This window comes from Vipera berus (assembly GCF_964194415.1).
Source record: "Vipera berus genome assembly, chromosome: 1".
NCBI lineage: Eukaryota > Metazoa > Chordata > Lepidosauria > Squamata > Viperidae > Vipera > Vipera berus.
The window spans coordinates 316,177,165-316,321,343 of NC_138202.1; positions in this window are offsets into that span (position 1 = coordinate 316,177,165).

The window sequence follows — 144,179 nt, forward strand, 5'->3', positions numbered from 1 at the left end:
GCTTTCCCTTCTCAGAATTGTTTGTTCTTGCAGGGCCTATCTACTGCAGTTTCAGTGTTCAAACATTTAAACTGAATAACTTGTCCAAAATGTGTGCTTGAAAAAAAAATACTTCATTCTATTACCATGCCACCAAGTCCAGATATAAAGGCTGAATATCATAGTTCACTCCTTCATAAATTTTGTTTATATATCATTAATTCCTGGACAACTGTTTCCTTATTTAAATATTTTTAACTCTAGCACTAGTTTATAAATGGATCATTTTGGGGGGGATCTTTTTTGATACAATAAACCTTTAACTGTTTCGGACTGAAAGAAATTGAACAGCAGCCTTGCTTATTCAAGTTTTGTTTCTTATGAGTTCTAGAGAGTAGAAACACCTCATTTTTAGAGAAAACTGCATTCAGAGTTACAATTTAGGGAGGACACTTAATCTATTCCTGTATTTTCAAAATTTGGGTCAGATTTTTCCCATCCTAATATCTTCCAGCTAGATTGGATTATTAAATGAAGGTTCAAACTCCCATAATTTCCAACCCTCATAGGATCTATAGACCAGCCTAGATGATATGTGTAAAGATTTAAGAGTTTGAGTTATGCAGAATCTAAACAAATCTTTTTATATTTTCAGTAGATAGCACAAAACCTCTGGTTACTCTAACCAGATTTCCAGTCAGATGTGGAAACCCAATGTAGCTCAATCTATAGACATATAAAGAACCTTTTCCACCTCCCTTGAATTAAAACATGATTTAACAACTTTGTAATAACGTTTGTAATTTTATAATCTTCACTGAGTGACACTAAAATAATTGTAGCCACCTTATTTATTTATTTATTTTTGGGACTTATATGCCGCCCTATCTCCCAAAGGACTCAGGGCGGCTTACAACAATAAAAAACAACAATACAAAAATTAAAAAATGAATTAAATAACAGCCCCAAAATAAATTAACTACAGTTAAAAATTAAAACATATTTAAAAACCCATCATCAATCCAGGTCAGCCTGATGGAAGAGAAAAGTTTTGAGGTCGCAGCGAAAGGACCGGAGGTCCGGGGCCATCCGGAGCTCAAGGGGAAGCTGGTTCCAAAGGGCTGGTGCTCCCACAGAGAAGGCCCTCCCCCTGGGGGTCACCAGCCGACATTGTCTGGCCGACGGCACCCTGAGGAGGCCCTCTCTGTGTGAGCGCACTGGGCGATGGGACCCTGGTAGCAGACGGTCCTGCAAGTATCCCGGGCCTAAGCCATGTAGGGCTTTAAAGGTAAGTACCTTATACTTCTATAAGAGTTATGAGGTTTCATGAAGTTATTAGCATCTCCCAGTTGTATATTATGAAACTGGCTTGAAACAATACCTGAAATGACTTATGTTATTTTCTGCACTGCCCCACCACAAAAACAAGGACCAAGTTCTTGATTGTTCTGTATTAACCACATGAGTTTGCAGAGTCCTATGGCTACTCATTTCTTTGACATCCTATCACATAGGCCAATCTACTTTTCAGATATCGGGGCTTCAGAGTACTTACCAAGTTAGAGTACTTACCAAATTAAGTACTTAAATTATTTGGATGTGAATACCACCTGCTATAGAATGAAAACAGAAAAAGCATAAAGTCAGTATGGGGGAGTTGCTATCCTAATCAGAAATTTGTTTAATCCACTGGATCCCATTTCCAAATTCTAGGGAAAAAAGTGACATATCCTGAAGCATAGCTATTGATATACAATGTGGCTCATGTCTGTGAAGCATCCTGAGCCTTTAATAGCTTGTAACAACCTTTAATGTCAAAAGAGCCCCACATATGTCCCCAAACATTATATGCAATGAAAGTCATTCCTGCAGTATGCACTTGAGTAATATGCACAGGTCTTTTTCATCTGATAACAGGCAAAAACAACTATGCATTTGGTAAATCAATTTTATTCCAGAAGATACATCATTGGTAGTGGAATCAGGTTTCTTTTATTTCTTTTATAATAATATATCCCAGTATCTAGGACAAGTCATAGACAATTACCATAGCCTTCATATTGCTTCAATTACCATGATAAAGTAAATATATGTGGGGGAGAAATATTCTAGCCACCATTGACAATAATCACGTAGTTACTGAAAATGTATATATGTCTGATACATAATGATTGTCCATCTTCCAGGAAAATAATAATTATTATTTCAAGGATCTCTTAAAACATTTAGAAATAGTTTCACCTAATAATCGTTTGCTGTTTCTTATTAATTTTAAAGCTATTCCAAGAACTGTAAAAAAAAAAAGGAGAAACTCAACATCAGACAAAAGATCAAATTAGGATTCAGTCAAATCTGACTAACCAAAAAAGCAAAACTAATAACATATGCTGTAATAGTGATATTAAATGACATTGCAGACCACTGAAATTATTAATGGGGACCATGATCCCAATGATCTACATCACAGGTGTCAAACTGCCGGCCCACAGGCTATACGCATTACACGGAAGCCGCACCCACCCCATTGACGGCAATGGCAAAACAGTCCCAATACATTGTGTGACGTCACGTGACATCACAAGTTTGACATGTCTGATCTACATTATTACAGCCTTAAAACACAATGAGCATTATTTTTTACATATTGATTTGTTGTTCCTTTATAGCTATGTCCAAACAATACGGCCAAATCTGCCTGTATTTGTATCAATGAATTGTTCTCTTTATGTACAGTCATTCTTCAAAAGCATACAAGTGACTGTTACTAAAAATACAAGATCATGCATTCCAACCAAGCTATCAGTATGGTATGACATCTTTCAACTCCTGCAACTTTACTTCTTAAAGATTTTATCTCAATTAGAAAACAGGCAAAGCACAGCTAACAGCTTTTGCTGACAGTGACACTGGGCAGTTACATCTGTTGAGCCTAAAAAAATTACCAAGGCGAACTGCCTGTTTTCAATGATTCAAGTGATTAGCTTATATGTCTTCCCTCACTTCCCCCATATTTAAAGCCAGGAAAATTCCTAATCACTTTCAAGTTCTTCTTTAATTTAAACCCACCCACCCCCAGTTTGACCCCTTCAAACATCTGACAAGAGTGATTGGTCGCTTCCTTGCCATTCAACTGGATGGGAAAGAAGGAGAGAGAAAAGTGGGGAGCGTCCCTGAAGAAAGCAAATGACAAAAGATGTTGCCCTGCCTATTTTGGATTCTTAACCTACATTGCCGACATGTGATCCCCAACAGATTACAGCTGTTCTTAGGATTACAGCTTTTAATGGAAAAATAATGGATCTCCTATTTCAGGTTACAGCTCTGTGGCCCTGCTATTGCTGAAAATTGAACCACCTTCATTCAATCTTTGCACTTCATTGTGTTTCCATCTACTGAAAACAATTTAGCATAACGGTACCAATTTCAGTAAATACCAGCTCTTTTTTTCTCTCTGTTTTGCTCAAATATGGTAGCAGAAACAAGTCTTACTCCTAGATTTTGTGGAAAGGAGCAGAGCGCTTAAAGTTTATTTTCCAACACACCCATAATTGCTAATACTAGTGAGGGAGGGACAAGATTAAAGGGTCTTCAAACATTTGTATGCAGGAGCTAGGATTGTCAGTTGAAAGGGTGCTACCCCAAAATTTATTACAATTCTATTTTTATATAATTTTTACTTTTGTGATTTGGCTATTTTGAAGTGGTACCTCATATATTTTGGGAGATTTGGTGCATCAATCCAATTAAAACTTCCTTGATAAAGTAAATAAATAAATATGCATTGGACCAAAGTTAAATAATGTCCACACTTAATCCAAAGTAGGGCCTCTGACTATTGTGGCAGATTTCCATTTGGCAGGTTTGTCCAGGCTGGGATTTCAGATGAAACAATATAGGAAGTGCTTCATTTTAAATATCAAAGTGCCCAAAGTATTTGCAGAGAAGTTCAGTTCAGTTGCCACTCATATTGAATATTTCAGCTATCAAGGAAAATCTAAAATATGTCCTTGAATATTAAGCTGAATGTTTAAGTACTGTACATATTTGAATAAAATACAGCTTCTGCAATTCAATGCTCCAACACTGGAAGTTTTTGTTGTTGTTTTTTAATTGAAAAGTTTTTCAATACATTTTATCTTTAACAACCCCTCCCCACCCACCCCCTTCCCAGCCCTACCCAACCCTCCACCCTCCCCTTCCCCCCCATCCCCGACTTCCCAGAGCTAAATACAAGGTATAAAAGTAAAAACAATCATAAACAACCATATGCTAACAACAATGAACTATTAAATCTATCGCACTTTAGCTCTTATAGAGTGACTACAAGCAATACAAATATCACATCAATACTTATTCAAATGCTAAATGAAACTTTTTAGTCCCATATTTATTCTGGATATAATCAATCCATTTCTTCCACTCCGTAATATAACGTTGTTGCGAGTGGTCTTTCAAATACGCCGAGATCTTTGCCATTTCCGCCAGGTTAGACACTTTTAAAGTCCATTATTCTATAGTCGACAGTTCCTCCTTCTTCCAATATTGACCTACTAAAAGTCTTGCTGCCGTAATTAAGTTCAACATCAACTTAGTTTCCACAACAGTAGTATCAGTAATTATGCCCAGTAAAAACAATTGCGGACAAAACTTTATCCTTTTCTTAAATATCTTCTGCATGTTCCACCAGATTTTAATCCAAAACGCTTTAACCTTTTTACAGGTCCACCATATGTGAAAATAGTTGCGTCTTCGCCACCACACCTCCAACATTTAGGCTGATAGTTTGGATACATACTTGCAAGCTTTTTGGGATCTAAATGCCACCTATAAAACATTTTATAAAAGTTCTCTCTTAAATTTTGAGCTTGCGTAAATTTTACGTTTCTCACCCAGATCTTTTCCCAAGTATCCATTGTAATAACTTCTTGAATATTCTGAGCCCATTTTATCATGCAATCTTTAACAAGTTCTGTTTCTGAGTCAATTTCTATCAATGCAAGATATATCCGTTTGATATGTGCTGGACCCTGATTTCTAATTTGCCTTACCAGATTTTCATCAGTCATTGAAAAACCAATTTTCTGATCTTCTTTCCACCTGGCCTGTAGTTGCCCATATTGAAACCAGGTTTGAACAATCTTCTCTTCTCTTAAAAAGTTATACGGCTTCAAATACCATACATTCCTCTCCAAACTTAAGATTTCCTTATATGTAGTCACATCATGTTTGAACCCAACATTTATGTTTTCTATTGCGTGTTTTGGTATTGCCCATAAGGGTATCTTGTAGTTTAACTTATGTCTATACTTTTTCCAAACTCGCAACAATGCATGTCTTAAAATATGCACCTTAAACACATTATCTACCTTCTTATCATACAATAAATATGCATGCCAGCCAAATACAACACTGGAAGTTTTTAAGAAGAGACTGGACAGCCCTCTTTCTGAAATGGTATAGGGTTTCCTGCCTGAGCAGGGGGTTGGACAAGAAGACCTCCAAGGTCCCTTCCAGCTCTGTTCTATTCTAAAATATTTTTACAAAAAATAATTTTACAAAAAAAACCCACCATCAAATTAGCAGGAACAGCAAAGGCTAAAGCTAATAAGAATGAAATTAACAAACCTGAACTGAACTGAAGAATGGCAAAGTGAAATGCACATGTCTTTTGACAAAATGTCAGTAATTGACCTGTTTTGGCATTAACTGAAGCAGGCAGTATCCCAAAACAGCTACTGAGGAAATCACTCCAAAGAGAATGTTTCTGGCCAATGATGAAAAAAATGTACAGTTTAAGAAATGGTTGGCAATGGATTTGAGCAGCAATGCTTGCAATAATTCTCGCCTTTTTCATATTAATGCACAGATCTCCATAACCAGCGTGGCCAAACTGTAATTGTTAGATCCATGGGGAAGTGTCAGGCTTAAATGCTCCCCTCCCCTCATGCTGTACAATGTATAAATGTCTTTTTGTTTGGATAATAAACTGAATGCTGAAATAGTCATGCCAGGAAATACCACTTGTCACTTTCATCTTCTCTTTCAGGAAAGAACACATATTTTGAATTAAGAAAATCAAGAGGAATTCTCTCTCTCCAAATTCAAATATCAAACTGCCAGATAAGTATGTCCATATGAACTTAATAATGTGGTGGATCAGAACAATGTTGTCCATCAGCCTCCATACGTTTCATGCAGCCTGTCGCAGTATTTGCTTCAAAAATGTAAGAAGTCATGTCAGAAATACCTGTTTGGAGAAAAAATACATTTAGACATACTAATGTTTAATTTTGAAAGAGAAAAACATTGGTATGAAATACATATTATAATATATATATTTAGTAGACGTCTTCCAACACCAGCATATGGAGTGAGATGAGCAGCAGACCCAAAATTAGATGCAGCAGGTTCTCTGTGCAACAAGCCAACTGGTACTCCAGTACCAAGCTTGGATAATACATCCCATTTGGCCTGTTCACTCCCCATCTTATGGAGGAAGAGCCAGGCCTTAATACTGAAAGCCAAGCAGTTGCTTAAACCTATAACAAGGATCCAGCCATCAGACCAGAAAGGGGTATTGACACCAAATTGTTAAGCCTCCTCTCTTCTAGAAAGGCAAACCCAGTATCCTCCACCATAGTTCTCTCAAGCTATGGTGGAATAGTAAGGGGAAAAAATCCACAATATTCTAGTCTACACCCAGAAAACAAACAATCAGGAACCATTGGCCTTTCCTTCTTCAGTCATCCACTTTTACACTTCAACTTTCCTAGGCACCCTTCTATATGACATAGGGGCTCCATCCTGGCTTATACTCTCACTTTATATTTGTTTTATTTTTTATCATATTTTTAAAAAGTATTTTAGGATTTATCATGTAACAGCTGAGTTTGTGCAACACATTAAACTTGTTAAATGAATTCACTCACCTCTAAATTCATTCATTTGTAGACTAATTAAAATAGCTCTTTCCCACAATATGTTAAACCAGTGGCCCCCAACCTTTAGGGCACCAGGCACTGGTTTCATGGAGAGAGGTTTTTTCCATGAACCAAAGGGGGCATGGTTCCACATACTGCCTACATCCCTCAGATGGGTCTTCACTAGTTTGTGTAGCCCGGTTTCTGGCATGCCACAGCCTGGTGCCAGTCCATGGACCAGAGGCTGGGGACCCCTGTGATAAACCATATAATCATAGAGCTGAAAGTGACCTAAGAGACCATCAAGACTCCTCCCCCACTCCCCCACCCATTGAAGGATTCATACAGCATCCCTGTTAGATGACTATCCAGCCTTTGTTTGAAACCTCCAATGAAGGGGAAGAAACCACTCCATGCAGTAACCCATTCCACTGATTGACAGCTCTTACTGTCAAGAAGTTCTTCCAAATGCCTACTCTGAATCTACATCCTTGAAGTTTCATCCCAATAATGGGGTGGAGCAAGTGAAAAGTCAAACCCTCTACAATGTGACAGCTCCTCTAACCAGGAAGACATGGGCATATAAGTTGCCTACAGCTCCTGGAGTATAAAATTAAAATGAATTATTGGGCAGTATCTCTCTAATTAGGGGCAACATGCTGAACCTGGTGAGAGCAAGCCAGCAGATCCAGATGAACTAATTCTTAAAGTTCAAACTGATCTCAAGTTTGAATATTGGATGAAAAGTCTTTGGAATATATACCAATGGGATCATGTATCTTTGAATGTAACTCAAACATATAAGTTAAAATCAAGCTTGTCCACATTTATATAACAGTCATAGTACCTCATACTCTGTGAGTCTTAGAATAAGATCACACATATTAGCTAGTATGCACTGTGTTTGAAATTCTTAAAATGGTAATATTTTCAGGTTAAAATATTGAGTAGCATAATAACCTAAATGTGAAAATTTTAGGATCTTGAAAGGAAAACATGTAGTTTTAGGACCATGTTACAATCATTCCTTGGCAGATATAGTTTATACCACAGACTATCTATATAGTTATTCTCATATAGTATGATAAATACTTTATCACCTAATATAAAACAAATGTATAAATTCTTCATCCTACTTTACTGCTGTTGAACAAATAATAGGCTTGGAATTTTTCATGAAGAAATCCATTTACTACCATAACTAACATATTTTTAAAATAAAAAAAACATATTACATACATTTTCATCTATTTGTTTAAGTTGTCATTTTAAAAAGATATTACTTGGATACCATCTCACCAAGTTGCCATCAAGATACTAACACTTTGAAATGATGATCTGAAATAGTTATCTCTCTGAATTCAGAACTGGAATTAAAAATTCTCAGGGGTGTATTCCAATGATATACATAATAGTGTCTTGGTTTAATTGATTCTGTGTCATTAAATTGTTCTCGACTCCTAGATAGATGTTTACCATGATGATCTGTCTCTTCAACTCTTACAATGGGATACCCATTGCCTTTGTAACTAAATCCACCCACCTTGATGCTGGTCATCCTCTTCTTCTCTTTCCTTCCAGCTTTCCCATCATTAGACCCTTCTCTAGAAAGCTAGGTCTTTCCATAATATGTGCAATACTGGTGAGATAGATATTCCATAAATAAATAAAGCTTCATTGTCATGCTTTACTAAATATTTCAGTTTTTAAAAATGTGGTTACATTTGCTTCAATTTTAACCTCCAAAAAGATCATTTTAACTAAAAACAGAACTTCAGTCTGTTTTCAAAATGTAAACTCTTCATGGCAATATACATATTCTTAATCACACAATTGTCTATGATGCATTAGCTATTTGCATATTAATCCTGTTGTGTTTTTTTTTAAGATCCATGTTGCTTCACAAACATCAGATCACCCAAGTTATCATAAATAAGATTTGTGATTGTAATTATAATTTAGAATTATGACATCCCAAGCCTATGACCTTGAATATCAACTTAGGGATTATGCAGAAAGTTAGTTCCTCCATAAAGGTAAGATTTCAATCTTGGAAGAGGAAAGGCTATGTTGGAACACTCTCCATCACCACTATTCCTATCAGCCTCCAAGGACATATTTTCCAATATCAGAACTGTTACTTCAGTTAAGTCTCAAAAACTCTATGAAAGGAGTTAGACAGGAAACAATTATAGAGAATGTAAAGGAGTCTCTATAAAATGAACCAGTTAACTCCGTAGCCTAGTTAACATACCTAGGTAGAGAAAATTGGCATCACATTGAAGGCTTTCTATATTTGTACAAATCCCTTTTGAGCATCTGCCACTAATATGTTGGTTGAATGGGCAAACATGCACATTATCATCTAGAGGATGAGGCCAACCAAAATATTCTAGAGAACTCTTTTTCTAGACAGTCATTGATCTGATATTCATGCTTTTCAAATTACCAATAAAGAGAGCTAACATCTTCATCTAGAACTAGACCTTTCATATAATAAAAAACCCAATCATTTAGAGATATACTGACTCCTTCAACCATTTGTTAAAATAAATAATAGTGAATATTATATATTTCCATTTTTAAAATGCATATTTTTGGGATCTGTTGTAAGCTGTAAGTCTTGGGCAAATAATTTGACGAGGGATTCTGAATCTGTAACTTGAAACCAAGTGGCAATAGTAGCCACTCAAAGACTCAGTTTGACTATCTAGACATTATCCCAAATGATCTTCTAGTCATTTATTTGAGAATTATCTTATTTGTTTATGACAGAATTTAATCCTATTTTTTGTCTCTTCCAATTAGAAAAATTACAACAATAAAAATGCAGAGTATAAAATATAAAAATATTAATATAAATTATAAATACTCATTACAGTAATTATCAGTTAAAAGCCCGATGAAAGAAATGTGTTCTTACCATGTTTCTAAACACAATTTGTTTTCAGCTAGGTGATCAGACTATTGATTTCTTTATTGTAAGAGCCCTAAAATGTCAATGATCAATTTTGTGGGGGGGGAAGTGTTGGAGGAGACTCAACCTTCTATTTCTAAAGAACAAATTTAGAAACCATGCTCTCAATATTACTTGCTGTTTAATTCTTTACTTTTGACTTTGTCCTGGATCAAATTTTTGTAAAGTGGATTTTTTTTGCCAAATTTTAAAAGTCTAAAAAGAAATCTGAAAGATAATTCTCACACTTTTGTAAATATGGTTAGAAGAAATATCATACCATAAAAGTTTCTTTCAATACTTCAAACATTATCATAGGATGCATGTGCTTAATTCTACTGCTTGATGGAGGTTGACCTTTAGTCTGGCTTTGAAATCTATTCAACCAAATAACCAGGTAAGATATAGTTGTAATAAATATCCAAAGTTACAATAAGGTAAGGTTTTTTTCCTATTAAATATTGAAACACTACAATTTCTTTGTAACCATGGTACTTTTAAGAAAGGCATTCCTAGAGAACTTTTTTCCTTTCCTTTCCTTTCCTTTCCTTTCCTTTCCTTTCCTTTCCTTTCCTTTCCTTTCCTTTCCTTTCCTTTCCTTTCCTTTCCTTTCCTGACTATTGCAACCCTTCAGGAATCTGGGACAGGCATGAGATAATTCATTGCCCATACATCCTGAACTGTAGCTTCTTTCCAAATGATATTTCCGGAATGGAAAGTTAACAGATCCAGCATATGACAGTTTTGTAATCCTAGCTCCTCCCTTAGCTGTGAGTCTCTAATGCCAGGATGAACTCATGTGGAAGAGTAAGATTTGCTTGAGTATCATCTTTAAATGTGGAGTGTGAAACAGTTGGAGACCTGTTTTTAAAAGTGTAACCTGAACCACTGGAAACTAGAACTTGCAGTGGGGCTTAGCAACAAAATCAACAATATAGAGATAGTTTATGACATGTGATCACTAGTGCAGAAACAAGGTTGCTTAAATATAGATTCAGTAGATATTAGAGTATTTCTGAGAAGTACACATCAAGCCTGAGACAGATGCTGCTAATACAGTGAGAGCTTTAGACATTTATTTTTACTTTTAAATACTCAGCTATATTTATCTGAAAGATTTACCACTACATTCCTGACATATAGGTATGCTAGTCACTTTCCACTGTCTAGACAGAACAATATACAAAACTGAAGATAAGAGCTTTGAAAGAGGAGGGGGGGGAAGTATTCTTCCTCGACAGCATGGCCCTGGATAATGTGATCTTCCTGTGGATTGATTTATAATAACTTTCTCTTTCAAATCATATGGGTAATTCCAGACTTGGGGCAACATACCCACATCCTGCAAAACAGATGGATAGATATCTATGTTCAGTTGAAGTCAATATATAGAAATGTATAACTTTTTAGTACCAAGAGTCTGGGGATAGATAGATAGATAGATAGATAGATAGATAGATAGATAGATAGATAGATAGATAGATAGATAGATAGATAGATAGATAGATAGATAGATAGATAGATAGATAGATAGATAGATAGATAGATAGATAAGAGAGAGACAGATAAATGAGAGAGTGAGAGAGAGATAATAGACAATATAGTAGAAAGATAGATGATAGATGGAAGAGAGAGACAGAAAGAGAAAGAGAAAGAGAGAGAGAGAGATAATAGACAGACACTGTATAGGATAGAGAAAAATACATTTTAAAGTACTGAAGCTGGGCTGTTCATGTAAAATTATTTCACGTGATTAAATTTACAAGGCTGCCCAAACTAACATTCTACCTAAGGCCTGAGGAACAGCCAAATCTTTAGGGCTTTTTAAAACACAGTCACATGAATCTCAGGGATGGGATGGCACTCCAGAGGGCAGATACTGTGACATAGACTTCCTATCAGATGACCTTGCTTAATAGCGAGGCTTCACCATGTCAACTCCATCTAATCATACAGGTCAGGCAAACAGAGATATCCTGTGATGACCAGACCCTATGCCATAAATAACTTTATGGATGATAACCAGGATCTTACATTACACCCATCCAGATGTTTACAGTAACTAGGGCAACTCACATAGCTAAGATGTTACATGACATGCCCTATAATTACACGTGCTGTTGCATTCTGGCTCAGTTGCAAATTTTGAGTAATTTTCAAAGGCAGCTCTACATAAAATGCATTAATCCATATAGGAGATTACCAAAGCTTGAGTCACTGTCTGAAGGAACTCTGGTCCATGTAGAAGCATAATTATATATAAGCTGGGCTTATGTGAAGGTCTTCTTAGCTGAGGCCGCCGCTTGCTCCTCAATATTTCAAAATTTTACAGTAATGATTAGCAAATTTTGCAGGCAATGGCAAATATATAGATATATTTAAGGATTGAAATCTCATAAGATGTCAACAGGCTTGGTATGCTCCATTTTGAAGGATCCAGTGGACATGTCTTTCCTGTCATGTTGCATGACTTGTTCATCCAAGATTCAGATGGCCCCCACTTGGTGGCTTTCCATAACTCATTTAAGTCCTGGCTTTTCTGCCAAGAATTAAAGCTAGGTGGTTAGGTAAGGCCCACTTGGTTTGATTGCTTGGTTTTATTATTTGGTTTGTTATTGGACCTCTGGTACATTTTATACTGAGCATGATTGTAATTATTATTAATTATTTTGATTGTTTTTTCTTTACTGTTAACCATCCAGAGTTGTAACTAGGAAAATGGACAGTGGTAAATTGCTTGAAAATCCATCAGTCAATCATTTTCTGTTGAAAAAGATCTTAAGAAAACTCATCAGATCTGCAAACTCAGGAAATTTGGAATGTAAAATAAATGAATTGTTGATTGCCATTTGGAATGTAACTCAGTTATTTAGAGGACCTGGGGCCTGAACTATAGAAAATGGCTTTTAAAATTAATGTAAATGCAGTTTTATTTTTTTCCTTTAATACTAAATTCATTTTCATAAGCTCAACTGGTTTTGAGTTAGAATAAAGCCACTAAGGAACAAAAGAGAAATCAAAATACAACATTCTTTATTTATTTCCCCATAAGTAAGAATGAAGGAAGGAGGGGAAGATATAAGGAAATGATAGAGTTACTTCTCTTTGGAAATTCTTTTCTTGCAAAGAAAAGTTTAAAGTTTACAATGCTCCTTACCATCATCTTAAAATAACAGCTAAGATGAACTTTCTCTTTTACCACACTTTCTGTTAGTTATTTCTGTTAGTGTTCTATGTTCTACATTTTATTTATGTTTGTTTTCTGCTTTTTGTGCTCCATTCAGTATTAAGACATATAAATTCAATAAACAAATAAATAGGAAATACATTTCAACACACTCTAATTACAGGTAATCCTTGATTTATAACCATTCATTTAGTGACCATTCAAAGTTGCAACAGTACTGAAAAAGTGACTATTTTTCATCCTTACAACTATTGCAGCAACTCTATGGTCATGTGATCAAAATTTGGACACTTGGCAACGGGCATGTATTTATGACGGTTGCGGTATCCTGCAGCCACATGTGATCTTTTGTGACTTTTTGACAAGCAGTGATTCACTTAACAACTGTGGCAAGAAAGGTTGTAAAATGGGGCAAAACTCATTTAACTGTCTTAACAACAGAAATTTTGAGCTCAACTGTGGTCATACGTTGAGGACTACCTGTACTCTTTGCAGTAACAAGGAACCGTGATGAAGTCATATGCAAGTATTCTTAATCTTGTAATTATGTTATCATTTATAATAAACCATGATTGAAATCTATCTTAAATCCTCAGCATTTTATTTCATTGTCATCAATGAAATTTAAAAATGCCTGGAGTCTGGAAGCAAACAGTTACCTAATTAATTAATTTCTGTCTAGAATCTGTTAAGGATTGAGATAAGGATAAATCTCATAAGTAAGCAAATAAACCTTGCAGCAACTTTTAGGACCCTTCTAGAAATATATTTTTATTTATTTATTTAAAAGATTCAGTTTCTAGGACTGCCCATTTGCAAACTGTCAATGGATGGTTTACAAGGAAGATTAAACAATAAAAGATGTTTTATTACAAGGAAGATTAAACAATAAACTGAAAACTCTTGATAATAAAACAGCCAATACTTGCCAAGTTATAAAGGAAGTTCCATAACAACAACAAGCTATTGTATTTTGCAAGCACAATCCTTGAGTGTCCTTTTCCTAAAACCCCAATAAAACTAGAAGTTTGAAAAACACCTTTGCTAGTATGGAAGTAGATACTATACTCTGAAACCAGAATCAAGAAATTCACAATAAGGTCAATCAAAGTGAAAATACTTATATACAGTGCTTTTTTTGTAAAAGAAAAAGGTGCCGGAACTCACACATGTCATACAACCTGCCTTGCCTAACCTACAAGGTTCCATCCAAAAAAGGTGCCGGAACTCCGTTCTGAGCGTTCTATGAGAAAAAAAGCCCTGCTTATATATAGCAAAACCATTTCTATATTTTTAATTTATCAGAGATTATGATATAAATGAATACTTTTTAAAATGAGTGACATGGGCTACAACAGCTTTCAAATAAAATTTTCTTTCTAATTTTACACAAAGTAACATTGGGATGCAGTTAATGTATTTATTTTTAATTACTTATATTTTCCTACCATTCCACTGTAAACTGACTTAGCCTACATTATACATTTGAGTATTTTCAACAATTCAAAATTTTTAAAAAAAAATTAGAAAAATATACCATTTATCTAAAAGCAGTTTTTATGAAATTGAGATGATGTTGGTGGTAGTAAAAAAATAAAATAAAATTGGCAGGCTAATAGAAGCTTTAACCAATCATTTATATTGTATTCTATTCTAGGTGCTTTTATTTTTAAAACAAAAGATTAACTTTACTTTTTTATTGTTGTTAGAAGTACGTTTGATAAAAATCAAACCATGACTCTTTGCTGGAATACTTTGATTTATATTGGCAAATAATAAGCCCATTCTAGAATATTTGCTCCATTAAATAAGAGATGCAACATGAGTATACAGATATCTGTGTCACCTTTGCCTTTTATCTCTTCTTGGCTTACTTTCTCTTACAACACTATGTTATTTTATATAAAGAACGTAATGTAGAGAGAGTATGCCAAGAATAGTCATGACCAAAGGAGTATTGGCAAAGTGGATAGTCATTCTGCGAACAGCACTATCCCTAAGGTAGATAGAAAGTTGGCTTAGATCCATTTTCTGTGTTCTTTATCTAATCTGTGCCAACCGTTAACTCAGTTCTTGGCTCTTACTCAGTAGAATTCTGATTTACCTTTCTATGCATTTTGGTGTACCATGATTTCTCTTGGGTTAATTCTGCTATACATATGTCTTGTCATGTTTTTTTTTTCTCTTCAGTAATGAGTATACCACATATTCCTGGCAGAGTCCAACTCTGATCTTTGAGCAAACTTTGGTTTTCTAAACAGATACAAGATATTGTCCTGGTACAATGCTTCTTAGGGTCAAGCCTAAAAGGATGTAGCCTAAAATAGGCAAACTTGGATCTTTTAAAAAAATAAATTCAAAAAAGATATTATAAGGTTGCTTATGCAAACAGTGTTGTCTGATCCCATTGACACTGTTGATGGCTTTGTATTAATTACTCTTAATTCTCTATAAGGAAGCCACTGCCTTACCCATGCTTCCATGGAGAAAAATTCTTCTGACCAGACATAATGGAGGGTGGGGATGGAGAATTGTGATAGGTGCCCTCACATATTTTTGGAGGTCCTGTTCTGTTTATCTATTTATTTACAGTCCAATACCAAATCACAGAATTTAAAATACAGCACAAATGTCTAAGTAACTATATATTGTGTTTCCCTGAAAATAAGACCGGGTCTTTTTTTTTTTGCCTCCAAAAGAGACATCAGGTCTTATTTTAGGGAGATGTCTTTTATACTCACCTCCGACACTGACAGCCCTGCCCAGCAGGTCCACTTTTTCTGCAGCCAAAGGAGCAGCTTCAATCTGCAGCTGCATTCCAGCCTGCATTTTGCAGTTAGAAGTCTTTCCAGAAGGCCTATGCAGCCGACGTTCTCGGCTGCATAGGTCGTACAGAACTGAGCTATGGATTCAATCCATAGCTCAGTTCTTGGCTGCAGAGGCCTTCTGGAAAGGCCTGAGACTGAGAAATGCAGGCTGGTTGCAGAAGATGCACAAAAGAAGTAGGCCAGTGAGGAGAGGCCTGGCTGCAAGGTAAGTCAGTGCGGGGAGCATGGGGCAGCTCCACCCCCACCCCAGCTTGATTTTTAGGTGAGTGCCTTGCCCCAAAACTAGGGGTTACTTTTGTGGTAGGGCTATATTAGGCCCACCCCCAAAAAATCAAGCTAGGGCTTATTTACAGGGTAGACCTTACTTTCAGGGAAACATGGTATATAGTTTGGTGTAGTAGTAAAGGCTCTTGTCTAAAAAGCAGGAGACTGAGTTCTAGTCCCGTCTTAGGTCTGAAAGCTGCCTGGGTGACTTTGGATATTTCTCAGGCCAAGCCACTTCATAGGATTGTTGTTATGAAGAAAATAGGAGGAAGATGGATTATAATGTACGTTCACCATCTTAAGTTACTTATAAATGTAATAAAGGTGGGAATAATACAAACATGTGGCCCAGAACATGCCTGACATCATTATTGTTGAAAATAAAAAAGTCTGGTTCAATGATACTGTATTGCAATACCAAGTCATGCACAAATTGAAGAGAAAGAGCTAGAAAAATAAAGCAATATCGTGATTTACAAATTGAAGTTGAACAATTGTGAAGGAAGAAATCAATGGCTGCACCAATAGTAATGGGAGCCTTTGGAGCAATACCCAAAGGTTTGTCTAGATCAGGCATGTCCAAAGTCCGGCCCGCGGGCCATTTGTGGCCCGCGGGGCGGTTTAATACAGCCCTCTAACAGCCCTCCCTGCTCTGTGCAAATGCGGCCCTCCCACGGCCCTCCCTTCTGATTGAGGGCGGCAAGCAGAAGACTGTCTGCCACAGGAGGGAGGGCGGTGAGAGGGCCGCATCCTGACGTCACTGCCCAAACTTGGAAGAAGAGCGGCGCAGGCACGGGGCGGGCCTGGCAGGACTCACTGCCCTACTACAAGTGCATCAAGTTCGCGCTCTCGGCGTCCTCCACCCTCTTCTCGGTGTGTCTTAAGTGAGTGGGAACTTGAGGGCAAAAGAGAGGAAAAGAGAAGAATTTGGCTTTCTTTAAGTTCGGGAAAAAAAGAACGGTGACTCCCAAGTGTTTTTCAAGGTTATGCCTAGTCCTATAAACATATTTATTTAATTCAAGCTAAGTTCAAATGCTGCTCCGAGTACTGTATGCCTGACAATGGCGTAGCGTGGGGGGTTCAGGGGGGGCCGGCCGCACCGGGCGCAACATCTGGGGGGGCGCCCATTAAGCTCACCGGAGGGGGACGATTCTGCTTCGCCGAGGGTCGGAGGAGCGAGCGAGCGAGCGGGCGGAGCGTAGAAAGCAACCGCATTCGCTGCGCCCAGCCAGAGCGGGATCCCGTCCTCCCGCGCCTGCAGATCGCCTCCTTTCTCGGGTGGGGGTGGGGAGGCTTGACGGCGTCTTGCCTCCCTCTCTTTCTCCCGCCGCGGCTCTCCTGCGCTTGGCTCTCAACCTGCAAGCCCGGCCCCCCCGACCCAGACCCAGCTCCCGCCCCCGTCTCCTCCTTTCCTGGAGGTAAAGGTAACAACTGCGGCTGCTTGCTACTGCTGCTGCTCCTCCTCCTCCTCCTCTTGCCGTATTGACTCTCTGCTACCCATTCCGAGAGGTGCGCGCGCACCTCCCCAAACCTGCCGACGTTTGGGGAGGTTTGGGGAGGTGTGCGCCGGGGAAAAGGCCGGGAGAGGAGGGGGTCCGGGCTGGGGGGGGAGGGATGGGGTGGGGGAGAAGGAGGCTTCCCGGGCTGGGGGGGAAAGCAGAAGCGAGGGATCAGGACTCCTCCCGCTTGGCTGCTGCCGCCGCCGCCGCTCCTACGGCCGCCGCCGCCTGCTCTCTCGGCTGGTTGCTTTCCGCTTCTCTCCCCCCGCCTGCCCTCCTTCCTGCCTTCCTCCCCTCCGCCTCGCCTTCCCCGCTCCCGCGTTTTCCCTCTCCCAGCCTCGGATTCGGGGTGATTCCCCGGGAGAGGGCGATGGGATTCCGGCGAGCTTTCAAGCCTTCTCGGCGGTCTCCGGCCTCCTTCCCTCCCCCAAGCAAGGCGTCCTTTTTCAAGTTGCAAAACCAAGCGGGGTGAAGCGGGCTGTCGGGAAAGACATTCAGGAGGGTCACCCTGGAGAGGAGAGGGAGCGGGAGAAGGAGGCGGAGGAGGAGGGAAAGGAGGAGGAGGTGATCGACTCGCCCGACCCAGTCCGGGCCGGCCAGCCCCGTAATGTCCGAGCTCGCACTGCGGGCGGAGAGGCAGGAAGCCGAGAGGAAGAAGACTCGCGGCAGGGACAAGCGTGATCCAGCAGCGACACCCCGGGTCAGGCCCCGGTGGTGGAGGAGGCAGTGGCGGCGGCGGACACGGACGCAGCACCGGCAGCCTTCCTAGCAGCAGCGGCGACAGAGACAGAGGCGGCGGAGGAGGAGGAGGAGGCGGCGGCGTCGGCGTCTGCAGAGGCAGCTTCCTGGCGGTCTTCTTCCTCTCTTCTTCGTTCGGAAAGGTGCGCACGCACTTCTCGGAACGGGCAGTGCCACTCTCCATTTGGAGAGGTGCGCACGCACCACTGCCCGTTCGAAGAGGTGCGCGCGCACCGGGCGGCTGGGAGCCGCAGGAGACGGCTCAAAGAGCCGCATGTGGCTCCGGAGCCGCGGGTTGCCGACATTGTGAAAACTCAGCTGCCAGTTGATCTTAATGTTATAAAATGAAAAGTATGCCATTTGCAATTAACTTGGCATAAAATAATTCATTTGCATTTAATTGCAATTGTTCAAAGAATGTTCGGAAAAATGTTCGGCCCTCCAGCATGTTCACTTCATCCAATCTGGCCCTCTTTGAAAAAAGTTTGGACACCCCTGGTCTAGATACATGGAAATTTGAACATTAGAATTCAACATCTTCATAAACAACTTAGATGAGGGAATAGAAGGGGAATTTATCAATTTTGCAGATGATACTAAGCTGGCGGGAATAGCCAACACCCTAGCTCAGGGGTGTCAAACTGCCGGCCCGTGGGCCGGATGCATCATAGCGAAACCACTCCCACCCCATTGCCTGCAATGGCAAAAAAGTTGTGATATGTCACAACACGTCACGTGACATTGCGAGTTTGACACCCCTGCCCTAGATGATAGGCTCAAGATCCAGATGGATCTTGACAGACTTGAACACTGGGCTCTATCTAACAAAATGAAATTCAACGTAGCGAAAAGTAAAGTCTTACACTTAGGCAAGAAAAACCAAAAGTACACATATAGATTGGCTAAAACCAGGCTTAATAGCAGTAACTGTGAGAGGGATCTTGGAGTCTTAGTGGACAATCAACAGTGTGCAGCAGCAGCCAAAAAAGCCAGTGCAATCCTAAATTGCATTAACCGAAGGATTCAATCAAGATCACATGAGGTACTAATACCACTCTAAAAAAAAAACCTACTCGGAACTTCCTACAGATGTATTAGCTCTGATCACCAATATGTATACAATGGGAACTTTAAAAGGATATGTGAAATAGGCTCAATCTCTGTGTTTGTGCAGATACATATTTGATCTTCATATGGAAAATTTTCATATTGACATATACAGCAAGTTCTCTTTTATTTAATCTTCAGTTTCATTAGAATTAAAATGTGGGCCTTGAAACCTTTCCCCTAATTGGACTAAAACGTTTCCTACCCTTGGAATAAGCATAAAGATTTACTTGTTTCATTCAATTTATGTAAAAATTATCTGACAATTAGTTCCTAAAAACTAATATGTACAAATATGTACAATAATATGTACAAATAGATGTTTGGTTATGAATTTATCTAAGGGTTGTTCTCCCATGATATTTTGACTCAAGGGGAGAAAAGCTTTACTGTTGTTTATTTTTTACCTCCCATGTTCCTGTCAAGAAATCATGTTTTGGAACATTTTTCCCATTTCACTCAATCATTCTCTGGTTTTGGTTTAAAAATAGCTCATGTTGTCATTTTCATATCTATATGGACACAAATACATAAAGAGAGAAAACATGCTTTAATTCGTCTTTCACATGAACATAAACTGGAGCACACACTGCATTAAATAATATATTCACTGCACAGAAGAGTTGTAACCAGTGGTGGGATTCAGCCAGTTTGCACCAGTTCAGCAGAACCGGTAGCTAATTTTTTGTTGCCCAGGCCCAGAACAGACTTCCAGAAGTGGCATCCACACAGAGAATCAGTTGTTCACATATTTGAATCTCACCACTGGTTGTAACATGTAGAAAAAGGAAGTTCTCTTTTGTTTTACTGTCTCCCTTTAACAGGATATTAAAAACAGTCAATTTCCAGCTTTTGTGAGGTCACACCAGGCTAAAACCCATCTAAAGTAAACAAGCACCTGAAGTTCTTTCTGTATCCTAATATTGTCCAGAAACAAGAAACATAAAAACCTTGAGAGGAACTCAGTCATAATTCTCAAAGTAGAAGGATCACGATAGATTAAACTTCTCCTTGTGTTGAACTGGAAGGCAAAACCATAGAACTGAGTATATTAACATAATATCTTAACTTTTGTGGCAAATCATTTTAATTTTCATTGGCAAATCTGATGCATGACAATATTTTAATTTGCATCAATGAACTTTTAAGCTAGCATAGATGTGTGAAACCTTTCAGAATGTTCTATTAAAACAAGTCATTGACAATCTAGAAGGAAGGGCTATGTAAATAAAAATTTAAACCTCACAAATTGACCTTGGTCCAGTCACTGTATCTAAGAGTTAGATTGTGTCCCTACCTGGCATTTAACCTTAATCCAGTTGTTCCTTGACAAGAGCAATTTTCCTTCTTCTCACAACTACTATGCCCTTATCTCATCCGCACCCCATGTAAATTGTCATTAGCCATTTCAGGATGAGCCTATCCTTTCCTTCTTTATCATGTATAGCAGTGTGCTCAAGATATGTAAAATAAGTTATAGTTGTCTCTGCGTAGCTGACAAGTAGTGAATTTGATCAGAAATACTTAATTGGTGTTTCAGACAGCTGGAGGCATGTTCCCCCAAGTCTGTGGTCTGCTTTTTCAACCATTGTTCTATTATTCTCCCCCTTAAAAGCACTGGATGCAAGTTCAAGAAATTACTTCTCAGCAATCTACATCATCATGTGGATGTGGTCACCAGTTTAAGTTTAAGAAACACCCCCCCCCAGTTTAAGAAGAATTTATATTACTTTTGAACTGAACTTAGGTGAGTCATCTATGGGATGTGCCAGGAACACTTGACTGCTCCAGTTTGCTTTGTTTATTTTTGCACTGAGATGAGCCATGGGCTTTGTCTGTTTCTGCATTGAAATGCCAAGGATAGATTCCTAAGTAGAATTGCTGTCTTCCAAGAACTGTTTCTAGCGGTTCATCTTCCTTTCACTCTAGACAACTTGCCTGACAGAAAAGGGATATAAGAGGTATAGGTCACATACAAAGCAACCTAGTGAAGATAGACACTTGAGGTTTGACCTACCCCATGTTTGCTACACTGCCCTGATTGGTGGATATATTTTTTTTGTCTGCTGCCTGATGACATGCTGAAAGGGGAGGACAGCACAGCTAGAAGAAACCAATCACTTTACTTTGGTTTTTCTTCCTATCATATACATGTATATGGAGATAGCTGGTGCAGCTTCTGAAATAGCCATATAATCCCTAAAAAAGATGTGGCTGCTTCAATCCTACAAAAATAAATTGCTTGTTTATACACTTGCACATTCTGAAGCATCTATTTTGATGAATTTGCAGAGCCCTAGATAAACAGAACAGCTAAACTGAAAGTGGCTACATTAGTTAGACGTCCCTAGTGAGCTAAATCTTGAGTTTAAAAGTAGTATGCAATATCAAGCATTATGCCTAACAGCTAATATCTAATGTGAGAAGTTCTACAGTTTAGAGCAGGGGTGTCAAACTGCCAGCCCGCAGGCAGGACGCATCACAATGAAACCGTGCCCACACCATTGCCGGCAATGAGGAAAAAGCTCCGATACATCGCACAATGTCACGTGACACCGCAAGTTGGACATGTCTGGTTTAGAGGAAGCTCTCCTCATATTTTCATTCCTAACCACTCAAATGATATCTGGCTAACTACTGAGACAGTGGCAGCTGATTTCATTTGGGTACAAATAACTTAACCATGTATTCTCATTTGAATTCCAGTTTACAGTTCTCTGTTTCCTTCTGGCCTCTCAATAGGCCAGGACCTGGTTATCATATGTGCTATCTCACTTAACAGCTCGCCATGAGCCAGCAGGACAGCTGGAATCCTCAACAAGCTGGCCAAGAATGGTGCTGGGCAAAGTGGGTGGAGTGGGGAGGGGGGAAATCAACATCTTTGGCAGCCTTCCAGCATCCCTGAAAATCTCTCCCAAGCCTCTGACCCAAGACAGAGCTTTGGATTTTCCTAAGTAAGGTGAAGAACTTTCTCTTAGCCAAACTCTTTTCTTCCAGCACAAATGGCTGGTATTTTCCTCCAATGGAATATATAAAAGAGCATATAATCTATATCCTCTATCCCTTTCTTTGCACAGATGTAGTCAGAGATGTAGTCATCCAAATGTTCATTGTTAAAGAAATTAGAGCAAAAATACTGTGATCCAATAGCTCTCATCTTAGAAAAAAAATATAAGGAAACATTTGTTTTGAAAAGAGAACATTTCAAAATGAACAGCCTTGAAATTTTATTAAATCTTTTCTTTTGCTCAAACAGTATACAGTGAAACCATTCCTTTAATAACATTACTTATATGTTGCTGCAAAGTGCATGTATCTGAATTTCTTACCTAAAGCACTGTGAGGGAATGGGGAAGTTTGAATTTTGCACACCTGCATGCTATTTTGGTATTATACTACACTCCTCTGCCTTCTGTATTATGTATGATATTATTATGATTGGACATAAAGTCAGACAGATATTTAGACTGGATTTAGTTTTTTTGCCCCTTTATCCAGTCATTCCCAAGAACCCGGAGTAGGCAGATATTATTGTTATTAAAAGTATCAATTTAAGCTGTTCTAAGTAAAACTGACTTGCAATTGACTGGTAGTGATTTTGTCAATGCCAATGGCATTCAAATGGTGCTCAGATGTTTTGGGATTGCACCCAATGCTCCTTTAATATTGGAATTATCTTTGTTTTCTTTTGCAACAGTCATTCTGCTGCTGTTTGCAGATCTTTGTATTTTGTGATTGATCTTCTCTAGTTGTTCCTCTGTTATTCTGTTATCTCCAGGTACTGCAGCATTCACTATCCAGACATTTTTTGTCTTTTTTATCAACAATTATTAAGTCCAGGAGGATATGTGGCAGATGTTAGCCTGTTTGAATTCTAAAATCCCTGAACACTTTTGCTTCTTCATGGTCTGTTACTGAATCTGTATCCCTGCCAGTTCCTGCTTGCAGGCAAGTGGGGTTTCTTGCAGATATTGCTATTTTGTCATTTTGTTGTTTGCAACCAGACTGTACAACCTTTTTGAAGCAGCTAATTAGGTATTATTATGATTCATCATGCAATCAGCCAGATGTTTAGACTAGATTTGACATTTTTGTTCACCTATCAAGTTTTTCCCAAGGACCTGAGATTGGCAGATGATGTTTAATGGTGTTAAAACACGATGTAAGCTCTTCCAAGTAAAGATGCCTTTTGCAATTGACTTATAGTGATTTAGTCAATGCAAATAGTGTTCACATGGTGCTCCAAATGTTTTGGGATTGCACCTAAGGTGCCTAATATTATTGGCACTATCTTTGCTTTCTTTTGCCAGTCACTCTACTTGTTTGCATTGTGGTCTACAGTGTGTGTGTATGTGTGTGTGTGTCTGTGTGTGTGATTTTCTCCAGTTCTTTCTCTTCTATTCTGCTGTCACCAGGTACTGCCATAATAATTCACAGCTGTCAGTTCTTTAGCTGTGTTGATCTTCATTTGTACTCATTTCCCAAGAACCTAGGAAATGGTAATGTATTGGTATGATATATGTGCAGAACCAAACAGTATGCTTTTGAAAGGTAGAACTTTGTCAGTGCACAGATTTTTCTAAGAACTGTCCAAGATTTTGTGGAATGGCACCTAGTATGCCAATAACCACAAAGACCACCAAGGATGGTTTATGCCATAATCTTTCACCTTTTATTTTCAGGTCTTAATACTTTGGGATCTTCTCCAATTTGTTTGTCTTCTATTCTACTATTGCCAGGTATTGCTACATCAATTCTGAAAGAGAGCTTATTTTGCCTTACTCACTAATGGTAGAAGTAATTATCCAAAGATATTATGTTTATGTCCACAACTTGAGAGATGAGAGTCTTTTTAATCATCCAATTTTTTCTTAATTCATGATCAAATATGGCTCCCTGCCTCTTCATCCTGATCTGATTCTCCTGTAAATCAGCTCTCCATTCATAAGCATCCTGTCAGCAAGATGCTCAGAAGCTTCCCCCCCCACACACACACACCTTCATATAACTCTAATTTCAACTTATTAGTCCCCAACAGCCCCTAATTTATTTTGTCATGTTTAAGAGCAGTTTCCTCTAATACCTCTCAAAAAGCAATAATGAGTTCAGAATATTACATCCTGAAGAAAGAGTGATTCTGTGGATGGGTGGAGGGTAGGGAGATTGAGAAAGGTTAGCTTGTACTTCCAAATAGTTCTGGTACAACTCAGAGTGCTGGCTTTCACTGTGGAGCATTAATGAGTGCTTCAGAAACATACCAGAGATCATGAGCCATTTTTAATATTATGATAAATGGAGAGAACAAAAGTTGCAGTTGACTCATGTTTCCACTTCTCCATCTCATCCAGAACTGAACTGTTCCATTTGATCTAGTGGGGATCTCCAAGATTATGTTCAGATGAGACATAAGCACAGTAAACAAGAAGGGAAACTGTTTTGGGCATCTGTCTCTTCTTGTCTAAAGTGATTCCTTATCGACTTCTGTCCTCTTGGAAGAGTCAGCCTTATGTTTTGGCATTGCAAAATATGTAGCTAACTGGTTTTAGTCACATTTTTATACTTTAAAATTGTAAGTCACTTAGAATTAGTTGAGATGATGGTATACATATAATGGCAAATAACAAATAAATCCACCAAGTCCCATATTTTAGAAGGGGCTCCCTGCAATTTTATTATAAACCCTATGTTGGATATATTATTATTATATAGAATTGCCTTTAAAGCCTTGCCCTTGCATGTGAATTGGAATTTTAAAAATAAGAGAATCTAAATAGAACTAGAGCTACCTTATCAGAACTGCAAAAATCTGCATTACCACTAAGATTTCAATAAAAAGTTGAGTTTCCTGACTCTTTCACTGCCATGTATTGTAGCGGCAATTTGGATTTTTGCAAGCCAAATATGATATTTCTAATTAATTGCTTTTTCTAAAGAATAACTTGGCAAAAGGACTCAGAAAATGCAGCTGGTGCAAAATACAGTCATCAGCATTTTGACTAATATGAGTAGACTCCTGTATATTACATTAACTTCAGAAGAATTTTTTTGAAGAATATTTGGTTCTGGTATTTTTGTTTAAAACCTTTGACAGCCAAATATTCTTTCAACAACAACTTGTCAAAACATATCATCTTTTTCCAAAGTAGTTTCAGCTTGCTTTAAACTTTTCTGCTGGTTTGTTTTCCATGTACCAGCTCCATTGAAAGTATAGAAATCTGATGCACTAATTAAGGTACCAGGTTGGAACCCAGGAGATTGTGAGTTCTAGTCCCACCTTAGGCAGGAAGCCAACTGGGTGACCTTGGGTCAGTCCTAGGAAGCAGGCAATGACAAATGGAAATCTTGCCAAGAAAACTGCAGGGACTTGTCTAGGAAGTTCTAGGAGTCAACACTGACCCAAAAGTGAGGAGAGGAGATGAAATAGAGTGCCCCCAAATTATGTAAATTTTCCCCTAAGAGAAAATTTATTGAATTTTTGTTCCAAGCATAAACAGTATTGTTCTCTTAGGTATCTCAGTTTGTCGTAAACAAATTAACAGTTATTTTATGCAGTATTTCACTGTGTTGTAAAATGCAATTAAACACTGCATGTAGGTTTTAAATACGGTAAGTAACATTTCTAAGCCTCCTAGCTAAAGCTTCCTAGCTTCAGTAAGTCATTCATTTACCCTAGCATCAAAATGACTGAGAAAGTGCAATAACTGTGACCTGCATTACCTACTCTTTCTGGCTAGTGCTGTAGAGTGAGGAAGAAGGCTCACAAGTGGACATCTGTAATAGTTATGGGGAAGAAGATACAGTATAATATAAAGAATCTCTAAAACCTGGAGTTGTCATTGTCATAGTATCTCCCAACAACAGCTTCCTAAGTATTACACTCAGAGGCAGAAGCATTTCAGTGAGTAGTTGGCAAGTAGCTATGTAATTCATTCCTACTGAGGCTCATTTCAATTGCCTTCATGTAAAAGATGGCGCCAATAAAAGGCTTTAAATCAACTTTTGCTAATCACTGTATTTAGGTTCTGGATTTTGTTTTAATATCACTAGAATTAATATTCCTGTTTAAGTGTGAAGTTATGAGCTGATTTAATTTTCCAACTATCAATTGAGAATAGGTAAGCTTTACATTCAAAATATATACATACTGTAATGTATTGGGATTTTTACTTGTACTGATTCACATGTCTGTTTGAATGCTGCGTAAAGGTTGCTCGGTGGTGTGTCTGTGTAACGGTCAATGACTAAGCCAGACTTGCTGTCTCCAAGAAAATTGTTGGTGGATTTGGGGTGGGAATGGGTTCCTTTAAACCTATTGGCTGCCACCTAGTGGCCAACCATATAAGTAGCTGCACAGCAGCCACTGCTTCAGTTCTGTTCCTGTTTGCCTCAATAAAGCATGTTCCTGTTTGCAATCTTCTGTCTCGCTTATTGCCTCCAAAGAACCAGCTACACAACACATACCACATATGCACACACACATCCATTATTCCAAAAGGTAAGGTCTGTGGTAAGAAGGAAAAACAGCAGTTGGTGTATTAATCTGTGATGAAAACCAGACTCCTGATGATATGCAGGGAACACAAGGGAAACAGATTTTTAAAACAGTGAGGAGAGCAGCTGAGTGTAATGCTCTTGGCAGAATCTTTTTGAATGTTTCTGCTTGTTGTTGCTCACAAGGTGTATGTTATGTAATACACTTTTATCAAGGAATCCAAATTGAAAAACTTTATGAAGTTTCATGCTGGTCTTGTCTAAGTAATTTTTTCAAATAATTAAATCTTGCATCAACACACTTCAGCTGTTTCAACTCTCAGCAGGGAATGGTATTGCTCTCTCTCTCTCTCTCTCTCTCTCTCCTCAAGGTTACAAGATTTTTCATTTTTAAAGTATTGGACCAATATCATGAAATTATCATAAACAACTCATACCTGACAGTTTTTTAAAAATTTCATAACCAGCGAAAGTCAACTTTATCCCAAGGAGCAAAAAAATAAATAAATTGAATTTTGAATGGTGAATAAGGACTTAATTGAGAGAATTCAATTCCACCTGGAAAAGATCTTATTCAGCATTTTAGGCCTATTGTATTTAACACTAATGAAATTTTGTTCAGGTTTGAATAAATATGACCTTCTGTTTCAACTTGACTAATTGAAAAATATTGGTGATAATAGTGCATGAATTTTGACTTTATAGACATAACAGGGTGAGGAAGAAAAACACTATCTTAAAATAAGATTTAGGTCCACATAACTCAGTAGAGAGGGGCCTTCATGCTATTCAGAACACCCCATTGTACTTACTATCACTGCCACCTCATTAAGGTTATTGAATGGGAATAGAAGGCCTCTGAGAAATTAAAGTTACTCCAGTTCATGGTCCACAATCTTGCTGCCAAAATTTAGCAAGAAAATAGGTAAATTCCAGCTATTTGAGTTTAGTTTAAATTTTTAAAATATATATGGGGATCACACTGTAAGTTCTCTGAAAATATTCAAAATGTTCCATTTCCTATTTCATCAAAAGGATAAAAAAATGCTGTGAAAGTATTCAGGCCTGCTCCCTCTGGTCTCTTTGTCACCAAAAGGCTTCTCACAGTGTGGCACCCAGTTTGGGAGCAGAGAGTTTACTTCTGTCTGAAAAAGAAATGGATTACTTTTGAAGATTTTCAGGTCAGTCAGATGGATGGATAGACAGATAGTAGCAACCATGAGAGAGATCTTGGAGTCCTAGTGGACAATCACTTAAATATGAGCCAGCAGTGTGTTGCAGCTGCCAAAAAAGCCAACACAGTGCTAGGCTGCATTAACAGAGGGATAGAATCCAGATCAAGTGAAGTGTTAATACCACTTTATAATGCCTTGGTAAAGCCACACTTGGAATACTGCATCCAGTTTTGGTCACCACAAGGTAAAAAAGATGTTGAGACTCTAGTACAGAGAAGAGCAACAAAGATGATTAGGGGACTGGAGGCTAAAACATATAAGGAACAGTTGCTGGAATTGGGTATGTCTAGTCTAATGAAGAGAAGGATGATGGGTGACATGTTAGCAGTGCTCCAATATCTCGGGGGTTGCCACAAGAAGAGGGAGTCAAACTATTCTCCAAAGCACCTGAAGGCAGGACAAGAAGCAATGGATGGAAACCAGCCAAAGAGAGAAGCAACCTGGAACTAAGGATAAATTTTCTGACAGAACAATTCATCAGTGGAACAACCTCCCTCCAGAAGTTGTGAATGCTCCAACACTGGAAGGTTTTAAGAAGAGACTGGACAGCCATTTGTCTGAAATGGTATAGGGTTTCCTGCCTGAGCAGGGGGTTGGACTAGAAGATCTCCAAGGTCCCTTCCAACTTTATTATTATTATTATAACAGATGGAATAACTCCCAGGTTTCTTAACAATGCAAACTAAGAATGCTTTGTTAGATCATAACAATGAGACTGATAACAAAATAGCTGTTTCAGGCTGTTCTTTTACTTTATGAAGGAAATATGAGAGAAAAAGAACTGGGTAAGTTCATTTTTGACTTTAACTTCAATCTCTGCAGATTTTATGGCTTGAAATCACAATATTTTAGATCAGCAACAGAAACTAGTATTTGGGTGCCTGCATTTTCTTCTTATAAAAGAAGTAATGATTACCATCAGAATGACTCATTCGTAGTCCCTAAACCATTCAAATATAGCTCACGGCAGGAAAAAATGTTATGTTCCATATTGCATGTTTGTTATTAAGATATAATCAGCAACAACAGCTGGATTAACGTACATTTAGAAAATCAGTACTTATTCTTTACTCATTCCTTAGTGTAATATTTTGGGCTCACTCACAGGGAACATGCCTTTTCCTGTTAAAAGTTGTAGCACCCATCTTAAGTTTCAATAATGACCTCTGTTGAGACCATGGAGAAATGCTGCCAGCCACTGTAAAATGCTGGGGGGACCTATGGGGAGAGTATCATGGGGTAAAACACTTTATATGTTTGGTTTTAGAGTGGAATATTTACCTTCCCCTTTCTCTGTTTCTCTATTACGGTGATTGTGAGGGAGAAGTACTGTAATAATATAAATGTTCTTTGAAACTCTATTACTGTATAGGGCAGGCTATACATTATATAGCATACAGTAATTGTATTGACTTCTCCTGAGCTAATAAGTTCTTACCAGAACATCCAAATAGTTTAGTATGTTAATTTTTAGAAATAAGTAAAATATATCTAGTTATTTTATTTAGTTACTTGGCTAAAATCCTGACTCTATTATCCCCTTGTCTGTGGTACTTATTTTGCATTAATGAACAAAGCATTTTTGTAGTACTGGAATTTAATATTATTTCTGTTGTGTAGTGAGTTCTTTGGAGGCAGTAAGCAAGGCGAGAGGTTGCAAACAGGAACATTGCTTTATTGAGGCAAACAGGAACAGAACTGAATTAGAGGCTTCTACTTATACGGTTGGCCACTAGGCGGCGGCCAATAGGCTTAAAGGAACCCATTTGCACGCCAAATCATCCAATGATCTTCTAGGAGACAGGGAGTCTGGCTAGTCAGCGACCATTACACAGACACACCAATTGAACAACCTAAGCAGCATTCAAAAGACATGTGAAAGCAGTTCAAGTAAAATCCCAATACATTACAGTTTCCTTTTTCAAAATACTCCATTTGCTATTATTGCTGTTTTTAAATCACATTAGAAACTTTGTAGAGCACACCTGATAAGAAGAAATTTACCTTCTCTATCTGTAGTGGAAAAGATCTCAAGCAGTAAAAATCATGTCCAGGAGCCTTCAAGAGCCATTAGTAGTCAGAAGATGGCATTAGGCTGACAGTCCAGTTGTTTTTTAGCAGATCATCTACCTCTTCCTTAGAAAGTGAGAAAATTCAGGTATAAGGTACATGGATTTGGTTTTTCCTAAAGAAAAGAGAAATAGAGGATTTTAAGGTGTTTATAAATACAGAAAAAGAGCATAATAGAGATAGATTGATCTGTAGTTTTACAGTGCAAGAGATTTACTATCTCACATCCAGTCTTTAGAAAAGTATCTTGCAATGGCTATTACAACCAGGAATAAATTCGCTTACACCATGGGGCTGCCAGGTACAGTACTTGCAACAAGCAATTATTATTTAAACCTATCCTTTGCAAACCAATCTGTACTTATGTAGTGAATACATAAAGTGAATTATGGGTATATTATGGTAGTGAATTATGAGTTAAATTTGGAAATCTGCTTCTGAGCTTTTCAAATTCCTAATAATCATTTAATTCTCTGACTTTGTCAGGTTAGATCAAGAAATGACATCAGATAGGGCAATTGGCAAAGATCTGCTATAGAAGACAATTATCAACAAAACTTGTTAGGGAGTGATGTTGAAAAGCATTCCTATTCCATAGTGTACCTAATGCAGAGTTTCTCAATTTTAGTAATGTTAAGATATACGTAGTATGCTTAGCTGACTAGAGTGTGCTAGCTGGGGCATTCTGGGAGTTGAAGTCCACACATTTTAAAGTTGCCAAAGTTGAGAAACATTGACCAAATAAACTACATGTTGTGAGACCTACATTATCAAGACCCCATCACACTGTTTTCTCTCTACTTAAGAATTCTCCCACACCTGGCCACCCTGATTCAAAACACGCAAAATCCAGGCCAGTTAAGTTATAGTATTGTAGCAACAAAGCAATAACTGCAACAAGTTGGGCGTTTTTACCTTTCCTGAAAAAAACCTCAGCACAAATAATTTAAAATGTCCTGTCTTTCCATTGTCCATAAAAGCAGCTGCTCGTATGAAACTTAATATAGACTTTGAAGGAAAAATGGAAAGACACTCCTGGACATGGATGGCTACAATGTTGTGTTTGGGATAGGGGATCAGAGTGGAAGTGATGAAAGTATGCAGTTACAGGTTGGCATAGTGTAGACCAGCAGCAAGATGAATGGACCCAATTATAATGGCAAAGGGTGACCCTCTAGAAGATGTCTTTTCAACTGGTGGTACATGTACCACCTGTGGTACTTTACCACATGGCAGCTGGTATGCAACTGCTAGCAAAGTGTAGCAGGGGAGGGGAATAAGCCGAAGTGACCCAAGCCTACGGGAAAGGCAGCTACAGCTGCAGGACTGTCTGGGCTTGGCAAAAGACCCAGGGGCCAGCAGGGTTCCAGCTGATTGGCTCCAGTTGATTGGTGCTTCCGGAAGCAGTGCAGAACTGGAGGTTATCTGAAGATTTTTGTACAGTTTTTACAGTGTTTTGTAATTCAGAGGCTCCTTTGTGTGCTTTGGTTATTGGAATATTTTAGTTTGCATTTTAGGCTAGCAATGAGTCCAAAGTATTGACTTCCGTAGGTTTAATCCCTTTAAACAAATGTAATTAGTTTTACTCCATTATCTTGAGTCTGTCTATGGCTTTTAGAAAGTTTTCTTTGAAGGTAAACAGGCTTAATTTAAAGCTAAAGCTTTTCGCAATTGCAGGAGCCTTTCAGTCTCTAATTGCAACATTGTGACACTTTTTTTTTAAAATCCCATTTATATCCCGCCCTTCTCCGAAGACTCAGGGTGGCTTACAATCTAAGAAGCACAAATCAATGTGCTTAGCAATAGCCTTCATTCTATGTATATGCCTGCTTATTAGGGCTTTCGCCCCCCCCAGCGGCATTTTTACAAAGTCAGCTTATTGCCCCCAACAATCTGGGTCCTCATTTTACCTACCTCGGAAGGATGGAAGGCTGAGTCAACCTTGAGCCTGGTGGGACTCGAACCTGCACTAATTGCAGGCAGCTGGTGTTACTTAGGGAGGCATTAGCCCACTGTTCCACCAAGGCTCTTGACATGCCTGAGGCAGCTTAAAAAAAACCTGGAGTTTTATGTGTTTTTTATGTGTTTTATGTGTTTTTATGTGTTTGTTTATTTTGTGAGTCTTTCTTGCTTTGCAGTTGATTCCTGTGTCTTTAAGGGTACAGGGAAGGGATTGGGGGGGGGTGGCATTCTTACTAGACTGTGGAAAGAGCTCAGAAGGGAGAGAGGAAGAAGAGCCAATCAGCTAGCTCAGGGGTCTATAAACTTAGCAACTTTAAGACCTGTGGACTTCAACTCCCAGAATTCCACATCCAGCCATGATGGCTGAGGAATTCTAGAAGTTGAAGTCCACAAGTCTCAAAAGTGCCACGTTTGAGGACCCCTGAGCTAGCTGGTAGTGGTGCATATTAATAAACATGGATAAATTCATCATAGATCTATCAGTGCAAAGGGAAAGTGATTCAGCAAATGAACAGCCACCAAAGATATTAAAACTGGCACTTTTTTTTCCTTTTTTTCTACAGTTTCCAATATTTTATTAGATTATAGAATAAAATACAAAAATACAAAAGCCAATAGTAGGAGGAAGTGGGGAGGGAAAAGGGGGGAGAAGGGGGGGAGAAGGAGAAGAACAGACTTCCTCTGTTGCAGTAGAAGGAAGCATTAACATTGAACCTCAACTTTTTACTTTTCCATAATATTATAAACTAGCCATTTCTATAACAACAATGAATCTAATCAGTAAAACCCAAAATCCCCCCCTTTTTTTTGTCATCAAGTTTTTGACACCTTGCTAAGCACTGGTGGTACTCAAATATTGTCATGTCCTAAAAGTGATACAATCTGTGAAAAGGTTGAAAAGCCCTGCAGTAGAAGACCCTGAAGGGCCACAAATCATCCTGAGAAACCTATGTATATAATTGCTAAAAGATGACATTGACTTAATGGTACATAACCAATCATTCAATTGGGGTTCATCCTGCTATATACCCTCTAGCTATGGTTATTAGAGACAAGAACAAAAATATTTAAAGTAATAAAGAAGTAGACCAGGATAGTTCTTTTTTTTAAGCTGTGAAATATTGCAAGTTTGGAAATTACCCAAAAGAAAGTTATTGGAAAGAGTGACAGCATCAATGAATATTTTGGTTGATTGTGCAGACAGTAATGTAATCAAACTAAAGGTGAGGCTGAAATATTAAAGATCTTTATTCTGATAAGGAGACAGAAAACTTGTACTTTTCCCGAAAAAGAAGTTCAGAAATAACAATAATCAAATATTTAGTGGGGTGACTGAAAAGAGAGGAAATGGCAAAGCATCACATACAAAAAACCATTAGAATCAAACTACTACTGAAGTGGTTCATGCTACATGTTGCTTGGCTGTAAGTCTGAGAAATTCTTCTGCTGCTGGGTCATTATAAATCTGGGCTTTTCCTGGGCAATAGCACTGCTTTCACTTTCAAGCCTCTCTTTTCATTGCAACGAGGGCCTAATTCAATCCTTTAAAATGGTGTTCTGCAATGCATAATTAATCTGGCTTCATAGAGATCTGGACAAAAGACCCCATTCAATCTTCAGCTTCTTCCCTCCCTTCCCCCCACCCCAAGATATTGTTATTTCTAAAAACTCCTGCCAGCTGGGATGGAGAGAAATTTCAGCACTGTGGGAGAATGAACAAACTGTAGGCCTCCAAGGGATTTGGACTAACTAGCTGACTAAATTGGATTAAGAAAGTATGGAAAAGGAGGGAAGGCAGAGAAGAAGACCCATTGCAAAAACTACAAAACGGCAGGGGGAGGCAGTCACTTTATTGCAAATAAACGAACATTTCTGAAAAGACAGGAATAATTTTTTATTAAATCAAGATAAAGCAATAATTTACATCATGCAAAATAAACATAATAATCATTCATGAAAAAGGATATAGCTCTGTTGCATTTAGTCCTCATGGAGAATTCTGAACAATCTGTTTTGAATTGTTTACAAATTTATCTGATGTATACTTTTTAAACCTATAGATCTTCAGAATAGATCATCAGTTTCTAGAACGTTTTTTGATATGGTTTACAATTCAAGTGTATACAAGGTTGTATTGAAAGGAGTACAAAAACATATTGTGGAAAAGAACAGCCCAATAATGCATTATATGAACAGTGTAACCAGGAATTGGATGTAAAAAGGATGCATAATTCAAGATTGATAAGGATCTGACATAGTTTTAGCTGACATTTGTACAACAATGCATTTATGTTTTTATGCAGATACTTTTGTTAAATTTGTCAAGTGACATGCAAATAAAAAATTGAGCAAAACCAATGTGATCAGATTTCTTCACCACTGTTTTTAGGACTTAGGGGACTTTTCTTTCAAATATATTGCTTCCCCAAATATGGGTAGTTATGACACTTTTAAAAATATCCTATACTGATGAACTCCTGACTATGTTGTTTTTTTTAAAAAAAAAAAAAACCCTGACAAATTATGGCTTATATGACTTTTGAAAGTGTCTCTTGGAAGACACATGAGTGAGGCTCAGCCAATCTCAATGTATACATGGTCGTACTTTGACAATATAGGTTCATACATTCATTCATTCATGCTCCTTCATGACTATTACCTAATAGCCATATTCCATTTGCATATGCCATAGAACACGAGCACCATTCATTTGGTGTACTTATTATTAGGTGAAGCCATATTTATTATTAAGAAAAGCTAAAGTCTCCTTCTAGCTCAATGAGTGACATAACAGACACAATCATGTAGCGTTCTTGACAATAATACAGAATTTGTTGCCATTGTTTTCTTCCATCGAAGTACTACCTTGACCTAATTCTGCTTAGCCTGCAATGGGGAAAAACACTTTCATACTGTTGTCATTAGAAATTCATTAGCAAGTCCATTACTTCATCAAGAATCTTCTTAAAGAATAAAAACTATAATTCGTAGACTTTTGACAGGTCTAAAGTCTACAGGTTATACTACCTCCACTAAAGTTGGAAGAGAGCAAATATTCAAAATACAGCATTCAATGGAATACTCAGTGCTCATTTTATGAGACTGACGGGACACTTAATGAAAACACACCAGTTATTCCATAACAGGCATTTCTCCAGTTCAGAAACCCACCCTGCCAAGAGCACTAATATAAAGCATATTGCTACAGTTGCTGCACGGGTGGAGTGCTGCGAGCTTCAAAATGTGAATTCCTTCCTTCCCACACCAGGCCATAGACCATATGGCTCTAATCTAGATTCACTTTGAGAGGGGAGAGGGTTAGGGAGCTGCATTCCAAAGGAAGAAAGGAAATGTGTTAGCATTTTTAGTGGATCTAAATTGGGCATCCAAAACATTAGTAAAAGAAAATCAATAAGAACAAGTCTCTCATTGGACCATAATGTTTAACTATATGTATTATCGCAACTTAGAAATTCTGGGTTCGTATTTCAGTTACTGCCCTCTTTGACATGCTTAATCTGCTATCTGTGTATGAAAAAAATAATTGTTAATCAAGCATAAATCTGTAAAAATAGGGAAATGAAGTGGAAACTGCCACTCTGGAGACAAAAATGCCTCTCTTTTTAAAAGCACTTTTAATTTAATTGCTTCCTTGATTTTTCTTTTCTGATGACATTCTGTCTAATTCTTTGACTAGATACCTGAAAAACTGTGTGAATCTTTTTCCAACAATGTTGCACTAAATTTTATTCTATTTCTGTGAGCTTTTTGTACTTAAAAGTTTTCTGCATGAGAAAATTAAAGGGATCTGCTTTCCCCAAAAAAATGTAATTCCGACTCACATATGTAAATTTGACATCTTTTGAAGGACCTTGGCTTTATCAAGGCTGGGGCTTGGCACAGAGAATAATTGTATGTGGCTGGAAAGAAGTGCAATGTTATCCAGAAAACCTTATATTGTTCCATTTTGGGACACCATGGATTCTACTTCAGAGAGGACAGTTTTTATTTGAAGCGGAACCTGAGGACAGCTCTCTCTTTGAAGATATCTTCTATTTAAAGATAACTTTAGGGATGTTCGAGTTGGTCATGTGCAGATAGCTGTGATCTGTCTTGCAATTTCTTGGAATGTCCCGTTTCCCCACACACACACTGTAAAAGAGCACCCATTCTTTTCTTATTCTCAAGGTAAATGAGAAACATTTTCACATTTGCCCTTGCAGTGTTCTTCAGCTTGTTTTATTATTAGAGGTGACAGAAGATCTGATTGTTGATGTTAGTCTGATCCATCTTTTCCTCACTCTGAAACTTCCATCACTGGTCAATCTGAGAAAGCTCAGTAGAATGCGTTCCCTCATAAGCACCACTTTACACCCATGATAATTTATTCACAATTCTTTTCCCTTTTGAACGCAAATTCTCTTTCATCAATTGGCAAGATAACAGTTCTGCCCAGTGCTGATTAGCAAGCACAAAATGAGCAAGCACAAAGGTTCTCTGTCACTGCATTCTCCATACTGATTACATTCTTTAGTCAATTAAGTTAAATTAAATGATTGTCCTCCATGTGCTGTCTATCCAAGTAACTACTGCTTTGGTAGTCCTTACTCTTACTCTGAAATAACTGCAGTGTAGAAGTATTTGCACATAAAGAGCAGCCAAACTCTGCTTGTGTTGGTTTGTGCATATAACTATCTGTGAGTCACTTGTGAGCTCATACTGGGTTTGGCCACATAAGCAATATAAAGCAGTGTTATCACAACACAGACAATTGTGGGCCTTGGTAATCCAGAACAAATCAATTAATCAATTTTATTTCAGTCATAGGCCAGCACAGAACTAATATCATAACAATTACACTAAAGAAAAAATAAAAATAAAAAGACATTGATAGAATAATATAAGGTAAAGATAAAATTATTAACATAAAATTACAGAGTATAAGAATTAAATGCAAAGGGATTCTACAAAATTGCAATTAATTTTACTATAAATAATCTAAATGCTATAAATAACTAGGATTAATAATTACAAATAATAATGCTAGAATGTATAAAGCAGTGAGAGAAAGAAAGTCTAAATTTTTGGTGAAGCCTGCTAGGGTTTGTTGGGATTGAGACAATTTTGGCCCAACCAATTACAACAAAGAAATAGCAAAATAAAAAACAGAATGGTATGTGTATATTTAAAAGCAAAAGAGAAAAAAGGGGAGGGGAGAGAAGGAAAGGGGGGAAAACAGATGAAAAATATATTGGATTATGGAAACCTAGCTAAGGCTCAGCATTGCCTCCCTTGAAGTAGTTGTTTATGTATAATCACACTCTGACACAGAATCAGGCTATAATGTGTGAAATCCCTGTCACCTGGTCAGCTGGCAAGAGACTAAGGGACAGTAATCTGCTTCCAACCTGCCCAGGGATTATGCTATATAAGACAAAAGGAGCCTGCAGAAGTATCAGACAAAATAATACTAAATGTAAAAAGTAGTGTAGAGAAGAAGAGAGATATCCCATCCTAAAAAAGTTCAGACAGGAAAATGCTAAGAAAAAACTTGAATCTACCTGTTAATCTAAATCAGTATTTTTCAATTTCAGTGACTTTAAAATAGGTGAACTTCAAGTCCCAGAATTTGGCCAATTTTGAGAGTTGAAGGCCATTCATTGAGGAACACTGACCTAGATAATAGACAAAAGCCATTTCAGCCCAAGAAAATAGACTCTAAAGAACAAATCAGGAGAAGGAAAATTCCATCTTAAGTGGGCTTTAAGAAAGGACAGGAATATTTCATATTGTTTTTATTCAATTGTCTTCTGTTTTGACAGGATAGAATATCTCTTAATAGTTTGGATCCCATTTAGAAAAAAAGTACCCTGAATCAAAAGATGTTTGGAAAAGTAGGGAAAAATTGTTTTCTAGGGTAATGAAGCTAGAAACAAGAGGCAGATCAGGATTCATTATTTTGATATGAATGGTTTCTTTGTATTCTTAATCCTATTTTATGCTACTGTATTACGTGTGTATCTGGATGTGTATTTCTGCCTTTAAATTTAGCTAAATGTAAAATCTACAGGAGTCATTTTGTTTTGCTTCTTTTTCGTTCCTTTCATTGTTTTTAACATTCATTTAGTTCATTAATCTTGAAAGAGGGGCACATAATTAAGGCAGAATATCAGCAAATAGCCCGTGCCTGCAAAGATGAAGTGAGGAAACCTAAGGCTCAAAATGAACTAAGGCTTGCGACCAAAGTCACAAATAACAAAAAAAGCTTCTTTCAACATGTAAAAATCAAGAAACAAGTTAAGGAAATGATTGGTCCATTAGTGGGGGAAAATGGCAAGAAGGTGACAAGCAACAGGGAGAAAGCAGAACTATTTAACTTGTTTTTTGCATCTGTCTTTACACAAAGGGAAAAAACAGTCCAACCTATCAAAAATAGTGACATAAAAAGCAGATTAGGAACACAAGTTAAGATAGGCAAGAAAATGGTAAGTGAGCACCTGTCCAGCCTAGACAAGGTCAAATCACCAGGATCAGATGGATTACACCCCAAGATTCTCAAGGAACTGGCAGATGTGATCTCAGAACCACTGAACTCAAAGATCCTGGAGCACTGGAGAACTACCAGAGGACTGGAAAAGCGCTGATGTAGTTCCCATCTTCAAAAAAGGGAAAAAATAGATCCAGGAAACTACAGACCTATCAGCCTGACCTCAATACCTGGGAAGATTCTGGAAAAGATAACCAAACAATCAGTGAACACCTACAAAGTCATTACTAAAAGCCAACATGGGTTTGTCAAAAACAGATCATGCCAGACAAATCTTATTGCATTCTTTGACCAAGTGACAAAACTTAGTGGACAAGAGGAATGCTGTGGATATAATTTACTTGGATTTCAGTAAGGCATTTGATAAAGTAGATCACAAACTACTACTTGATAAGATAGAAAAATGTGGGTTAGACAGCATCACCACCAGATGGATTTGTAGCTGGCTGACCGACCATATTCAGCATGTGGTCCTCAATGGAACTGCATCTACATAGAAGGAAGTGTATAGTGGGGTGTCCCAGGGTTCTGTTCTGGGCCCAGTGCTCTTCAACATCTTCATCAACGATTTGGATGAGGGGATAGGTGGGGAACTCATCAAATTTGCAGACAACACCAAGCTGCTAGGAATAGCCAATACTCCAGAAGATAGCTTAAGTTGCAGGAGAATCTGGGCAGACTTGAACACTGGGCACTATCTAACAAAATTAAATTCAATGGTGAAAAAAGCAAGGTTTAGGCAGGGAAAACCAAATGCACAGGTATAGTATAGGTGGTACCTTGCTCAATAGTAGTGACTGTGAGAGGGATCTCGGAGTCCTAGTGGACAATCACTTAAATATGTGTGATGCAGCTGCCAAAAAAAAGCAACACAGTTCTAGGCTGCATTAACAGAGGGACAGAATCAAGATCATGTGAAATATTAATACCACTTTACAATTCCTTGGTAAGGCCACACTTGGAATACTGCATCCAGTTTTGGTAACCACGATTTTAAAAAGATGTTGACACTCTAGAAAGAGTACAGAGAAGAGCAACAAAGATGATTAGGGGACTGGAGGCTAAAACATATAAGGAACAGTTGCTGGAATTGCATATGTCTGGTTTAATGAAGAGACGGGTGAGGGGTGACATGATAGCAGTGTTCCAATATCTCAGGGGCTGCCACAAAGAAGAGGGAGTCAAGCTATTCTCCAAAGCACCTGAAGGTAGAACAAGAAGCAACTGATGGAAACTAGTCAAGGAAAGAAGCAACCTAGAACTAATGAGAAACTTCCTGACAGTTAGAACAATTAACCAGTGGAAAAACCTGCCTCCAGAAGACCTGACCAGTGTGGCCTTTTGTAATTGACAGATGGAAATTTTGTCAATGTGCAGATTTTCTAAGTACTATCCAAGGTAGTTTTGTATGGAACCCAATGTGCCAAGAACCACTGGGGCCACCCTAAAAAGATTGTGTCATAATGTTTCAACTTCAATTTTCAGATCTTGATACTTTGTGATCTTTTCCAATTCTTTGTCTTCTATTATACTATGCCCTGGTTTTGCCACATCAATTAACCACACTTTTTTCTTTTCAATTAAAATTAAATATGGTGTCCTTTGAGCCAAGACTTCATCAACTTGTATTTAGAAATGCTGTGATATTTTAATCACTCATTTTTACTACTTTTTCAACTCTATATTCCCACCAATTATTCATTACGTGGAGATGATAAATTTTACCTGTATTCCAGTGAATAATTTTGGTGATTGTGTTTTGCCAATGTTTTTAATCATTTTGTGTGATCTTCTTCCACAATCTGAGTATGTGATGTTTTTTCTGCTTCTTTGAACAATCTCTCAGTTCTGGCTTTGATTACATTATTTTGAATAGCATGTTCTTTAGCAGCCAAAATCAATCCTTCAGTTTCTTTTTAAATGTTCCAGTTGTAAGCCACTATTAGTTTTTACCTTTCTCCTCTTTCTCCTCAATTGTTTGTAGAAATTGACCATGTAATGATCATGTAGCCAGCATTCTATTCATGGTTTTACTATGTTTTTTTGATATTCACATTTTTCCTGTATATTTACTAAGTTTTAACTTGCATCAATGCTTGTTCTTGACAGTTTTTTACATAATCAATGAATGTATGCTTTTCTTCTTCAACAATTTGAGTTGAAGTAAACCTCTGTCTCCATTTTTGTCAGGCAGGTATAAACTATCAATATCACTATGGGAATATAAATATATCATGAATAGTCATGAGTTTTCTTGATTTTCAAGCCAAACTGTACAGTTTAATTTGTGCCCAGTTGATAATTACAACTGTGTATCATATCATAAGGGATGCAGTGGCTCAGTGGGTTAGGATGCTGAGCTTGTTGATCAGATGGTCGGCAGTTTGGTGGGTCGAATACCGAGTGCTGCATAACAGAGTGAGCGCCTGTTACTCGTCCCAGCTTCTGCCAACCTAGCAATTCGAAAGCATGTAAAAATGCAAGTAGAACAATAGGGACCACTATGGTGGGAAGGTAACAGCGTTCTGTGCACCTTTGGCATCTAGTCATGCCAGCCACATGACCACGGAGTCATCCTCGGACAAGCACTGGTTCTTCGGCTTTGAAACGGAGATGAGCACCGGCCCCTAGAGTTGGAAACAACTAGCACGCATCTGCGTGGGAACGTTTACCTTTACCTTATCATATCACAGACTTTGATGCTGTTTCCACCTTTCAATTTTGAATGATTTTGCTGATGAATGATTTTGCTTGTAGGAAGCATGGCACTTTAGCATGCTACATAATAAACAATACCCTTTCGCATTGCTTATGTTAAATCCAGAGGATTTAAATTCAGTTCCCATAAGCCCTAGGCAATAAGGATGGTAAAAATCTTTGAGAAGAGGCTTTGGGCAGGATGTTTTGGAAATTTTAGTCCAAAAACAACTGATAGACACCAGATTGCTTACCCCTTGTTTATGCTGATCTAGGATTTCAGGAACAGAAGTAATCTATAAATGCACATTCCACAGTCTCAACACAGGAAACAGTCTTCAGGGCTGAAAGTAAAAGTTCTGCTCAGCTAATTTTCCAACTGGAGTCATACCATATTATAAAATTCATTTCATACAACATACATACTCTCCTTTGAGACATAATGATATTTTGCAGCTGGGACAGCATGAATCTGAGTTCATCTTTCTTTCCTTTCAATATCTCTCTGTCTTTCTTTTTCTGTTCTGAGTTATTTATTTCTAATAGAAAATTCCCCATGGCAACTAGCCAAAGGGCTTGACTCTTTAGTGTGTAAAATGTGAGCAGATACAAACTTGACACCATATCTCATCCCATCATGTCTGCATTCTTGGTGATAAATTATGGGGTGTCACCCACCATTCAAGGGTGACAGGAAGCTGTTGTAAAAATAAATATATAAATTTTAAAAGTCGGAGAAGATAATTAACTGTTTTAAAACACTCCAAGAAAGTGAGTGACAATGCACACGATGAGTTCTCTCCCACTAAACACTAAAGAGGATTATCCAATGAAACTGAACGGCATTTCATAAAATAAAGCATTATTCATTCAGCACATCACAAATTTAAACCACGTGTTTTAGTTATACTAAAAACAGTGCTGCACTGTTATAATGAGATCTATGTGGAGTGGAATTCAAAAATCTTCCTTAGTACAAAACATTGCAGTCAGAAGTTCTGACTCCTTCCCTTTCTTTTTTTTCCCTTTCCCTTTCCCGGCTGTATCATGTTTGTTTGTTTGTTTTTGTTACTTCAGCCTAAATCTGTGTTGATTCTCTATGTTTTTGACGGTTATGCTATCCTTAAACTGTATATTCATTCTTGGTATGTGTGTAGCTTAATGGTTGATGTTGGCCATTTTGAGCACATCTTCAAAAAAATGCAAGAGAAAATCACACAATGAACTGTTAAATAAAACATACAGTGAAATTATTGAGTAACTAAATAAATAATAATTTTAAGAAAAACATGTCACTGCACAAATAAATAAATCAACTTATTGGTTGCCACAAGATGGGAGTATAGTCACTAGTTTAAATGGTATTAAATAATTTCACAAATTCATGGAAGTTATGACTGCCATGTGGATACCTCTTAATCAAGGACAATTCAATGATAGCCCTACCATTAAATGGAATAAAGTGTTGATTGAGAGGGCGGACATATCAACTAGCAAACAAAAATAATATAGCAGTGATACTATTTAAAAAACCTTATTTTTATGACCTTGTAATATCTTAATTCGGGATAGAGTCAGGTCATATAGATGGAGTTGAGCATTTATGGCCAGATGCCCTTCCTGATGCCAGGCGGAGTTCACAGCAGATATTTTTTTTCTTTGCATCCTAAGAGAGAAACCTTACAAGTGAGAGGTGAGCATCTTCACCATTAGACCATCACACCGCTTGAGAAGGGTAGATAATAGTGATTAAAATAAACTAAAATTGATGAATGAAAAAAGAAAGGAAAGTGTTTCTTAGATTTTTCCTTGGTAGTAATCCCAGATAGTAAGTACTAGATGAGCATAGAGTAGCAGTGGACACTCGAAAACAGGTTTACTATGTGATTCACACTGTACCATTTAAAAGTAAAAAATGCACTGCTGTTAGCAATCCTGAATTAAAATTCAGTTGCCCATCTAACTGGTAGGGCTATGTCAATATTTCTTTCATTTTTTCTAGATTGATGTATTCAATTTAACAAAAAGGAGAATGTTTCCAATGGAGTTGGGGACGTTCAGAAGAAAAAACACTGGTTCTTCAGCTTACTTTAGATACTAATAGATACCATGATTGGCCAAAAACTGTAATAAAATCTTTTGCTATTTTACCACAGGCAAAGCTCTACAGCCACTTCTTTCTCAGTGGAAGCTAGGGGAAATGTTCTGCACTGGGACTTCTTCAGTCAGTCAACTTTCACAGGAAACCAACAAAGAAATGAGGAAATGTGTAACAGAACAAGACAGAAAGAGAGAGATTAATCTGAATTACCACCATACATTGAAATTTTGGGACCAAGATATTAGAAAAATGATAGACTTTACAGGAACATACCTTTATTCTACTAATATTTGATAAAAAAGAAGGTCTGGTGGCATCCATATGGATACATACATTAATAATGTAAAGAAGTATTTTAAAAAGGGTTCCAGAAATAATAGGCATAATTCAATACAGAAACCTTATGTTTTTAATCCAAGCAGAAAACAATGCTGGCAATGCTAACCCTAACCCTAACCCTACACTGTAATGAGATATATTGCAAATGACAGTTAAGATAATAATTATTAAGTAATCATCAATGTAAGTCCTATCAACCAGTCCCATGAACTGTACATGGATCCAACATGTGTTTGTAAATTGCAACTATATTTATAAATGAGAGCATGCTAATTTTATGCTAATCATCATCCCTATTCAAGGGCTTAATTAAGTAGCAGATATTAGAAAAGATGTCTGTCAAATACTTTGGCAAACCACATTAAATGAGGTCAGTGATCTGGCCTCATTTAAAGCAATTTAGGTTCTTCGGACAAAATGTCAATATTTGAATAGGTAGGTGAAGACATTATCTTTGCAATATGATATCAGAAGCAAGAGATATTACAGAAAATTATTTGTGATGTAATAAGTTTTAAACAAGTCCAAAAGTATCTAAAAGAGCTTCAGTCAGTCAAAGGTGAAAAAGCAGATCAAGGCTGAGGTCAAGCTTTGCTTCATAATTATATTTGTTGTTTTAGTACAAATGTCTTAATTCTCCTTTAGTTTGTTTCAACACAAGTTCATGGATAAAAAGCAGGATAACCTAAAAAAAACCTAGATAGATAGGTTTCATTTTCACACAGCTATTTGGGGGGGGAAAACTTCTAGGAGGAACAGTTTAGAAATTACAAAAGGAGTTATGGAGAAAAATATTTTATAGGAACACTTATACCACACTGTAATTCCTAAATATAGTGAACATGGCCCTAAAAAGGTTGTTTCACTTGTCACTCACATAGTGGTGCTACTGTATACTCACGGGGTCACAAGATATAATCTGTCCACAAAAGGGATAGATGACAATATGTATCCCCCAAGTCTAGATCATGTAACTTCACCCCAAAACAGATCCAATGTGTGACACACCCACACACCCTGAAATGAAGCCTGCAAAAAGCTGAGACAAAGCCATGGGTTTTCCACTGCCAGACTCGAGACAGCACTGCCAGGGAAGCTGCCACACAGCAGTGATGCTGTTACAGTTGCAGAACTCCCAAATAATCCTTAAGGTCCAGTGTCACAAGTAGGTTGTCTATGGCAGGGGCCCCCCAACCTGTGGTCTGCAGCCTGATACCCGGCCGCAGCCTCTTGGCCACCAGGCCCCGGGAATAGCTGGCTAGCACTGCCCCACTTGTGGTAGCACTGCCGCGCAGGCACTAGCAGCCCCATTTGCACATGCGTGCGGATGCTAGCACCGCTGCCAGTGTCACGTGGGCACCAGTGGCCTGTTTGTGCATATGCATGTGCAACAGCATGTGTGTGCATGGCCCACTTGTGCATGCATATGCACACTAGCACTGCTGCATGCTTGTGCCCATTTGCACATGCTTACATGAGGCCACACGCGTGCATATTTCCTTCCTGCTCCCTTTCCTTCTGAGCTGCCAAGCCGGAAAGGTTGGGGAACTCTGATCTATGGTGCAGAATCTTTGGCAACTTTCAGAATCTCCTGATAGACAATAACACTCAACCATTCACAACCATTCTAGTTCCTGGCGATGACAAACCTGCAACACCTCTGGGCACATTTCAGAGAGGACCACTTCCTCCTCTTTACCCAGACATATCTCAGGGGAAACCAAACTAGCTTAGTTTTATATTTGAAGGTTGAATTTTCTAGTACAAAATCATCATATAATGGGTTACGCAAAGATGGATACTCAAATTAATACTGATAACACAAGATGTCTATGAATTACTGCATGGCAAATACTGAATTACTAGCGGTGAATATCTGTAGCTCAGGTATAGAATGAGGGTGAAGGTTTGTTCTCTGAGTTTGTGGGCTGGTTTCCTAATATTTAGTTACCAGGCTAGGTAACATCTTCAGTGGAGTTTAGGGGTTCCCTAAAGTCCATTGAAGATGTTACCTAGCCTGATAATGAAACGTTCGGAAACCAACTCACAAGCTCAGAGAATGAACCTTCACCCTCATGTCTATAAATGTTGAATGGATCTACCACCTCAGATATTCCTGCAGTTTTCCCCTTACATTCTGATTTGTATACTATCAGTGCTTGGATTTCACATGTGAGGTAAATTCTTGAGAGATCAAGTAACAAATAGGTCTTGCTCTTTTGACAAAGTATTAAGAAATAGTTGTGCTGTTCACACTTTTGTTAAACATAATAAAATATATATTGCATAAAATTGGATTGAAAACTAATGCAAAGTTCTTAAAGTATAAGCCTTATTTAATTCATCTAGATTAATTTCCAAATAAACAAATGTAGAAATAAGCCTATAATCCTACACCTATTTACCTGGAAGTAAACCGGATTTAATTCAGAGGTTCATATTTCTATGAACAGAATAGCATTGCAAACCACCTTTTCCAAACAAAACACATCTTATTATTATAAGGCTCTGCATGATGCTAGTCAGACAGTTGACCTATCTAGTTTTGTATTGTCTGCAAATAAAAATATAAAGCTTTCCAGGATTTCTAAAAAGTATTTTCCTGTGTTATCAGTGGATGATTCTGAGATATTCTTCATGAAAATTATATATACTGACATTGAAATATTCCATTTCCCAAAAGTATGATCACCATCGACAATAATACATTACACTTGTAGATTATGCTATTTTATTCAGAAGATAGCTATCAATTTAGGAATAACATAATTCTGAAGCCAGGATGAAATGAAATAAAGTAAGGATAATTAGCATGGTTTAAGCCAGGGGTGTCAAACTCACAACATCACGTGACGTGTTGCAACGTATCGCGACTTTTTCCCCATTGCTGGCAATGGGGTGGGCGCAGTTTCAGCATGATGCATCCGGCCCGTGGGCCGGCAGTTTGACACCTCTGGTTTAAGCAACTGCAACTTCCCCAAAGTCAATGCTGGTTGTAATGATAAACATGTTGGAATACAACACATCTAGAGGGCATCAGATCAGGAAAAGTTGGTTTAAATATTATGACAGTGCAATGTCAATAGTATTTTGGCTGATTTATACATTATCCTGAATAATAATGTGGTTTTAGTTTCTCATGCTACCTGAATCCAGCCATTGATGTCTAAACCTAATTTCTGCAGATCATTCCACAATATTTGGTAAAATATAATATATAAACCTAGCCAAAAAAAGAAGACATGATTTTCTGGAATAAAAATCCATAGGTTATTTATTCACACAATAACAACAGTTTCATTAAGAATGATTTCTTTTTTAATTGTTACTCCAATACCATGAATTAATACAAAGCCAGAAAGAGGTAAAGCTATTTCAGTGGATACAGAGGCATTGTATTACATAATGTGTGTAATACATACATGTAAGGCCTTTACAAGGCCATGAATTCAGGACATCCTATGTCAATACATGTACATAGTTAATCAGAGATTGTCCTACAATTAGGAAAAGTGAAATGGCTACTTCAAGTATCTCATTGTGGATATCATGTAAACATAGTGCATAGTTATCCTCTGGTAAGATAGGCTGCCAATATATTTTATAAATACATAAATGGCTTTTAATATCATTGTATGATTATTATTCTATTGCTCATTTTTCTTTCATATAGTAGGAGAAGTATATGGTGGATATTCTGTCTCAGGGCCCAGAATAGCCTGACTAGAGGTGGCTATTGTATTTCTTGGTTGAACCTTATTCTATGTCTGGCAGTAACTCCTTTAGGCCAGTCCTAATATATGGCATGTGTAATTCCAATTAAAATGAGTAAGAATAAAGAGATTCCCACCAGAGATCTTGAATATATAAATAATCAGGGCTTTTTTTCCTCATAGAATGCTCAGAACGGAGTTCCGGCACCTTTTTTGGATAGAACCTTGTAGGGTAGGCAAGGCAGGTTGTATGACATGTGTGAATTTCGGCACCTTTTTCTTTTACAAAAAAAGCACTGTAAATAATAATAATAATAATAATCCCTCAGTGAGGCACACAGGCTTGTGTACCAAATCCAGTCTGAACATCTGGCTAACTGTGCGATTATTGTTGTTGTTGTTGATATTATAATAATAATAATAATAATAATAATAATAATAATAATAATAATAATAATAATAATAATAATAGATATGGAAGGGACCTTGAAGATCTTCTAGTCCAACCCCCTGCTCAGGCAGGAAACCCTTTACCATTTGTCCAGTCTCTTCTTAAAAACTTCCAGTGTTGGAGCATTCACAACTTCTGGAGGAAGGTTGTTCCACTGATTAATTGTTCTGTCAGGAAATTTTTTCTTAGTTCCTGGTTGCTTCTCTCTTTGGTTGGTTTCCATCCATTGCTTCTTGTCCTGCCTTCAGGCGCTTTGGAGAATAGCTTGGCTCCCTCTTCTTTGTGGCAACCCCTGAGATATTGGAACACTGCTATCATGTCATCCCTAGTCCTTCTCTTCATTAAACTAGATATACTCAATTCCAGCAAATGTTCTTTATATGTTTATTCTTTATATATCCTCTGAGCATCTTTGTTGCTCTTCTCTGTACTCTTTCTAGAGTCTCAACATCTTTTTTACATCATGATGACCAAAACTGGATGCAGTATTCCAGGTGTGGCCTTACCAAAGCATTGTAAAGTGGTATTAACACTTCACATGATCTTGATTCTATCCGTCAGTTAATGCAGCCTAGAACTGTGTTAGCTTTTTTGGCAGCTGCAGCACACTGCTGGCTCATATTTAAGTGATTGTCCACTAGGACTCCAAGATCCCTCTCACAGTTACTAGTATTGAGCAAGGTACCACTTACTGTACCTGTGCATTTGGTTTTTTTTTTGCCTAAATGTAGAACCTTACTTTTTTTCACCACTGAATTTCATTTTACTACATCTACATCTACTTCCGGCTGTAACAAAAGTTGCTAGATTTAATGAGCCCCAAGAATCTGGTTCAATATTAAACAATCTTGTGATTTCCTGATTATTTTGTGCCTGGTCATGTAATAGGCACCTTAAAATTCATTCCTACTTTACCATATTTGCATATACCTACCCAAAAAAAGTTGACACCTCTGTTCCATAGAAAGAAAGACCCGCCTCTATGGAAAGTTAACAAGAAATATCCCATATTATTCAAAATCATAATATTGATCATGTAGTGCTTCCAAGTCATATTCAAAAGCTTGCAGTTGGCTATATTTTCATAATTTGTAGAATGTTCTGAAAACTGCATTAACTGCCAAGATAACAGGCAGATTACTCTTTCATGCTAGATTATGTATAGATGTGTCTAGAGTGTTACAGCCTTTTTAAATGATTTAGAAGACAAACTGGAGGGAATCAATTAACATACCTTTTCTGTATTGCTGATTCTCAGAACTGGCTTAAATAAGATTTAAACAGCCTTTCCATCACTGTTTTACCGCTTTTCTACCCTAATCTTAAACTTCTTTTATTTACTCTTAAGGCTTTATCGTTCTATACTTCTTTCTTACCAAGATTCAGAAATCAGTAATGTAAAAAATGCAAAAAGATTTGTTAAAATAATACGGAGTTTGATTTTACATGCAAACCTAAGCAGGATTTAGATATTTGTGCTAATGCCATGGTTGTGAAAATTCTCCTTCTTTCCTTCTTTGCAATGGTTGTATCCCAGAAACAAAGAAGAAAGCTAAATGGATTTCCCCAAGGCAATTTTCCAGCATTCCACCAGGTCTAGCACATTACTATGGTGGTAGTCAGGCACAGGAGACCTGGAACTTGGCCTTCTGCCAAGGTTTCCCTGACCAGCAAGGTAAGTAAGTGGGAGCTGGCAAGAGATGGGGGTAAAAGGAATGGGGAAGAGAGACATTCTCTGTGATTTACTTCAATGAAAGCCGGCCAAGAATTTGAGAAGCAGATAGTGCTTATTTCAGAATGTTGCCAAAGGTCATTAGAAGGATAAGATGGTTCTACAAAGATTGTTTTGTTTTGTTTTTTGCATTATTAACATTAAGATAAAAATTGTGGATGGAGCTGATATATTTTCAGTCTACCCAAACTGAAACTTCTGGCTATATGTCTCCTATTCTTTGGGCATCCTTCTCCAATTAGGTTGTTCTATAGATTTGTGGACTTCAGTTCCCAGAATTTGTGTAAGTGAAGTCCACATATTTGGATAGGACCCAGACTGAAAAAGATGATTTAGACAGCCTTGGCTGGGCTAACCCTGCCCTTTGATTGTTGATTTCTTGAGAAAAATAGGTAAAAGTAAAGGTTCCCCCACACATGCGTGCTAGTCATTTCCAACTCTAGGGGCCGGTGCTCATCTCCATTTCAAAGCCAAAGAGCCAGCGCTTGTCCAAGGATGTCTCCGTGGTCATGTGGCCAGCATGACTAGACGCCAAAGGCACACAGAACGCTGTTACCTTCCCACCATAGTGGTCCCTATTTTTCTACTTGCATTTTTACATGCTTTCGAACTGCTAGGTGGGCAGAAGCTGGGACGAGTAACAGGCAGCTCACTCTGTTACGCGGCACTCGGGATTCGACCTGCCAAACTGCCGACCATCTGATCGACAAGCTCAGCGTCTTAACCCACTGAGCCACCGCGTCCCTTATTTGAAAAATAGACACCTCAAAACTGATATTAGCCCAAAGGAAAATAATATATAAATAATATATATATATATATATATATATATATATATATATATATATATATATATATATATATATATATATATATATATATATATATATATATATATATATATATATATATATATATATATATATATATATATATATATATGTGTGTGTGTGTGTGTGTGTGTGTGTGTGTGTGTGTGTGTGTGTGTGTGTGAAGTGTTTGTTAAGTATTTAGAATACCTTGCTAGGCCCCAAACACGGGACAAATCTTATTCCTGTTTCAGCCTAACCCAAGGCCATCCACAGGCAGTAGTCCCAGCAGTGACAGCTCATATTTGTGTAAAATTTTTGGATTGCTAACAAAGAATTAAAGGGAGACTGATATGACCATTTCAAACTTATTTGTTCTCATCAGTCAGCCATACCCTTCTGAGATTCGAACCTGGGCCGATTGCACCTTAGGCAATTGTTCTAACCTTTAGGCCACTGGCTCTTTCTCGCTTTGTAAGCTGAGAAGCAAGGGGCCTAGCAAGGTATTCTAAATACTTACCAAACACTTAACACATATCTCCCTTGCTTCTCAGCTAACAAAGCGAGAAAGAGCCAGTGGCCTAAAGGTTAGAACAATTGCCTAAGGTGCAATCGGCCCAGGTTCGAATCTCAGAAGGGTATGGCTGACTGATGAGAACAAATAAGTTTGAAATGATCATATCAGTTTCCCTTTAATTCTTTGTTAGCAATCCAAAAAAAAATTTACACACACACACACACACACACACACACACACATATATGTGTGTGTGTGTGTGTGTGTGTGTGTGTGTGTGTGTGTGTGTGTGTTGTAATGGTAAAAGCATATACAGGATCAATGGAGTATTTAATGGACTACACTAAAGAAAATCTCCTCCAAAATCTTATGCTTTCACTGGTTTGTATTTTTGCCTGTCCTGAGACAATGCCTTTTTTTTCAATGTGGTAATATATAGTGCTGTTGATATTCAATTGGTACAAAAACATCTGCTACGTGCCTAAGGACAAAACATATTTAGACAGAGAGAGATTGAAATAGATAAAGTTTCCATGCATTAAAGGAAACTAAAAGTATGAAAAAGGGGTGGAATCTGAAAAATATCAGATGTCTGTATGTCCTTCTGTTGATTATATTTTAGTATAAGCTCCCAGTCAATGAAATAAATCCCAGTGATCCATTTGTGAATAAGCAAGACATTATTCAATAATTCAGATAGCAAAACAATAGATGTCAAGTTCTATTTACTAAGTGACACAGATTAACAGTTTGGAATTAACTCCATAATTGATAGCAAGTCAAATTCTTGTGCTTTCTTACGACTAGTGCTAGATTACAGCTTGGTTGTAAATTTATATTCATTTCTTCTCCAAATATGTCATCTGGATTTCTAAACTGTTGTTCAGAATCCCAGGGTAGCTTGTATGAGTATAAAGTAATGAATTCACTGAATCAGAGTTATGCATCCACTTGGGAGGATACTAATCCTCTCACACAAGATTAGCCTCCTCTCCACACTCCCACAATTTATGATTGTTAATAGGCTTTCATATTGAAATTGATTTTCTCTTTCCCATGGAAGATCTTAGTAAAAAGAAAAATCTAACTTCTCCTGCTAAGAAAAAAATAGAGACCCCATTTTTAATAAAATCATGTCGCAAGCGTGACAAAGCTTAGCAAAAACTTTCAAAGGACGATCATTTCTGTAGGATTTCACAACACAACTGGAGAAAACTGAGAGGTTTTGTACATTGCAAAGAATCAGAGGCAAGAAATAAAAGCAACTTGAACTTCTGTTTTTCAGCTTCCAGAGCTTGCCTGAAATAAATGTGTTTTTCTTTATGTTTGATTCTGAGTCAGTTCGCAGATTGTGTTCTCCCCATAAACACCTGGATGACTAATAGAGGAACCATGTAGTAGACTGGAACCCATTTGTTTAGATTCCATGATGTCAAAGACATTGGCAGCAACAACTTTTTAGTATTTTAGGAAGGAATCTTTTGCACTGCTGTGTGAAAAGGCTACTAAGCAGTTTTTATTCCCTTACTGTACTGAAAGGTGTTATATATTGACTGTTAAACTGTTTATTCTCCTCACATGTTCGTGAGGAAGAACACGGCAGCCCGATGACAGCTGTCAAAAGGGCTGCCGCCTCTCATCCACGCAGGCGCAGCGAAGCGGCTGACTTTGACAGCTGTCAAGCTGCCGCGCAGGCGCAGCTCACTGACAGCTGTCAAAGTTGCCTGGGCCGCCCATGCGCAGAGCAACCGGAGCTGTCAGACGTTGCCAGCTGGCCAGAGCAACAGCCTGTTGACAGCTCGCGGCTGCTGCAGCTGACCACACCTGATTGGCTGCCGCCACGCGGCGAGAGAACACCACCCGCTGATTGGTTTAACGTTTACAGAGTTAGAGTATAAATAAGAGGGAATCCCGGCGGTGCCTTGCCCGGGACACGATCCCTAAATAAATTGTTGCCTGGGCCGCCCATGCGCAGAGCAACCGGAGCTGTCAGACGTTGCCAGCTGGCCAGAGCAACAGCCTGTTGACAGCTCGCGGCTGCTGCAGCTGACCACACCTGATTGGCTGCCACCACGTGGCGGGAGAACACCACCCGCTGATTGGTTTAACGTTTACAGAGTTAGAGTATAAATAAGAGGGAATCCCGGCGGTGCCTTGCCCGGGACACGATCCCTAAATAAATTGTTTAAACTGTGCCTGCTGTCTCCTGGTCTTCCCTCGACTACAATACATAGTATTATATACTGCAGGATGTAGCCTCAGAACCAAATGTGTCCCTTACATCTTTCTTTTAGTGCCCCACCTCAAGGTTTCCTCTGGTGGAGACAGTAGAAAACTGATGGCGTGCTTTCTTTCCTCCGGTTGAGCCTTCATCATGTGCATGATGCTGATGCAGAACTGATCATCTTCATATTTGAGTGTTGTTTGTGTAAATGTGTCTTTCTCTCAGACAGCTGGGAAGCAGTGATAAATCATGTTGACCAATGTTTTCCAGGGATCTTAGGAGGGGGGGGAAAAACTTTCCCAGCACATACTACTCGATTTTTTTCACTTGAGATATTGGGGGTCAAATATGGAACTCTCCCACTCTGTTGACCCAACTTAAACACACACAAAAAGAAAAAGCAAATGAAAAGTTCCTTCTAAAGATCTAGTTTGTTTTTAAGGAACACTCACCATAATAGTTGTTTTAAACAAATAAAATGAGAAAATGTAGTTTCTTTTTAAACAGATTATTAAATTTAAACATAATTTTGCTGAATTAAAATGACTTTGGTGAAGAGAACTCCCTTCTCAGAACAAAACTATTGATGCGCTAATGGGTGGTTTTTGGTTTTGGTTTCTCTTTTTTCATCACAGGGTTACTCTTCCTGAAGTTCTTGAGTAATGTCCAAATCTAATAATATATTCTGGTACTACAAGCTGTGATGATGAATAGTCTGATATTTTTCCCCTGAGATGTGAACTGAAAAGAGAATTGGGAGATTATTCCTTGAAATAAATAAGCAGTCTATGCATTGAGAGACAATTGTTAGCATTCCCTAGAGGTTTTCCAAACCATATTCAGTGAAAGCTTTGACTGAACACACTGTTCAAGTACCATAAGATAAAAGAAAATGTAAACAGAATCAAAATTAAATGAAACCCAACTGGGAAGACTTCATTTTGATTTTAATGAAGTGGTTCAGTTGTTGTTTTTTTTCTAAAAAGACTGTGGAAGTGTATATCATGTCCAACAAACTCCTACTTTAGCTTACACAAATATTTGTTGGGCATGATCCCTACTGATCTCTTGAGTACTAGTCTGATGGGATTAATGTCTGCACATGGAGATGAATGTGGTCTGCACAAAGCTTTCTGTTGGCCAACCAAATACACTTCAAAAGCTCACTTGATTTATTCCCATGATTTGTGGTTCAAAAAAGATCATACAATTCCAACACATGTTAAAAAAAATTAAAAAATTCTGTCCAAAAAAGAGTCTGAATTCCACAATTAGGCAGTATGTTGATTAAGAACCATCAAAACGTTGTAAAAAGTTCAAGTCTGAACTCTCCAGACTACTCCATTAAAATAGGCAAAACCTAATGTAGTGTACCTGAGAATTCAAACACTTGACTATTATTTTATACCTAACAGTTTTTCAACTTTGAAATATACATGTGTATCAAACGTTAAGTAACTATTAAATAAGAATGTGTAGCTTCTGTCCTTGAATGTTGGAAAAGCCATGTTATACATAGATAAACAAATAAATTTAACAATTTCTTGCTACTATGGAAAAATACTGTTTCTATTGAAGGCTTCAGAACAATGACATCTAGAATGGCTTGGCACCTTGATCTGGGTTTGTCACATCTGTGCCCCATGATTTTGCCCCCAGAGTGAGATCTTTTCTTAACTATTCTACAAGCACATTCAAAATCACTGTTAATGATCTATGCATAACCTTAATATTGCCTCTCTGTCTGCTGAATGTAGGAAGATGAAGCTTATTCCACGATGCATTAACTCTTTAGCCAGTTGCTAGAGTAAAATGTTTTTCTCATTTATGCAGTGAAGTCATTTAAAGTAATGGTGTTTTTGTTGAGCAGAAGGGTCACCCAAGTCATAAACGTCACTTCAGCTACTCAGCTAAAACAAGCAGAGCTGGGGGCCTTTTGGAGTATCAGTGGTATTTATGATGTGGTTAGATTAAAGTCTTCAGGACATCTAGCCATGTAGGAAAAGACAATTAGAACCTGCAAAGACAGTGGGGACTAAAGAACCGTAAACATGGCAAAGCTTAACACAGTGAAAGGTGGAATGAGTCAATTACAATACATATTGACGTCTTTAGGTATCAATAAACTGAGAAAACTGAAACTGAATACTTTCATTCAAAAGATTGCACTTCTTACTGGTCAGGACATGAAAAACAAAGAAGGTCTTGTGGTCCTTTCATAAGCAATATATAGAAAGAACAATACTTAGTTACAATGCAATGAACAAATAATATCAATGTGGCTTTAGGAACAACCCTTTAATATGACAATTATCTAAGTTTATGCACTGATGCAGACAAAGAGGAAACTAATGAGTTTTGTGATAAAGTTCAATTTGAAATTGACCAAGCATGCAAGCAAGATGCACTGCTTATAGTTGGAGACTAGAATGCCAAAGTTGGAAACATTAAAGAGGAAAATGTGGATGAGTTGTATGGCTTACAAAACCAAAATGAAATAGGAGAATGACCTATCAATTTCTGCCAATCCAATCATTTCCTCATTGCTAACAGTCTTCAAGTAACAAAAAAAAATGTTTACATACATGCACATTGTCAGAGTTCACGAAAATCAAATTGACTATATTACTAGTAGTAGGAAGTAAAACAGCTCAGTAATAACAGCAAACATGTGGCCATGGACTGACTACAGAACAAATATGAATCCCTCACATGTAAATTTGTACTTAAACTAAACCAGAAGAATAAAGCCATCCAGTTGCCACATTACGATATTGAGCATATACCAAACATTTTCAAAGAGAACATCAAGAATCATGTTGAAGTCTTGAGCCTCACTGACTGGGAACCAGAGGAAGTGTAGAATAAATTCAAAGAGTTTGTTAAAAATGAATGTGAAAAGAAATTGCCAAAGATCAAAAAGCTGATGAAAGCAAACTGGATGTCAGAACAAATTGTAAATTGCCAAGAAGAAAAGAGAAGAGAAGCGAAAACCAAGAAAGAAAAAGATCTCTTGAAAGAACTTAATGAAGAATTTAAGAGAGCTGATAGAAGAGACAAGAAGCAGTATTATAACATTTGTAAAGACATCAAAGATGAAAACAGGCAGAGGAAAACAAGGAAAGTCTTCCAAACTCAGGAGGAAGTTTGGAATTAATGTGCTAAAACATAATACTAGACAGGTAGCAACAGATTCAAAGATCAAACAAAAATAGGAGTACATTGAAATTCTGCAAAATAGAGATATTAACATTAAAGATATCATGGAAGATATCCCCAACTTAGAAGAAGCTCAAGTAGTACTAGAAGATGAAATTAAATCAGCATGTCAGTCATTAACTATATGGAAAGCTGCAGAATTTGATGCAATATAGAAATATGGCAAGTAATAGAAGAAGGATCAACAAATCTGGAGAATGACACAGTGGCAAGAGACTGGAAGAAGTCAATCTACATATCAATTCCAAAGAAAGAAGCATTCAAATTCTTAAACGTGTTCTTGCTTGTTTTTATTGTTTTTGATGTTATGACAATGTTATCCATTTTGAATGAGGCAATGGTCTTGCATTTTTATTTTGTTTTGTTAAATTATCTCAGATATTGCTCCAAAATATTAATGTTGTATCTTTGTCAGGGCAACCATCTATGTTTATAATGGTTGCCAGTAGTGCTTTATGAAACATATACAGGTTTGTTCAAACCTGATTTTGTTGAAATTGATTATGCTTATTGTTCAATTGGTTTGAAATATTTTTGTTGTTAGTTGCAAAGTCGTGTCCGACCCATCACGACCCCATGGACAATGTTCCTCCAGGCCTTCCTGTCCTCTACCACCTTCTGGAGTCCATTTACGCTCATGCCTACTGCTTCAGTGACTCCATCTAACCACCTCATTCTCTGTCATCCCCTTCTTGTCTTGCCCTCAACCTTTTCCAGCATTAGGCTCTTCTCCAGTGAATCCTTCCTTCTCATTAGGTGGCCAAAGTATTTGAGTTTCAACTTCAGGATCTGGCCTTCTAATGGGCAGTCAGGGTTGATCTCCTCTAGGACTGACCAGTTTGATCGTCTTGCAGTCCAAGGGACTTACAGGAGTCTTTTCCAGCACCATAGTTCAAAGGTTTGAAATACCATTATTTTAATTCTTCTGAAAGTTCTATGTTTTACTATCTTAGTGCCAAGATTATATCTTTGTTGTAAACTTTTCTTTATTTTTGCCTTTTGTTGTTAATGCTCACATTCTTCAATTGCTGATATCACTTTGTAATTTATTTAATTTTTTTCTGTAATCAAATGTTCCATTTTAGTGACTGATTTTTTACACAATTGTATCTCAAACTCTGATGTTATCAGTTCTAATGTCCTGTGCTATAAATTAGTTCTTCATTTTCCAAATTTGTAACATTCAGAACTTTTCTATTCATCTTTCTCATTGGGTAGAAGACATTCCTTGGAGTTTGAGTTTTTGATATGTTCAATCGTTTTCCCTTTTAATTCCACTAGTTTGCCTTAGATATGATCAACATTCTTTAGTGGTACCAAAGTGGTACCTATTATCTACTTGCATTTGCATGCTTTTGAACTGCTAGGTAGGCAGGAGCTGGGGTAGGAATGGGTGCTCACCCCATCGCACAGTAGTTCGGTCTTGAACTGCCAACTTTTGGTCCACCATCTTAAATGCTAAGCCCCGGCACCCCATAATATACAGATACTTACATTTATTTAGTTTGTTTGTTTGTTTGTGTGTTTGTTTGTTTTGTATCCAGCCTTTATTTCTTTATCTTATAACCATCAACAAATAACTTCCCCATCTTCCTTTCTCCCTCACAGAAAAGCTAACTTTTTTAGGTTTTAGCTTTTATTCCATGCCTAGGAGAATAACTTAAGAGAGTGATTTTGAATGTAGGTCAAGAAATACTAAGAACAGTAACAGTTCTTCCTTCCCAATCTGCCTTTCACTCAAAGTTCCCACTTCAAACTAGCTCTGTTCCTTGAAAACAAAAAATCTGATTATGGAAAGAAGAACCATAGAATGACCATTATACATACTTTGCCAATGATATACTAAACAGCCTTACCCTACCAGATGTCTTTCAGGTATAATAGATCCTGCTGATATGGAATTATGGAAGGAATAGGATAGGATAGGATAGGATAGGATAGGATAGGATAGGATAGGATAGGATAGGATAGGATAGGATAGGATAGGATAGGATAGGATAGGATAGGATAGGATAGGATAGAACAAATAGAATAGAATAGAATAGAATAGAATAGAATAGAATAGAATAGAATAGAATAGAATAGAATAGAATAGAATAGAATAGAATAGAATAGAATAGAATAGAATAGAATAGAATAGAATAGAATGGAATGGAATGGAATGGAATGGAATGGAATGGAATGGAATAGAATAGAATAGAATAGAATAGAATAGAATAGAATAGAATAGAATAGAATAGAATAGAATAGAATAGAATAGAATAGAATAGAATAGAATAGAATAGAATAGTCCAGTCTCTGCTCAAGCAGGAGAAATTATACCATCTCAGACAAGTGACTGTCTAGCTTCTTTTTAAAAACCTCCAGTGATGGAGTTCCCACAATTTCTGAGGGCAAGCTGTTCCACTGGTTAATTGTCCTCACTATCAGGAAGTTTCTCCTTAATTCCAGGTTGCTTCTCTCTTTGATCAGTTTCAAACTATTGTTTCTTATCCTGCCCTCTGCTGCTTTGGTGAATAACATGACCCCCCTCTTCTTTGTGGCAGCCCCTCAAATACTGGAATACTTCTATCATGTCTCCCCTATTTCTTCTTTTCTTTAGACTATCCAAACCCAAGTCCTACAGCCATTCTTTCTATGTTTTAGTCTCCAAGCCTTTGATCATCTTAGTTGCTCTTCTCTGAATTTTTTCCAACTTTCAACGTCTTTTTTGTGATATGGTGACCAAAATTGGCTGCAGTATTCCAGGTGTGTTCTTAATAGAGTTTTATAAAGTGGTACTAATACCTCGTGTGATCTTGATTCTATGCCTCTGTTTATACAACCAGGATTGTATTAGCTTTTTTGGCGGCTGCTGCAGACTGCTGGTTCATGGTTAAGTGATTGTCCACTAGGACTCCAAGGTCCCTCTCACAGTGACTGTTCTTAAGCCAGGTCTTGCACAATCTGTACTTGTACCTTTGATTTTTCCTACCTAAATGTAAAACTTTGCTTTTCTCCACATTGAAACTCATTCTGTTGGATAGGGCCCATTGTTCAAGTTTGTCAAGATCTTTTTGGATCCTGAGTTTGTCTTCTGGGATGTTGGCTATTCCTGCCAGTTCGGTTTCATGTGCAAATTTGATGAGTTCCCCTTAAGTTCCCTCATCTAAGTCATTGATGAAGATATTGAAGAGTACTGGGCCTAAGACAGAACCTTGTGGTACCCCACTGCTTACTTGTCTCCATGTGGAAGTAGTGCCATTGAGGACTACTCATTGAGTACGGATTGCCAGCCAGCTACAGATCCATCTGGTGGTGATGTAGTCTATTCCACCTGTAGTCCAATATGTTTGGGGAAACCTGATGCCAATATGTACGTTTGAGTGTTTCTATTTATATTTGTATTGGTACAAACCATAAGAAAAAATGAGAGAGAGAAAACCTAATTAGTTCCATTGTGGAAATTTATTCAAGTAAAGATAAATATAGAAAAGCAAATTCTTCTTTTTCTTTGACCTTTGTCAGATGTTTTCTTCTCTCCCTCCCTCCCTTGGTTCTGCTGGGAATCAATCAAGGACTGCATTACTTCTCTGGCAAGAAGCAGATAAGAGAAAAATGTTTTCAAAATTCACAAAGAGCTCCATGGGGATTCTGTGAAAACTGTCTTGCTTGTTTGCTAGAGTTTAGGAGGAGCCACCAAACTGTCAGTTATTGTGGTATGAAATGTCCAGAATCAGTCTCTCTCTCTCTCCCTCCCCCCCCTCTCTCTCTCTCTCTCTCTCTCTCTCTCTCTCTCCTCTCTCTCTCTCTCTCCCTCCCTCCCTCTCTCTCTCTTTGTCTCTCTCTTTTGCTGGCTCTTTCTCCTGCTGTTCTGTTCAAGGACATCCTCATCACTTAACTTTGAAATAAATGACCTCCTCCTCCTCAAAAAAAAAAATCTCTCTTTCCCCAAGTTCCAAGGTACTTGAAGGGGAGAGATGTGTCAAGGCAAGCTGTTAAGACTAAAAGCCCAATGTTGATTTGTTATTATTTATAGAATGCTATCAAGTTTGCTTTGCAAAAGGATATCAGCCTCAATGTCTGATCCTTGTCTTGGTGAGTTTATGAACTGTTTGATGGAACTGAGTTGAGTTTCCAACTGTGGCATTTAAAAAAAAAGGATGGGCAGAACATGAATGGCTCTGTACCACAAAGTTCTATGAGGAAGAATAGTAAATCCATTCCATTTTTGCTGAAATACTGGAATAGATTGTCCATTCATGACTTTTGGAATAGCTACACTTGATTGATTCCCTGGACACGTTACTATTTCATAAGAAAACAATGCACATCTTTGAAAGGGTGCTTTACTTTCATAAGGATTTAATACTTAGATCTTTCAGCCAATTCTCCAAAATACCAACGTAGAATCATTTTGCTTAAAGAGGTTCTATATTCCAGTCTCCTGCTCTAGTGGTTCTTCTCTAACATATGACCCTCCACCTTTGTTTGAAGATTTCTAGCAAAGGATAACTCATTACATGGCAAATTCATGCAGTGACTGACAATTTATATAGTCAGGAAGTTCCTCCAAAATCTCCTTACTGATTTTGGTCCTGTTCTCTGTTAAACTAGTTACTCTATAAAAGAATATAAGATTATTCCAGCATAATTTAGGACTTGTATTAATTTAAATTAGCTATATTTTCTCTTACTGTCTTTTTGTCTTTCCTAATCTGCAGCTCTCTTTTTCTCCAAGTGACAGGATCAGCCAGGGATCTATTTCCCTTGTGAGAGAAGATAAATGCAAAATAAGAATTAAGAGGTTTTGCCTTTTCACCCTAACCCATTACCAATTCACTACATTCTCTTCAAATGAACCTGCAATCTCTTTTATTTTACTTTTTATTTTTGACATACCCGAAGGACTATATTTTGTTATTTTTGAATGTCACAAGCCTCAACTCATTATGATCATTAGGGTTTTTTGACACAATTGCAACAAATTCTGGATACTAGCTGGCATTTTCATTGGTTGTGCCCTTCAATTCCATTTCCAATATATATCCTTTTTTTCTTCCTCTTTTTTGCATTTTTTAAATCCCATTTATATCCCGCCCTTCTCCGAAGACTCAGGGCAGCTTACAATCTAAGAAGCACAAATCAATGTGCTTAGCAATAGCCTTCATTCTATGTATATGCCTGCTTATTAGGGCTTTCGGGGGGGCAGCGGCATTTTTACAAAGTCAGCTTATTGCCCCCAACAATCTGGGTCCTCATTTTACCTACCTCAGAAGGATGGAAGGCTGAGTCAACCTTGAGCCTGGTGGGACTCGAACCTGCACTAATTGCAGGCAGCTGGTGTTACTTAAGGAGGCATTAGCCCACTGCTCCACCATTTTGGAGAGCTCTGCATGTATCTATGCTGGTCTCCCATCCTTCCTGAATACTTTTCTCCTTCAAGAATTCAACCCATCAATCTGATGTTCTCTCCCATAGAGTTCTGTCCCATAGAGTTCATTAAAACTAGCTCCAGTATAAATCTCCAATAAACAAGTCTGATTCTTCTCAATTTTTCTTCCTCGGAATATCAGAAATTGAAAGATATAATCATTTTCTCCCAAGATGTCAGTCATGTTCACTTTCTTAGCCAAGTGAGTACAGAGGTAGTTTTAAGCTAAGGCTGAATATACTGGCCTAGGGTGTCAAAGCTTAGGGAGTGCCAATGTCATCCCTCCTTCTAAATCATGAGTGTCAAACTCTCCACATCACATGACGTGTCGCGACGTATCGTAACTTTTTTTTCATTGCCGGAGCTGGGATGGGTGTGGCCTCCACATGATGCAATTGGCCCATGGGCCAGCAGTTTGACACCCCTGTTCTAAATCATTGTAAAAATGCAAATCTTCGTATTGACTTATGATGCCAATGAACTGGCATTGGATAAGAATTAGGTCTAGAATAGCAAACTTCCTATACGTTCTTCCACCTTGTGACAAATAGTGTCTTTGAGTGAGAACAATACTTTTTTAGACTTCTGAATCTTGGTAGAGTTATGTTTCCAGCAAATGTCAGAATACAATAATTGAAATCTCCCATTATTATTATATGCATCTTTTAAACTACTCATCTGATGCAGAAAGACCTTGTCTTTATCTTCTCCCACTTCAACCGGTCTGCAATAAATCCCCAAAATTATTCTTCTCTTCTATCAGGCAAAGTATTTTATTGTATTCACTAAAAATGGCTTATACATACATGTCAAAGCAAACAGCTAAAAGAGGACATTTCTGTGTCTTGATTGTTTGCAGAAGTGGTGTGACTTAGATCACCAAGATATTTTTACCATATCATAGAATGATGCACTTCCGAAAGATGAAGCATCATGTTGAGACATATCAAACAAGATCTACTAAGATCTTCATTCTAAGTCTCCAGTTGTGTGGTAATGTGGATTTCTTATATCATTTCTTACATCAGGTTTATCTGCTGACTATGATGCAAATCATAGAAACTTGCATTATGGTATTCTAGCTCAGCCCAAAAACTCTAGAACATTGTAGGAAAATACCTTGCTCCCTCTAGCTTTCAGCATGGCTTGAAACAGTTCATTTCATCATCCACAAATTACACCAGATATTTATTTATTTATTTATTTATTTATTTATTTATTTATTTATTTATTTATTTATTTATTTATTTATTTGACTTATATGTTGCCCTATCTCCCGAAGGACTCAGGACGGCTAACAACAATAAAAGACAATAATACAAATGTTTTTTTTAAAAAAAAAATAAACTAAAGCCCCAATGATAAAATATTAAAAACATTTTTAAAAATCCCTATTGTCAGTCCAGGTCAGCCTGATGGAAAAGAAATGTTTTAAGGCCGCGACGAAAGGACTGGAGGTCCGGGGCCATCCGGAGCTCAAGGGGAAGTTGATTCCACAGGGCAGGTGCTCCCACAGAGAAGGCCCTCCCCCTGGGGGTCGCCAGCTGACATTGTCTGGCTGACGGCACCCAGAGGAGGCCCTCTCTGTGTGAGCGCACCGGGTGATGGGAAGTCGTTCCTGGCAGCAGACGGTCCTGCAAATATCCTGGGCCTAAGCCATGTAGGGCTTTAAAGGTAAGAACCAGCACCTTAAATCTCATCCGGAGGGCAACCGGTAACCAATGCAGCTCACGCAGGAGGGGTGTAATATGAGAGTATTGGGATGCTCCCATCACAACCTGCGCGGCCGCATTCTGCACCAGCTGGAGCCTCCGGGTGGTCTTCAAGGGCAGCCCCATGTAGAGAGCATTGCAGTAATCTATACGGGAGGTAACAAGTGCATGAGTGACCGCATGTAGAGCATCTCGGTCCAGATAGGGACACAACTGGCTCACCAGGTGAACCTGGGCAAATGCCCCCCTAGCCACAACTCGTGTATCCAGGAGGACGCCTAAGTTGCGAGCCCTATCAACGGGAGGTAACACCTCTCCTCCCATAACCAAAGATGGAACCTCTTGGACTAAATGAGATGCCGGTACGTAAAGCTACTCAATCTTGGCCGGGTTGAGCTGGAGCCTGTTCTTCCCCATCCAGATATAATCAGTTCCAAATGGTCCAAAATCTACAGAAACTTTTAACTCTGTATATCCAAATAGTAACCTGAATATTTTCCTCAAACTCTGACTGAGGTAGAATATATCTATGCCACAATACAACATTTTATTTCAGAGTATTTTGCTTTTGTTTGCTGGGACTGTGTTTAGCTTTGGAGAAATTGAAGGCAGTATCATGTATATGTATGGAGTCCTAAGGAGAATTTAGCACTCGATTGTATAAATCTACATTAAATACTTAATAAAATAATTAAATTACCTGCAAATACTAAGGTACAGCTAAAAAATATGACACTGGCACTTGAAGCAGAGACAATAAAGTGGGCTTAAAAATTAGTGAAGGCAAACTGATGCAAGTTGGCAGTGCTCAAGACAACACTCCAACAACATTAGGAGGACAGACCTTAAAATCCATGAAACAATTTAAGTACCTTGGTAGCATCATGGACACAGATGGGGGAACAGAAGCAGATGTGAAATGCTGTCCTTCCCAAAATGCACTAAATATGCACCATGGCCATGATAAACACAGCAACCAAGATCACATTAGTTAATGCTAGGGATTTAATTAATTTTATTTCATGCTGATCCTAGGGAAAGAAACAAATTGAAATATTATTGCCACCACATAGGAATCTCTTACCCTATGGACCTGAGATTTCTCAAAAACTGATCTTCCTTCAGACTCCCCTAGCAAAGATCATTCCCAGGACATCATCCCCAGGCTATCCCAGAAAGAGGCCTAGCTTTTAATTGGACTGGCTCTAACTTGGATTTGACTGGCACACAATTAACCCTTGATGCTAAGCTATAACATTCTTTGCCGATAATACTGCTTTTCCTCGTTTTGAATTTCAAAACACTGAAGTAGCTGACATTGATTCCATCAAGTAGAGGGGGTAGGAAACACTCTACGGCATGCTCTGTCTGAGCCAAACAGCCACCAGCATCTCAAAAGACAGGACATCTCCCAGGACAAGCAGAATGTTGACAGGGAAAAGGCTGGAAGATGGAAACTTTGAGGCTGTTTTCTCCCTACACCTGTTTTCTCCCTACACAGATGAACCCACCCACCAAATTAATTCCAAAGAATGCAAATTCTGCAAAAGGATGAACTGAAAGAGACACATAGTGATACAAACAGTCCGATGGAGTTGTGAATCTGTTGAAGTTATTGCTTCAGATATCAACATTGTCCGGATGAATATGATGATAGAGTGATAAAGTGAAGTGAATAGTGCCCAGACTATCCTGTTGAATCTAAAGCTGTGTTATTGCTTGCCCCAATTTAAGCAGAGATCATTTAGGATTATGGAAAGGAATATCCATTTTCTGTGTATACCTGGCACCCCAAAGGAAAAATCTGACATTCCCGTCAACAGTGGTCAAGGGCTGCATCACAGTTTCCTGCAGCTGTCACAGCCTGAACAGACTCATCCTGTAGTTAGCTGGGCAACTGTCTTATCCAGGAAACCTACAGGCAGGGGGTTTCTCATATAGTGTATTTTCAGCTCACATAGTATACACTCCAGGCATCTTTGCCATCTCAACTGTGTCAGCATACACAACTTCCTACGTAGCTTCTGCACCGGCATCTGCAAAAAGGTCACTTTCTTTGTTCAGCCAATCCTGATGGATAAGCTAATTTTGGCAGAGACTCAGGGAGCATGCTGGATTTTTTTTTTTTTTAAGTCTTCAGGCATCCACATTGTCATAGCATGGCTACTAGAGCCAGAGTCTTCTATACAGCACTGAATTGGTTTTCAGAAAATGCATTAGACAGAACAATTGAATCTGAATGATATTGCATAAAAACAATGATTGGAGAAAATCTGACTTTAATACTATCATTTGCTCTAAAATGTCTTTATATGGGTTTAATTTAGAAACAATGTAAGTTTTCCCCTGGGCATGAGTGCACAAAGCCAAATTTCCCTAGAGAGAAAAAAATCATCAATAAAGCTACAGAGACAGTCTGTAACAGTAATTATATTGATGTTTTGAAATTTATTCTGTCTACCAAAAGAGGAAAGAATATGAAATTGTTTTCTAAGCTAACATATTGATGTATCTTTCCCAGTACTACTTTCTCCATCTAGCAGCAATTTTCACATGTGAGTCTTTCTCAATCTTACTCCCCCACATCCTTCTCTTTTCCCATCTTAGGAATAAAGCACAACTGGAGAATTCTGCATGCAAGAATTCAAACATGCAGGTTAAGCAGCAAGTAAATCCTTCAGATCAATCAGAATAACAACTGATCTTTAAGCCTCCATATGAAATCTCTCCATAAGTGGAGAAAAATGCATGCAGTAACTTTGATCATGTAGGATATGATTTGATAATGGGAAGAATATTCTTTGTTATTAAAAGATTCCATACCTTAGTAAGATGCTTAATAATTTTGCAAATACATTGGGTCCAAAATACACTGATTCCTTTTCAAACTACTGGTGATATCTTTGAATATCTTGCTGTCTGAATGTGGCCTTTCTTTCAACTGAATTCCTGATCTCCATCTCCAGTTTGGATGATTGGGACCTTTTTTATGTATCTCCAACAGACAGATTGCTTACCTATCCTTGGCCCATTGTTTGAGTTCCATCATATATGACAGTTCTATATTATTTAAAACATAAAATCCTCTTTATACACTTATGATTGTGTATCATCTGACCCATCCACTGTGATAATCAAGTTCGCAGATGATACAACTGTGGTGGGTCTTATTACAGGTGGGGATGAGACAGCATATAGGGCAGAGGTACAAAAATTATCCATATGGTGTAGTAACAACAACTTGCACCTAAACATCAGCAAGACGAAAGAGATGGTGTTAGACTTCCGGAGAAAAAAGGAGGAACCTGCCCCACTTTACATCGGAGAGAACTGTGGAGAGAGAGTTTCCTCCTTTAAATTTCTGGGAGTCTACCTCTGTGAAGATCTGACCTGGAAAGTTAACACAACTCAGGTGGCTAGAAAGGCCCAACAGAGGCTTCACTTTCTTAGGGTCTTGCGGAAGAACAGGGTAGAACAACAGCTAATGACCCTCTTTTACCGGTCTACTATAGAGAGCGTCCTCTCGTATAGTATTGTGATTTGGTATGCTGGTCTGACAGCCGCGGATAGGAAAGTATTACAGAGGGTAGTGAGCACAGCACAAGACATTGTGGGCTGTTCCCTGACACCACTGGATGACATCGCCAGGGCTCGTTGCCTTGGAAGAGTGAGGAAGATTCTCAGGGATGACTCACACCCTGGACGGTATCTCTTTACTCTCCTACCATCCGGTAGGAGATATAGGAATATAGCCAGCCATACCAACAGGCTGAAAAATAGCTTTTATCCGTGGGCTGTTAGGCTTTTAAATGGGACATAATCTTATGCAGAATTGACTTGGGAGGCCGGTGTGTGGTGTAGTTGGTTCACATGGTGTGGTGGGATGGAGGGTTTGTTGTCACTGTGTGTTGGGGGGAGAGAGCACGGGGGGAGGCTCAGCTAATCTCAATGTACACATGTTGTACTTTGACAATAAAGGTTTATTATTATTATTAGAACATAGAACTATGTCTCTCAGACACTGAATGGTTGGTAAAGCTTCATTCCCCAAACTCAAATATTTCATGCCTTGATCAGATCATAGTCCCCAAATCATGGGGATCCATAGATAGTCAAGTAACAACATTGTGTTTAGAATCTAACTCTAAAAATGAGATGCTGTTTGGTGTAATGGTTAAAGGTACTGGCCTAAAAAGCAGGAGACTATGGGTTCTAGTCATGATTTAAACAGTAAGCCAGTTAGAAGACTTTGGGCCAATCTTTCTCAGCTCTAGCAAAAAGGCAATGGCAAACTAATTCCAAAAAATCAGCACAAATCCAGCACACAGTTCCAGCAGAAACCTTGTGTTCCATGAATATCAACAATGAAGTGTTCTTTTAAAAATCTATAGTATGTCTACATTTGGAATATTGTGTATAATTCTGGTCACTACTGTTTTAAAATAACATATAGACAATAGAAAAACTGCAAAAGAGGACAACAAAAACAGTCAGGGAACCCAAATACCTACTTTACATGAAAAAGGTAAAATGTTTGAGTCTTAGAACAAAAAAAACTGAGGGGGAATATAATTAAGGTACATAAAACCATGGGGAGAAATTTGTCTTCTTTTTTAAAAATATAATTAGGAGTCATACACCGAAGAACATATGAAACAGATACAGAATAGACAAAGGGAAGTACTTCTTCTTTTACATAAACTGTAGAATTTTTACTGTGAAACAACTTGATGACCATTTCCTGGATAAGATTGAAAGAAATTAGATACATTAATTCTGGAAAAGTATATCAAGGCTAGTGGTCTTGAAGTCTCAAAGTTACTTGCAGATGATGGGTAATGTGCCTCCAAATACCAGTTACAACATAAGGAGAGAGTTACATTGGTGGGTCACCAAGTGAAAGAGTGTTGGCTCAGATGGTGCTTGACATGGTTTAGTCTCATTCTATATTCTTATGACAACTCACATTCACAAAATGGCTCTCATAGGGAGCATGTCCAACACCAAAACATTCATTTACCAGAAAGTGAACTAGATTCTCACCCATGTAAAATCTTTTATGAAGCCAAAATGTACTGCTGCAAATAAATATGTTGATAGAAGAAAGGGTATGAAAATGCAGTCAACGCAAGACCACACTAATCTTCCCAATTTGTTAATGTTAGGCATATGGTGTTAGCCTACAATGTTGGGTTGAAAATATATTAACCATAATGCTATGGCTTTAAGAAGTTAATTGGCCAATGGGTGTGTAAGTGTTCTCATGGCCATAAGAGGAAGCTAGGAACGTAGCTTCTTTCTCTCTCTGAATTCACTGATCTCTACTGTTACTGTTTTTTGCTCTGCTGTTGGTTTACTACTGTTGTAAACTTGAACTGTGTATTGACCTCTGGACCGGTAAGAAGACTTTGTATTTTGGATTGCTACTTGGACTGTTTATTTTTGACTGTGCATTTTTGTTTTTACACCACCTCAAAAGTAAACTACTTTTTGCTTTTAGAACTCAGTGTATTTCTGTGTGTGATTTTTACTGATCTCAGTGCCCTTCCTTGTCTGTGCAACTCTTTGGTAGCACAAGGAGACCTCTGCACAACAAATTCCTTAACACTGGTTATGGGCCCAGGCCTGTACTGAGAGTTAGTACACACAGTATTCCTAGCTGAGTTTGTATTTGGTGTAAAATGGCACAGGAACTGTTGTCAGGCATCTCCTGGATAACCCGGTTGGATAACCCGGTTGGTCCACAAAATGCTGCTTGCTTTTGCGCAAGGAAGGACTATGGGCTGTTGTAAATAACCCACCAGATACTACTGCTTGGGATCCAGATGACGAAGAGGATGCAAAGAAGTTAGACGACTTTAAACGTAGCAATGAGAAAGCTCTTTGCATTATTGGACTAACACTGAATGACCAGCAGCTTGTCCATATTCGTGGTGAGGAGTCTGCTGCTAGGTGTTGGGATGTTTTGCGAAGGCTTTATGTTCGTGACAGTGTGGGTGCACATATACACCTTACACGTAAGCTGTTTAGGACTCGTCTGCAGAAGAATGGAGATATGCTGACCCATTTAAATTACATGAAGGCAACTTTTCAAGAGCTTCATGAAAAGGAGCTGATTTTTTCAGAGTTGCATCAGGTCTACATTATTCTGTCGTCTTTGGATGAGAGTTATGATGGATATGTTTCTTCTTTGGAAGTCCTGACCAGAGAGGAACTGACATTGACTAACATTACTGGGAGACTGCTGGAAGAGTCCAGAAGAAGGCGTGACAGAGACCAGCTGAGAGAGACACAGCCACGAGAGGAGCAGCCATTTACCACTGCTTACAATGTCAAGAAATGTTATTCTTGTGGGGCTACAGGGCATATAGCCAAATTCTGTAGAAAGGGTAAAAAACAGAATGTGAATAGCAGTGGGAAGGCTAAGAAGGGCATTGGTTTGGCTATTTCTGATGAACCAACATCCAGAAATAATGAATTGTGGGTTGTTGATAGTGGGGCTTCACAATGCATTACTAAAGTGAAAGAGAGGTTTATTAATATGAAAAACAGCAACCAATATGTTTCACTGGCCAACGGTTGGAGGATGAAGGCCTCTGGTGAAGGTAATTCCTATTGTCCATGCATTAATGAACAGTTACCTATGTTATATATACCTAAACTAAGATTCAACTTGTTATCTGTAAGGGAATTGGTTAAAGTTGGGTTTGTGGTAACATTCAGAGGGGAGCAATGCACTATTGAGAGGAATGGAACCTGTGTAACTGCTAATTTGAAAAATGGTTTATTCGTTCTCACAAGTAACCAGGTTAGTACAGTTAAAGCTAACTCAATATGTGAGAACAAGAAGCCACATGATGAATGTATACATTTATTGCATAGGCGGTTAGGGCATGTAAACTTTAACTCACTACGTAAAACAGTGGAATTAGTAGAGGGAGTTAAACTGAAGCCATGTAGTAAGTATTTGAATTGCAATGCCTGTAATCAGGAAAAGAGCAAGGCAACTCCTGCAAACAGGATAAACGGCTTCAAAACAACTGTTCCTTTGGAAGTTGTGTTTGCTGATTTAATTGGACCCATGAAACCAAGTTTAGGAGGGTCATGTTATGTTTTAAGTATATTGGACCACTACTCTAGATATGGTTTTTGTTATCTGCTTAAGTCAAAGGCAGATACTTTCCAACAATTTGCAAACTGGCTGAAGTTCGTGGAGAGAAAAACAAAGAGAAAGGTTCAGTGCATAATTACTGATAATGGTACTGAATTTACAAATAAGTATTTTGTTGATATGCTACAATCAGCTGGCATTGAGCATAAACGTTCAGCCCCTTATAGGCCACAACATAATGCATTTGTTGAGAGACGTGGGCAAACGTTACAAGCCATGATGAGAACGATGTTAAGAGATTCTGGCTTAACAGATAGACTGTGGGGGGAGGCAGCAAAATGTGCAAACCATGTTCTGAATATAGTTGTTAATACTTCTACTGGTAAAATACCATATACTATATGGCATGGTAGAAGACCAAACCTTGATTACCTGCACACGTTTGGCACCCCAGCTTGGGTCCACATTCCTGCACAACTCAGGAGTAAAGGCCAACATAGGGCTAGGCAATTATACTTTGTAGGTTACGAAGCTAATCACAGATCCTATCGTTTCTGGGAACGAGGCACAACTAATGTATATAACAGTGCTAGTGCAAAATTCCTTGAGCACGTTGGTTGGGATAGGTTAGAGCAAGTAACTGTTAATACTGATCCTCTAGTGTTTGAGGACTCCTCTGATAACGTAACTAGTAATGATAATACATCTCCTGTAAATATAAAAGATGAAGAGGAGATAGGGGAGATAAAAGAGGAATCAGAGGAAGGAAAGGAGTCAGAAATTCAAAGCCCTGTAATTCCTTGGCGTTCAACGCGTATCAGACATCCACCTGATCGCTATGAAGTTAATGTAATATGTCAGGTTAGTTCAGTACCTTCTAACTATGATGAGATCAGGATGTATCCTGAAAAGGAACAGGCATCATGGAAAGCTGCAATGAACAGGGAGTTGAAGTCTTTGCAGAATCTTAAGGTTTATCAGAAAGCAAAACTGCCACCTGGTGAGCAAGCTATAGGTTGTAAATGGATATATAAAATAAAGAAGGGAGTAGATGGAACTATAACCCATAAGGCACGTTTGGTTGCACAAGGTTTTGCCCAAACTACTGAGGATTATGACGAGGTGTTTGCACCCAGTCTAAGGGCAACTACTTTAAGAGCAGCTTTAGTATGGGCGGCTAAAAACCAATATATGGTTAATCATGTAGATGTTGAAACTGCATATCTACATGCTCCATTGCAACATACTATTTATTTAAGAATACCACCAGGATTGACCAGTGATAGAGACCATGATTGTTGGGAGTTAAAGAAAAGCCTCTATGGATTGAAACAATCAGGCTATGAGTGGAACAAATGTATAGTAAATGAGTTAAGTGCAATAGGTTTTGTAGCCAGTAATGCTGATCCTTGTTTGTTTAGAAGGGAACACAACGGAGCATTATCTTTTCTCTTATTATTCACAGATGATATTGCAATAATAACAAAAACTGAGTTAGAAGCACAAACTATCATTTCAAGATTGCAAAATAAATTCACAATTAGAAATCTTGGAGAAATTAGCCACTATTTGGGGTTAGATATTGTGAAAACGAATAGGGGTTTTAAGGTGTCACAAGCCAGTAAAATATCTCAGTTATTAAAGAGATACAATATGGAAATGTGTAAACCAGCAAAAACTCCGATGGCTATGGATATTAAGGACACTAATGTTGAGAGTCCTGTATTTGATAAGACTATGTACCAATCTTTGATAGGAAGTCTTATGTATCTGAGTAATTGGACTAGACCTGATATTTCTTACTGTGTAAACCAATTGGCTAGGTACAACAATGAACCAACTGTTAGACACTGGCAATCAGCTAAACGAGTATTAAGGTATTTGAAACAGACTATTCACTACTCGTTATATCTAGAGCCAAATCGTGAGTTAATCCTTACTGCATATGCAGATGCGAGTTTTGCCTCTGATACAAACACTCGTAAATCTACCTCAGGGTTGGCTATAATGTTGGGTGATTCTTTGATTGGATGGAAGTCCATTAGGCAAAAACACATAAGCTTGTCTACAATGGAGGCTGAATTTTCATGTCTATCAGTGTTATGTACAGAACTGCTAGTGTACAAACAACTATTGTTAGATATGGGTTTAAATGTAAATGATCCATTTATTGTGTATGAGGACAATCAAGCTGCGATAAAGATGGCTAATAATGCTGCAGTAAGAACAAGATCTAAACATACTGATCTTCGTTATTTAAATGTCAGACAATGTGTCAAAGATAAATTAATACAGTTAGAGTATTGTCCATCTGATGTAAATATTGCAGACCATTTTACGAAGGTACAAAGTGCTGTGAAACACAATGCTAATTGTGAAAGAATGTGCATAAGATTGTAAGAGTTATATATTATTCTACCCAAAGGGGAGAATGTTAGGCATATGGTGTTAGCCTACAATGTTGGGTTGAAAATATATTAACCATAATGCTATGGCTTTAAGAAGTTAATTGGCCAATGGGTGTGTAAGTGTTCTCATGGCCATAAGAGGAAGCTAGGAACGTAGCTTCTTTCTCTCTCTGAATTCACTGATCTCTACTGTTACTGTTTTTTGCTCTGCTGTTGGTTTACTACTGTTGTAAACTTGAACTGTGTATTGACCTCTGGACCGGTAAGAAGACTTTGTATTTTGGATTGCTACTTGGACTGTTTATTTTTGACTGTGCATTTTTGTTTTTACACCACCTCAAAAGTAAACTACTTTTTGCTTTTAGAACTCAGTGTATTTCTGTGTGTGATTTTTACTGCTCTCAGTGCCCTTCCTTGTCTGTGCAACTCTTTGGTAGCACAAGGAGACCTCTGCACAACAAATTCCTTAACAGTTTTATAAAGGAAACTTTAAAAAAAGAACAGCTAGAAACAAGACTGGACACAGAGGGATAAGTATGGAAGCTTCATGGTGCATACATTTGGTTTATTTGCATATATTTATTAATACTTCCCTGTTCCCACTGGAATGTGCTTCAGCGGTTCATACAGTAGTAGAGAAAAGACAAATGAATCTGTAAATTGTAAATTTCTGAGAACTTAATTAAAATTAGAAGCAAAGAAATTACTTTGACTCCATCATGGAAACAATTATTGGCTCCCTGACGACATGAAAAGGGCCAGTATAGATTTAAAAGGGCCAGTATAGCTTGGACCAAACCAATATATTCGGGAGAAGGGCGGTATATAAATTAAATTAATAAATAATAAATAAATAAATATATTATTTATCCACAGAAAGGAACAATCCAGCAGGGCACAGATCTACCCACCATCTTGAAAACTATTTCTGTTGTAATGAAAATGCTGCTTCCTGTTTATTCTGAACCTTTGGCTATCTTTAATTTTACATCTTTTAACCAACAGGCATTTAGTAAAAACAAAATCTTCACTTCTCAAACCTGTTCAGCCTTCTTTTTTAAACAGTAATTTGCCCCAGAGTGGCTATTCACAACATTTCTCAAATTCAGACTAGGATATCTGCTTGTTTATTGAAGCTATTTTGAGGTTTGCTCATTTTTTGCAAAAATCTTGAAGCAGTTAAAATACTATTTAAAAGAAGAAAAGATTGAAGTACCAGAAACAAAGTATAAGAAACATCTAGCAGATGTTTAAAAATTTGACAGATAAAAACATCAAACATCAAATAAAATAGCAAAAAATATTATCATCATTATTTTAACAGAATAACAGAGTTGGAAGGGACCTTGGAGGTCTTCTAGTCCAATCCCCTGCTGAAGCAGCAAACCCTGTATCATTTTGGACAAATGTTTGTCCAATCTCTTTTTAAAAACCTCCAGTGTTGGAACATCCACAGCTTCTGGAAGCAAGCCATTCCACTGGTTAATTGTTCTAATAACCAGGAAATTTCTCCTTAGTTCTAGATTGGTTCTTTCCTTGATTAATTTCCATCCATTGCTTCTTTTTTTATTGAAAAGTTTTTCAATAGTTTATCTTTAACAATCCCTCCCCCCCACCCCCCCAACCCTTCCTAGCCCTCCCTAACCCTCCCCCCTCCCCGACTTCCCAGAGCTAAATACAAGGTATAAAGGTAAAAACAATCATAAACAACCATATGCTAACAACAATAAACTATTAAGTCTATCGCACTCTAGCTCATATGAAATGACTACAAGCAATACTAATATCACATAAAGAAAAGAAAAAAGAAAAAACTTATTCAAATGCTAAATGAAACTTTTTAGTCCCATATTTGTTCTGGATATAATCAATCCACTTTTTCCACTCCATAATATAACGTTGTTGCGAATGATCTTTCAAATAAGCCGAAATCTTTGCCATTTCCGCCAGGTCAGAAACTTTTAGAGTCCATTCTTCTATAGTCGGAAGTTCCTCCTTCTTCCAATATTGACCTATTAAAAGTCTTGCTGCTGTAATTAAGTTCAACATCAACTTAGTGTCCACAACAGTAGTATCTGTAATTATGCCCAATAAGAACAATTGCGGACAAAACTTTATCCTTTGCTTAAATATCTTCTGCATATTCCACCAGATTTTAATCCAAAAAGCCTTAACCTTTTTACAGGTCCACCATATGTGAAAAAACGTTGCATCTTCGCCACCACATCTCCAACATTTAGGTTGATAGTTCGGATACATACTTGCAAGCTTTTTAGGATCTAAATGCCACCTATAAAACATTTTATAAAAGTTCTCTCTTAAGTTTTGAGCTTGTGTAAATTTTACGTTCCTCACCCAGATCTTTTCCCAAGTGTCCATTGTGATAACTTCTTGAATATTCTGAGCCCACTTTATCATACAATCTTTAACAAGTTCTGTTTCTGAGTCAATTTCTATCAATGCAAGATATATCCGTTTGATATCAATTTCAGCTGCTGGCTGTCCCAGTGCCACTTCCAAAGCCTCAGAGACTATCTGCTTTAAATCTTCTTTAGGATTCTCTTTTAAGCCTCTGATTCTGATAGCAAACTCCATCTGGTGGTACTGGACCAGAGTCAAGTCCCCACCCATTTTATCCATTATATTTTCATTCTCTAAAACTTTTGCTTCTAATCTGGAGTTCTTTTGGCTAAGATCCTCCACTTTTTCATCCAAGCCTTGAATACATAAAGCCACACCTTCAAGTGCAGGCAAGATGTCTGCCCTCATTGCTGTAAACTTCTCTTCCATCTTCTCCTCCAGCTTCTCCTCCAGCTTTTCCATCTTTTCATCTATAATATCTGATATTTGTTGTGAATGCTTTTCCAAGGCATCCTGTAAATCCTTAACCGTCAGTGCCGGAGCAGGTGCAGGAGGAAGTAAAGCTTGCAGCGAGGACTGTTGCACCGGGGAAGCCCCCGCACTCCGGAGAACTTTAGACGTTTTAGTCGCCATCTTCCCCCTCTTTCACTTGCTACGCACTTTCACTTTTAAAATCCATAAAGTCCATTGAACTAGAGAACAAAAATCCACTTCACCTTGACCTCCTGTATCGCTCTGCCTGCTTCTTCACACTCGAAAGTCTTTCCTTCTGGCAGGGGTGGTTGCTAACGCTTGGTTCTGCTCCCAAAAGCACGGAGCAGAAGCGCTGTGCAGCCCGGAGCAAACCCAGGCTTCGGGGGGGCTCAATCCTTCAGCCGCCCGATCTACAAGCTCAGGCGGCCCCAGAGAGCTCAACCCCTACCTGGGGCCTCACCCCCTCCTCTTCTCCCGAGGAGGGGGCTTCCGAACCACTAAAACAGCTGATCGGCGCTGTTTTCAGCAGTTCAAACAGAGCCGCGGAGCGGGCAGCCCAGAGATGGCTGTCTTCAGCGTCGCGTCGCCACCAGAAGTCCCATCCATCCATTGCTTCTTATCCTACCTTCAGGTAAGTGGTGGGATTCAAATATGTGAACAACCGGTTCTCTGTGTGGATGCTGCTTCTGGAAGTCCATTCTGGGCCTGGGCAACAAAAAATTAGCTACCGGTTCTGTCGAACTGGTGCGAACTGGCTGAATCCCACTACTGCTTCAGGTGCTTTAAAAAATAGGTTGAGCCCTCTTTCTTGTGGCAGCTCCTTAGATATTGGAATATTGCTATCATATTACCCCCAGTCCTTCTTTTCATTAAACTAGATATACCAAATTTCTGGAATCGTTTCTCATATGTTTTATCCTCCAGTCATCATCTTTGTTGCTCTTCTCTGCACTCTTTCTAGAGTCTCAACATCCTTTGTACATTGTGGCAATCAAAACTGGATGTAATATTCCAAGTGTGGTCTTACAAAGGCATTATAAATTGGCATTAATCCTTCACATGATCTTGATTCTATCCGTCTGTTAATTCAGCCTAGGACTGCATTAAATCCACACATCTTAAAATTGTCAGGATTGAGAAACTTGGAATGTCCATTCTATTGTTTATTCTTTTGCTTCCAATTCATTCAGTCCATAATTCTTTTCTTCTTTACAAAGTTTGTGTTTCGGGGTGGGGGGGGTGGGTGAGAAAAGTTATTATACCTTAGACTTATCCAGGGCTTTTCATGTTGATTTAAACATTATTTCCTCTGTGATATCAGATGCAGAGTGGGTGGACCAGTGGACTATGCCTGCTCAGTGATAAGAGAATGAATGTATTGTGCATTCAGAGGCATTCTCCTTTTCATTGCTATTTTACATTATCTTTCAGAAATGACATACAATATATCAAACAGAATCCAGTGCTGAGCTCTGAAAGCCCAATCTCATATCCAGCCTCTCTCCCATTAATTTCTTGATTATATATCAATTGCATTAAAAATATTGTGCTCAGATATTATTATGTCTTCTTATCTAACACATTCCTGGCAAAATACTTTTCTGTTTCTTCCATCTTCTTACTTTGCATCAGCAATGCATAAATGTTGAACTGTAATTTAGGTTATTAAATTATGTCATTGCAGATGGGGGGATTGCTTAAAGCTGAACAGAATCATGGAGGAATACATGTCAAAAAATTGTATATATTTATTTGGAGAAACCACATTTTTCGGATGTGGTTAGTCCTAATCAGATTTAGAATGTATGCTTATGAGGTAGAAATTGGACAGAGCAACCTCTCCTGTAAGCAAATTATTGCATCATTCGGTTAGCCTATATATTCAGCTCAAATACTTCAGTAGGGAGCCACTGTTGTCTCATCAAAGCTAATGAGACTATTTATAAAACAAGGCAGGAAAACCAATACCACACACACACTGCCATTCTTCCTTAGTCTGGTAGACTTTCATGCATCCTTTGTCACTGGGCTAATCCTACTATCTTTTAAACAGTCTTGTGTTTTATAGAAAGGAAGAAGGATGAGTACAGGCATTTTGTCACAGAAGTCATAAATTGTCTTTATAGCTTTGCAAGGCTGCTTTCAACACAACCAAATCTGGGAATACTGTAAGTTCAAAGAGCTTGTAAATATTGTTAAGTATTTGAAATGCTAGCAGAGGAGGGAAAAATTGATGTCTCCATTCTGAGCATACACTGAAGCCATGAATTTTAATGCTTAAGGTTTCCTTCATTGCCTTTCAATTAAGGGTATTTAATTGGGTGTTATGCACCCAAATTTTCTGAAAAATAGACAATTCCAGAGCTATCTGTTATGGAGTCAGCAACTGTGTGGAAAGGAGAATGTAATGGAAATATGCAGATTTATTCAAACCTGCCTCAGATCATGGTGCAATCTATTGTTTCAGAATCTTGCCAGCACTATAGAAGAAAAGCAGAAGTGAAGAGCAAATAAATTTTGCAGTGTTCCATGTCTTCATTTACATTTAAAAATCAACCCTTCCATTCTAAGAGAATAAATTCACTGATTGGTCAAAATCATTGTTTAGTAATTCTTCATTTATGCTCCAGGCTGGTAGTAATTGCTCCAGATTATCCATGTCATGGGATTTCAACTTCAGTTGGGGATAAAGATAAACAATTCAGAATTACATAGCTTTGATGACAACTGTATACTTATCATAACCTTATCATGAGGCTGTAGGAGGCCACGTTTTATATCTACAATTACTATGGAGCAGTGCACATGCAGTAGGACAATAAAGGTTATTTCCACCAGGTACTTCTCATGGACAAATTGTTTTCTAGTCATTGTGAAGCTAGTTGGTAGTATCAACCCTGATAGAAGGAGGGACTGATTAAGTGGGTTTACTCCAAAGGGAGAGAAAAAAGGATTACTAAATGTTGTCCTGATAAATTACAGATTTTTTTCTCCAAATAGATAAGCTTGTACAAATAATAAATTTAATATGTGTTGTATATAAATGACTTGCAAGGGGAGGGTCTGATGGGGCCAATTGCTTTGTTCACATTCTCATCTAAATTCATCAGCTGTGGCAAATTTCAGTACTGAGCCCAAAGTGCTTGCAGAGTACAAAATAAACTGAAACAGGTCAAAAAGTGTCCCTTCATTAACCCTGAATATTTGTTCTCAGATCTTCAAACCTTAATTTTAATCTTAATCAGAAGGGACCTTGGAGATCTTCTAGTCCAGACCCTGCTCAAGCAGGAGACCCTATACCATTTCAGACAAGTGGGTGTCCAGTCTCTTCTTAAAACCTCCAAAGATGAAACACGCACAACTTCTGAAATCAAACTGAAATCTCCTTGATTAGTTGCCATCCATTGTTTCTTGTCTTGCTTTCTGGTGCTTTGAAAAATAAGTTGACTCCCTCTTCTTTGTGGCAGCCCCTCAAATACTGGAATACTGCTATCATGTCACCCCTAGTCTTTCTTTTCTCTAGACTATCCATACCCAATTTCTGCATTAATACTCATTAATTATGATAATTTTTTATGCTTTCTCTGTCTTCTCGTCCTTTTTCCCTTTTCCCTTTTCTTTCTCTCTTATTGTTCATGGAACTGACAACTTGTTTTTGGTGGTGAGCAATTATTGGGCTCTAAAAATTACTTTAACCCTTTACTTACTTACTTACTTACAGTGCTTTTTTTCTAAAAAAAAAACAGGTGCTGTCACTGGGAGCGATGCCGGTGTCTTGCTACAGCATCACTGCCCGTCCTTTGCACCCCCGCCCCTACGGCTTGGAGCCACATGCTGCGGGGATTCCCCTCACCACAACCGCCATGGGGATTCCCCTCCCCGCAGTTGCCACGCCGCAGCCCGTGCTAAGCCCCCACCCAGAGCTGCTCCGAACCCCAACCCAGAGCTGTGTTCCTCATGGCAGTGGTCTCCGGTGCCAAACAGCTGATGGGCTCTGGCACTGGCACTTGTTCACTTACTGCCCCGTTGCAGTAAGGGGCCTTCGCACAGGTTCGCCTAGTGTGCCAGTTGCGCCCCTTTTTGGACCGAGATGCCCTATGCACAGTTACCCACACCCTCGTCACTTCTCATCTGGATTACTGCAATGCTCTTTACATGGGGCTGCCCTTGAAGAGCACCTGGAGGTTTCAACTGGTGCAAAATGCAGCCACGCGGGTGCTTATGGGAGTATCTCGGTACTCCCATGTTACACCACTCCTGCGCGAGCTGCATTGGCTTCTGGTTACCCTCCAAGTGCAATTCAAGGTGCTGGTAATAACCTTTAAAGCCCTACATGGCTTAGGCCCGGGGTACTTGCGAGACCACCTGCTGCCATTGTCAACCTATCACCAGGTTCACTCCCACAGATTCAGCCTCCTCAGGGTGCCATCAGCCAGGCAATGCTGGCTGGCGACCCCCAGGGGGAGAGCCTTCTCTGTGGGCACGCCAACCCTCTGGAATGAACTGCCCCCAGCGCTGCGGATGGCCCCTGACCTTTGGTCCTTGTGCTGTGTCCTGAAGACCTGGTTGTTCCAACAAGCGGGTCTGGACTGACTACGGTTTTTAATTAGGCTTTTTACTGGGTTAAATTGTCTCATAATTTTGCATTTATTGTTTAATTCTCTTTTAAATTTTTTGCTCTATGTTTTTTAATTTTTATTGTTGTGAGCTGCTCTGAGTCTTCAGGGAGAAGCGCCCTTCTCCCTGAGGACTCAGAGCAGCTCACAACAATAAAAATATAAATCAAATCAAATCAAATCAAATCAAATGCAGTAAGTGAGTGAGCGAGCAAGTGGCGTTTGGAAGCGTTTGGAACTGATGGGGCAGTAAGTGAGTGAGTGAGCAAATGGTGTTTGGAAGCGTCAGGGCAGTAAGTGAGTGTGTGAATGAGCAAATGGCGGTTGGAAGTGACGGTGCAGTAAGTGAGTGAGTGAACGAACAAATGGCATTTGGAAGCGACAGGGCAGTAAGTGAGCGAGCAAGAGGCCTTTGAAAGAGATGGAGTGAGTGGGGGAGAGACTGAACGAGGTGCCTTTGAAAGAGACGGAGGAGTGAGTGAGATCGACTGGAGGCTTTTGTGAGCAAAGTGTGAGTGAGTGGGGGGGCTTTTGTGAGAGAAGGGTGAGAGAAAAAGGGAAAAGTGAGGGGGAGAAGGGAAAAAGAAAAGGCACTGACTTCTGACTTCCTCTGTTACAGAATTAGAAGGAAACATTAACATTGAACCTCAACTTTTTGCTTTTCTATAATATTATAAACTAGCCATTTCTAAAACAATAAATGAATCTAACCAATGAAACCCAAAATACCCCCCCTTTTTTTTAGTCATCAAGTTTTTGACACCTTGTTAAGCTCTGGTGGTGCTTGAATATTGTCATGTCCTAAAAGTGGTACAATTTCTGAAAAGGTTGAAAAGCCCTGATGTAAATGCAGCTTAAATTGTTTATTGCTATCCTATTTGCAAATAATATCTTACCTAGTTAAGATGGTGTAGTTGGACAGCAGGGAGGGGTGCAAAGTTCCTGCCTTCGCTGCAGACAACTTGCCTGTGTAACGTTTGCTGGCTGGGTCTTTTGGCGCGCTCAGCAGCAATTCCTTTGGGCTTTCAAAAGCCAATAGGCCAGGCGTAGGCAACCTTGGCTCTTTTATGACTCGTGGACTTCAACTCCCAGAAGATGTTACATAATATAACATCAACTGGAAGATGTTAAACTGTCCTTCTGTTTCTTTCCTTCCCAAAAATTGTGTTAATGAGTCCTCTCTAAGCTCTGCTAATCAGCTTGTCCTGAATTGTTTTGTCGCAAAACGGAACGGTTTGCAAGTTGCAGTTGAGACAGTCCATCTCATTTTAGATATATCACATATAATTGAAGATTGTAATTAGTTGCGTGTGCATGTTCAGCAAGTGTGATGTATTTGTGCTGGCATTTCTAGGCCTCTTTCCAACCACATCCAGAAAAATTTGTAACAAACATTGGAATTCTCAAGGCCACATTTGGTATTTCCCAGCAATCTGTTACTGGAAGGAAAAAGCAATCCCTGCTGTGTTACTGATCCCAGAGAAGCATTTGCATGTATGCAGGTATCCTTAGGATGCCATAGTTATGGATGAGAAATATTGGTTGCAAAGTTGGCATTTCTGGATGTAATACAGATATTTTGGACTTATTTTTGTTTCTTTGCATGTTTGATATTTTTAAAAAGGCATATGCTACTGACTACGCTTATGCACATATGTAACATCTTTTGCTAGGTTACAAGACCACTGCTTGTCCAGAATGTGAAAAGTGAAAGATTGTGACTAAACAAAACTTTAATTTACAGATAATACCACCAGAAATTATTTTAGCCTTTTTAATAAATGTTGTTATTGATGTTAAGCTCACCATGGAAAACATCATATATTGTTATGTATATACTAGGTTAATTATTTAATGACTGAAGTGCAACATAACTAGATTCTAAATAATCTATTTTTCAAAACACACAACAGTCCAAACATTAAAAGTAAAGTCCAAACTAAGAATATTTCATTCTTAAGAATTGTTTAATTTAAAGTGGTTTAGTTGTAATAGAGTATGTACAAAAGATACTTTTTTTAGCATCAGCTAAATTAAACATATTACATTGAGAAAAATGTTTCTCATTTCTTTTCTGTTACCTTTATTGATTTCATTGCAGAGATGTTAACATAGGAAATAAATTATTTTGTTATCTAATTTTATCCTCCAAAAGACAGAAGCAGATGAAAAATGTGAGGTTCTTTCCTGTTGGCTTTTTTGAATTAGCTGTTTAGATTCTAAAAGTTTAGTTACTAAAGAAGTAACCTTGTAAATAATTTTAATGTCCTCCTCTACTGCAGGGTAGGCAACCTTGGCTCTTTTATGACTCAAGGACTTCAACTCTCAGAATTCCTGAGCCAGCATGGCTCAGCTTGGAAACCTCTCTCTTTCCCCTCAGCGTGGCTAGCTCAGGATTTCTGGGAGTTAAAGTCCACGAGTCATAAAAAAGAGCTAAGATTGCCTATCCCTGCAATAGACTTTCGAAAGCCAATAGAGCAAGCTTTTTTTTTTCAAAAAAAAAGGTGCTGTAACACCGTTCTGAGCGTTCTATGAGAAAAAAAGCCCTGCTTACTTACTTACTTATTTACTAAATGTACTGTGTATGTCACTCATCTCATTTTGCAAAATGATTCTGGGTATACAATTCTTTGTTGTTGTTAGTTGTGAAGTCATGTCCGACCCATCGCAATGCTGTGGACAATGTTTCTCCAGGCCTTCCTGTCCTCTACCGTCTTTTGGAGTCCATTTAAGCTCACGCCTACTGCTTCAGTGACTCCATCCAGCCACCTCATTCTCTGTCGACCCCTTCTTCTCTTGCTCTCAGTCTTTCCCAGCATTAGGCTCTTCTCCAATGAGTCTTACTTACAACTCTTACTTTGTATCTAACTATACACATGCAAATCAAACTTTTCACCTTCCCTTTACCTAATGATTCTCTGATGTTTTTGACCCTTTCAAAACCCCTACTGTTTGCTTGATTTATTTAATTATTTATTTAAAATATTTATATAACTGATACCAAACTCTGGACAGTTTCTAATCAAGAATTAAAACAATATCAATAATAAAACAACATAGAAACCATACTAAAATTATTTAAACCACAAACATTAGAAACAAAAACATGACATCCAGTTAAGCTTCCAACATACAGTCACCTCATCTTATCCCAGGGCTTGGGGGAAAAGCTGAGTCTTCAGTGCTTTTCCATTATCCTTGCAACAGTCTCTGGGATTGCTTTTCAATGGTCTGAGCCCTAGGAATCCGTTTATTTCTTAACTATAGTAGAAATATTGTGTGGTACAAATCAAGGGCAACATTTTGAGATAACTGTTAGATTTCTTTAAATTATTGCAAGAAATCTGTTGTAGTGGTAATTCAGATTATGAATCCTGTAACTGATTATTAAATGGTAAATTAATTGATTACATATAATCATGGGAAATTTCAATGGCATATAATCATGTGGGTTGTTATTTTTTACATAGTGATGACTGACATGGAATACAAATGGAAATTTCAGCACTGATGAAATATAAATGACAGAAGTGTCAGACCAAAACATTATTAGTTTTGTTCAGCAGAACTGGTAGCTAATTTTTTGTTGCCCAGGCACAGAATTGACTTCCGGAAGCAGCATCCACACAGAAAACTGGTTGTTCATATATTTGAATCCCACCACTGAGCTTGTTTGAAAGTTGCTGCATTGTTTTTCTGATTTTTTTCAGCCAGAAGAAGCCACAGAAGCATTCAGCACATAAAACCATGTTGAATTTGAATTTGCACAATTTAACAATAACGCAGGCAAATCGATTGCAATACCAGAAATGAAATTTGGGGGTGGTCATAGACTTAGCATCATCTATGAAGGCACAGATACTATCTGTTTTGGGAGAGTCAGCATTCACAGAACTTATCTTTATCAAAGCTATGGATCCTTGACAAATGTATCAGGACAAGGCCTGGAATTAAATATTCTTAAAGCCATTATTTTAGGGAAGCAAGAGATATGTACAGTATGATTAGGATCATAGAAATGAAAGACCAGTCATTTTGTTTATGGCAGAACACAAAGGGCCAAGAGCCAAGAGCTCTTCAACACAAGAATTTTATGCCAATTCAAAGGCAGATCTGAACTTCTGTAATCCCATGATATCAATGGTGTTTGAAGATTACACATTGTGGTTCTGCAGAACTTGAGGGTAATCAGTGTTCCCATTTTCAGGAACTCCTGTCCTGGTTATGACTTTTGATCTTTACATCTTTCAGAGTTAAAGTGTGCTTGACACCTGTTTATGTGAACTGTTGGGATATTTTGTTCAGAGGCAAGCAAATGTGCAGAATAGAAGTAGTAATATGAATACAAGAGTGTGAGCAACATTTTCTTTCCTTTGATATTTTTTTAATGAATTGAGGCCAGTGAATTTTACCTGTTTTCTGTTTTTTGAGTTTGATAAGCTTAAGGTATTGTGCTCCAACAGCTTTGAGGAGATAGGGAGTATGGAAATGTTCCAATGTAACATTTGTGGGTATCTAGGGGTTTCCTCATAATCTCATTCGATCCCTCCTAATTCTATGAAAACCTCCTTCATTAAATTGCAGCTTTCATCAGTTATTCTTCCTGTCATGTAAAATACTTGATAAAGCCTAGACTGTTGCTTGATGTTTCCTGAACAGAAGCCAATACTTAGAAATAAGTACAGATTTCTGTGTTTGGGTAAATTATCAAAAAATCTCTCTCCTCTCTCTCTTGCCCACATACACACACACACACACACACACACACACACAATTTCATACACAGACTCATACACAAAAAGACCAGTACATAGATCTGTAAAACTGTATGAAAAATATCCAACTTGATTTCAAATGGATTAACCAGTTTTCCATAGTCTGCAGTCAGAGTTTAGATCTCAAGAATCAAAGCCTAATCCCATATATTTATGAATTTTACTTATTATTTTTATTTTGTTTTGATTCACTAATATAAAATGCAACCATGCAAGCCACAAAACAGATCTGCTTAACTATATTAATCTTGTTTTCAGTTCCAATAGACTTGACTCAATAGATTTCTTCATGTTCTGTTCATCTGTTTCTAATGCTGAACAAGAATGGAAATTTCAGTTCTTTCAATCACTAGTAGGAAACTGCAGTGGTTACATAGCTGACTACAATGGATGACCAATGAGGAAATAAAAGGCAAGAACAATCATATTTTGGCAAAAACACAATGGAACTCGATGATGTTTACTCAGAAGTCATTGTTACAGTTCTTTACCTTGAAGAGGAACCAAGAGTGAATGTTTAATTAGAAGATACTTTTGTGAATGAATTTCATTTGTGGATAAGGCTCTTATACAATTTCCTTGCATCATTGAAGACATGGACATGAAATCCAGATGATTATGTTTTCCCTTTATAATACTTCTATGTTTCTGCACTGCTTATTACCACCACCACCATCACCATTACCACATACACACACACAACCTCCTAAATAAGAGAAAGTTTTCTTTGGCTAGTTTCATTAGGAACTTCCCCATATAATCACCTTTTTCAGCCTAATGCTTACATGTATTCACAGAAAAAGTCAACTCAAAAGCTTATGACTTCTTTGTCCCATCTGCCTCTGTTACTGCAGCCCAGCATTATCTTACGCTGATGCGAGTTCTATATTGTTAAATATTATGAAATCATGGACCAAAAGGCATTTTTGATTTTATAAACATAGTCCACAAAATCATTTAATACATAAAATAACCAAACAACATGACTCTTGTATGTTGTTGTTGTTAGTTGCGAAGTCGTGTCCGACCCATCGCGACCCTATGGACAACATTCCTCCAGGCCTTCCTGTCCTCTACCATCTTCTGGTGTCCATTTAAGCTCACGCCTACTGCTTCAGTGACTCCATCCAGCCACCTCATTCTCTGTCGTCCCCTTCTTCTATTGCCCTCAATCTTTCCCAGCATTAGGCTCTTCTCCAGTGAGTCCTTCCTTCTCATTAGGTGGCCAAAGTATTTGAGTTTTAGCTTCAGGATCTGGCCTTCTAAAGAGCAGTTGGGGTTAATCTCCTCTAGGACTGACCGGTTTGATTGCCTTGCAGTCCAAGGGACTCGCAGGAGTCTTCTCCAGCACCATAGTTCAAAGGCTTCAATTCTTTGGCGCTCAGCCTTTCTTATGGTCCAACTTTCACAGCCATACATTGCAACTAGGAAGACCATAGCCTTGACTATACGCACTTTTGTTGACAGGGTGATGTCTCTGCTTTTTAGTGTGCTGTCTAGATTTGCCATGGCTTTCCTCCCCAGGAGCAAGCATCTTTTAATTTCTTGGCTACAGTCCCCATCTGCAGTGATCTTGGAGCCAGGGAAAATAAAATCTGTCACTACCTCCATTTCTTCCCCATCTATTTGCCAGGAATTGAGAGGGCCAGATGCCATGATCTTGGTTTTCTTAATGTTTAGTTTCAACCCAAGTTTTGCACTCTCCTTCTTCACTCGCAACAAGAGGCTCTTTAGTTCCTCTTCACTTTCTGCCATTAGAGTGGTATCATCTGCATATCTCAGGTTGTTGATGTTTCTCCCGGCAATCTTAATTCCAACTTTTGATTCATCTAGCCCTGCCTTTCTCATGATGTGCTCTGCATATAAGTTAAATAGGCAAGGCGACAGTATACAGCCTTGCCAGACTCCTTTCCCAATTTTGAACCAATCAGTGGTTCCGTGTCCAGTTCTCACTGTTGCTTCTTGGCCCGCATATAGGTTTCTCAAGAGACAAATAAGATGGTATACTGAACCATAAATTCAGAAGGGAGAAGTTTATCATGAGGACGTTTACAAGTAGGTTTATCCTTTCCCTTCAGTCTTTTTAAAATGAAATTAGTCTTTATTAGTTGGTTGCTTGGGAGGAGTTGAAAATCCTTCTGTAAGAGTTGTTTTGGGCTATCGATGTTATTGTCCCAGTGCTCAAATTACAGTATATTATTTTTCTCTTGAAGGTAGGATTTTTTCTTTATAGGGAGTATTTATAGGATGTCAGCTGAGTTTTGCCTATAATACTGTTGATTATGAAAAATCTCTCTATAGATTTGCACAAGTTGTTTTGCTGCTGTAGTTATTCATTTTGTGTTACCCTCCCTCACTTGTCTTACTTTAGGCTTAGTTTAAGAATTTTGAAACTGTATTTCCCTCTTTATGTTCCATGTACTTGAATGGAATGAAAGAAGATCTCTCATGTGACTATCATGATACAACTGGACTTGCATGGAAAGGAAAAAAAATACTTCCCAGGTGAGAGGCAAAATCCACCTTACACAATGACAGTTGCTGCATTCCCATGACACATTTAACTGTGCTGCATTCACTTGAAATGAAGGGGGTGGGGGGAGTTAATAAAGGTGCTGAAACATGACCTATGGACACATTCACTGTCCTCTGTGCTTTAAAACTCAATACTATTTGGAAGCAATGTTTGAAAATGCAGCATAATTAACAGAAGGGTTTGGTATCTGCTGTCTTGTTTTCTGAGGCCTGCCAATCTTAGCCTATGAGTCCTGGATGAAATGAATATGCCCTGAGTTAGTTCTTTTTGCTTTTCTTCCCAGATGCTTCCATACCTGCTACTTGCTGGCTGACCAATGGCTGCTGCTGTAATAAAACCGTACAATTCTTCTTGCACAATGCACAAAGCTAATAGGATACCTTATTATTATGGTTCGTTGCATAGTCAACCAGATGTTCAGCCTGGATTCGGCATTTTTATCCATCTATTGAGTCCTTCCCAAAGATCTGGGATAGGCAGATTTTGTTGTTTGATGGTGTTAAAGGTATTGCTGTAATCCGTTTCAAGTAAGGTGGTTTTTTTGCAATTGACTGATGGTGATTTTGTCAGTGCCAATGGACTTTAGTAGCAACAATGGTGCATTGTGGTATCTGTAAGAAATACCATTTGCCTGCAAACAAGAATTGGTGGGTCATCAAAATAGATACAGTAAGACAAAATGAACCTAAATGCTCTGGGGCTTCAGAATTTAAACAGAAAAACACCTGCCACATAACACCCCAAACTTATAAATGTTGAATAAGAAAGACAAATAAAAGTCTAGACAGTAGATGCGGTAGTATCTGTAGACAGAAGAGAAGAGAAAGAACTCCAAATAGAAACAGAACCACTGTGGCAAAAGAAAGCAAAGATAGTATCAATAATAGGCACCTTTGGTGCCCAAAATAACTGGAACAGTGTTAGCATTGATAAAATCACCCCCAATCAATTGCAAAAGGTAACTTTGCTTGAAACAGCTTAGATCCTGTGAAGATATCTTTAACACCATCAAACAACAACATTTGCCAATCTCAGGGCCTTGAAAGGCAGATAAAAATACAAAATCAAGTCTAAATATCTGGCTGATTTTGTGACAAACCCTAATAATAACACATGCTTCTATTCGTCAGAATATGAGAAAGCATACATGAGAGTTCCCTCACCGTTTCCCTCCCCCATTTTCATTGCCTTGACAAGCAACACATTTTGAGAATTTATATTTACCAGAGTAACATGTAGCTCTGCCCTGAGGTTGTATACAATTTTAACATTTGTATAGCTTCACAATATTTTGCTCTTCACATCCTCAGTGCCATATGCTAGGTTATAAAATGAGGCAGTCATTAGAAAAGGCAAAAATAAATATCTTGGACCACCTCTATGGCAAGCAGGTAAGTGAAGCCTCCTCAACTTCTACAAATCCAGGAGTAAAACATTGACTGAACAGTTGGCTTCCTGTCATTTATATATGGAGAGAAGAGGAGGAAGAAGAGTAGAAAGGAGTTGCTGCTGTTGCCACCCATTTTAATTTGACAGGAGAATGATTAATGAGATATTTTCATTTGTTTTAATATAGAAGAGCACTAGAAAAAAAAGTATTTCAGGAATGCTATGCATAAGTGTTTCCTCTTTACAGAAAGAAAAAATAAAGATTACATATACTTTGAACATATATTTTGTTTCATTTGACCAGCATCAAAATCTTTGTCTTTGTTTCTCTTTTTTATTTTATTTTTATTTATTTTAATTCCATTTATATCCCGCCCTTCTCCGAAGACTCAGGGCGGCTTACAAGCTTTTTCCCCTCCTCCTTAACAATTCAAGTTTACAGTAGTGGCCCACTACCAGTTTTAAAAGCTCAAGAGAAAAAGCAACCTGCAAATACAAACCATCTTTCCAAATACAAACACCACTTGCTTTATACTCTCTGTGTAACTGAGGGAATGGGGCAGCAAAGAAGCCCTTTGTAAACAATTGGTCTACAGAGAATTCCTCCCTTGCTATTCTGTGAGGAAACTCTATAGCCTCCTTTAAACATTAAGGTTTGATTTGTCCCTATGTCAGCCTTGCAGGGTGCTTTTTTTTTTACTTCCCTCCTCCTTCTTCCACTTCTTTTAAATAGCAACTGAATTCATCTGTGACAGATTCAAAACAGGAAATTAACATCCTGCTACGAAGCAGTAAAGCCTCAGAGGAAGCTGTGCAAGAGTATAGCAGGTGTAAGATGAACAAACATAACACTTTTTTTTATAGAACAGGAACGCTACAAAGGCAATGTGGACAGCGGCAAGATTTTATATGACAGTTTGCATTATTGACTGCTTTATTGCTATACAAAGTTCAAAGTTGTCCTCTGGGAATTGTTTCTAAATAGAAGACCTACTAGGCCTCAAACCTTCCTGGAAATCTGTCTGCTCTGCTCTAAAAGCCTCTGTTCATAATCTCAGATGCCAATCAGTGCATGCTCTGAGGCAATCCATATTAAATTTTCACATTGCAAGACTTGAGTCCTGAAACTGAAAACAGAATCTGAATCCAAGGCCTGATAACATCTGGCTTGGAGAACTCTGACAACAAGGAGGAAAAAAATGGCAAAATATTTGGCCAAGTCATACAAAACTAAAAAATGTAATTGGCCAAGAACGATGTGTGGTACTGTGATTCTCCCCATATTAGTAGATGTGGACCAAGCTAAGACTCTTGCCTTTAGATCACAGTAAGCTATTATTTTTCCTAAGAATTAACAAAGATAAACTATACTTCTTTTCTTTAATAGTGGCTTTTTTGTGTCAGACACCTCTACTTTGCTTGCATGCCTTTTATTATTCTATACTCTTTTTCAGGGTCTGCCATTCTGTTGGGAGGGGGCTGAGGAATGTATTTGTCTTGCTCTGCTCTGTCCTCTGGGAAGATGCCTTCCTCCGTGAGAAAGGAATGTGGCCTGAAGACATCTGCCTTATCTCCAGAGCCTGGGACCATTGGGAAATGAAACTGAAAGAGACCTTGAGATTGGCACTAAATCACCAGGTTCTCAAAATAACATAGCACTGGTGGCTTGGCTGGATTTCAACCAGACGGTTGGACACTGGAGGGAGGAGTTCTGCCTGGGCATTATGATATAACCATTTGCATGTGAATTCTTCAGACCTTGCTTTGCTCTACTGCTATCACTAACTCTCAATAAAAGTTCCTTTTAAAACAATGCCTGTTTCAAGAGTTCTGCTTTCTTGGGAGACCTAGTTGAAGCAGATCCCTACAGTTTGTTTGTCATTCTGCAGTGTAAACTTTGCCACATAGTGAAGTCATTTTCTAATTCTAATTTTGGAATAGGTAAAAAAAAAAGTCTAAGATTTCCAAACTTCTTCCAGAAGCATATTAAAGGGGAAAAATTATGTACATATAGCAAAATACTTTTCTAATTACTTACCTAGCAAAACAAAGCTTCTAATGCTGCCACAAAAATGTTTTTATTGCAACACCTTAATTGCTTCATTGCTGTGAACATTGTTAATAATAATAATAATAATAATAATAATAATAATAATAATAATAATAATAATAATAATAATAAGAAGAAGAAGAAGAAGAAGAAGAAGAAGAAGAAGAAGAAAGTTGGAAGGGACCTTGGAGGTCACCTAGTCCAACCCCCTGCTTAGGCAGGAATCCCTATACCATTTCAGGCAAATGGCTGTCCAGTCTCTTCTTGAAAACTTCCAGTGTTGGAGCATTCACCACTTCTGGAGGCAGGTTGTTCCACTGGTTAATTGTTCTAACTGTCAGGAAGTTTCTCCTTAGTTCTAGGTTGCTTCTCTCCTTGACTAGTTTCCATCCGTTGCTTCTTGTCCTGCTTTCAGGTGCTTTGGAGAATAGCTTGACTCCATCTTCTTTGTGACAGCCCCTGAGATATTGGAACACTGCTACCATGTCACCCCTCACCCTTCTCTTCTTTAAACTACACATACCCAATTCCAGCAACCGTTCCCTATATGTTTTAGCCTCCAGTCCCCCAATCATCTTTGTTGCTCTTCTCTGTACTCTTTCTAGAGTCTCGACATCTTTTTTACATCGTGGTGACCAAAACTGGATGCAGTATTCCAGGTGTGGCCTTACCAAGGCATTGTAAAGTGGTATTAGTACTTCACGTGATTTTGATTCTATTCCTCTGTTAATGCAGCCTAGCACTGTGTTGGCTTTTTTGGCAGCTGCAGCACACTGCTGGCTCATATTTAAGTGATTGTCCACTAGGACTCCGAGATCCCTCTCACAGTTACTACTATCAAGCAAGGTACCACCTATACTATACCTGTGCATTTGATTTTTCCTGCCTAAATGCAGAACCTTACTTTTTTCACAATTGAATTTCATTTTGTTAGATAGTGCCCAGTGTTTGAGTCTGTCCAGATCTTCCTGTATCTTAAGCCTATCTTCTAGAGTATTGGCTTTTCCTGCCAGCTTGGTGTCATCTGCAAATTTGATGAGTTCCCCATCTATCCCCTCATCCAAATCATTGATGAAGATGTTGAAGAGCACTGGGCCCAGAACAGAGCCCTGGGGCACCCCACTACACACTTCCTTCCATGTAGATGCAGTTCCATTGATGACCACACGCTGAGTACGGCCTGTCAGCCAGCTACGAATCCATCTGGTGGTGATGCTATCTAACCCACATTTTTCTATCTTATCAAGTAGTAGGTTGTGATCTACTTTATCAAATGCCTTACTGAAATCCAAGTAAATTAAATCTACAGCATTCCTCTGGTCCACTAGTTTTGTCACTTGGTCAAAGAATGCAATAAGGTTTGTCTGGCACGATCTGTTTTTGACAAACCCATGTTGGCTTTTAGTGATAACTTTGTTCACATCAAGGTGTTCGCTGATTTGTTGTTTGATTATCTTTTCCAGAATCTTCCTAGGTATTGAGGTCAGGCTGATAGGTCTGTAGTTTCCTGAATCTGTTTTTTTCCCTTTTTTGAAGATGGGAACTACATCAGCTCTCTTCCAGTCCTCTGGTAGTTCCCCAGTGCTCCAGGATCTTTGAAAAATATAGTTCAGTGGTTCTGAGATCATGTCTGCCAGTTCCTTGAGAACCTTGGGGTGTAATCCATCTGGTCCTGGTGATTTGAACTCATCTAGGCTGGACAGGTGCTCACTTACCATTTTCTTGCCTATCTTAACTTGTGTTTCTATTCTGTTTTTTATGGCACTGGTTTTGGTAGGTTGGACTGTTTTTTCCCTTTGTGTAAAGACAGATGCAAAAAACAAGTTAAATAGTTCTGCTTTCTCCCTGTTGCTTGTCACCTTCTTGCCATTTTCCCCCACTAATGGACCAATCATTTCCTTAACTTTTTTCTTGTTTTTTATATGTTGAAAGAAGCTTTTTTTGTTATTTTTGACTTTGGTCGCAAGCCTTAGTTCATTTTGAGCCTTAGCTTCCCTCACTTCATCTTTGCAGGCACGGGCTATTTGCTGATATTCTGACTTAGTTATGTGCCCCTCTTTCCACTTCTTATACTTGTCCTTTTTATCTTTTGATTTATCAGAGAGTTCTTTATGCAGCCATGCTGGTTTCTTTTGAGAGCTGTTATTTTTCTTCTTTGTTGGTATTGTGCTAGACTGGTCCTTTATTATCTCACTTTTCTTAACACTGATGTTAGTGGCCAAGCAATCTGCCTGTATGTATCTGGGGTTTTTTATTTTGAGAAGCAGGATATCATGTACAGTGGATTTCATGCCAGATATTATCAGCTTGAAAGATAAGATATTCAATCTGAAATGCTGAAGAATCATTAGACAAGTTAGTCTTAGTAAGAATTCTTGCCTGAATTCACCTGTCTTTGGTCTCTTAATTATAATACTATTGTGGTTATCTCTTACCTCTGCCTCTAGTACAGTTCATTCTATTCTTGGACTCTAGATTGTTTGAAAGCAGCTCTTGGTTTCCATGTTCTCATGCTATTTGCAATATTTTCCACTAAGCTGTAGTGCACTGAAACTGCTGGAAAGTTAGCATTGCATATTAGATCCTTGATACCCCTGAGAAGCACATCCTTCACCACCTCTGCCCATTTCGGCCCTTAGAAGGAAAAGTCTAGTTTCAGGGCTTTGAAGCTCTCCCTCCATTGCCCAGAGAAAAAGGAGAGGAATGAAATTGACAGATTCTCCTCCTGGCTTTAGCACCACACCAAGTACCATGGAGCTACCAGAACTAGGGCTGGGAAATGTTTCTTTTCCCTTTGTACAGACTTGGCTTATTGACATCCAGCTGGGCAAGATAGAATACAAAATTTCATTCCTTGTTATCAGCATATCAAGCTGGCAGAAGAGAAGACATCACAGTTTGTTTTCAAAGTACTGAGAAAACAATGAAAATTGTGTTATAAGGGAATAACAGAACAGAATAACAGAATTGGAAGAGACATTGAGATCATCTAATATAACCCTCTGTTCAAGCGGGAAACCCTATATCATTTCAGACAGATTGTCCAATCTCTTCTTTATAATCTCCAGTGTTGGAGCACTCACAACTTCTGGAAGCAATCTGTTCCACTGGTTGGTTGCTCTAACTGTCAAGAAATCCTGTTCCCTCTCATGTGTTCAGAGAGGATAGGTTAACAGACAAAAGTGGGGAATTGCAGTGGCAATGTGCTTTATGGTTGGCTGTGGGAGATGGACTTTGAAGACTGAGGCTTAACAAGCACCAGGAAACACAAACCCTTGTTTGGGACCTACAAATCTGCAAAGTAGCAAACTGCACTGAGTTTAATGAACAAAAATAAAGATGAGTGTCAATCCTTAAATTGAAGATGGGATTTAATCTAAACTCAGCCTCTGTAATTACGTGAAACCAAAAACCTTTGCATCTAATATATTAGCCACTTTGTAACAGCTGAATGAAGAATTCAAGCTGAAGATAAACTTATCAACAATCCTGTGTGCTATTAAACATAATGATTTAGTGTACTGCATATACCAATAATCAAGGTTGCTTCATGTATCATATGTACTGAAATGTCCAAACTTTTCACTAAAACACAATAACCTTATTCAGATCTGGTAATAAAAAGGAAGGATCTTCTCAAATTGCTAGTAATAGTCTCAGAAGGAAGATTTTTTAAAAAATCTATTTATAGATGATCATCTAAGTGGGTTAAACCACAGCACTTTTATTGCCAATAATGGGCTATGTAGGACTTTCTAAAAGCATTTATGTAGAGCATTATAGCTGCCTTGGGAAACTCCCATGTATTAATAAAATGAATTGTAACATCCTATACTGTGCTGGATCTCTATGGAAATAACTGAAGTATTATTTCAGAGTTTATTTCAGTGTCATGGTTAGAGGGGATACCTGATGAAAAACAGAATGAGCAACTATTGTACATCCCTCTTGCTAAAAGGCTATTGTGGCAATAAACTCAGCTCTGGAGGATCTCAGACACAATATCAAGTAACATCTCTATATTTCTTTGTGATTGCTGTATGTTAACATTTTACCAATTTCATTGTTATAATTCAGGTTATGATATCTCTGGAGACTCATAGAGTTAATGCTCTAGCTAGGGTTGAAAAACATTAATTTTCATATGCATAATTGCAATTAAGAGCCAGCATTCAATATCACATTGAACACATGTCTACAGTTTTACAAAAGAACTGCATAGGTTTTGAGATGGCCAACACATCAAATGCAGTTCAGCAATTATTGCTAGTGGCAGTAGTACTACTGCAGTTTTAAAATATATGCCACAAAATGGAAGGAGAGAAAAGCAGAGTAAGTTAGAAAATTCACAATTTATCCTGTTATGTACTGGGCTCATTAGTAATACCACGTGGGTTGCTGGAGCAGCTAACGACTCTCCAGCAACCCAAACTACAAGTCTCCAGTGCTACTATTGGCTATCCCTAGGCGGCAATGGTTGCTTCAAACCTATTGGCTGCTGCCTAGGGGCTAGACTATATATTGTGGCTAGTTGCAGCCATTTCCCCAGTACAGATTCTGCAAGAAATAAACCATGAGTTTTCCTGTACTCATTTACCTCGTTTTCATTCCTGTGCCAAAGAACCCGCTACACAACATATCCTATGTTCATATAATCTTTTTTTTTCATTTAAAATGGTTTCCCTTAGTCCTCTTTATCTGTTACTAAAGTTTTTAAGACTTTAAGCTCTTTTCAAGCTTTGATTAAGATGAGTTAGTGGGAGCAGTATATCACCCAGAGGTAAAGTTTTATCACAAGGCAAATTCCACTGTCTATATTATAGCTCAGAGGGTGGTCTTTTAATTTAAAATACCAGTAAGATATAGTTTAGTTTGGTCTGTAATGCTTAGGTCTGTCTTTTTTCCCCTCAATCTCTCTTTTTTGTTTTTACCCCAAATCTTGGACATTTAATATACGGTACTGCAATATTATATCTGGATTTGTCTTATGATTTTATGCTTTCTCATTTCAGTCTGCCATAAGTACATGTCATTTGTCTGCTGCCTTGCTATTTTATTTCTCATCTTTTTACACTGTCATGTTGGTCATACATGGTTGCCATTCACATAGAAACTCCCAGTATTCCTAGCCAAGCTGCCCAAAGTTTTGAGCTGGTATGAGCCTAGGCAAGTGCACTGGAGAACTGAGAGTAACAGCATTCCCATACCTTCAAATATTCATTTATACATGGATAAGCCTTCCTCATTGCAGCCATTATATAAGAACATGCACCTTAGAGCAGGGGTCTTCAAACCTGGCCCTTTTATGACTTGTGGACTTCAACTCCCAGAATTCCTCAGCCAGGCACGCTGGCTGAGGAATTCTGGGAGTTGAAGTCCACAAGTCATAAAAGGGTCAAATTTGAAAACCCCTGCCTTATAGGGTTAAAATTCCAAACATTATATGTCCTCCCTTAGTACAAAGCATTTGCAAACAGTGACAGAGCTGGGCTGAACTTGATACATGTATATAACATGGGAAGCTCACCCCTTCTCCAAATAAATCAGGACCAATTGGGCATTCACAATTAGATATAAGTGTACATCAAATAAAAATACCATCACTACTGTCCTACTGTATCTACAAAGAGTTCTGAGGTTGTAGAGCTTGTTTTCCCATCTTTACTTATTCACTGACTTATATTTCCCTGGGTGGTCTGGATCAGCCTCCTTGGCACAAAATGAAACCACAAAGCAAATTTAGGGGGTTATAGAAGCACAGCAAATGCTTATTTAGCTATTACTGTATGAATGTGTAAATTAAAATGTACTGTATTTGTTAATTTACAGAAAATGCATGTTTGTTAATTTTCTGAAAGTGTAAGATAAAAATGAATAGGAATAGGATATTATGATGTTTGCATGAATAAGGACTTGAGAGTTGCATAGGCATCTGTCAGGGAGCAATGAGGAGGAAATATTGAATCGTGTGTGAATATGATTCAAACTCCATCCCTTTGTACTTCATTTGTATGCCAGTGCAGATGTTAATTCCATTTTGACAAAATCTCAGATTGCTGCAAGCACCCCTCGATATTTAGTTGCTTAATGTAATAAGAGTAGTATAAACAGTGGAAATAAGACAAGCATGAGAATAAATTAAATGCTGAGCAAATAATTCAGCATTGAGCAGGGAGTAAAGCAGCATATATGATGTCTCCTTAGTTATTTAATATATTTATGCTAGTAGAAGATATGTAGGTCAGAGGTACATGTTGTATTGCTAGAGTTCTCTGAGATAGGTTTGGGGGATTACATGAGGTAAAAAGAAAACTAGAAAACTATATTTCCATTTTTTCCCATCATTCTATGCCCTTATTTGGTTTTGTATTTATTTTCCGCTCATTATTATAGTTTGTAACATCATCAGTGCAGAAGTAAGAGAAGTGAGGTTCATTGGTTGGCAAGCAATGCATATAGCTTTCTATGTGTCAGTTATATGCATGTTTGTGGGAGATTTCTATGAGTAGCACTAAACTGCATGAGAATAAATCGGTATGTATAACTTTTTGATAGGCCCATAGATAAGGCATAATATACTTATGGAATACTTGTGGTGACATTAGAGATGTGTTGGTTTGGAACCCAAAGCTATATAAACTTCTATACTGTATACAAGTCATGCTGTGTGGGCTGAAAGTCCAAAAGATCTGCAGTGTTGGGCTACATAGATTGCATGAGGCAACAAGTTGCATGTATCAAAAATATATAGAACCAAAGTGGTTAGTTTGTTTGACAGGGAAAATGAAGTGAAGCATTGTAAATTACATACAAATGGTGAAATATTACAGCAAGTAATATGAATTTAACAGAATGATTCCTAAAGATGTAATATTGTGAGAGATGAATATTTTTCAAAAGAAGCAACAATGTCTGCAAACAGGAGTATGTTTCTGCCCATATGAAAGTGAGGCATTTGTCAGGGGAAACATAAAATGAGCCTTGGAGTTGTGTATGATAGACAAGAAGACATAGAGTCCTGAAAGAAGGGGTGCTGAATGTATCTGGACGAAATATAAAAAATAAGTGAGAAAAGTTTTGATTTTAATTTGTTTGGTTTTGAACTTATTTTCCGCTCTTTTGCATAATGTTGGTTAAACCCCTCCCCCAAAAAAGAATAGCAATATCAATATTTGTATCTGTATATTACTGCAAGGCTTATCAGGATATGTGTCTGATATTTTCTGTTTCATGGGCAAAAATAATTTCTTGACTTGGGGATGCTATACACTTTCATTTGGGCAAGTGCTTTGTGATGTCATACACATAATAAGACACTGCTTAACTAAATTGAGTACAGATACAGTTGTAAACAGGGCTTTTTTCTCATAGAACACTCAGAACGACGTTCCGGCACCTTTTTTTTGCAAAAAAAAAAAAGCTCCCTCTGAAAGCCTATTGCTAGGCAATGTTGGCCCTTTTTTATGACTCGTGGACTTCAACTCCCAGAAATCCTGAGCCAGCCATGCTGAGGGGAAAGGGAGAGGTTTCCCAGCTGAGCCGTGCTGGCTCAGGAATTCTGGGAGTTGAAGTCCTTGAGTATTAAAAGAGCCTGCACTAGAAGAGGACATTAAAATTATTTACAGGATTACTTCTTTAGGAACTAAACTTTTAGAATGTAAAACAGCTAATTCAAAAAAGCCAACAGGAAAGAACCTCACATTTTTCATCTGCTTCTGTCTTTTGGAAGGTAAAATTAGATAACAAAATAATTTATTTCCTATGTTAATATCTCTGCCACAGTATAACGAAGTTTTGGATGATGGAATTATTTTTTATCTAAGGATAACTAATGATAACAGCTCTTAAATCTGTTATTTTGTTTTATTTTTGCACAAAAATTGTATAATTTGCATTTGCATTCATTTACAAATAGAATATGTTGTTAAAATGTATTGGTGTTGAAATAATTAGTGCACACATATACCTAAAACCAGTTTATTGCATTTGGCAATTGTACTAAAAAAAATCTCATTGTCAACCAATATACAGTAATTCATTTAATTTGAAATCAAGTGAAAAATTGATTTAAATTATTTTATTAAGACAAATTAATGGCAACTCTTTTATAAAAAGTTGCCTCAAACAAAATGAGTTTGACATGCCTGCTCTAGATAGTTGAATGCTCCAAAATAAATTCTACACCAGGCCTGTACATGCAGCCTACCAAGCACCCTTGGACAGAGCAGACTTTTTTAAAAAAAGTAATAAAATCACCACCATTGCCCTGAAAGTCATGTTGCCTAGTGCCTCCATGGCTTACCATGACCATGAACTCCAACACTGTAGATGCTCCTCTAGTCACCAAATCATTGATTAGCCCACCAGCATTCCTTTGCAGACCACAAAGATTTTTAATTTATCAGTGTGGGCCTTTCCCTTCTACAAGTTTCACAGACCTCTTCTATATTTTCCTCTTGTCTTTCCAAGTTAACTCCTTGGTCTGTCACTGAGCAAGAATTGACTTTGTAGGGAAGCATATTATCATTTGATGTATATTTAACATATGTTCTACCTTTATTTACCTATTACATAATATTTGTAGCAAATCCACATGGCGAGGTTTGGGGCAACTTACAATATCTTTAAAATCATAAGATTAAAACATAAAAGAAGGGCTTTTTTTCTGCATCGCCTGGCCCGCACCGCCTCTGCTGCCTGCACCGTGCAGACCCACCATATAGAGCGGGCCCCACTGCTCCCACAGCACCAGCCGTGCTGGCTCCGGCCCCAGGGGGCAGCCCGCCACCAACACCCCTCGCACCCGTGACCGCAGCAGCGCCGCCCCCCCACCCCTCCTGCCTCCTGCACCCTCCAAGATGAGAGTTCTGGCACCTTATTTTTTAGAAAAAAAGCACTGGTTGTAAATACCAGTTGTGGGAATAGTACAGCATGCTGGACTAGAGTGTGCTTTGGGTTTGATCAACAGAGATTTTTCCATGTTGAAATTATTTTTGCCTCCAATATTTGCTTGTGTCCCAAGAGTTTATGGGAGGTTTAACCATTGCCTGATTTGAAATTTGCTATAATTAGAACAGTACTTGCTATTGTAGTGCCTAAGAATACCTCCCTGAGATTATTCCATGATTCTGGAATTCCAAGCAAGGTCAGTTCAGTTTCTTTCCACCTAGCTTCATACCATATGTGGGAAGGACAGAAGAGAATGAGTTAGTGAAAATGTGGGAAATAGACACTTTATGGTTGGACCACTGGGAAGTATCTCTATCAGAATTGATTAGAAATGTGCAGCTTAATAATCATATTAGTAAAATAAAATATGAGAAGCTATATAAAAGGTCTGGACCTTCTCAAAATATGATTCAAGGTATTTTATTTCTACAGTTGTAGAAATTTCTGGATAAGAGGAAATGTACTGTACCATTTCCTTTCAAAGCAGGGAAGTTTAATTCATTACTGTTAAGGAAGCCATCAAAGACTATTAAGACAATTGCAAACAAATAATTACTCAGAAGAAACTGTTCACTACATTTTCCAAATCTGCTCTCAAGCAGGACTATTACCTTAGAGCACACCCCAAGTGTAGCTTTCCCTCCTCTACAATTTTTCCAAATAAAAAGAAGTTTCTCACACTGCTGAAGTTCCCCTTAGCACAAACATTTAGCAAAGTAAATCTGAATCAGATTAGATCCTGCAACATCCTTGAATGCATTTGGGTCAATATAAAAGGAGGGGAAATGACATTGCCATAGGTGTACACTATAGGAAACCCAACCAAACAGAAGAAATAGATGGACTTTTTGCCAGTCAGTTAACTAAGGTATGTAGGAAGCTCATCACAATAGCCTGAGCCTGCAAAGATGAAGTGAGGACAGCTAAGGCTCAAAATGAACTAAGGCTTGCAACAAAACTCATCTTACAAAGATATTGAAATGTACTTCACTTAAGGTGGAAACGTGTGGTACTCCACTGCTTACTTCCCTCCATGTAGATGTAGTACCATTAAGGACTGCTCATTGAGCACAGTTTGTCAGCCAGTGACATTATCCCGGGACACATGAATTCACCTTCATTCAAAAGTAAAATTAAGTTTCATAAAATTGTTCAAAGTTAAAACCATAAACTTATCATTATATGAGATTGAAAATAAAGACGTATTTGAAAATAATAAGGCTACCAGATTAATCTTATTCAAGGGAATAAATCTTGTTTTCATAGGCAACCCCATGTGGCATCTTCTTGAGTAATGTAGATTTCAAGAGAACATTTTTTTTCAACTTTGATGTCTTTCTATGTCCCAGATAATAGTAAAAAAAAAATAGATTAGTGTTTCTCTGGCTTGTTGGCTGGGGAATTCTGGGCGGTTGAAGTCCATTCATTTTAAAGTTGACAAGAATGAGAAACATTGCATTAAATCATTGCATTTTCCCCTGAATATGTACCTTTTCAGCCCTTAATTTTCCATCTAACCACAAATAATGTAAAAATATTGGTATTTTGCCATGGTAAGGCAACTGAGCTTGAACCATCTTTCTTTGAAATCTTTGATTTACAGACATGTCAAACTCACGACATCACGTGACATCGTGCAAAGTATCAGAGCTTTTTCACCATTGCCGGCAATGGGGTGGGCATGGCTTCCCGATAACGCGTCTGGCCCATGAGCCGGCAGTTTGACACCCCTGAGTTAGAGGAAGGATGCTTCCCCTAATTCAGGTTCAGGACAGACTTGGTGAGAAGATAGAGTATGTTTTAAAGCATCCTCTGAGGTATGGGGCCTATAGGTGCCTTGCTTTTCCTTTCCTCTCAACACTGTATCTGCAGTCCCCACAGCTCCCTCGAATGGGTAGGGCTGCATCCATTTCTTTCACAATGCAGAGTTTAGAAGGCAAAAGTTACCGACACCTATATGAGAAGAACTATTTTTTTTCCATTTTGCATGTTTTAGGAGGTAAAGCAGCAACTAGCTGACCTTAACTTGTTTTAATACAATTACACAGGACAATCTGGTTAGTATTTGGACAGGAGACCACTGAGAAATCCAAGTGCTATAAACTAGAACTGAAAGTCAAAAATATGCCAGAATATATATCACTATCAAGAAAACTATAAGAATTCATCCAAGTACTCACTAGGCTTCAAGCTAACTTGAAAAAAACTTTACTTTTCCAAGGAGTAAAATGTCTCTGCAAGGCCTAAAATATCAATATTAACTTGTACCCTTCCTGCTCATAAGCTCCCCCCCCAACGTTTTTTTTTTTAAAAAGAAATCACCCTTGCTCATTCTGTTGATCACATAAAGTCACTGATGATATTCCTTAGTCAGGGCAGAATGTGTAATTGAGAGAGAGAGAGAGAGAGAGAGAGAGAGAGAGAGAGAGAGAGAGAGAGAGAGAGAGAGAGAGAGAGAGAATGGCTGCCCTCTCAGTTCTGTTTAAAAGGCTACCAAACCAATTTAAAACAAAGCACTGTGAGAGGGAGAAGCCCCTTGTCTTGAAACTTCCTATGAACATTTATCCCATATAGTGCAAATGGAAGAGACCCAGTTTCAGTCTCCTTTTTACAATTTTCCCCATTTAAATGTTTTGCATTTCAAATTAAACAGAATTAATGCTACCAATTAACATAGGCAATTTGTCAGCAGAACTGTTGTCTTCTGCTTTATCAAACAGCCTAAGGACTGGTCACCACTCCATTAATTTCCACATGAGAATATAAGGAGTGGATATTGCAAAGCTGAAAAAATATGCACAGGACAAAGAAAAAAAAGGATGGAGCAATTCTCATTTGAAGAATAGGCACTTTTTAATTTAAGGGAAAAGATGGGAGGGCAAAGGAGACAAGGTAAGAAAGAAATTTAAGGGTTTTTTTGTCTTCAAAAATTTGAAAAAACATTTTCGAATTAAATACTCAAATCACAGATCAAGCAACTATAGAGAAATTAAACATATCAACTGCTTATTTGGTGAGACTGAGTTTTGTGGTGATGGTGTTTTTTTCTTTTTTTTTATTGAAAAGTTTTATCATACATTTTATCTTTAACAATCCCCCCTGGTGTTTTTTTCTTAAAAGGGGAGGCTATTAAGATGCAAAAACAGCTGGATAGGGAGTATCATGGAGAAAAGACAAAATATGCATAAAAGCACTCCACAGGTTAGGAAAAAATGTTATCTAACTTGCTGAGTTTCTGAGATAGATATTTACCAGAAAGCCAAAGTTATATGCCAGGAAATCTCTTCACAGTAAGAGATTTTTTCAAACAGAACTTTGGGTGTTGTTATTGTTGTTATTGCTGGGTTTTTTTTTAACATTGCTATATTAATTGAGCTGCTGCCTTGTACCTGGCATTGCTGGAAAATCCAACATTGCTTCCTTTATGTGTCATCACAATTGGCTCCCTCTCATCTGATGAAACCATCTCTAAAGATAAAGACCTGGGCAGCAAAATGTTTTGCTTCTTTGTAAACAGGGAGGATTTAATAATACTGTCTCCAAGTAGGTTTATAAACCCTTCCCCTTTAAAATCTCCATCTCAGATTCTCTTGGTTTATTTACATTTCACAAAATAGGCTTTTCTTTTTCTCATCCTTTTAGAACAAGCACAATGCTATTTTCTATTTAGTATATTCCCACCTTCCTAATATTAGGTTATTATATTTCCATCTACATCTTGGTTACTACTATATATATATAAGTAGTCCTCCACTTTATATCAAATTAGGCACTGACCAGTTAGTAGTTTTAATGCTAATGCCAATACTATAAAATGGTAGTGGTAGTGATAATGATGGAGTATGATGGAAACCTTTCTTTGTTAATTAATATAGTGTTATTGGAAGCTAGCCACTTCATTTTATCCTTCATGTGGAGTTTGTTTCTGATGACTAACAGTGAAACAATCCAAACTTAATCTCTCTCTTCCCCCCCCCCTTCTTTTTCCTATCATATTACTTTACAAACCCTCCAGAGGAAAAAGAAACCCCATATTTAAACTTAGTGAAATGTTTCTATCACTGACCTGTGTTCAGTTTCAATATGAAGTTAGCTTTGTTGGGACCTGTTTGCTAAAAATCTTTTTCCTAGGACTTAAAGAGCTTTGAAATACGTAAGCAGAAGAAACATGTGGCCTCACATGGAAAGAAACACCAAGCAAAACAAGCAAAACAAAACAAAACAAAAATAGCAAGCCGGACTTCAGAGACTTTCCTTTGTGGTTGACACCTCAGAGTTGCTGATGAGGCTGATCATTCAGTACTCTGATGCTTATCAGCAGCCTATAGTTTGTACATAATGTGTACAACATGTTATTGTGGTTTCCGTGTATATCTTGTACCAAATATTTCAAGAGAGCCAAGCATAATTTTACTCATTTGTGTAAAAGAAATATTTCAAGCATAGCAAGTATTTCAGAGGGGGGGGGGAAGAGAAACAGATCAAAATTCAAAACTTTGATTCTGTAGAATTGACTGAGAGTGATAATAGTATTCACATGGTGTCTCATGTGAGATATTGGAGGTAAGAGGTAACAGTTATTAAATAAAAACAATCTATTGATTGTTAGATAGGGAGATTTTTAACAACCTGATCTCAAGAGGTTAGTACAGGGATCTTCAAACTTGGCCCTTTTATGACTTGTGGACTTCAACTCTCAGAATTCCTCAGCCAGTGTGCCTGGCTGAGGAATTCTGGGACTTGAAGTCCACAAGTCATAAAGGGGCCAAGTTTGAAGACCCCCTGAATTCGAGTCATTAGATGATCAAAGGCCATCATTACTCCCCATGTCCCATTAAAACTCTTTTGACACTCAAGTAGAAAAGAAAGAAAGATTTTAGAATTTGCTTTATGGGTCTCCGTGGGATAACTGAGCTTTACATGTACATCCTTGCCAGCTTCCTCACCACCAAAACCTAGAGAATGTTCTGGTTTTTCATATGTTCTTTTTCATTCCCCAATACAGCAAAAACAATTCTTTGAATGAATGAAAAAAATAAATTCCACACTGAATAAAACTCAATTATACCTATAAAAATAAACTAAATATTAAAATGACCGATCCAATTTTTTCAGGCTTAGTTTTAATGGGTTTTTTTATTTATTTACTTGTTAAATTTTTATGTAGCCCATTTTCCCATAAGATGACTCTGGGCGACTTTCTTTTACCTCTTACAAGGCATTTGAAAATGTATATAACATTTTCCATGGTTTTTCTGCTGTTCAGATATAAACATTCCATCAGTCCCTTCTGGGGTAAGCACACTGTTATGTTTCATTTTTGAATTCCAACCAGGAAAACAAGGGGGACATAAATATAGCAATGATTTTTAAAAGGTCACTCTCCTCCAGTCAAAAATATATAGGTTTCCTATGAATTTTCTGTTACAGAACAATTGTGTGTACTTTTCACTGGACAGTTTCTTCTGGCTGCAATTCAAGTGTAAGAATAATTAAGAATATAGCATAATCCATGTTTATGTATCCCACCTATAGCCTTGGCTTAAAAAGTAATTATGAAATAGCCATGTTCTAATGAGAAATAATAGTAGAAAGAACAGCAAAAGGTCCATCATTTATCTAACATTCATCAAAAATAGAATATACAAGAAGGAAAGAAAAAATATAATTAAGATATAACCAGAAAAGGAAACATTATAGTTTCTATCTGAATTCTCATACACGTGTACAAAATAAGTTGCCACATCTAAAGCAGTAGTGATCAGTTAACAAACTGCTTCTTAGTGTGAAGATTTGAACTGCAAGACATCTTATAAATTGATCTTAGATGACAATCAAGATACAATAAAGTAATAATCTCTGAAATGCAAAACTTTGGTAATATATTGAAAGGCAATTATTTATGGTGACTAAGTGTTCTTCAGAATATTCCAAGGAATCCAAACCATTACTGAAAGTGAGCTAAATTAACACCATCCCCATATGAATGAATAAAACAGTTTGGATTAAACCAATAGACATCAGGATAGTCAATGGCCAGTTGCTGTTGTGATGTTTATTATATTTTGTTATTCTGTCAGAGCTAGTAATAAAAGTGCTTGGTTTTCTGCCTCACAGGCTAAAATGTCTTGTCCATTTCCAGTTTAAACCATAAGGCTTCAAACATATTCTGAATCATTCTCAAATTTTATTGTTACCTTCTTCTAAGGTTCAGCCAGGGTGACTTGATTTTTAATGCATTTCATAATTCTTAAGAGGCTACATGAATTCACCTAATTTATCTGGACACTTGAACAATGTATATATAGTTTCCTGTCTACAAACAGAGATGAAAATAAGCTGGCTTGCATATGCCAACATCTTGTGCAAACTTCTTCCAATTGCCAAAATGCCATCATCAAGAGATGGAAGTGTTCCTCAGGTTTCTCATCTCAAGCCAGGTGCATATAATGCTGAAACTTTCTCCCAAAGACAGATTGACCTCAGCAGTCCACAGGTGCAGGCTTCTGCTCAGTTATCAATCAAGATTCAGAGCAGCAAAGCTGGCCTCATATCATCTTCCTAAGACAGCAGAGTGTTCAATGGGAGGGTGATGACTGCTTCACTCAAGAAAAATCTGCTTCTGTCCAACTTGACATCTGAAACTATCAGCACAGCAAAGAAACATACCCAGTCAACCCAAACTGATTGCCAGCTCTCTGATGAAATTCCTGTATGGCTATTCCTTAGATGTGAAAAGATGCTTAAAGGAAACTATTCTTAAAGAGTGGAAATTGAGTTCTAAAATTTTTGTAAAGTTCTTTTCATTTATCATTTTGCATCAAACACTTTATAATTCCACTTTAATTTCTGCAATGATCTAGGAGGTTAACTTAATCATACACACAGAGAGAGAGAGAGAGAGAGAGAGAGCAGTTGTCCTTCCAGATTTACTTTAGTACAGTGTACTTACTATAGTAGAATAGTGGTAGTGTATGATTGCAAGACACAAAGAGGGATGGTCTAGCCCTTATTCCCAACCTCCATTACAAAAATCCAATTTATTTATTTTTATTTTATTTTATTTTATTTTATTGAATTTATATACCGCCCTTTCCCGAAGGACTCTGGGTGGTTTACAGGGTATAATTTTTAAAACATTAATACAAAAATTAAGACCAATTTAAAAAAGATTAAACTAAGTCCCTGCAACATGTAAAACCCCAGTTAAAACCCCAATTAAAACTCAGCCTGAGCCGGAAAGCTCGAAGAGCCAGGTCTTCAGGTCTCGGCAGAATGATCGAAGGTCGGGGGCAGTCCTAAGCTCCGCAGGCAGCTGGTTCCAGAGGGCAGGCGCCCCCACAGAGAAGGCCCTCCCCCTGGGTGTCATCCGCCGGCATTCTTTGACCGGCGGCACCCTGAGAAGACCCTCCCTGTGGGAGCGCACAGGACGAAAAGAGCTTGATGCCGGCAGCAGGTGTTCCCTCAAATATCCTGGACCCATGCCATATAGGGCTTTATAGGTCATCACCAGCACCTTGAATCTCACCCGGAGGGCAACTGGAAGCCAATGCAGCTCGCGGAGCAGAGGTGTTACATGGGAGTAATGGGAAACTCCCATCACAACTCGCGCGGCCGCATTCTGCACCAGCTGAAGCCTCCGAGTGGTCCTCAAGGGCAGCCCCATGTAGAAAGCGTTGCAGTAGTCTAAACGGGAGGTCACGAGCGCATGGGTGACTGTGCGTAGGGCATCTCGGTCCAGATAGGGTCGCAACTGGCGCACCAGGCGAACCTGGGCAAAAGCCCCCCTGGTCACGGCTCCTATATGATCATCAAAACTGAGCCGTGAATCCAGGAGGACACCCAAATTACGAGCCCTATCAACGGGGGGTAACACCTCACCCCCCATTGTTAACGATGGAATAACTTGGTCAACCCGAGATGCCGGTATGCACAGCCACTCAGTCTTGGCAGGATTGAGACCAATTAAGACCACAGTAAACTACTATATGTTTACAGTAGACCACAGGTGCACATTCTATGAAAAATATGCATCCTGTCTCTACACTTGGCCACTATAGTTGAGGACCAGAAGGTGGCTGGTGTTAGTCTAATTTTTAAGAAGTATTCACAGAAAGATCTAGGAAACTAGGCTTGACAGCTTAATATCTGTTAAGGGGAATATAGTGAAAACTGCCATTAAAGATGTACTTGCAGGTAATCTCGTGTAGTTTTATGTGTCTTATCAACACACACCTCAAAGATTCTGTTCCTCACACACACACATGTTGATAATCTCTCTCTGCCTTTCCAGCTTTGTCTTCTATAACAACAACATCAGAGAGTAGGGGACAAAAAGTAAAAGACAGTCACTTCAGCACAACTGAAGCTCTGCATTTCATGCATGTACAAAGGGAAAGGGCTTCAATCAACCTTGTTATCTTGCTTTGGACTCACCCCATCACACAGATGCCAATGCTCAATAGGTGGCAATATATATGTATGAGATAAAGTTTCACTTTTTCTCCCTTACCTTATTTTAAAATCAGGGAATCAATTGATTGGTTTTATTAATTTTTAAAAATTACAATCTTTAAAGCTTGGTAAACAAGATGTTGTCTGGGTTCACATATTTAACATTAACTTCTTCAATATAAATCTATTCAGTACTGCACAATCCAGTATTTTTTCCTTAATCTTCCTTTCTTCCCCATATTTTTCCCTTTTCCCCTCATTAAACTATTATAATTCTTAATACTATTGATATATACAAAATTAGGTATAAAAATCTTCATCATATGTTACTACCGTAATATTATAGAAGTAACAATAATATCAATCCTTAAGTCAATATCCTGTTTTCATGCTCTTATTAAAGTTTGATTTCCCATTAATATTTAAAATATCTTTGTCAGTTATGATTGTCTCAATATTAATTACATTTATATAGCTAAAAAATATTCATACCAATCCTCTTATTTTCAAATTTTCCATATCAAAAGAAAAAAATGCTATTTTAATTCTAAATCATATCTTCCATTATAAAAATGTAGTTATATCTAAGGGTCATCCATTCTTTTAATCATATTCAAACAGGTATTATTAAACAGATAGTGCCCCCTCTGATAGATCAAATCTTCTGTTTTTTAAGTCTAACTCTTGCTTTCTTTGTTTCCCAAGCAGTTTTCCAGGCCAGGGCAATTAAGTTACCCAAGAATTTTCTTTCTATTTTTGTGCAGGCTGCTTGGCATGGGAAAGACAATTTAGATAGAGTATTTTTTTTGGGGGGGGGCACCCATCCACATTCCCTAGACATTTCTCCTGCCCACTCTATGTTCCATTTTCTAGAATCTTCTTCTTTGTCATCAGGTGTATTTTGGAGAAAGGAGTAAAGGTCTTTTGTATTTTCATTGTTATAGGTAGATCTTAGAGTATTTTATTTGTGTATGGCAGTCCATATTTCCCTTCTCCCAACTCTTCCATCTCTATGTCTATTTCTTCTGCTTCACCCTCTGATTTCTGGTTTATTTGTTCAGACTTTGTAGTCATCATCTGGGAGCCTTCCAGTTGTAGCTTCAATTTGGAGATTTGGTCCTTTATGTCAGCTAGATTATTTTTAGTCTCATTATGGTTTCTCTTTATGTCCTCTTTGTGTGTGACAATTGTTTCATGAATTTGCTGTAGCATAGAGAGTATTTCCTTCTGAATTGATATGAATTGACCCAGAGCAAACTGATGAGCTTTTCCCTGCTGGTTTAGAGGGCTTTTCTTGGATTAAACAGAGAGACTGCCATCTCTCTGTGATTGACAAGGCACCCCTCCTTCTTCATTGCCTCTTTGGGCTGCCTTCCTGCTGTCATGGTTCCAACTAATGAAACACTTCAAAGAACCTTCAGGCATTGTTTATCCTAAAAAGTCTATAATAATGAAAAAAAGCATCGGCACAGCATGGTGGATGCCAAGATCTGAATTCCCCTCCCTTCAGCACCTAATATCTGGCACAATTCCCTCCTCCAGTTAACAGTCATAAATCACATTCTCCAATCAGTTTGAAGGGCAAAGCTTCCCTTCTGTTCTGTAATGTGCCATTTCTTATCTTATTAAAAACAACCGGGGAAAACATTCTCCCTCCCCCCCCCCACCAGCTTCATCTAATTCTAAGAGCAAAGCAATTTAAAGGAAAAGGCTGCATCTTATATTGTCAAAGCAAAAACATCCAATGTTTGCACTGTTGACATTTGGCCCCCCTTACAAAAAGGATAGATCCTGTAATGTAAACAAAAGCATATGTCAGGGATTATCTCTTGGTTTGTTGCGGGTTTTTTCATGAAACTTTTTGATGAGTTGGTCAGTCTTCACATCACTAGATTTCACCCAAGTGAAATCTTCAGACAGTGAGTACCCCTTCCATTGTACTAGGTACTGCAATTTCCCTTTAAAAATTCTAAAGTCAAGAATACATTTCACTTCATAGTGTGTCTGACCCACTACTAAGAGGGGCCCAGGTGCCTTCTTAGGGGGAGGTCTTAAGGTAGAGTCCCAAAAAGGTTTCAGTAGACTGCAATTGAAGACAGGATGAACTCTCCCTAAAAGCCTAGGGAGTTTTAATTCTACTGTGATGGGGTTGATGATCCTTACGATGGGGAAAGGCCCCAAGAATTTCGGTCCTAATTTTTTGCTGGGTAATTTGAGATATAAATATTTAGTCAACAGATAAACCTTTTCCCCAACTTGGAATGTTCTTTGGGGAGCCCTCTTTTTATCAACCTGTTTTTATAGGTCTCAGAAGTCTTTTTAATGACATTTTTGTGTTTCTCCAAACTTCTTCCCACCCCTTCATCCATTGATCAAGTGTCTGGGAAGCGGAGGGCACCTGAGGGTATTCAGGTATTGGGCTGAACTCTTTTCCTGTGGCTACTCTGAAAGGCGTGTAGCCAGTGCTGCTGTGAACAGAATTATTGTAAACCGCCTCAGCGAAAGGGAGGAGATCAGTCCAGTTTGTTTGTTAGTAGGAAACATAGCATCTGAGATATTGATCCACCATTTTGTTAGCAGATTCTGCAGCCCCATTGGTAACTGGATGAAAAGCAGATGATAAGCCTTGAGATGATCCAATTAATTAAAGAAAACTCCTCCAAAATTTCTTTGTGAACTGTACTCCTCTATCCAAAATTATTCGCTTAGGAGTGCCATGCAGCTGGTATATATGTTTCAGGAACAATTTAGTCAGTTGTTGGGCAGATGGGAGTCCTTTGCAGGTGATAGAATGAGCCTGCTTCAAGAACAGGTCTATCACAGTCCAGATGACAGTATTTCCTCTACTTTCAGGTAGGTCTACAATGAAGTCCATAGCTATTTCTTCCCATGGTTGAGAAGGGTCTGCCACCGGCTGCTGTAACCCAGGGGTTTTCCCTGGAATTCTTTTCATGGTGGCACATATGGCACAACTCCTGACATAGTTTTCGACATCTCATTTTAGCCCCAGCCACTAAAATTGCCAGTGGATGAGGTGTAGAGTTTTTAAATATCCAAAGTGTCCAGCCTGTTTTACATCATGGCTGTGTTTGAGAGCATTGAGACCGAGGGCTTCAGGCAGATACAGTTCCCCCCCACCTTGTATGCCAAACCATCCCTGTATGTTAAGGAGGTTTGATTATCTTTGAACCATTGATCGGTGAGGAGCTCTCATTTTATCTTCTTTGCTCCAGGGTCATCAGGATTAGGGGTTCTGCGAGGTGTGAGTTGTGCTGCAGGTTGTGAACTGGGGATAATTGCCTCGTTGACCTCTTCACGTTCACTTTTGTACTGGGACAATTGGGATAGTGCATCAGCTAAGAGGTTTTTTCCTCCCAGTATGTACTTTAGAGTGAAGTTGAAATGATTAAAGTACTGTGCCCACTGCACTTGTTTTGGGGACAGTTTGTGGGGGGTCTTCAGTGCCTCTAGGTTTTTGTGATCTGTCCATATTTCAAATGGCACCTTGCTCCCCTCTAGATAGTGTCACCAGTTTAACAGGCTCCACCTAATGGCAAAGGCCTCCTTCTCCCAGATTGCCCATCTTCTCTCACTTTCAGTGAATTATTTGGAGGTGTAGGCGCAGGGTTGTAGGATTCCCCTTTTGTTCTTTTGCAGTAATACAGTTCCGACTGCAACGTCACTGGCATCAGCTTGGATTACAAAGGGCTCCCCCAGGCATGGGTGCTTTAGGACTGGTTCAGCAGCAAATCGTCTTTTTAAATTCTCAAAAACTGTTTGACAGTTCATCGTCCAAGCTAGTGATTGGCCCAGTTGCAGCTTCCCTCCTCCTTTGCCTGTTTTGAGTAGTTCTGAAAGGGGTAGAGAAATCTCGGCAAAATAGGAGATGAATTGGCGATAAAATTTGCAAAACCTAAAAAGCTCTGAAGCTGTTTGTGAGTCTTTGGGGATTGCCATTCAATTATAGTTCTCACTTTGGCTGGGTCCATTTCTATGCCCTCATTGGAAATTCTGTAGCCAAGATGATCTAATCAGGTCTGGTGAAATTCACATTTCGACAATTTGGCATAAAGCTTGGCCTTCCACTTGTGGAAGTTCCCAAACCTCCCATTGCTACAAGGGCCCGAGGTTGGGGTTCTCTCTGTGTGTGGGGCTGGAGGGACTAGCAGGGGACTCCTGGGGCTGGAGGGCTGTCTGGTCTACAGACAGGACTTTCCACTCACTCAAATTCTCAGTGGCAGACAATCTGGTAGCTCTCCACCATTCTGCTTTTGAAGTCTTTAAGGGCAGCAAGGCAGTCTCGAGGCGTCTGGAGTCTCCACTGGGCTGGGTCCAGCCTAACAACCAGATAAGCTCTCCTAACAGCTTGGGTTCCGCATCCATCTGGGAGTCCTGCCAAAACTCATCTTCCCACAGCACTGTCTGTTGCTTCCCCCACTGGGATATCGGTAGCTGCTGGGTCACCGTCTTCAATCAGGTTCTCTTTTCCCATGATGAAAATTTTCCCCTGAATCTTTGCCAGCTTTTTTCAAGCCTAGAGACAGCGGCTGGAGCTCAGGACTCCAGATAGTTTGAAAAGAAATTAGATCTTGGCATGATGTCATGGTTCCAACTAATGAAACACTTCAAAGAACCTTCAGGTATTCTTTATCCTAAAAAGTCTATAATAATGAAAAAAAGCATCAGTACAGCATGGTGGATGCCAAGATCTGAATTCCCCTCTCTTCAGCACCTAATATCTGGCACAATTCCCTCCTCCAATTAGCAGTCATAAATCACATTCTCCAATCAGTTTGAAGGGCAAAGCTTCCCATTTCTTATCTTATTAAAAAACAACCGGGGGAAACATTCTCCCTCTTCTCCCCCAGCTTCATCTAATTCTAAGAGCAAAACAATTTAAAGGAAAAGGCTGCCTCTTATATTGTCAAAGCAAAAACATCCAATGTTTGCAGTGTTGACACTTGTATCCCTTCTCGCTGCAACACAAAAACGGAAGTCCAGGTAATCAATTCAAATGGAATCATTGTAAGTTTGTATACACACTAAGCTTTAACAGGCAATAATTCAATAAATTTTTAAAAACATTATTTTTAAAATTAATTCGATTTTCACCATCCCACCAATTTTTTAAATCCTTTCATGTGGTTTGTGCCTTTTGACACTGCAGCCCTTGAAACGCATTTCAAAGACTTATGTGGTCTCCATCTCAAAACTTCTGGCCCTGCAACCTTGGAAGGGCTACTGAACAATATTCATCTGATGTAATCTACAGTTTATCTCTTCAAGTTTTAAGCATGACATAAAACAGGACTTTTTCTATTCAGCTATGAAGCTCATCAGTTTGCTCTGGGTCAATTCATATCAATTCATATCCTATTTCTCAGGATTGCCAAATAAGTCATAAAGTCATTCTAAGTCCCAAGAGGCATGCTGGAAAATAAATATATTCATTGTTTCTTAGGAAAAGTTCCAAATTTTTTTTTTTTTTTAAAAAAATATGTTCCAAATACCCTTTTCGGGTAGTTTAGGATATGGCCATTGTTTGTCTTTAATATAGACAAAGTATAAGGTAGTTTCCATAATTATCTCCAGTCCATTAAAAATATCAGAGCCCAATTATTGGTAATTTAGCTGAAACTGCTTAAGAGAATGCATATATTAGTTCTGTCTGATTTGAAATGATTACTACTTTGATCTGTTAAATTTACAGTGCTAATATGGTCAATTAAAACAATTTTAAGTGACCTGTATCTGGAAAACCTTAGGCACTTTATCTTTTATGATTGTCTCCATAAATTAAAATCACTAGCTCCAAGCAATGATTAATTTTAAAGTTTTGAGCAATTTGAATGATTACATGTGATTTTAATTTTAACTGTTTCTCGTGCATGTTGTTCATTAGACATGGGTGAGTATTATATATTTTAGAAAAATCAGTGGATTTACAACTTTATCAATTGATTTATGTTAAAGAATGGGTTACTTCTGATATGGAAACAAATTATATTTTGAAAAGGGTTTTGAATAAATATTGTGAAATCATAGTTGCGTGCTAACTAGGTTTTCCTAGAAATTCCTGGGCTGTAATAAAACACTCTTGAGGATAAAGAAAAAGAACAGATTGAATGGAAGATAAAACTGTTAGGAGAATTGTGGGAAATTGAGAAGGAGGGAGGCTGTTTAATGAATATCAATGGGCTGAGCATTCTTCTAAAAATACCTTAACTAAATTGTCTTACTTATTCCAAATAATATACATAAAAATAGAGGAAGAACTACTTGATGATTCAAAGGACTTCAAAAGTTAGTTGGCAAAGGAAGAAAGCTAGAGTAAGATTGAAGAAAATAGAGGTTCTGACCCATTAGATGGGATATTATACTATTAAAGAGATGTTTGAATATGGCTAAGAGAATAGATAATTGTTAGAAATAGAAGTATTATTAAAACTAGAAAGATAGGATTTATAACTGGAATTTTACATTTGGTTTGAGAAGGGAAATATGAAAATGGTAAGAGAGTTTGAACAAGGGAAGCTTTTGGTTGCCCAAATATAATTTATTATGAGAAAACTATAAGTGATAGAGACACTTATAGAGAGGAAACACTGGATGGTGTAATATTGTACCTAGATTAAGGAAGTTAATATGTACCACTGAATTACTGATGGACCCAGACAACACATTGTTTATTAAGTACTTAGATTATAAAACTAGAACATTAATAAAATACTTATAAAAAAATAATAAGCTGTTCTCATTTATGACATCATTCCTCCTCAATATGGCTTCTAAATCCAATGATAGCTTTTGTTTTTAAATGCCCTGTTGCAAAGACACTGATCGCTTACCATTTCAAGTTAAATTTATGCAAACTAAACACAGGGAAGTGTAAGTAAATAGTTCTCATATCATTGGCAGAATTCCTTTTTTCTCTCCCTCTTGACTTGTTCTTTTTACCACTTTCCTTGAAAAACAGAGAAGTGGAGAAAAAAGAGTCTGACAAAGAGATGAAATAGTGACATTCTGGAACAGAAGAAGCTATTTTCAATGTGCCAAAAAGTCCCAGACAAACTGCAATAACCCAGTTTACCATTCAGCTTCTGAGTTGCACTGCAAGAAGCCAATATTTTTGCTCAAACCTCTATAGCCTGTGCATTTTGATGTGTTAACCACATGTAGCAAATCTAGCAAACAAATTTTCCTTCTATATCTGAATCTGTCCTGTCATAGAGATGGAAACCATCAACAAAGTAAGAGACTGAAGAATATTGTAAACTGTTCAGCAGAGGGAGGCATTGACACAATATTTAAGTCCAGGATAGTGTTTCAGAATTATTTTTTCTTTTCTAAATTTACTTTCTCAGGCAAATCAAGGGACACTAAAAAGCTGTATAAGGACTGTGTCTTTTTTCTGGAACAAGGAACTGTTTGCTGAGTTCTGAAGAGAAAGACAAAAAAACATGATCTAAAGAGGATATTGACATTTTAATGTTTGGAGAGACATACACCAAAATTTACATCCAAAGGAAGTAAAAGCCATCCTAGCCTGTATGCCATGAATACAGTATTAAATTTTAAACTTTTAGATAAAAGTTTGTGGTTTTTCTCAAAAATATCTGAAATGCTGGTAGAAATTTTAGAGAAGGTTGAAGAGAAAACCTCCATACAGAAGTAAATAATATGAGCCTCTGTATAAGGAAGCAAAAGAATCATTAATCCAACTAGACCCAGCTTGTAAGTAATCTTGTATCCTTCAGTTTGAAGTATAGCCTTTAGGGAAGTAATGGCTACAGGAGGGTGTTCTTAATACCAAAATGACAAATATAATTATGTCATTCACAAAGCAAGGAGAATGCAAATAAGCATGTAAGGGGCAGAGTTAGTGGTTACTGTGTTCTTCATCACTTCCCTACCTCTTCCCTTCTGCTGCTCTCTCCTTGTATTCCTGTGATTATGACCCAAACATTTGGAGGGCACTCAGCGACCTATTTCTGTCTTTAAAGCAGAAGTCAATTATTTTAAGATACTTACTTTAAGATAAAGTAAGTAGATAGGGCCAGAGCAAAAACTGGAAAAGCTACAATATTCTTTTTTATTTCTACAGTATTTTCATAAAATTGTTAATAGAATGAAAATTTCACTGAATATTAAGTAGACTGTAATGGTCCCAAATATTAAACTGAGCAGATCCTTCAATGCTACCCGTAGAAACTGAAGCAGAGTCTGCAAACTGCACAAGATTATTTGGGGGAAGCACATTTCACCCACGGTGCAGTAAAGGTTAAATGTATCCAGAATGGCTATCATATAATCAGGATTCTATAGTGATATCTCTAGATTCCGTGCAATGCAAGTTTTAAAAATGCATTGACTGAATTCGCTATCTCTGTTTTGACTAGCATAAACTACCTGTTTGAGCATTTAGCCCAGAAAACCCTTGCCATAACTTGGGTATCAGGAGAGCAATCTTTGCCTTTCCCACCCAGATACCCAAGATATGTGGAAATTTATCAGACAAAGGTCCATCAACAAGAATTTAATGATATAAACAACAACCACTACTCCCAATTTCCAAATGGTCTTCTTCCCCTCTACCTTGGGATCAGCAGATAGAAATCTGTGCAATCTTTATTCACAGTAATATTGCCTGTAAGGATTTGTGCTTCTAGTGAGCCACATAAAGTGCAGGGGGAAAAATGAGTTTTTACACAAATGTTATCCCAGCAAAAATTGCAAACTGTATCCAGCAGGTGGTGACAGGAAACAATACCTGGATTTCCTTTTAGTCTCTGAAGTTTGATATAATAATGCCAAAACCAGATTCAAGATGCTACCTCTAAGCTTCTTATTGTAGAAAGCATTGCCATTAGAGTCCCAAGACAATGGCTACAAGCTTGCTTATAGCCTGGCCCATATGCCATATGTCAGCCTCCCTACAGTCAATGGTAGAAAGGAGGAGGGTGGACAAGTCAGGGGAGACTAGTAGGTAAAGGAAGATGCCAAGTTCAAGCCCATTCTCTCACCTGAACATGGTATATTATTATCCAAATGAGTCACTTCTTGAGATAACAATCCTGCCTTTAAGCCTACCAAAGTCTGCAAGAGGATTTTTAGCAACTAATTAGCTTTAGTTATGTTTCCTGAAAATTGGAGACAGAAAATGTCTCAGTGAGTACCTAGGAGTATTTCCATTTAACCCAATGCTTTTGAAACAAATATTCACATTCAGTAATAAAGCCATATTTAAAATATTAATCTCTCTCTTTCTGCATCAGTCAAATGATATATTCAAGACCAATTTATTTTTAAACTTCACAATGTTCAGGATTTATTTAAACTGAATTTCTGAGTAAAAGTTTTTATACTTCTCATGTAGTATGGTTAGCCTCTTTTGCAATTAAAATCAAGATACTGTGGAATTTCAGAGTTCTATTTCAACCAAACTAGCCTCAAAATCAGGTTCTATAAAGACATTTTAACCATAATATGTGCTAGGGGGCAGATAGCCATCATCCACTCATCATAAAATATACCATAAAGACGTCATCATGCTCCACAGAAATCAGCAGCTGCTGGGCCTCAATAAAAATTAAAGTCTCATTACAACATCTCTTTTATTATTTCTGGCAGCACAATTATGCCTCAAACTTCAGGTTTCCATGTCTAGAAACTGTCTGCCCTAAGCAAAAATTGCTGACAGCCAGCCAATTTTCCATTATCATCTTGAAAAAAATATACGATTATTTCCCTTCCCCCTACACCTCCCCACCACACAAACACACAAAACCCAAGCAAAGGGGAAGAGAAGATATATTGTAAAGAAATGGATGTCAGAAACCCAACAGCTTCTGTAACATACCATAAAGCTTAATTAGCAATTACATTTGGGGGGGTGGTTCTGTGAGTAGAAAACTAACAACATGATAAGAAGGGAGGTTTTAACTTTTCTTCCTGATGTGCATTATTTGTACTTATAAGGAGGTTTTTTTTTAATGTTTATTCTTTCTGAGGTGAATCCATTTTATCATTTCATCATTTTCCTATCTCATTTTGCTGGACAGCTTAATTACTTTTAGAGTTGTTTTGTACATTAAGAGGATAACTAATGAAGGACAATAAGATTAACATGATAGAATTATGGATTGCAGCTCACATACAGCAAGTGTGAGTAATATTTTTTTTGAATGTGGGAGAGCTGTGTATATAATAAAAAACATACAAAAGCTAGAAAAGAAATCCCAAATCCAGCATAGTTCTGAATATCACGATCTAATTCTGAGTAAGATGTAGATCATCTGTTCAGCTACCTCTTGTGAATGATTTCATGGCTTCTCCTGTACATTGTAGAAGATTGGACAACATGATTCTGGTTGTCCTTTCCAACTCTGTAATTCTAGGATTCTAAGGTTTATGTTACTTGGTTTTGTATCTTTTGGATCACTCTTAGGATAGCCTTTTCTACAGGGAAGTTCTCAGAAGATGTATCAAATATGTGTTTAACCCAGTTTAAATATAAAAAACCCAAAGAAAAGAATTTATGCATCAATCATTTTAGCAGAATGAAAATGCCTAATCTGGTCACAATCTTCCTCCATGGTGAGAAATGTTGCACATTATAGGATTTGTATCTACATGTATATCTGTGCCTTTCTATTTAAACACTGAAATACTGTGGAACCCAAAGCTATATTTTTGTTGATTAGCTGTTTATTTTTCCTTCCATGAAATTACTATTTTATGTGCAAAACATAATCTGTGGCTTTTAGAAATGCAAGTGATAAAAGTACACATTGTGGAACAAGCTGATCACCCCACTTGCCACTGAATGTATGTGACTATCAGAGAGTAATATCACATCATATGTCAGTTGAGGTCATTCTTATTGCTTTACAGCATGAGTCATTCAAAGCAAACTACCTATATGAGTTATTCCCCACCACCATTCTGCAAATGATGTGCCAGGTTCCAGGCAACTCACTCAATCATAAAATAACTAAATTATGTATCAGAATCTATATATTCAGTTTCAGAGGTTTGTAACAGCAATATCACCAAGTTAAGATGTACCGCAGTCTTAACAACTCTACAACAGCAAATGAGTGCAATCAAAAAAAATAGATTCAGACTGAAACAGATTGTTTCCCCAGAATTATTTCCTGATATCAGTATTTTACAACAGAAAATAACTTCGTGTAAGCAACATGTAACGGGAGGCTCAGAAGTTCCAAATGCTATTTAGTCTTCTTTTGAAAAGGAACAAATTTTGGGTCATTTAGATTAAAATGGCTACATGGAATATTAGCCAAGCACTTATAGGGAGGCAAAATTATCTTATATGGTTTTGTATTATTTTATATATATATTTTCAAGCACTGATTGGAACTCTGATCTTCTTAGTTGCTAGCTTATCAAATCAAGGATGTGACCCGAGCAGTTTCTAAGACTTAACAAGTTCACTGATGGTTATTCCTTCCTGCTAATCCAGGCATGCACAGTTAATACTTCAAAGCATAACAAGAATCATCACTTCAGAAATCCAGACATAAGACTGGGGGCTGCTAAAGTAGTGTTCTTATTCATCTTTTGAGTGTATAGAAGAGAACCAAGAAAAAAGGGGAAAAATACAGCAAGTGAGTTGACTGGTTTTACAAATGGTATCTATGTAAGAAGTTGCTTTCTAGCAACTTTCTGCTTGCTGGCACAAAATAAGTTGCACTTTGTAAGAAATGGAAAAATGTATTTGGCTGAAGCATGGCAAAGTTAATCGGGAGAATTTTTAGATGTACACTCTTTTTAAGAGTTGTTGTAATTGAATCCATTAAGTCACTCAGTGAAAACAAAACAACAGAAAGAAGATTGTCTCATAATCGTGCCTTTTGTTCACTGTAAACCAACACTCTGAATATGAAAAACAAACAAGATAATGGCAAGATGAATTTGAACCGCATGTTAAAAATGTATACATCTGCTCAGAAATCTAAAGAAGTTAAATATAATGATAATGTAGAAAATACTTAAATCAAAATAACTGGAGGAAAGAAGAAAAGCAATACTGTCGTTGACATCTGCTATTATCCACCCAACCAAAAATTCTTACCAAAAGCAAATTACAAATCTCTCAAAGGATCATAAAGTATTAGTAATGGAGGTCTTTAATTATCATAATATTTATTGGGAGACAATCTCTAGCAACCATGGATCTTCTATTGGGAGGCAATCTCTAGCAAGCATAGACTTCTTCTATTCTCCTTCAGAGACCCCATACACAATTAAACAGGACCATGTGTAAAAGAATAAATACAAATAAAAAATGAAAGAAAATATTAAAAACTAAACTATGGGAGAAATCTTATATATAGGATGATTTAAGATGATAGTTTTAAGAATGACAATTTTAAGATGATAGTTTTCTTAAAGCATCATGGAAATCAGCAACAATTTGTTTAGGCTAAACTGAGCTCATTTTGTAAAAGTTGGATATCTTCCATTGCGGAGTATATGAATGTTTTATGTATAGCATGTTCTGATTTCAGCAAACAGTTTAAAAGTACTGCATAACATTAAAATTCACAAATTAATTAACTAACAGAGTTCAAAGGATCCTTGAAGATCTTCTAGTCCAATCCCCTGCTCAGGCAGAAAACCCTATACCATTTTAGATAAATGGTTGTCCAATCTGGTGCAATCCAACTAAAGAATGGAAGGTAGATCAATTTAATAAAAATGAAGCTGGGTTGAAAATTATGTTTCAAAAGAGTTCACCAATGATTTCTCATCAAATACAGGAATGAAATACAAAGTGGAATGCCATAAGTTCAATCCAGGATCTATTACTCAGCAGCATTTATCAATGTCTTGATGAAAGGATTACTAATAACATTTGCAGATAATATAGTATGGGGTGAATTTTTTTACCACAAAAGCAAACAAAATACAAATGAACTTGGTAGGCTGTAGCAGTGTTTCTTAACCTTGGCAACTTTAAAATGTGTGGACCTCAATTCCTGGAAATCCCCAGTCCTTGCCAAGGTTGAGGAAAAATTAGCCTAGAGACTATGGGCTGAAAATAATTGAATGAAATTTAACAGAGATAAGTTCTCCATTTTGTAAAAGGAAATTAATTGTATAAGATAGGAAATATGATTGGATAGATGGGAGTGACATCAAGACATTTTCAACTTATACTGGCCACATAGATTTTATACATGTCAATCTATCTCTTCCAATGGCACACTCATTGCTTTTGTAAACTCCATCCATCCATCTGTTGGTCGTCCTATTCTCTCTCCTTTGAAGCTTTAGAATCTTTTCCAGGGAGATGGATCTTTTCATAGTGTATCTGAAGTAGGATAATTTGAGCCTTATCAATTCAGAATTCAGAAATGATTTCTTTGATGACCCATCAGTTTGTTTCCATGACTTTTCACAGTATTATCAGGAGCATTCTTCAAATACCTGAAAAAATAAAGGTCAAGACTCATTATACATTATTGCAGAGCACAAGAAAAAATAATGGATATACATCATAAGAAGGCACAGTCTAATTGAATATTAGGGAGTGTTTTAACAGTAAAAGCAGTACATTTTGGTAGTAGAAGTAATTATCTAGAAGTGGTGAACTTCCCTTTACTGGATAGGTTAAGTAGAGACCAAATTTGATGCCACATACCTTCATACGTAGTTGGGCCAAATGACTTTAATAGCCTGTTCCAACATCTGTGATTCTAAATCAAGGTTAATAAGTCTGCAGTAATGACTCTCAGGTTTAATATATATTTCTAAACATGAAATTTTATGTAGATTAATTGAATCTTTTGATATTCATACACACATATGCACATACATACATTCACATAAAATAATGCATACATTTGTATATGTTAAGAAAATTTCATATACAAATATTTTCTATTCAGGAAAAAAAATATTATAAGAATCCATAAATAGGCAAAACAAAAAGTGCCTGAATTTTGCACAAATTCTTTCCAAAGTATCATCCAGATCAACAGATAAGATGAACAAAGTATCAATTAGGAAAAAAAGAAGGGAAAGGAAGTTAATTTGACAGATTTATCAATCCTCAATTCTGTAAAAGAAGAAGAAGAAGAAGAAGAAGAAGAAGAAGAAGAAGAAGAAGAAGAAGAAGAAGAAGAAGAAGAAGAAGAAGAAGAAGAAGAAGAAGAAGAAGACTATCAATTTGGATGCCCACTTGTTGAATTTTCACTGCTGTCTCTTTCATTGCCCAGTCTGTATATTAGTAATGGCATTAATTATGTGACTGTGAAAAAAACACCACAATGTAAGTTTTCCCCCATTCTTCTTTTGAAACAAACTTACTTTGAAAATGACTCATTTGACAATGCTTTTATCTGTAGGTTTGAGTCTATCGTTACCAGGTAAACTTGGCTCATACAGCAATTAACTCTACAAAATAGATTTTAAAAAGGAGAAAAAGATCTTCAAAATATTTCTGATTAATATCTGAAGTGTAAGGCATAGCATAAGAAAAGCTTTGCTTATGGGCAGGCAGTTTTTGGGAAGACAAGACAAGTATGGCTTTTGCATCTATTTAAAATTAAATTTTAAATTGAATATGGTGATATAGGCATGTGTTCTTTTCTTATACTTGTTCTACTGAGATAAAATTCCCCATTGGAAAGCTATTTAAGCATGAAACTACGTTGGAAAAAATCAGTACAATATAAACCATGGTTAGCAGTCTAGAGTAAATTGGCCACCTGGAATCAAGACCACAAGTATCAAGCTCAAGTGCTGAACCAGAAAGCAGCATTGGTAAACAGTCCAGAAGCAGGGACTAGAAGCAATAGATATGCTCATGATCTGGTAGTCCCAGGTACTCATCAAACTATCACTTATCTCCATTCTGGTGAGGACAAATACTGTACTACTTTAAGAATACTCTTGTCTGCAGGCCTGTAGCAATGAAATTAGCTCCATGGGTAGTAGCCATTGTTTCCTGACACTTCCGTGATGGCTTTCCATTGATTGATCTCAATGTGAAACTGCTCATAATTCCTGAATGCTGCATTTTATTTCATTCTTAATTCCTCTATTCCTCATAACTCAAGAAAAGCAGGACATTTGCTCAATAGTTGTAGCAGCAGTGGACAATCCAAAAGCTAATTACTTTCTCCAGTCCTGACCTGGAACAGCAAGGCAAGCCCAGCTGGCTGACTTGAATTCTGGCATTCTCCCACTTGCTTCCAAGTATGCATGCACACTTATTATTCATTGTATCCTGTGTTAGCCAGGATGCTGACATCATCCCCGACTCAGTTGCCTATTTATTTTCCTATTATAAGTTAGCATGACTGCCAGAGGAGTTACTCTGAGTGAAGTTGTTATGAAAAGCAAGGAAAAAGAGGTTGCACCTGAGAGAAACTTTGCAAAAACTGTCAGTTTTTGTTTGTCTATCTTCTGTCTTTTCTATCACATTGTATTTTTCCCCAGTGTGTCTTTTGATGCACCTCTGAGTACAGTTAAAGATGGCAGGATAGGATTAAGGAAAACTCATTCCAGGCAATCTGTTTGGTGATATAGCTCTCTGACTGCACCATTGCAGGAAAATACATCCACTTTAAAAAATAAAATAAAAGAGCATAGACATCTGCAAGACATTTCCATCATTTTGATACAGAATGAGATTAGCAATCCAGGGGCTAACTGGTCCACATTGCTCTGTGTGTGTGTGTGTGTGTGTGTGTGTGTGTGTGTGTGTGTGTGTGTAAATTTTTTTTGGCTTGCTAACAAAGAATAAAGGGAGACAGATATGATCATTTCAAACTTATTTGTTCTCATCAGTCAACCATACCCTTCTGAGATTCGAACCTGGGCCGACTGCGTCTTAAGCAGTTGTTTTAACCCCTAGGCTCAGTTGAGGGAACACGTTTATACGTCCAAAGGACCTGCTCCCCAATGAGGAAAGGTCTTCAGTGATATATAGGGTGAGATGTGAAGATTGTCATTGTAACTATGTGGGGGAGACAGCAAAATGACTGGGAACCAGGATGCATGAACATGAGCTTGCCATTAGACAGCAGAAACAATACTCGCAGGTGTGGGCCATCCATAACCACACCTTTGACTTGGCATGGGCTGAGGCCCTTGTCCAGGACAGCACCAAGGGTGGCCGACTGCTCAAGGAGGCTTGGTTCTCGGATGAGTTTTCAATTAACCACCGTATAGATCTGCTCCCCGCCTACCAAGCACTCGGGAGCTGGGAAGAATAGCGTGAGCAACGCAAACACAGAGAGTGCCTTCAAGGCAGGACCAGGACCTCTTGGCCGCGTGGTGCCATCTCATCGGAATAGGTAAAAGGGGGGGAGGAATCTTCAACTATTGTGATGTTTAGCACATTGAGTTATTTTAGGTGGTCATCAGTCTCATCTTTCTCTGCATAATCTACTTTGGCTTTATTTCTGTTTTTTAATGTTCAGTTTTAAAATATTTGTTGCCAATACTTCTTCTTGAGCTGCAAAAATTAAGCCCTTTGTTTTCCTTCTTGGTGGATCCAATCTCAAGCCATTGCTAAATTTTATGACTATTCACTTTTCCTTCAATTTCTTTCAGATATTGATAAGATTTAGCTTTCCAACGGTTCATTCACTTTTGTAACTGTTCATTTTCATGCACCACTTTTGATTCTGTCACATTCAAAATATTTATTTGCAGAAATTTATTAACATCCTTCTACTTCTTTTTATGTAATCATTCAGACCTATGAGTTTATCTCCTGCTTTATCTGCAACAATTTCCCATGTTAAGAACAAGCAATCTACAGTATATTCCTGGGGGGTTGTAGTACACTGTCCTAAGTTTTTTTTTTATCTTGCGCACTAAAGTATCTAGTTCAACAATATCTGCTATATAGGAACAGTATTAATGGCTTTGATTTTATTACCACCATTCAAGTTTGGTTTTAAAACTTTACTAAGTTGTTTTATATATTCAGCACTGGTTTTCTTTGTAACATGAGCATGCAAAATATTGCTTCTAAAACACACCAATATTTCTAACTTCCTTTCAATGGAAATGCTTTGATTTAGCACAATTCCATAGTTCAATACTACAAATCTAAGCATTCTTTTTTCCCCTTTTTATTCTGACAGCATTGTACTCTTATCCAATCCAATTCCATTTTGATATCATTAGTAAATATTTGAACTGTATCCAAAAGCAACTGTATTTTCAAATCATCCACAAAGAGCACATGTGAGTCTTTTGTTCCTGGTTTTGATAAATTATAGCCAGATAACATTTTATTCAAAATTATCATTGAAATCAAAAAGCAAGGAAAACAGAAAGTCTCACTGAAAAATTATTTCTTCCAAGTGCTTCTGTGTCTGTCATCAGTACTGTTTTCTGTTTTTTCATTGCCTTTTTTATTGAATTGTTTAAAAACATTTTATTTTTCTCATTAATTCCAAATTTTCTAAACCAACTATATGAATGATGTTTTTGTAATCAATCCAAGCCATGGAAATCAATCAAAAGTTGATCCTTTGTAGCTCGAGAATTGTTGAATTATTATCATTATTGTTTCAAGGGTGGTAAAATGTCCAGCTCTGACTTTAGATGTAGAGTTTTCTAACTTACAATATTATACCCTTATCTAATCCTAGCTCCTCTCTGCCATTTGTTGAGGTAGGGAAAGATATATGACTAACTCCTCATATATTTTTATTTTTCTCTGTGTATGGCCCTAATCATGCAGTATACCTATATATATGAAGAACTAGGCATCCCTTTTTATAAAAAAAACAAAACTTATTTTTGAAAGTTATTTCTTACCCTTTTGATGTATAGAAGTGCCTCAGAGATATCTGGACTCAACCTATGGTTCTCAGAAGAGAGGCTGACCCACAGTCTAATATTAGATGTCAGGCCAGTAAGTACATTTTTTATTTTCTATACTTATATGGAGCCACTTGATATGATTATTGTATGAGTGCATTAATTTGAAGTTAAGCACACTTAGGTAACCTGGTGCCCCAGTCAGACCTGGCAGTGGTAGATCTCCAATAGTAGGAGATAACAGCACCACACAGTGAACCATTACCTCCCAGTGCAATCACTGATCTGTATCTCAGCCTGACTGATGGTACTTATGTCAGCTGGGGATGTGCTTGATTTTAAGGAAAACAATTGTTCTCCAGAAACAGAGACTGTGGAGGCTATTTTGTTCTCTTTATATATAAGAATATTTAGTAGAATTAGGAAAACAAAACAATATACAGCAGGAGATCCTAAGATCCTAAGTCTTTTCTTCCCTCTTGTCTCTCAAAAAGCATTCTCTAACTTTTCCCCAACACTGTTTTCTAGCAACCATTCACTCCATTGCTCAACAACAAACTCTCCTCCTTTCTCCTTCCCCTCAGGAGAGAGAGAGAGAGAGAGAGAGAGAGAGAGAGAGAGAGAGAGAAGGAGGAGGAGGAGGAGGAGGAGGAGGAGGAGGAGGAGGAGGAGGAGGGTATAGGTTGATTTATTTTAGTAGATGCTTAAAGCCTTTTTTCATGTTTTGTGGGATTTGGACTGTTGCATGGTGCATCTTCTTCTGAATCTTTTGCCCGGACCCTCCTCATCTGGAGGCTCCAGGCATCCTAGAACAGCCTCGCTCTGTCTCCATTTGCCTTAGTAAAACACATCCCTCTTTCTGGGTCTTCACTTCTTCCCAGGAAACCCCTGGCTGATATCTTCACCCATAATAGTTATTGTGTAGTGGGTCCGACGCAAGGAAGAGACGCCAGCCGGTGTGTGAGTTCAGCTCTTTATTGGAGGGGGGTAGTGAACTGAGGAATGAGGGTTACCTGGCCTCCTTAAATACCTAGCCAGGTAAGCTGCCAGCCAATGGGGTTGGCCCTAGGTTTCCCGCCGAAACTGGGTTTCCCGCCGAAACCGTTCAGGCCAATGACCCCTGGTGGCTGTTGCTATGCAGGTGCCTGCATACATAACAATAGTCCTGGCTAATAGCCCACTCTTCTGCCCTTGTGACAGGACAGCTGCCCTCCAAGACCTTTCTGAACTTCTTTTCCCCATTTTTATTCTTTCCTGCTGCGGAGTCACAACATAGCAACAGCCCACCTGCTGGCCACAAAACCAATATGTTACAACTTTTGCTGTTCACAACTGTACCATATATAATTTTATTAGGCAAACTTCAAGAAAATGAGAAATGATATTCAGTCTGCAGCTCTTGTCTCAATCACAGCAATCAATTTTAAAAATCACTTTAAAAAAGAAGGAACCAAATCTGTTGGACCTTCCTATGTTTAAGTAATTATTCCTTCTTCCCAATTGGCTATTTTACATATTTTCTATTTATAAGAGGAAGGAAGGAAGGAAGGAAGGAAGGAAGGAAGGAAGGAAGGAAGGAAGGAAGGAAGGAAGGAAGGAAGGAAGGAAGGAAGGAAAGGATCAATCCTATGCAGCTCATTCCTCCCATACACATGCACACACATACACACACATGCCAATAAATGCAGCTGTTATTTCTCCTGATGTCTTTGACTTCTATGATTTTCATTTTTACATGAATCTTTAACACAGGGGAGCCAAATGAAGCAAAATGATTAAACCCAGGGTAATAGTTTTCAGTTAAATGTAGCAACTGCATTTTTTGCAGCATGTTAAAACTGAACAAAGTAACTTTTTTCCAATAATAATTGTCTACAGAGCAACAAGGCATCTCTGCCATTTCCCATGATTCAAATTTTATCATTTACATACACACCTTTCCTTGATTCAGCCATAATAATTCCATGCTAACTCAAGAGTTTTTGGAAGTCCCAGAAAACTCTTCTTGTAAAGACATCCTGCACCTGCAACTATGGGGGTAGGGGGAGAGGAGGTAGAGTTATTAAAATGCACTGAAGATATATCCTCACCCACCTTATTCATATACAGTATACTTAAGGTAAAGGTAAAGGTTCCCCCGCACATGCGTGCTAGTCGTTTCCGACTCTAGGGGGCGGTGCTCAGTGGGTTAAAAAAATAGTTAAAAACTATTAAAAACCCACTGAAGTAAAAAAAAACTGGGCAGCCAAGGTAGACAATAAAATGAAACAGATTTTTGGTGACTCACACATCCCAATTAGAGCTGGTTTGGACAGACAGTGAGATTGTAAAACTAATGTCACAAATAAGTCTGAATAAATAGCAAATGTCCCATTGGCCAAGAATAAGTAAGGGAAAGGAATTTGAAGAATGATGATTGGAGTCTAGGATTATTTCAAGATTCCTTGGTTCCTATCCCAGCTCCAGATTCTTAGTGGTGAACAAGGAAGCTTGAATATTAAAAAAACACATATGGAATAAAATAACAACCAATTGGATTGGATAGTATTCTATTTGCCAACCAAGGAACAATGGTAAACCAGCATTATACATTCTAGAGGGGAAATGAGAGAGCAGCTTGCTTCTAGGGCCAGCTGGCAAGTACCAGAAGTTAGATTCAACAGGGACTTTCCTAATTCATAGAACAATCATTCAGTCTCTCTATTTTTCTTCTACTGAGCAAGTCTTATGTTGCGCTAAACACTTAAGCTGTTAATGGTATCCTTCGCAACCATAATCATCCTTATGAATTTCAGAGAGATCATAGCAGAACGTAATGTAAGCAAATAAGGCTAATCCAGTGACACAAGAATGCTTTATAACATTCCACAGTTAAATATTAATTAAAAGATTAACATGTGCTTTGAGTTACACTTTTAGAACTGCATTTTTTTAACATGATAGTTATGAATGAGCTTGCTGCTTAAATTGACAATAACTGGAGACATACTAAAACTGGCATAAATATTTTAGTTCTCTCTTTTGCATCAAGTTTTCTACATCATTAATATCATACACTCAAGAACTGAAGGGACACTGAAAACTCCAGGTCCTTAGCCCCATGCTCAATGCAAGATATGCTTAAAATCTAGGAAAATATTCAAAGCTTAAAAAGCTAATACCGAGCTGAAGCTTACCAGGACGTAAGGTAACTCTATTGAATTGAATCCAAGGATAGAATTTGAGGGAACTGGCTACTCTTGGGAAGAAGACAAGATGGAAAAATAACAAAATGTAAAGACAAAAAAAACACCAATGTGACATTCCTATTCAACAGATGTGAGCTGACCTATGCAAATCTGACTCCTTAAGACTCTTATCTTGAGGGTTATTATCAGATCTAATGATGGCAGACTAATGGCAGTGACAGGAATACTATGATCGACATGGGGTGGTTCAACTCAGAGGCTGTTTAAATGTCCCAGAATTTTCCCAGAACTTGGGAAAATGCGCTGTAGTAAATTAGAATGACAGGTTCCACATTCAGCTATTCAGCTGAGGGAGCCCAGAGCAAAAACTAGCATTGAATTGATCACTAAGGACATGCAGCTATGCAAGAAGATAAATGCTGTGACAGGACATGGGTATTCTTTTTCCCAAGAAAGCAGGGAAGAGGGGGGGAAATGTAGGCTATACTTTCCTCCCTTTCTCACACATTTGATACTTCTTTTCTACATGTGGATTTTGTACAATCTCTTTGCCACAGGCAACTGGTCTGTATCATTTACTGGTTGCTGGTGTATCTAAAAATGTCTGATGCCCATTTAAGTCTATGTATAGACTTAATCTAAGCATAGAACAAACATGCCTTGTCAATTGTTTTCTCATGAGTCTCCATGATATTGTCTTAATCTTTGAGTGAAACAGGTTTAAGCAGTCTTTAGTTATACTGGAGTTAAAGTAGTATTGCGCTTTTTTTTCCAACTCTGTCCAAGGACATCTTAGGGGGTGTGAAAAATATATTAGGATTGTTATTCATTACCTTGGATGGAAATCAGGTGACTGTCAGTAATTGGGAGCAGAGGGAGGACAGGTATTACCAATGAGTTCAGCAAAATCCACACCAGCATTGTTCTCTGGCAACCTAAGGATGCCTAGGTAAGCACTCCAGCTTAGTCTTGGGGAAAGGCCCTATGTCAATTCTTTTAATTTAAATGAGCTCAATTTCCAAGCTGCTTGCTTAGGAGGAGCTTCCAGGGGAATGTCTCTGGGTGTTTTTGTATTCATTTTTCAGCCAGGCAATCATAATGCAAAGCGGAAAAAATAGCAATTCGTATGAAACTACAGAATATGTATGCCAATAATGTCTGTGGTTGGGGATTTCATATTTAACATCAGACTACACATAAAGATGATTACCAGTGAATAATAAATAGGAAAGGATCAGCATAATTGGAATCGAGCTATTTTGCATGTATTCTGCACACGTGGAAGGGGCATAGGAAACAGGACTGGAATTACTGCATACCCCTCTCTGGTGTGGGGGATGCGGGACCCCTGGAGTCTCAAGTTACAGGAAAACTTCAAGAAGCAAAGATCAGAAACTGCTTCTTCACATGACTCTCATGAGACAGCCAGTTTGGATCTATTTAGTTTGCAATCTCACATTTGGTTTCCCAGGATTATGTCCACTTGAATTCAGTGGGAATTAGTTTGAGTACATACACCTTTTCTTTCACTTTTTTCTTGGCCTCTTTGAAACCACTAACTATTAGGGAGGACAACAGGCATTTTGAAGTCATTCACTGTTTAAAACAGAAACATATGAAGAATGATTGAATTGGTTTGATGCCAATGTTGTAATACTCCAGATAAATATACTTTCACTTCCCATCCCAGGGAAAAGCTATTCTACAACTCTTCTGCATAGTCCATCTTGCAGGCATAAAAAGTCATTTGTGAAGATGCCCCACACCATCAATATCGTTTACTTTTAAGCCACTAATCTCTAACATTTTAACCAAAACAACTGAGAATGTTTCAGATGAAGAATAGCATAAATCATATTGTTCACTTGAAATGAACAACAACATAAAAATAGCATCAATGCAAACAAATGTCAGCAATAAAACTTATAGAAAAATAAGCAATCCAAACAATTAGGTTTTGGCATAATCATTATGTATTACAGTACATGATTCTGCTCACCTTTGAAAAGTTTCTAAAGACATGGTTTTGTCAGGGGATCTAATAGTGCCAAGAGGGATCCAGTGGTGCCTAAGGATCTAGTGGTAGCATGTAGCCTATTAGCCAGTTGTATTTTTAGTCATTGTATTGATTGTACTTGCCTGCAAATTAAGTTTAAAACTATTTTAATTGTTTTAATGGTTTCATTTTAGTTGTTTATTGTAATCATTTTGGCTTTTTTTAATTGTGTGAGTTACCCAGAGTCATGTATATGAGACAGGTACGTATATTAATTTAATAAATAGATAGATATATAGATAACCTATTATGTAACAAACTAGAAAGAGATCAGTTCTAGTGAGCCAATCTGAAGTTCAAGGTTTATGTGCACAACTGGGCTGTCCCATTGCTAAAAGAGGCAGGCAACTGGAGGGCAGAAATGGACATCACCCTCTTTTGATACTGTTGATGAGTATTAGTGTCAACAGTAGAAATATTCATATTTCTAGCTTCTATTATCTTCAGGGTCTTCAAATGGACACCTAATATTGGAACCATCATTAAAAAGGCACAACAAATAATTTTCTTCCTGCATCAACTCAGAAAGCTCAGATTGCCCAAGGATCTGCTGATGTCGTTCTACAAAGGAATTATTGAGTCTGTCATTCGTACCTCAGTAACTTTCTGGTTTGGCACAGCAGTCAAGGTAGACAGGTACAGACTTCAATGGATAGTTAGGACTGCAGAAAAAACAATCATAACCTGCCTGGCTTTCATGAGGATCTGTATACTTCATAAACCAGAAAGAGGGCTGAGAAAATACCTATAGACCCCTTGCATCCTGGACATGCTGCTATAGAGCACTGCATGCCAAAACAACTAGACACAAAGATAGTTTTTCTCCCATGCTGAACTCTTAATTCCCACAGTATTGCCTGATTTCTCATCTTCTCATCTTTCCTACTATTTTCTCCTATTGTTTTTTTATGATTTATCAATTGCTGTTTGTAACTTATGATTAATTATTGTAACTATGATTTATGATCTATGATCTATTGCTTGCTGTTTATATGTACATTGTGAGTTTATGCACCAGAGACAAATTCCTTGTGTGCTCAATTACACTTGGCCAATAAAGAATTCTATTCTATTCTATTCTATTCTATTCTATTCTATTCTATTCTATTCTATTCTATTCTATTCTATTCTATTCTATTCTATTCTATTCCATTCCATTCCATTCCATTCCATTCCATTCTCTACACTGCCAAAGCAACTTAAGGACATAGTGTTATGCTCCACTTCCAAAATATTTTTTTCTGTATTATGTCCCTTGAATGCTTCTGTTCATTTCAGATACCTTAGATCCCTTAATTTGTTGGAGACTAAGGCCAGTAATTCATTGGATATTCTTTATCCACTCCATCAATGAGTCAGTGCTTACCATACTCTTTAATTTCTATGGAGATTCTCACTCATCCAGGTCACGGTTGTCCCAAAAGTGTTTTTTCAAAAGGCAACTGACTCACTTTGTTTTTGCTTGAAGATGTTTCATTTCTCATCCAAAAAGCTTCAGTTCTGAATGAATGGTGGAGAATGAAAGGATTTATAATCCTTGTAGTCATCTGGTTGTTAGCATTCTTTCTTAGAGTCATTGAGGCCAGTTGGAGGTTTCTCTGTGCTCTCAGGGTCACCTGAATAGTGCAAATGGGTGTGGAACCTTCTTAGAACTGCTGAAAGGACTGTTTTATAAACAGGAGATAGGTGGCTTCGTATCCCTGCCCCTCAGTTGAGAGAGGGTGTTCAATCTTAATCTTAAAGAGGATGGCCTCTTTGAGCCCTCTTTCAAACAATTGGTCATCTCTGTCCAGAATGTGGACTTTGCTATCTTCAAAAGAGTGACCTTGGTCTTTCAAGTGCAGATGGACTGCTGAATCTTGTCCTGATGGGTTTGTTCTCCTATTTTGTGTCATACATTTGTGAAGTGGTTGTTTTGTTTCTCCAATGTACAGCTCTGCACATGTCTAACTGCATTGTACTGCATATATGAGCCTTGGTGGAGCAGTGGGCTAATGCCTCCTTAAGTAACACCAGCTGCCTGCAATTAGTGCAGGTTCGCGTCTCACCAGGCTCAAGGTTGACTCAGCCTTCCATCCTTCCGAGGTAGGTAAAATGAGGACCCAGATTGTTGGGGGCAATAAGCTGACTTTGTAATAATGCCGCTTGGGGTGTGTGTGAAAGCCCTAATAAGCAGGCATATACATAGAATGAAGGCTACTGCTAAGCTTGTAAGCCGCCCTGAGTCTTCGGAGAAGGGCGGGATATAAATGGAATTAATAATAATAATAATAATAATATATCACATTGCTCAGTTTATATCTAGGTGTTTTATCCTGAAGATGACGAGTGGGACCTTGTTGAAACATCGCCAAGACACCCTCAATCTTACACGGGAAAAGACCCGAATATGCCAAGACCTACATACCTGTACCCATGAAAATCTACGAATATATATAGAAAAAGCTCTGTTCAGAAACTTTCTGACTCCAATAAAACCTTTGGGATTGCCCTATGTTTGTTACTCACAGATGGGATATTAATCTTCCCAGACTTCCTGCATAAATTTCTCTTATCTTTAGTTTTCTTTTTTAAAAAAAAACCCTAGCATGACCTACAAACCAAAATGAAGCATTATGCCAAAGTAACTAGAATCTGTTGAACATGTCTGCACATCAATTCTGCATGACCAGGATTCAATTGTTTCTTGTGCTATTATTTTGTCATTCCAAATTTTCTTCGTACTCAGTTACAACATCAAAATCTTTTGCATGGTGTAATTATGTTCAATTTTCAATGTAAAAAAGTTAAATTGGCTCTCAGGTTACATTTCAGAAAGCAGTCCATTCTTAGAAGTTCCTCAACTGAATCATAGGCAATTAAAATTTCGAAGAGAGACTCCAGATAATTTTCTTAAACAGGATGAAGTCTCAGAAGTAGCTAAAAGTAATTTCCTTTGTGGAAGGCCTGAGAATGTATATTATGTTGTATGAATAATGCATTGTTTGATTTAACCACCTGAAAAACCAAAGCACGTTGATGTGGAATGGCTACACAGAGCAAAGAGGTGTTTTACAAAGACTTGCACCTTGTTTTCACACTGTTTATTTCATGGGATTGGCAAAGAAACTATGAGATATCTGGAATAGTACAGAGAGAACATTTTTGGTTCTGTTTCTTACAACACAACTTCTAGCCTGCTCACTATTTTGTTAGTATATGGCAAATTAATCTCACTTTATCTTTTGGAAGATAAAGAGATAGATGGACAGTTGATAGAGTTCCTGTAGTTGGTGTTGCTCATTTCTTATCAAGGTTCTTAAAGCAGCCTGCAAAAAATACTAAGTATAATCCAGCCAAAGCATTTTGAAAGCCACCTATTTCAGTGGGAGAATACATAACATAACATGAATAATCTTATTCAAGTTAATGACACTTGAGAATTAGACATTTTGGTGGACCACACTTCTTTATTTGAACTTCCCTTTCTAAAAAAAAACTTTTAAAAAATAATAAAAATATCAGTGTATAAAATCATCTAAAATACTCTTCTGATAGCTGAAAATGTAGATGAATTTCAAAGTCCTAGTAATGAAAGTTAAGATATTCAGTGAATAAAATGAGACCAAGATTTATATATATAAGCAAGTGTATTCTGAATGCTTAACAAACATTTAAAACTATATATATATATATATATATATATATATATATATATATATATATATATATATATATATATATATATATATATATATATATATATATATATATATATATACACACAATATGTTTTAAATGTTTGTTAAGCATTCAGAATACACTTGCTTAGTCCCAGACACGGGACAAATCTTATTTCCTGTTTCAGCCTAGCCCAAGGCCATCTACAGGCAGTAGCCACAGCAGTGGCAGCTCATATTTGTGTATATATATATATATATATATATATATATATATATATATATATATATATATATATATATATATATATATATATATATATATATATATATATATATATATATATATATATATATATATATATATATATATATATATATATATGTTTAAGTATTTGTCAAGGCTTTTTGAATGGACCTTGCTAATTAACTCTTTCATTCCTGTTTTGGCCCGGCTCAGGGCTTATCCACAGGAACTAGTCAACTTATGACAGCTCATTATTTGTGCAAATTATTCAAATTGCTAATAAAGAATTTGGGAGGCTAAGATGATCATTTCGAACTCATTTATGTTCTCATCAAAAAGCCTTGACAAATACTTAAACATACATTTGCCTTGCCTTCCAGCTAATATAAGAGAGACAGAACCTGTGGCTCAGGAGGTTAAAACACTGCCTGATATACAATCAGCCCGGGTTCGAATCTCAGATAGAGGGTATGACTAACTGATGAGAACATAAATGAGTTCGAAATGATCATCTTAGCCTCCCAAATTCTTTATTAGCAATTTGAATAATTTGCACAAATAATGAGCTGTCATAAGTTGACTAGTTCCTGTGGATAAGCCCTGAGCCGGGCCAAAACAGGAATGAAAGAGTTAATTAGCAAGGTCCATTCAAAAAGCCTTGACAAATACTTAAACATACATTTGCCTTGCCTTCCAGCTAATATAAGAGAGACAGAACCTGTGGCTCAGGAGGTTAAAACACTGCCTGATATACAATCAGCCCGGGTTCGAATCTCAGATAAAGGGTATGACTAACTGATGAGAACATAAATGAGTTCGAAATGATCATCTTAGCCTCCCAAATTCTTTATTAGCAATTTGAATAATTTGCATATATATATATATATATATATATATATATATATATATATATACACACCAAATACAAGGAATGACAACAGATAAGCAACCAGCTTGAAAACTGACAATGAAGACATTTTTAGGATCAATTATCAAAAGTAAAAGAACCAGCAGTCAAGAAATATGTCACAGCCAAGCACATAGTAAGGTAGCAGTGAAGGCCTAGAAAAATATAGTTAGAAGCCACAATGTGTCTAAATCTACTAAGATCAGAACCAATTGTTTTCCCTATGAATCTGTGTGGAAGCAGAGTAGAAAGAGTATTGATGCTTTTGAACTTTGTTGGAGAAGACTTGAGAATACTTTGGATAGCCAAGAAAACAGACATATGATTTTTAAACAAAGCAATTAAGATCTCTCACACAAAGTACAAATGACTAGGCTTGTATTACCTTTATTTGGACACATTAGCAATGACCCCTTGAGAAAATCATAATGCTTGGAAATGTCCAAAGAAAGAGAAGAGGATGACCAGTAGCAATGTGGATAGACTCGATCACAGTAGTAATAGGTGCACCATCTGCTGAAGGGTCAGACAGGGGACAAATCATCCTAGAGAAAGTTTAACGATGTGATCACTAATTGTTGACACAGACCTGATGGCATATATTCAATCAGGTTCATGGTTCAATCAGGTAGAACCATGCCAACTTGAGTATGAGGTTAATAAATGCAATACAGTACTGATGTTACAAGTTTATTTGTGCCCTAAAAATATTAGCAACCCTTCTGACAACTTCTGTGAGAAGCCTTTAAAACATCACAAAATTCTTGAGCATCTGCTAAAATGGATGACAAAATTGTCACTGGCCATATATTAACAGGTGCTGTAAAAGAACTCTGTGTTCAGTCATAGTTCCCTCTAGGAATGACTGCTTATATTGTCAGGACCTGCTGTACAGCAGCAGTGCACAATGGGAGTAAGAAAAGTGGATGAAGTAGAGTGTGGTAGGGTGAAGAAAAGTAGAAGGAATGTTGTGTTGCTCCTAATAATGGGAAACAGCAATCTTGATCACTGAGCAGGCAATTTACAGTAATCCTCAGTCCCATGAGTGATTTTATATACATCAATGGTTTTTACTAAGAAATTAGATGAAAGTACATTCAGTTGAATTCTGTGAAGTATGCATGTAGTTAATTCATGCTGTGTGACTCATCCATTTTGCATATATTCTGAAAAATGCATGTAAAAATGAAAGGGGTACAAAGTGTTCTCAAAATATTCAGGAAACAAAATAAACAAATCATATTTTTGTTAAAGACCAGAGAAAGGAAGATCCTGTCTTGGAAAACCCACAATTCAAACATACCCCTTTTTGTCTTTTTTGAACATAGTACATCATTTATTTATAAGGCTGATGTGCCACCAAGTAACCTTGCATTGTTCTGTCCTCAAAACAACCTGAAAGGAAATGTCCTGTAGAAAGTGTGCCAAAAGCCACACAATAAAGCTTCACATTTCCCCATCAAATCTCCTCTGCTTTTGACCTATTGCCTTCTTCCTTTTACAGTCATCAACTGTCTTGATAGCTGTAATATTGAATCATAGTTATTTCCTTTATAAACAAAATTTGCCCAGTAACCAAGGCCATTATTTACCTAGTCAGAAAAATATAGAATTCAATTATCAGTAAAAGTGTGTTTAGCATGGAAGATTATTTCAGGGATCTCAAATGGTACCACACTCATTTCCAAAACTTTCCATGAGTCATTGTGTTCATGGGTTATACTATGACTATATTATAATACATCTTTGGATTAGCTAGGATGAGATGAAATATGATTTTATTTTTTTCCATTTAACAATGTATACATCCAAACTCATAGCATTTCATTTTATTCAATGTTTGTGATATACATGTACTATACGTTTGATCATATGCATATTCATCCATTGATCCCATCTTTTTAAAAGTAGCATTTTCATATTTTATATCACCTTATGTGTTCAAGAATCAACACTGACTTACAGGTCAAATGGTTTTTCTTTCAGGTGATTGATATATCAGAGTTCACACTTGGCATCCAAAGTTGTTGATGTAGAGCCTATGGAGCAGATTGAGAAAAAATTAATATGGACAAAAAAGCTGAGGAGTGAGTTAAAATATGTGACAAAAAGGAACTTCCTTCAGTTTATACTTTCTGTTTAGAGAATTGAAATTGTTAGATGGTCAACAAAAGAAAGAATTTTTAAAAATAGAAATGCTTTAATAGTTCTAACAGAAGTGTTTTCATTGTCAAGTTTAAAATGTCTAAATGAGAGCCAACAATGATATCAGAAGAGAGTCAAACTGAAGTTTAGTTATCCTTAAAGTGTTAAAGTAACAATAGAATGAATTTGTTGCAGTGCAGAATTAAATCACGAGTTATTAGAGTCCAGAAATGTTGCTTTTAGTTGGAATTTCTTATAAGTATATATAAAAAAAAACAAAGTGCATTTAATTTTGAAGACAATTCACTTTCAGGATGGGGCATTTGAAATTTTGAGAACATGCCATGGACACTATTCAGATTGTTTTCCATGGCAGGCATGACTAGTCACAACCACCAAAAGGCAATGTGGCTCTCTGCCACCATCAAGAGCTTCCCAGTTTATCCCAGTACTTCCAGTTTATCTTAAAAAGAAGCAGCCATCTACTATTTTTATTTTAAAAGAATGCATTGAGTATCTATGTGCATATTGATGGGAATAATGATTGGCATTAGTTGGATGTTGGTCAGAGCGAAGTCAATTTATGCGTATCTGTTTCAATATATTTTTAATCACTAAAAATCATTTTGAAGACTTTGTCCCCATTTACTCATAGAAGCTTTTAAATGTAATTATTTATTCATTTATTTATTTATTTATTAATGGGACTTATATCCTGCCCTATCTCCTGAAGGACTCAGGGCGGCTAATAACAACAAAATTAAAGATCTCTGTACAATAAATTAAAATTAAAAATTAAAATAAATTAAGATTAGAGTTAAAAATTGTAAACATAATTAAAATCCCTGTCAGTCCAGGTCAGCCAGGTGGAAAAGGAGTGTTTTGAGGCCGCGGCGAAAGGACTGGAGATCTTGGGTCATCCAAAGCTCAGGGGGGAGCTGGTTCCACAGGGCTGGCGCTCCCACAAAGAAGGCTCTTCCCCTGGGGGTCGCCAGCTGACATTGTCTAGCCGACGGTACCCTGAGGAGGCCTTCTCTGTGTGAGCGTACTGGGCGATGGGAATTTGTTCCCGGCAGCAGACAGTCCTGCAAGTATCCCGGGCCTAAGCCATGTAGGGCTTTAAAGGTAAGTACCAGCACCTTAAATCTCACCCGGAGGGCAACCGGTAACCAATGCAGCCCATGCAAGAGGGGTGTAATATGGGAGTATCGGGGTGCTCCCATCACTACCCGTGCAGCCGCATTCTGCACCAGCTGAAGCCTTCGGGTGGTCTTCAAGGGCAGCCCCATGTAGAGAGCATTGCAGTAATCTATACGGGAGGTAACGAGTGCGTGGGTGACTGTACGTAGGGCATCTCGGTCCAGAAAGGGGTGCAACTGGTGTACCAGGCGAATCTGGGCAAATGCCCCCCTAGCCATGACTCCAATATGATCTTCAAAACTGAGTCGTGAATCCAGGAGGACGCCTAGATTGCGTGCTCTATCAACGAGAGGTAACATCTCTCCTCCTATAATCAAAGATGGAACCTCTTGGACTAAACGAGATGTCGGTACGTAAAGCCACTCAGTCTTGGCCGGGTTGAGCTGGAGCCTGTTCTTTCCCATCCAAATCTGTACTGCTTCCAGGCAACGGGACATCACATTGAGGGCATCACTGGGTTGGTTCGGGCTGGAGATGAAAAGCTGGGTATCACCCCGAAGCCACGGATGATCTCTCCCAGCGGCTTCATATAGATGTTGAACAGGAGGGGCGAGAGCACCGACCCCTGAGGCACCCCACAACTAAGGGGCCTAGGGCTTGACCTCTGCCCCCCCTGCCAACACCGTCTGCGAACGGCCTGAGAGATAACAATTAGGTTGGCAGCATCTGGGAAATCTTTGAAGGATGCTTTTTTGTACATTTTTATCCATTTTTATTTTTTCATGAATCATCAGACAAATGCACACAAATTTTATGGATACAGAAGATGAAGATCTTGACCAGACTGAGCCTTAATTTAATTTAATTTAATAATATTTATATACCGCCCTTCTCCCTGAGGACTCAGGGCGGTTCACAGGGCAGAATAAAATACTAAATACAAACGTTAAAACAAGATTAAATAATTGCCCATATTAAAACAGTTGGAATCAAGTTCTAAAACACCAAGTTAAAATTAAAACACAAGACTAAAAACCCCACCAATCCCCATCAGGCTAGGCCGGCTTGAACAAACAGAAACGTCTTGAGATCGCGACGAAAGGAGCGAAGATCGGGCGCCATCCGGAGCTCTACCGGTAGCTGATTCCACAGCTCCGGAGCGCCCACAGAGAAGGATCTCCCCCTGGGGACCACCAATCGACATTCTCTGATCGGTGGCACCCTGAGGAGGCCCTCTCTGTGGGAACGCACAGGGCGCAGGGAGCTTGATGCCGGCAGCAGATGTTCCCTAAGGTACTCCGGCCCCATGCCATGAAGGGCTTTAAACACTGTTACCAGTACCTTGAATCTCACCCGGAAGACAACTGGCAACCAATGTAGCTCACGGAGCAGCGGTGTAACGTGGGAGTATCGGGAGACTCCCAACACAACTCTCGCGGCTGCATTCTGTACCAGTTGGAGCTTCCGGGTGGTCCTCAAGGGCAGCCCCATGTAGAGAGCGTTGCAGTAGTCTAGACGAGAGGACACGAGCGCATGAGTGACCGTGCACAAATCATCCCGGCTAAGATAGGGCCGCAACTGGCGCACCAGGCGAACCTGGGCGAAGGCCCCCCTAGTCACAGCTCCTATATGGTCTTCCAGGGTGAGCCGTGAATCTAGGAGGACTCCCAAGTTGCGAGCCCTATCTACGGGGGGTAATAGTTCACCCCCCATAGCCAAAGGTGGAACATCCGAATAAACCCGGGATGAAGGTATGCAGAGCCACTCAGTCTTGTCGGGGTTGAGCTGGAGTCTGTTCCTCCCCATCCAGACCCGAACCGCCTCCAGGCACCGGGACATCACGTTGAGGGCATCACTGGGGTGGTTTGGGGTCGAAAGGAAAAGTTGGGTATCATCAGCGTACTGATGATACCCAACTCCAAAGCCACGAATGATCTCACCCAGCGGTTTCATGTAGATGTTGAACAGGAGAGGCGAGAGGACCGACCCCTGAGGAACTCCACAAATGAGAGACCTCGCGGTCGACCTCTGCCCTCCTGCCAACACCGACTGCGAACGTCCCCGGAGATAGGAGGAGAACCACTGTAAAACTGTGCCTCCCACTCCCAATCCCCTGAGACGCCGCAGCAAGATACCATGGTCGATGGTATCGAAAGCCGCCGAGAGGTCTAATAGGACTAGAACAGAGGAATATCCCCTGTCCCGAGCCCTCCAGAGATCATTCACCAGCGCGACCAATGCCGTCTCCGTGCTGTGCCCGGGCCTGAAACCCGATTGGTACGGGTCTAGATAATCCGCTTCATCCAGGACCAGAGGGAGCTGATGCGCCACCACACTCTCAACAACCTTCGCAAGAAAGCGAAGGTTGGAGACAGGACGAAAGTTGTTTAATACAGCTGGGTCCAAGGCAGGCTTCTTGAGGAGAGGCCTCACCACCGCCTCTTTCAAGACGGCGGGGAAGCAACCCTCACTCAGAGAAGCCGATATAACTGCCTGGAACCAGCTGCGTGTCCTCTCCCGGGCTGCATAGACCAGCCAGGAAGGGCACGGGTCCAATAAACACGTGGTGGTGCTCAGCCTCCCCATGATCCTGTCCACTTCCTCCGGAGTCACAGAATCAAACTCCTCCCAGATGATATCGACAAGACCGCCAGTGTCCTGATCGTCAGACTCTGCCCAGTCAGAGTCCAGACCGGTCCGAATCCGAGCGATTTTGTCCGACAGATGTTGGTTAAACTCCTCGGCACGACCCTGCAAGGGATCCTCCCTCACCTCCTGATTTAGGAGGGAGCGAGTCACCCTAAACAGGGCGGCCGGGCGATTATCTGCGGACGCGATAAGGGTGGCGAAGTGGTTAGACCTCGCCTCCCTTATCGCAGCGAGATAAGACCTAATGTAGGCTCTTAGTCGCAATCGGTCGGATTCGGATCGGCTGGACCTCCAACCGCTCTCTAGGCCCCGTCTCCGACGCTTCATCTCCCGAAGCTCCGCAGAGAACCATGGAGCTCGACGGGATCTGCACCGGGTCAGGGGCCGCAGGGGTACAACTCGGTCAAGAGCCTCAGTGGCCATCCTTTCCCAGGCTTCCACTAAGGCATCTGCCGAGCTGTGAGCAAGGGAGGCAGGTGGGGACCCCAGCGCTGCCTGGAACCTCTGGGGATCCATTAAGCGTCTGGGGCGGTACCATTTAATTGGTTCCAAGCACCCACGGCGGGGGGTGGCAAAACGGAAGACCAGCCGCAGGAGATGATGATCGGTCCATGACAGGGGCATAATAATTGGGGAGCCCCCACCAAGATCATCTAACCACCGTCCAGATAAAAAAACTAGGTCAAGGGTGTGGCCTCCCTCATGAGTCGGTCCCGAAATTACTTGCGTCAGGTCCATGGCCGTCATGGAAGCCATGAACTCCCGAGCCAACTCAGATGATCCTCCCAGCGATGGTAGATTGAAGTCCCCCAAAACTATAAGTTTCGGGAACTCAATCACCAACCCAGAGAGGACATCGAGCAGCTCAGGCAGGGCTGCTGCTGCGTGACTAGGCGAAAGGTACACCAGCAGCAAGCCCAACTGCGCACCAGGGCCGCATCTCAAAAAGAGAGACTCACACCCGACTATCTGAGGAACAGTGGCCTCCCGCGGACACAAGGTCTCCCTCATAACAACAGCCACACCCCCACCCCTACCCCGAGCCCGAGGCCGGTGCAGCACCCGGAAATCTGGTGGGCAAAGGTCAACCAGAGGAATCCCGCCCTCTGGGCCCAACCAAGTCTCCGTGATGCAAGCCAGGTCCGCCTGCTCACCCTCGACCAGATCACGAACGAGAGGAGCCTTCTTAGAGACGGACCTGGCATTCAAATACACCAGCCGGAGCTCAGGGGGCTGCACACCCTCACTCCCGGGACCTTGGGGTAGAGCCAGAGGGTCGGAGTGCCTCACCGCTTGTAAGCAGCGGAGAGGCCTTCCCTGAGATCGATACGGCCCTCTGCTCCTACATCTGCTGCCATTCCCTGATGTCGTGGGAATAGGTAGCCCCACGACCAGCCCTGGAGCCCCGGAGGTGACCGACCCCCGCTCCTCCCCCCTGCGATCTCCATCGGCCCTAGCCAGAACAGCGGTAGTTGGATAGCCCCCCTTATCCAAACAACCAAAAGAACCCTCCCGCCTCCCTAACCCCCTAAAAAATTTTGA